Genomic DNA, 144179 nt, shown 5'->3' on the forward strand with positions numbered 1-144179 from the left:
GTAGCGTGATAGCGAGGCGGAAAAGTTTCCGACCATATACTCCCGTATTCTTGTAAAGGTATATCATGTATTATCATTTCTCATCCTTTGGACTGTAACAGAGAGTAAACCGGAATTGTTCTGATTAAAACACCAATCATATGAACTTTCTGCGAGTGCTCTTATTGGGACAAGTGCGTCGGGACCCTCGCCATTCACCTTGCGTGGCAATACCCAGAGCAAAGAATTGCCACTTCACCTATTGCATCACTTCCTTTAGGGCTTCGGCCTCCTAATTGATCATTGTAGTATATTTGAATGCCCTCTTTCATATATATGATACCTCCACCACTGGGACGTGGCGACAATTCTCCAAATCCATATGGGGAGGGGGGGGGTGATGCTTGTGGACAGTAGGGTTGTACACTAGACATAAATAGGAAGAAAAATCAGGAGAAGGAATGACCTCTCATAAATATTTATTTAATAAATTGTTTCAAATAACCCTGCATCGTTAAATCAATGCACTAGACAGCATTAAAAAATTGAGGTTCTGATGTCGAGTGGCCCAGATAGCCACCCCACGATCACGAGTGCTGTGTTGCTTTGATACATTAATTAAACCGCCGACTAATAAACCTTAAAATACCAGATTATCCTATTATTATACGAATTGCCCCCCAGTTTTCGATCAAGCTGAAGTTGTCCTTAAGCTGCAGAGAGGCTGGCTCAACTGTCGCTGCCGAGTCAGGGTTGTGAAGATGTTCTGTTGATTCCGGATGTCTCTTAAATGGTGGATCCCAGCGTCTTCAGTTCCGTCCCTGGAAAAAGGTACTAATTTAATACTTTCTGTTCAAACACACACACACACACACACACACACACACACACACACACACACACACACACACACACACACACACACACACACACACACACACACACACACACACACACGAGGAGCAGTTGAATAACATATCAAGCGAAATGAAAAAGTGTGTGAGGACAGCTATACAAGAACAATTGTGTCTAGTTTACTGAGTTTGACCAAATCGGTCTTGATTTTACACCTGTAGCTCACAGCTGCACAAGATGTGAGAAGGGACCAAGTAATCTCCATACTGCCCTCTGCAATACTTGGCAAAGAGGAGACCAATCATTGTTAATGCAAGCTTTCCTTTTCGATGTCTATGTTTACCTAAATCTTATTTTGCTTTAAAAAAAAAAAAAAATTGAAAAAAGAAAAAAAGATTTTCGATGGCGCCATTTCCACACTTTCTTTTACAGTTTGTTGTTTTGTTGTAATTCTATCGTTATAATTTATGACACCATGAAATAAGAATCTCAATGTCAACGTTTTATTTTAATATTTGTATTTGTTTTTTTGCATTTACACAGTACATTGCAATTGAACTAAAATGAAATTGAATAACAGAATGCCTTAAAGGCTGATATCTAACATGTCTGAAATTAAAACTTTAATTTCATACTGGATCTTGCTATCAGTTCAAGCTTTTTCGTTCCCTGTTTTACAACCAATTAATCCACAGAAGGGCACATGTTGGTAGGGCTGTGCGATGAGGGATTTCTTTTTCACAATATACCATATATATCTCGATACTTTTAAATCTCATCTGAAGGACCCCATCATTTATTATATAGGCCTACTGTATTATAAACCCAAATACTTGGGTTTGTATATTATATCATCACACAACGTGACGCAAAAGGAACACTGGAACAGAAACAAGGTTGAAACGCTGGCTCAAATCCTCAGTTTCTGTCCCTTCCCGTTAACTCACTGTTGGTTGGTATGCCATAAAAACGAAGTGATGATTTTGTATTGCTGTTTGAACAGCCGTAGATTACACAACAAATTATGAGTTGTGCAAAAAGTACCGCTGACAAGGGGGCCATACGCCCCCCTGCGAATGTGATGGCGTTTATAGAACCAGGCATTAAAGGTCTCGTGCGATAAAGACAGTTAAACCCAGTACTTCCAAAGTTAGAGGTCTCGTGCAATAAAGACGGTTAAATACCCTGTACTTCCAAATTTGTCTTTGTGGGTTTTGAGACAGGAGAGAAAAGAGATAGAATACAGAAGAATTTCGAAAATATATTATTACTAGAATTATTAGGTAAGGTAAGTTCATTTGAAGTAGCTATTTATTTCCAATGTTTATATTTTTAATGTTAGTAGTATAGACCATTCTGATAACGATAACATTCGCAAAATCTTAAATAAGCTATAGTACTACCATGACAACGATATCCAGGCGTTAGCTAGGCGGTGCTAATAGCTAATGAACTAGCTAGTTAAACACTAATGTTACTCAAATGATATGTGCTTATAGGCAGAGGCAAATTACACTTAATACTCAAGTCTAGCAATTGTTTAAGTCAACACCACGAAGTATAATGAAGACAGCAAGAATAGTGTAAACTTTAGCAGGCTACTTAGCCAAGTTAACAGGCCGATGGGGCTATCGGCATTGCTATAAAATGCTATTGTGAGCCAGCTGTAGCCTCTGTAACTTGATGTCACATTTATCCTGTCATTCAGGGTAAATTATGATTTAACGGGCTTCAACAGTTTTAAGATGGCATTAATTTTGCTTGCCTTTTGGATGTGCAATGACCACAACTTGCTAATATCGACGAAATCGGGCGGGAATCAACAAAGAGGCAGAGGCACCCGCCTCTGTCGCGTGCAGTCGTAACGTTGCATTTATTTGTTTTAACTATAATGCTGTTGCACGAGCTTGCAATGGTAGTGCTAGCACTACAAGGCGCGAAAAAACAGCTTTGTCTAAGCAAAGGATATCTACACACCGTAGCTTTCCGTTCCTCGCCATGTCTTCTTTTACTCCGTCAAGCAGGGTGTTCTGCCAATTTCTGCTACCTATCATATTGTGCTTCCTGGTCTGTTCTGCGCATGCGCATGATTACGCTATGGATTCCGCGTTGTGGTATTGGTGTAAAATACACATACTGTAGGCCTACCCCTGAAATCTCCAATAAAGACGTTATAATAATACAGTATCAAATTATGCTCCCCATATTCTTACAGTGTACATGGGGTTAGTGGTGTACAATAACGTGATTCTGTAGTGGGAGCATCGTTTGATAGAGGCAGTTGGTCTACAGATGAAATACGCTACCTGACACATAAGAATATGGGTAGCATAATTGTATGCTGTATTAAAATGTCTTTATTGGAGATTTCAGGGGGTATTTTAAAATTTTACGCATGTCATGTGTAACGATGGTCAAGCATCAGGGAGACGGAGGCGGAACTGTTGAATTTTCTTTCCTTTATTTTCCTTTGGAAAATAAATCAAATCATGGCCATCAGAAATCGGTGTACATATACAGCATCAGATCAAAAGCAACGGCTTTTCTGACCGATTACTAGTAATAGAAAATACATACAAAACATTCAACTTCCCATGAATGGGCATAACTGTAGTCAGTTACAGCACTTTATTTACAACCTATTTACATTATGGAGCCACATACCTTTGGAAAATAAATCAAATCATGGCCATCAGAAATCGGTGTACATATACAGCATCTGCACAAGCAAGAAAGAGAGTAATATTACATTCAATGTATGAACGTGGTGTGGTAGAAATTAGTGAGTATATTCTATGATAAACCATGATTATTAATAGGTTTTATATTTTAAATAGTGGAAAGCATTGTGTTTGCAGAATCTGGATTCAGAACAGATGGTGCACAGGAATGTATAGGGAACTGGGGGGAAGCTAAGTTGGTCCAAGCCCTTTCAGCCTTGGGTCAAGCTAAAGTTGACCTCAGCCTTTTTAGCCTTGGGTCATCTTGGCTAATGAGGTTGATCCATGCAGACCACTGAACTGGGCAGTTGATAACATGCTGTGACGAAGATTGACGGGCGGAAACCCCATTGTGACTCCATTGTAAACAAAGAAATTCCTATACGTGTATAAGTGAGGCTGCAGCCCGATGTGGGGCCAGTGACTTTGCAAACCCACTCAGGCTGTTGTCGTTGTTGTTTTGCTGCACGATAAAGTCTTTTGTCAATTCTTGCTCCGGACCCCTCGATTTCTTTTACACTCTCTCTTAAATTAGTCTAAGTGTTTTAAATCTCGATTAATCTCCGACATATTTGGCGTCGCGAACAGGAGGAAATAGGGACTCGCCAGCTGCCGGGCCAGAGGACGGGACGCGAACGGATCATACGACCAGAGCTCAAGGGTAAGTTGTCTTGCCATATATAGGATAGAGTCGTTTGATCTGTTCTTGCCCCGTCTGAACGCCGAGCAGCAGGTAAAGTGTCTCTTCGATCAAACGAACCGAAATTATAGATAAATGAGCGAGTGAGAGATACGGGGGCTCCGGGAGAGATTGACGTGCGCGCGCACATATGCCATAAGGCGTTCTGTGGTTCTAAATGACCAAACGCTTTGTGGCTCCCTATTTTGATACGAGTTGTTGTTATTTGGTTTTGGTCAAATAGACCTATCATAAAGTCCTGTGGCTGTATTCTAGAGGATCGAATTAGTGGGAAAGTTCCAATAGGACAGTACAGGTCCGCAGGTCGGTTAAAGTGGGCCTACCTGTTGGATGACTAAGTGTATCCCAGAAAGTTGGGTTGAAATTCATTGCCGTCGATGAATTCATTTTTATTTTAGAGGTTTGCTTGGGATGTCAACTGGTGAATTTCTAGTTCCGATGTTGGCATTTTCTGAGAAAGCAGACTCTCGCGCTTTTGAATAGATAAGTCTCTTGATTGGGGTACCGTTTGAGTTGGTATTTTGAGAAGTTTCTTGTCTGTTGGAATTCATTGCCGTTGATGAATTCATTTTTATTTTAGAGGTTTGCTTGGGATGTCGACTGGTGAATTTCTAGTTCCGATGTTGGCATCTTCTGAGAAAGCAGACTCTCGCGCTTTTGAATAGATACGTTTCTTTATTGGAGTACCGTTTGAGTTGGTATTTTGAGGAGTCTCTTGTTTGTTCGTGATCTGGTCGAGTGTTATGTGTTCAGCCATTGTTTTGGAAGAATAGGCTTGTTGTTTGGAGTGCCATCCGACCGTTCATATTTTAATCAAAAGGCCAGTTTCTACGCTCGGTCAACTTTTTATTTGTAATTAATTACAAACAATTCGGACATTTTTCAATATAAGATAAAGAAATTGTATGAACCGGCTTATTGTCTGTATTTAAGTCGTGTTAGGATTAAGTTACCTCGGAGGTTTTTACGACCCGGTTCATTTTTTGTTGTTGTTGATTCTGTCATAAATAAATTAGGCGGACAGAGAATAGTTAATTTGTTTAAATTAGTTGATAATCATAAATAAATTAGACGGATAGAGAATAGTTAATTTGTTGAAGTATTGAATAAATGTGTAATCTTCTTTGACATCGCCGCGCTGACTAACTGCACGTGCACGAGCAATCACACAGGGGACGAGCAGGAGCCTGCAAAGCAGGGAGGGAGACGAGCGCCGGGGAGGAGTTCACGTTTGTAGCTTAGAGATAATAAAGTATAGAAAATAACTAGCAGAATAAACTCAAATAAATTGTATTAATAAATAGTGTACTTCAGAATAGATAAATAAAGTAATAAAGTAATAATTAAAAATGGCACCAACAGCGGTAGAGATTTTGAGTAGAGACCGTCTATTGCTCAAAGGTGAGATGAAAAAGATCTCTGAGAATTGGGAAGAAAGGACAGAAGTAGCAGGTACTATATGGCCCATGGGAGGGACTTTTGATCCAACAATGTATCGGGACATGGAGGTAGTAATAAGGAGTTACATAGATAACAGAAGTGGAAAAACGGCCTTAGCGAAGAAGGACAGGGAAAGGTTAGTGCTAGCTTTGTTCGAAGAGGAGGGAGAGAGGTGGCGCTCATTACAACGAGTGGCCAGAAAAATAATCACAAAGGAAGAGTGTAACAATGCTGACATTTGTTGTAGTGAGGGTGAAAACGAGAATGAAGGAGAGGAGGAGGATGACATTGAGCATGTTGGTGAAGGGTCATCACAACCATGTGTAAAACACATTACTAAGAATGCTAAAAGGAAATTAAAGAAGCGGAACAAAAGAAAGGAGGAGTGGTCTGGGACACAAGGGGCAGAGGAGCCTGGCTGCAGTACAGCAGTACTAAGCCCCACACCACTCGAGTTAGATGAGAAACTAAGGAAATCAAAAAGGGGGAAAAGGGCACCCGAAACTTCTCCAGGGAACTATCCTATTCTAGTCGAAGGACAACAGGTCCATCATCAACCGTGGGGTTCACAGGAATTGGAGGGAGTCATTGCTAAACTCCCTAACATACATAACGGGGCGTCTAAATGGATTAGAACATTTGAGGAACTCACAGTGGGAAAGCTAATGGCAGTGGGGGACCTGAAAGCTCTGTTAGCAAGAGTATTGGGGTTATCTAAAATGGAGTCTGTACTGAGGAATGGAGGGTTGGATATAATGGACGCAATGCTCGATGGGCTTTCACTTGATCGCTACAGAGTGGCGATGTGGGCCACACTCAGAAGGGAGTTTCCGACCCATATCGATCATAAAAACATGAGGTCTCCCTATCAACGACACAGAGAATCCTGCATCCTACCTCCAGGCCCAAGTGGACAGATGGCGCTTGGAGACGAATGAGAATCCTGAGATCCATCCTGTGTTTTCGGTCATGTTCAGAAACTCTGTGATAGAGATTCTACCTAGCTCAATCAAAGCCAAGCTAGAGGATGTGGTTGGACTGTCTACATCAGGATCTCATAGAGATTTTAATGACCATTTAGTTCATGCAGTGGATGAATATCGTCAGAATAAACAAAGAATACAGGAAAAAAGCAAAGAGCTCCAGAGGAAGCTATATCAGCTTCAGCTGGAAGATCTCACAAGGAAGGAAAGAGATAAGAAGAGACAGGCAGGTGTTTTAGAACCAGCTGCTGTAATATCGCAAGCCGCCCAGCAGGGCGCACTTCAAAACCAATATCCACGATTGGCATTTTCTCTTCCAGTAGAACAGCCTCAAAGCCAACTGTCACCTACTCCACCTGTTACACATGTACACATCCATAATTATGGGAACCCCACAAATAAAAATAGACAGAATCAGGGGCCCCGAGGACAGTTTAGAAACAATCAACAACCAGGATCCCAAGGACAACGCAGAGGTCCTTTAATATGTTTTGGGTGCAACCAGGAAGGACATATTAAGAAACATTGTTTGATTAACCCTTTTCCACCACAGCAAGGACAGGGCAACGGTAATCAGGGGAGGCAAGATCAAGGGAGCTACAACCAGGGACAGCAGGGTCCCTTTATAGGTTAGGGATACTGGGGGTGCCCAGAGAATCCACAGGGGGAGGGTCAGCTTGTAGCAATCACAAAACAAGCTGATGAGGAACCAATACTGCAGGTTCTGATAAAGTATAGAGGCACGCCAATGATGGCCCACACTGGAGCCACTTACACTTACGTAGGTCCAAATTATGCCTCTCACCTCCCCCTGGCAGGAAAATTCACCAAAACTTTGGGATTCTCTGAGCACACGCAGTTAATACCTATGACAGCTCCAAGGATGACAGTCTGTGAATTCTTATTTTAAGTTGTATATGTGAGCAAATGAGTGAATGAGTGAGTGAGTGAGCGAATAAGTGAGTGAGTGAGTGAGTGAGTGAGTGAGTGAGTGAGTGAGTGAGTGAGTGAGTGAGTGAGTGAGTGAGTGAGTGAGTGAGTGAGTGAGTGAGTGAGTGAGTGAGTGAGTGAGTGAGTGAGTGAGTGAGTGAGTGAGTGAGTGAGTGAGAAAGAGTTAGCATTGAGTTAAGATAGAGGGGACAGATGAAGTGATTTGTGAAGAGTGAGACAGAGAAGAGGAAGAGTGTGTAGATTGGTAACGAGAAGTGGCGGTAATGGGGAAGGCTTTCCGGTTAGAATTTTCTATGGGGACATTCATATCTTTCGATGGCCTTTTAAGATTAATAATCTAGTTTTGGAGTGTGTCCAAAAAACGAACAAACCAGAAAGGAAAGGAAAGGATTACTGAAAATTAAAATGGTTATGGAGATTTGTGAAAGCAAAGGAAGTAGATAAAGAGAGGTAAAGAGAGTTAGAGAGAAGGAACGTAAGTAAGGAAAATCCGCCGGTGGGGGCTGGACAGAGAGACAACAGAGAGAAAGAGATTGAATTTGCATTGTGCCTAATAGATTATTTGTGCGTTTGGATGTACTCTGTAATTTGTTCCTGAATGTAACCCATGTCCACTGTTTTAGAAAAAACGTAGAACCACCACTGGGATGGGTGATTCTGTGGTTCTTGGAGACTCTCCAACGCGTCGGAACACCATATGGTATATATCATTACATCTTGGTACACGGAGCACTGGTGAGACAACGGGTTGGATCGGAGAGAGAAGGAGTTTGGAGAAGGGAGAGGAATGTAATGACAGCAAAAAGGGCGGACACGGACCGACCCGGAGGTAATAAATCAGCGGAGAGGTGGCTGGGGTCGTTTAGCTCAGGAGGTAGAGCAGTTGTCTAGTAACCGAAGGGTTGCTGGTTCGATCCCCATCTCTCCTAGCTGAGTGTTGATGTGTCCCTGAGCAAGTTAAATGGTGATTACAGGATTTAGGAATAATTATTTAGACTCAAACATGAGCAATTAGCCTTAAAAATTGTCTGCACACCACACTCCACAGGAGTCAATGGGTTCAATGGCGCCAGGGTAAAGTGACTCATCAAACGAGGAGCGGACCCAACCCATGGACTCTGCGTGGATAGGTGGATGTTATTTTGGTGCTTGGACCTGACGAGGTCTAGGTGCTAAGATAACAACACAAATAAAATATTTCCTTCAAGATTATGATAAGTAATAATTTATTAAAAGTGATCTTATAATTTAGAAAAAACAATCGGCAATACTTAAAATTTAGACCAAATAAGTATGATAAAACGTTATCCAAATTTCTAAATTTAGGTTATCCACAATGACAAATGTAATTTAAAATAAATAAGTAAAATAAAATGAGACAGGGTGTGTGTGAGCCTGTTCTCATGTGTGTGTCAGGGCTGCCGAGGTAGGGGAGAATCCTCTCCTACTCCAAGTGACGGAATACACAAGGGGATACACAAGCATACTTTAGATAAAACAATATGGTTAATTACTAAATAGAAACAATGTATCAATTCAGTGTTGAATAAACTAGTTAAGATCAACATAGAGGATTTGGGTTTGGTATAGTAGTGAATCAAAATATGGAAAACACTAAATGCAAGCAATAGGTAGAATAAAAGGTTTAATTAGGTCGTCCAATTTGAATAGATAGTGAAGGGCAATCGGGTAGGATTATGAAGAGAATTGTGATTTTGAGTAACGGTTAAAACAAAAGTGAGTCGCCCAATATTGAAGATGCAAGTTTTAATATTGTGATTTTTGTTTTCTTTCACATCTCCCTAGTTAAGAACAATAGGTGGATTGACGCTACATCTGCTGGGAAGGAGACATACATGCTATGTTGTCAAATTGGATTCGGAAGTAGTGGGTTTACCTTCAAATGCCACTAATACTGCTGCAACACTTTAATAATTTTAACTGATAAATTATATTTTGTTTTATAGTCGCCCTGATGTGCATTCATGACGCACACATATGGCTGCATAAGGCAGATGCGGCTGAAGACTCTGTCTCCATCCCTCCACTTTGCGATCTATACCACCATATAGGTGGGGATTGATCGTATCCCAGGTACGGCATCCTGCAATAAGCCAGTATGGAAGGCTGGTTAGCCAACGACGGGTAAGATCCCACCTTGAAGCCCGGGACAACCTAATTCAGGCACAGTCACGATTACTTGGCAGAGTCACTGTGAGCACTGGCTCACTTGATCATGGAGTGACGGACTGCAACCATCATAGGAAAAGCCGGCTGATGAAAGGTGGAGGGGGAACAGGAGTCAGATATGTCAGCTCTGGCAGCAGAGGTCGTCTTGAAACGGGGCATGTCGCGTTTTATTTCATTTTATTTTACCTTTGTGGCATAGAAGGCCACTAATGCATGTATGTTTTTTCGGTTTAGTGCATGACTTCGGAACAGCGTTGTTTCGGGCGGCTGATGGTAAACCCACCCATATTGGGCTTAGGATTTGGACATACTGGTTTTGATTTCCCTTCCCAAAAGATTGGTTTCAGTTTACTGATGCTTAAGGTTAGACTTTCGACGTTGGGTGCACCAACGGCGTTATTAGATTTGTTTATCATTTAATGCGTATGGTTTTGACCATTGCGCAAGGGGGGAGGTATTGAGGAGAATTAGGAAAAAATTTGAAAACAAGGTTTTTCTTCACCATACTTGCAAATAATGATTAACATCCAGCTAAATAAGTGTGAAATATTTGAAAAAACAGTGTTCAACAGATGGGTAGAAGCAGTCCCATCAGAAGACCAAAGTGCGGCTACGGTAATCAAGGTTCTGACTAGAGAAGTCATGCCAAGGTTTGGAATTCCGTCACAAATTAACTCAGGCAATAGAGCTGCGTTTATTCAGAAAACACTCAAACAAGTGATTTAACATCTGCATGTCAAACAAAGATTAGGCTGTGTATACATTCCTCAAACCACAAGGTATGATGGAGAGAGGAATCGGACGCTTAAGACAAAGATTAACAAAATTAAATTAGAGTACTAAATTAAAGGACTAATGCACTACGACTGACACTAATGAGTTATCGCATGAAAACTAACAGAACGACGCATCTAACCCCGCATGAAATGTTTACGGGTCGACCCATGCCTTCACCTGTCATTCGAGGGCCTCATAAAGGACCTCCATTAGAACAATTGGAAACTGAATTAAGACGTTATATGGGACAACTAACTGGCATACAGAGGCTTATTTTTCAACAAGAGAAGGCAGAGTTCCAGAGTTGGAGAAGGAGCCACCAAGGGGGGTGGAGCCAGGTGACCATGTGAGAGAAGGACCATACAAAGTCACCAACGCAACACCAACAGCCAACCAAGTGGAAGGAAGTGCCACGTGGTATCATCTCAACCACTGCACAAAAGCTGCTCAACCCAAAGCCAGAGACGACCGTGAGGAGGAGGAGCCAGACGCAGACACACGTGGGGCTGACCAGCTGCCCCAGGACCAGATCCAGTCGAGCCAAGAGATACAGCAGCATGATGATGCTGAAAACGGGGAGCCTGTTTCTGATCCTTTACGGGTTGTGCCAGATTTCGCTGGCACAAGCACAGACCCCGAGGAAGGATGAAACCACAGGGACAACACAAACCTGGAAGGGCCAGGAATTAGGGGGTGGTAGGCCTACTGAAGAAAGCCAGAGAGGAACACAGGATAATCCGGCCCAAAATCATTCAGGACTAATTGACAACTAAGGGAAAACAGTCTTGTCTGCTCACATACCACCGCAAGACCAAGTCAATGACTTTGTGTTTACTGTTATGTCGGATGACCAACACCTATGTGCATTAACCCTCATGCATTAAATTATGAACATGCACATAGGAAAGATCGGTGTAAATTACATATCCAATTTAATCCAATGAAATGGTGTTTAACAGTAACGTCAGGAATGCATGTGGCTATAACAGAAAGTATAAATTAAATATGAGAGAATATATACTTCTTAAAACTGTGGCTTGGCAGAACAGACAGGCTTTAGATTGGCTTTTAGCAGAAAGGGGGGGAGTTTGTGATCTTATAGGTGAAATGTGTTGTACCTTCATTCCAAATAATACTGCCCCAGATGAATCATTTACACTTGCGATGAACAATTTAAAACGTTTAAGAAAAGAATTAAAGGAAAACGCAGGCCATGATCAGGGAATGTTTGGATGGCTTGAAACAAAGTTTGGTATGTGGGGAATGATGTTCGCAAAGATAGGTGTAGTGCTCCTAATAGTACTAACAGTGATGGGTCTGATCTTCTGCTGCTGCATTCCCATAGTCAGATCTGTAATAGCATCCAGGCTTTCTAAAGAGATGGCCCTCATGGTGACTGGCATAGAGGAGTCGGGGGAGTGGGAGAGGATGCTCTATGGAGAGATAGATTGGAGTGACACTAGAAAGGAGATCGGAATGTGAAAATCGGACATCAAAAAGAGGTCCTATTTTCTTAACTGATGACCTCTCTATGGGAGTCACAACCATTTCAGACAGTGTGAACAAATGGACATTTGGACTAATGGGTTCCAGGGCATGGTGGCTGAGAACAGAAGCAACTACGGTGCCCTAAACCCCCATGTTATATAGTATACCAGCACATGATGATAAATCAGAGCTATCCAAATCCATGCAAGCTTGTTAACAATTTTAGTTTCTAATTTCTATTATTTACTTATTTTTGAAATGTCATTTTTTGAGTTTCATATTTTTATGTCATATATTCTGAAATGCTAATTTTCAATGCATGCTGAAAATACTGTGTTATGTGTGAATTCTAGTTGGACATGTTAGACATTTGATAGATCTTTTTTGCCTTAAATCAGGTTGAGACTCCTGAACATGTTTAAAGGTTTTTAACGATGATCAAATGTAGTGCAAAATATGACCCAAACGACTGTTATGTTTTTGTTGTGACTTTAGTAGTCACAAAGGGGGGATGTGTGGTAGAAATTAGTGAGTATATTCTATGATAAACCATGATTATTAATAGGTTTTATATTTTAAATAGTGGAAAGCATTGTGTTTGCAGAATCTGGATTCAGAACAGATGGTGCACAGGAATGTATAGGGAACTGGGGGGAAGCTAAGTTGGTCCAAGCCCTTTCAGCCTTGGGTCAAGCTAAAGTTGACCTCAGCCTTTTTAGCCTTGGGTCATCTTGGCTAATGAGGTTGATCCATGCAGACCACTGAACTGGGCAGTTGATAACATGCTGTGACGAAGATTGACGGGCGGAAACCCCATTGTGACTCCATTGTGACTCCATTGTAAACAAAGAAATTCCTATACGTGTATAAGTGAGGCTGCAGCCCGATGTGGGGCCAGTGACTTTGCAAACCCACTCAGGCTGTTGTCGTTGTTGTTTTGCTGCACGATTAAGTCTTTTGTCAATTCTTGCTCCGGACCCCTCGATTTCTTTTACACTCTCTCTTAAATTAGTCTAAGTGTTTTAAATCTCGATTAATCTCCGACAGTGGCTAGCGGAGTTTACGGCTAGCCATGTTAGCCTTAGCATGTAGAAACCCAAGGTCATAAGAAAAGTATTAATAAACTTTCTCTAAAACATGCAAACTACAGTACGATCGTTACAGTGAATGGAAAATAACATAACACATGGGATACATTGAAGTTATCAACTTAAACATGAATTCACTTTAAGAAAACTGATATTGGGTACAGTGCTTTATATAGCGAACCTACCAGATCAAAAGCAACGGCTTTTCTGACCGAGTAGGAACGCAGTAGATTTCCACGCAGCACAGAACGATAGTTATTTTATTATAACTCTAGTTCTATGATTGTAGGCGTAGCCGTCTAGGCTTCGCCTTATGGGCTTGTCCCGTGCGCGCGCTTGCGCGCGCTGAAGATTCAAGCTATGCACCTATCAGCGTGGGCACCGCCCACATTTCCCACGGTATCGTGTATATAGCGCGGTGAATACCGTCGCTCATCCTCCACGCTTTTCTTTCAGCATTTGGAGGGTACAGCAGGTGGGAAACTAGACGGCTACGCCTACAATCATAGAACTAGAGTTATAATAACATAACTATCGTTCTATTTCATGTAGGCTACGCCGTCTAGGCTTCGCCTTATGGGCTAAGGTGAAGCTGCGAGCGGAGCCCGATCAATGTACTCCTGCTGGACCCCAGTCAAAACGACCTAAGTCACCAGAACACATTAAGACTCAAAAAAGCGAAGGAAGTGTAAAACACAACAGCTTAATAAAAAACGAATTCCTCCTAGATCAAGCAAGGCAATGATCAAGGGAGAAAAAAGTGAGTCTGTAAAGACTCCAGCTCTAATCCGTGCTTCATGGAACCCATGAAAAGGAAAAGAAAAACCAGAGCAACACGGTTTCCATTAGGTCCGCTACTACCGGGGGCGGAGCCACAGAATCCGGCTCTCCAATAAGGGGACTCTCTCGGCCGTTTTTAGAAGAAAAAACGGCGGGAGTGCCACACTGGCAAACAAAGCCACCTGACAATTGGCGAGCCAATAGAAAAACCTCCCTAGCCTGTTTTTCATTTGAAAAAAGGTGGGAGAGTGAGACTGGTAATCAAGTCCAACTCGCCAGCCGGCGAGAGGAAATTCAACCACGCCGCTTTAAAGAACATGTCTATATTCTTAGGCCGTAAAAGGGGTCCCGGACTCTAGCACAGAGTTGCAGAGTGAGCCCCTGGACATGTCTAACATGTACAAACGGACAAAGGGGCCGGGGGAAGACCAAGACGCAGCCGCGCAGATGTCTTCCACCGAAACGCCCTTGAGTAGAGCCGTTGAAGCGGCCACGCTCCGTGTGGAGTGAGCTTTAACGCCCAACGGTGGCGCCAAGCCCTGCCGAGAGTAGGCTAAGCAAACACCCTCACATACCCAGCGAGAAAACCGCTGCTTAGAGAGAGCGCGGGCCCTGGTAGCGTCGCTATAACACACAAACAACTGTTGTGTGGAGCGGAACGCGGCCGAGCGATTCACGTACATAGCCAACGCCCGACCCGGGCATAGGAGATGCAACTCCGCCTCCGCCTCATCAGAATGAGGCGGGGGGTGAAAAGCCTTAAGCACAATATCCCTAGACCGAAAATAACTATTAATGTTCTTCGGGAGGAACGCAGGATTAGGTCTGAGCAACGCAAAGGAGCTGTCCTCGTTTAGCAACAAGCAACTCGGGCTGACAGACAGAGCGGTTAGCTCACCGGCCCGCTTGGCAGAAACCAAGGCCAACAAGAGTGCCGTCTTAAATGACAAGGCATCCAAGGGGGCCTGAGAAAGAGTCTCGAAAGGATCCCTGGACAATCCGCGCAACACGGTGGGGAGATCTCAGCGTGGTGTAAGCACGCGTGAAAACAGGCCTAACCCGTCTAGCCCCACGCAAGAATCTCTTGACCAGTGGATGGCTGAAGATCGGTCCACAATCACAGCCTGCATGGCCAGCCGAAACGGCTGCCACATAGACCTTGATCGTGGAGAAGGCCAAACCTTTTTCCAATAAGTTTTGCCGAAACGAAAGCACGCTTCCCACCTCGCATTGAGATGGGACAGCGTGGTTCCTCTCACACCAATTAGAGAAAGGCGCACCACTTCGCCGCATAGAGGGAAGAAGTAGAAGGCGCACGAGCGCTCTGAATAGTGTTGATAACCGTCTCAGGCAAACCTTTGCCCTGCAGAATCAACCTCTCAGGAGCCAAACCAACAGCCGTCCCGAGACATCGGGCGGGTGGTGCACCGTCCCGTGGGCCTGTGAGAGCGCATCCGGCCTGAACGGTACTGGCCACGGCGCTGGACCGCAAGAGCGCGGCCAGCTCTGGAAATCACAGAGCTGAACGGTTCTCCGGGGCCACTAATATCAGGGACAGACTCTCCTGTCTGACCCGTTCCAGAAGAGGAAGGATCAGCTGGAGCGGGGGAAACGCATACAAGAGAGCCCGCGGCCAAGGTGTGTGTGCCAACGCATCTCATCCCAACGGGGGAAGATCCCGAGGGCTGAGGGAGAACCAACACCTGCAGTGCGTGTTCTCCCTGGACGCGAAGAGGTCCACCTGTGCTGTCCCGAACTTCCGCCAGATCAGTCTGACAATGTCGGGATGTAACCGCCACTCGTCTCGGCGGGGACCGCCTCGAGACATGAGGTCCGCCCCAAAGTTCTGAGCGCCTGCGATATGCAGGGCTCTCAGACTGAGGAGATACTGATGAGCCCAAAGCCAGAGCTCGACCGCCTTTCGGTGGAGAGCAGGGGAGCGGCCGCGCACCAGGTGAAAGAAATGCAACAGCATTTTCCTCACAGCGTCGAGCTCCAACACATTTAAGTGTGCTGTAGTGGGTGTGCGCCACTCGTCCCCGACCGAGTGAGAGAGGCACGTTCCTCCCCAACCCGTCAATGAGGCGTCCGTGAAGACCACTACGTAGGACGCCACCCTGCCCAGGGGAACACCCCTGAGAAGGGCGGAGGGTCTTTTCCAATATTCCAGGTCTGGCGACACCGAACGGGAAACAAGGAGCACCCTGAGCTTGTGTCGCCTGGAGTCTAACCGTTGGCGAGCAAACCACCGCTGGAGTCTGCGCATAAAAAGCAGACCCAGGGGGACCACGGGGTGGGCAGCTGCCATCAGCCCTAACAGGCGCATGGTGGACAGTGCGGTCACGTTTCTGCGAACGCGAAAACGAGAGAGCGTCGACAGGATGGCGTCTCGCCGAGGAGGCGAAAGCATCGCAGTCATGGTGGCTGAGTCTAGGCAAAGCCCCAAGTAGACTGTCTGCCGGCTGGGGAGCGGGGAGCTCTTCTCCCAGTTGATGGCAAAACCCAGGAAGGCGAGATGGTTTATCACCAACATGGTGTCCCTTCTCGCGGTCTCTTCTGAGTTGCTCAGAAGAAGCAGGTCATCTAGGTAGAAGAGAATCCTCTTTTCCTGACGCCTGAGCGGTTCCAACGCCGTCTCCACACACTTCGAGAAGGTGCGCGGAGCCAGGGAATAGCCAAACGGCAGACACTGGTACTCGTATGCCATCCCCATAAAGGCAAAGCTGAGAAACTTCCTGTGCGCCTGCCGAACACGGACGTGGAAGTAATCATCCTTGAGATCCAGGGATGTGAACCAATCGCCCTCTCTCACACACCGGAACAACGCTCCGACAGTGAGCATTCTGAACTTCCTCGTGGCAACGGATCTGTTGAACACGCGAAGATCCAGAATAGGTCTCTTTTCCCCTGGCTTCTTGGAAACCAGGAAGTAGGGGAATAAAACCCTAGGTGAGACTCGTGGGGGGGAACGACAGTGATGACCCCCCTTTACCAAGAGACGTGTCACCTCTGCTGCCAGAGCCCTGCTCGCAGCCGGGTCCCGTAGCGTGGTCTCCACCAACCCCATAAAGGGTGGGGGACGACGCTTGAACTGTATGGGATGGCCCCATCTCAACGTGGTGTCCAACCACGATGGCAGAACGCACCGCTCTTGCCAACACGCATAGCGGTCGGAGAGAAGCGAGCCGACAGCTGAGGAAGACCGTCCAGGAATAACCCGTATTCCTCTGCCCCTACCGCCTCCACACTGCGTGTGAGCCAAGGGGGGCTTCCCATGAAAGGGAGGAGGCTCAGCGAGCGTAGGAGACGTACCAGATCCAGCCGCTGTAAAAACAACGAGCTGTCTAGACGTCGCGCTCGTGCCCGCTGAACAGGGAGCGAGCCGTCCGGCCGCCGCACCTGTGCGCATGCGCTGTCCGCAGGCTGTAGCCACAGCGCGCGGACCCGTCTCCTCACCTATAATGTGGGGAACTGGGAGACTGGTACAAGTGGCCGTATCCACGGGCTCGTGCAACGAGTCTCTGATCCGTCCACGAGGCTCCAAGGGACGCCGCTTCTTAGAAGCAGGTGAAACCAGAGGCCATGTGAACACGCCAGTCCGACCGCCCACCCTACAGCCACAGGGCTGAGAGGGGGGAAGAGGCAACATGGAGGAACGCACCACAAGCGTAGGACGCAGGTGGCCTGAGGAATATCGCTCTTAGGTACCATGTAGCCTACCGCTGTTCGGCCGAACGGTCTTTACTTTTTTTTTTTTTAATAGGGAAAGAAAAGTAGGAGCAAGCTTCCGGAACTTACCGGTCCGTGGCGCTGCTCTACCCGGCTGCTGCGGCACGGGGCTGGAGTCGGAGGCGCCCCCCTGGAACGCTGGGACCGGTCCTGGACCCCGCCACTCCTCCAGCCTGATGGTGGGAGGAGCACGTGAGAATCGCCCCGAACCGGGAACGATTCTCACGGACTGACTGCTGGTGCGCGGAGCACCTCGGAGAACCGGGACCAAATAGGCCATCAGGCGCTAGTGGAACCTGGACGAGGCTGGCCCGCTTCGTTCCATGCACGCAGAGTGTGGGAGAGCCATATGACCCTTTGAATCATGGTAGCCCCACGCCATATGCCGGCCGGCCGAAAACGGCTATCGGCTGGCATAGCTGGAGGATGGCGCTGGAAAAAGCGGAAAACCGGCCAGCCATTCTCGCGGCTTCCTCCGGGCCGTAGGCCTCCCTGTCAGCAAAGCAAGGAGACCATGGCAGAGGAGAGCGGGCTGATGTTGTTGACCGCCGCCGCGGATTGCGGCCTAACGTCCGTTAGGCCGACAATCTGCTTCTGGAGGCGGGTCGGGGGCAGCGGCTTTTCGTTAGGGCGCCATCCGGCGCCCGGACAGAGAAGCGCTGCCAGTGGAGGCTCCAGGCGAGGGATCCCCCTCGCTTACCGGAGCCTTCAGGGTAGAAGGGTCCCCACCTGCAGCAGTAAACAAGTGCTGCACAGGCGGGAACAAGGGGTAACCCGCCGGGAAGCAGATGGGGTGCGAAAGCACTCGCCCTGCATATCGTCAGATACGGGGGCGAGAGGCGGGGCCGGCATGGGAAACCCTTTGATGGCCGCCGCCTCACCCATGATCTCCCCGCGACGGTGGCGGATGTAACCCGAGAGCGGGAAAAACCAGACGCCGAGTCGCCGTCCATGGAGGCGTCATCGTCGGCGTCGATGATGCCATCGCGTCAGGTCCACCGCAGGGGAAAAGAAGAGATGCCTGGAGAGGATCCCCTCTTCAGTCAGCTCCCGGCAGGCGACACAGGAGACGGGGGCCGCCATAGCAGCCTCGGCGTGGTCGGTGCCGAGGCACACAGAGCACGCCAAGTGCCCGTCACCCGGTGCCAGGGAGGCGGGACAGGAGGCGCATAGGAGTCCTGAAAAGGACCTAGCTCCAGGATCGCTCTCAGGTGGCCCTGAAAAGGGGCCGTTTGTCCGCGGCCTCGCCCGAGCCGCTGCCACCGGCTCGGGAGATCCGTGTTTAAGTCTTCATCTTCTTCTTAATAGTAGTTCTCAATTTCTCGCTGATAAGCACAAGTGCTGAAAGAAAAGGGAGGATGAGCGACGGTATTCACCGCGCTATATACACGATACCGTGGGAAATGTGGGCGGTGCCCACACTGATAGGTGCATAGTTTCAATTTTCAGCGCGCGCAAGCGCGCTCACGGGACAAGCCCATAAGGCGAAGCCTAGACGGCGTAGCCTACGAGAAATATAACTAAACGCGGCAGATCTGCAGTACACCATATGGCCACGGGTGGCTCCCATTCACACTTATTAACCACGGCAGTTTTATTTTGGCGAGAATCATATATAATAATGCACTACATTTTTAACTCTGTTACACATGCGCATGCGCCGAAGTAGGTAGCGAGATCTAATAGGTAGCAGTTGGCAGAAGGTGTTGTACCAAACTGCAAGAAGTTCATAAGCATTTGGTTAGCTCTAACCCTCTGTCTGCAGACTAAATGCCACCAATGGTAATCTTAATTTACCTTATTGAGGATTTCAAGCGAAAACGACCACGTAGCAGTAGGTCTGGCTCCCCACCGTGAAGTGTTGGCGGGAATGGGAGGAAATTAGCCTGGCAATCGTAGATTGAGCGTCGGTCTGGGAGGGTGCCGTCAATTTCTTCAATCAGCACAAGAGGGTTAACCCCTAATCCTTACCATAAACTCCCGCAAACAGCTAGGACTAATCGAAACACTATTTAAAGGAGAGCCCTTCTAACCAATCAGAGGCGAGAATCCGGGACTTATCCTACGAAAAAATATACCATACCCAGTCTAGGAGGAAATATGAACGAGTACTCGATTGACGCTTGTGTGACGTCATGTTCTAAAAAATGAAATAAAAATCGACCAGAGATCTTGACATCACTTGTCAGTCAATTTTAAAGAAATCCACCAATCACTATAATAGGCTAATAATAGTAATCCTGAACTAGAGATGCAATTTGCAATTGCAATATAAAGGTCATGCAAAGCCAGAATATGGTGCCATTAAACCAACTGGCCCAATGTTTTGTAGGACCTTTCAGTTTTGATTTAAGATGAATTTACACATTCCATCTTCTTCTTTACCTGCACAAAACCTAGGCCTAGTCCTGTACTGTTTCACACTGTATATGTATCATGAACTGTACTGATTAAAAGTTTAACACAATTACATTAATTTCCTATGCATTTCTTTTTGCATCATAGATCATTCCCTCCAGTCCCCGTTGACCTCATTCTTGTCAGGTATGTGTATAAAGCCTCGTCAGCCTTAAAAAGCCAATTCAGAACAAAGATTCACAATGCAACGTAACCAAACCGTTGTAGATAGAAGTTGCAGCAGTGTGAATTGAACGTTGCAAGTCGTCATAAGACAGTTGAATTGCAGTTACAAGGTTTTAGAACACTTTTACTTCAGTGCTGATGACGTCTTGCCACTCACGTCAGTCAAGGCCAGCAGAGGCTTCACGATATTATTAGGAGAGTAGGAGAAAAGAATTATCCAATTTGCGTGAGGAACGCTACTGTTTTGGTTAACGTTACCAGCAAGCTAGTTAGTAAAAACAAGTGGCATAGTAAAGGTGTCGTTATGGAAACGGTGGTGATGTTGATAGAGGTTGCATGGGTGTGAACCCTGTTGCATGTATTTTCATCGCTAATCTTTGGTCTGAAGCCTGCTATAATAAGACAGTTTATGGCTAGAATGTATTGAAACCTCAATCACACGTTAAAATGTGAAACATTTTATTTCACAGTATGAGTGAGGAAAAACAGTTACGGGCAAGGCAGTACCTCTGGAGATCTGCTAAACAAGTGATGAATAGGATAGCTGAAAGCACTGCCAGTGTTTGTGTCACAGAACACCATGTGGCTGATGCCAGCTTGTCCAGCAGTCCATCCGGTGTTCTTGCGCCTGTTGGTGACATGTCCAACTCCTTGGACTTGGATGAGTCATTTGAGGATCGTTCTGCTTTGGAGGATGACCTCGATGACTGGATGGATGTTGATCCCTCTGATGATGAGGAGGAAGAGGTTTTAGGGGATGACCTGGAGGCGTCCGACCAGCGTCCGGCATCGCTCGCATCTGACCTCGCTAGCTGGGCTTGCCACTTTCAGGTGAAACACAACGATGTTGATGAGCTTTTGAAAGTTTTGAGAGGTCACGGACACACTGACCTGCCTTCCACCACCAGGACACTCCTGAAGACACCCAGGGAGGTCAGGATCACTTCAAAGTCTGGTATGGAGTATGTCCATTTTCCTATCAAGGACAAATTGCAACAGACTCTATTGAGATACCCAGCAGACCAGGTCCCTGACTGTGTTGACCTTTCCTTCAACGTAGATGGGCTACCTCTGTTTAAGAGCTCAGGAAGAACAATGTGGCCCATCCTTTGTGCTGTCCATTTAAACCAGTGTCCGTCTTCCCTATCACCCTGACTTGGGAGTTTCGAAGCCACAGAATCTGGAATTCCTGGAAGAACATGGTGATGGGATTGTCAACAACCTCCTGTCCAGTGGCCTGCAAACATAGGAACAAAACAATAAAATTCCACATTCTATGTTTTGTGTGCGATGCTCCTGCAAAGGCCTTTGTGAAGAATGTAAAACTTTGCACAGGCTATTATGGGTTTGACCGGTGTGTGCAGAGGGGTGAGTGGTATGAGAAGGTTACTTACCAAGACAGAGGTGGTGGCTCGTAGTGACGACTCCTTCCGCCAACAGACACAGGGCGAGCATCATCATGGTAGCACCCCGCTTTTGGATTTACCCATAAACATGATCAGTGCATTTCCCATCGATTACATGCACCAGGCATGCTTGGGTGTAATGAAGAGGCTTCTCTTCATGTGGTGCAGAGGAGTGAAGGGCCTGAAGATGTCGGCAACCAAATAGAGGAGGTCAGCAGCAGGCTCACCAACCTCCGTCCACACATCCCTTCCAGCTTCGCTCGCAAACCGAGAGATCTTAAAGAGCTTGAGAGATGGAAGGCAATGGAACATATGCAGTTTATGTTATATACAGGAAAGATTGTGCTGAAGGGGGTCCTTAAAGATGAATTTTTCAGCCACTTCATGACATTCAGTGCGGCAATGAACATACTTGTGAGTCCAGCATTGGTCGAGCAACACTGGAGATATGCTGCTGATCTCCTCCGATTCTTTGTTGAGAGAGGCCGAGAACTTTATGGTAACCAGTTTCTGGTCTACAACGTGCCACTCAATGTTGCACATTGTGGAGGATGCCGTGACCTTTGGAGGATTGGACAATTGTAGCGCTTTTAAATTTGAAAATTGTCTCAAGAAAATAAAGAGGATGGTAAGGAGTGGAAGATGCCTCCTGTCACAAGTGGTGAAAAGGCTTGAGGAATGTGCTGGACAGCCAATGGAGCATGGTAGGCAGACGTCCAATTCTTCTTTTATTTTGAATCGCCGCGAATGCTGTGAGGTCATAGAGGAGAGGGATGGAAAGCCAGCTTTGCCGTGTATACCAGCACCCAGAACCACTTTTCAGTGTCCCTTGTGACTCCACATTAATCGGAGTAATGAAGTACAAGAACAATGACAACCGTTTTGAGATGGATCCAAAAAGACAACCTGAAAAGAAAGGCCAGATCAAGATTCCTGTTGGGGAAAAAATCCTCTTCATGGCCATTCTTCATGACATTGCAGTATGTTGTCATTTCCTCAGTGTATTATCATTGCAATTTCTTATACAGACACAATAATTCTTTACTGTATTAAATTAACCTCTCTGTTCTTGATTACAGAATTTTTGGGGGAAAAGACTGTTGGCATAGTGGCCAGTAATTGGATTATGAAAGAGGGAGATGTAAGTACATGCGAAAAACCTTTATGTCAATCATGTCAAAAATTCTATGCAAGTTCTGCAAAACTATTTTGTTTTTCCATTTCAGAAGACATGCAGCTACTGGCCACTCCACAAGCCCACACAGAGGGCAAAGGACAAAGATTTGCCCGATCCTAAAACCTGGCTAAAAAGGCCAATAAAAATATTTTCCTCAACAGGTGTGTTAATGGGCGACAAATTACAAGTGGTGATATGCAACACATTTAAAAGAGTGTAATTTCTAATTGTTTTGGCCCACCTGACTGTTTAGATGATTGGGATCAGGCCGTCAGGAGGAACAAGAGGGCGGAGACAAAGTCCTGTGTGGAGACAGGAAATGAGGACAAAGGGAGGCGCATCATCGTCAAACCCCGAAAATGTATTCACACCGGTATATCTGCACATCCTTGTGTACTGTATTAACTTAGTGTTAAAAGTGTAAGCAGCAATTCTAAACAATGTGTAAACATGTAACACTGTTATTTACGTTCGGCTAATATGATTCTGTTCAGGTGAAAAGAAAACAAAGAAACAAAATGGAAAAAAGGCAGGACAAGGTCCACATTTCAGGACTTTCCTTCCTCCTCCACCCCAGATAGAATCCCCCATTCCACGGCGTAGCCCACTACAAATATCTTCATCTTCATCCCCTGTGACTGATGACGGTAAAGTTTTGATGGTTAAAAACAAATACAAATAATTGTATAGAAGTCAAGAAGACACTATGGTTCAAAACAAAAACACATAACCTAAATACTTATCTTGTTCTTTCTGTAGATTACTCCCCTCCTTCACCGGCAAGAGACGTTTTTACAGAAAATGATGGTAAAGTTATGTATGGTAATGATGACGAATGATGATGACATAACAGTAATTCTATGAGCCAAGACAACAAAGAGTTTGAAACCAAAAAAATTACATTGAATTATTGTTTTGTACTTTCTGCAGAGGATTCGATCGCATCTTCATTTGAAACGCCATTGCCCATCTCTACTGGGGACGGTAAAGTGGCGGGTGGAGAGGGTGGTTAAAACCAAACTAGTATCAATGGGACTTATCAACAGGTTATGACAGTCATCTGTCTATACTAAGTTTAACCCTACACATTATGCTTTATACACATTACTTGGGTGACCGAAGAGAGAGAGAAGCCATCCCAATCTGGGCAAAGAATATCAACGATAATACATGTATTGAACTGTATTGCACTGTATGCAAATGACACCAACTTCTACTAAATATACTCCTCTCATCTCAACATATTTTTTTTACAGCGACATTGGAGGTTCTGCTCCGAAAGCTCGAGACTGTTGAGCAGAATCAAAGAGAGGCTCTGATTCTGCTACGGGCAAATCGACGTGGGGACCCTGGGGAAGCTAGTGTCGAGTTACTGCAGGCACAAACTCAGGCCGACCTGCAGGAACTCGAGGAGCGCCTTAAAAATAGGGATTTCACCAAAAAAATGGTAAGTGTAGTAGTGTACGAATAATTGTGAAGTGGCTTTAGGCTATAATGTACACGTGCCACCAAGAGTGCCACATGGCCCTGCCATTAAGCTTTTTTCATCTTTAGTTCCCTGTTGTTAGCCAAGTAGTTAGAGATAAGCAGTCCATCTTCAAATACCTATTAATTTGGTTACTCCATGAAAAATAAAATCCAAATACTTGCCTTAACCATGGTTGTTTGATTTCCTTAGATTTCCCATCTGAGCCTAGTTGGGGGGTCCAATCCTGGGGAGTGTGTGAGGAGGGTGTTGCACTCTGTGGCCTCAAACTTTGTTTGGAGCAGCTACAGCCTTAGGGGAAAGAAGGGGAAGATGCCACTGCTTGGCACAGCAGTGGGCAGTACCATCAAACGTAAGTCTAAATATGTGCAAACAAATCTATTCAGCTGTTTCAGCTATTTTTCTACACCTTTTAGCTGATGTGATCCGTTTCTTCCAAAGACACCTCATTTAGGGATGGGCATGATTAATCGACGATCGACTAATTTTGTCGATGACGTACATTTTTCATCGATAAAACTAATGCTAAAAAATATCTTCACATGGTGTGTCTTTTTACAATTACCATTCGTATTGTTGTTCAGCAGAGAAATACAGACGGACCAATTGCGAACTACTGCAACTGCTGATGTCATCTCTCCAAGTTAAAAAGTAGCCTCACCCACCCCAAACTAATCGGAATAAGTGTATACATGTCGATTATAGCCGTCTACACCACCTATTCTATTCCACATGGAATTCTATTCCGATCAGAGAATTATATTTAGATTAGCCGCGTTTACATGGACACTTCTGATCCGATTCAATTTCTAATCGGAATATATCTATTCCTATCATGCAATCCGAATGTACTGTATATATGGCGGTTACAAAAGTGGTCAATTTAATCGAATGCCCATCCCTATCCTCACATTATCACTGACCTTGGTACCGTGACAAGCTGGCTGCTTTTTTGTCTTTGTATTGTAGGATGTGTTGTTAATGGAATGCTTTCAGTGCATCACATCTATTTATTCATATATTGAGTGTACTTTGTTTAACAGAAGCTCTTTATCTTTGGTATATTTTTTATGCATTACCTGCTGTTGTTGCTCAGGAGTTGAAGGGGACCAAAGACTTTCACCCTTGTGCTTTTGCTGAAATGCAACAGTACTGGATTTGAATTAAACCTGATAGGGAATTAAAATAGTGCAAGTCATTTTGACATCACACATCTGTACACATCATGCAGTTACAATTGACAGAGGCATGCAGCTGGTACAGATAGAGGCTAAGTGTAAAGACTGTTCAGACATATCTCCTGTTGCCTCACAACTATGTTATACAGTCCATGAGCCACAGGGGGTCTTCACTAACACTCGGACATCCCCACTCTGACATTTTAATACAATTTAAAGTTAATTAGCTGACAGTGGAGTTGTTGTACAAGTCCTCGTGGCTACGGCAGAACAACACCGGTGTTGTTCTATCCGTTACCAACCCCACTCTCACTCATGCTATATTGCATAATTGTCTGGATTCAGATGCAAGAAGTGCATAACTAATATACATGTGTATGAATTATACTGTCGTGTTTTGGTTTGCATCATTGCAGAAAAAATTGTATAAAAAAAATTATATCTTTATTGTCCTCACAGTTGATCAGTTTTCTTTCTATTATACAGACCAACATGTATTAGCTGTGTACTTCATCTGAATCCATACAATCCCATTCATTTTTAATGAATGAAATCACAAAGCAACAAGTTCCAACTTACTATCACACAAAAATATCCTCCAGAGATTAATAGATTTCAGGAAAAAACATTTTTGAGAATGTGCCCCCTGAGTGTTGGTGACATGCCTAACTTTTGATCACAAATTCAATCTAATTACAGAGGCGATCATGAATGGAAGCCGGGGCTGGAAGAGAAGGAGGTGGAGCTTCTGATGGCAGAGGTCTTGAAACATGCCCCCTCAGCCCACTCCAAAAGTTTGAAGGTGAGTTTAAACGAGAGAGGCATATGCAATCGATATCCCTCCAGATAAATTATGCGAACATGCTGACTATTAGGGAACAATTATCATATTTTTGTACACCACCACAAAATGATATGCAGATCCATGTCCTACTCTTTAAGCTTGTTTACAAGACGTGGTTACAACTCTTCAAGCGAAACAAGGCTAACCTTTGAGGCGGCTCGACACCAACTCTGGGCGAAACACCTTTCTGCAACAAACTAGAACTTGTTGCAGAGAAAACACAATAGCACCACCGTTTCCATACCAACACTGCTCGTTTTAACTAGTAGTTAGCCAGTCAACCAATGAAGCTTATATATATATATATATATATATATATATATATATATATATATATATATACATATATATCAGAAAGCTATGCATCGTTAGAGAATATTTTTTGTATACTCACATACCTCCCGCAGAAGTTGCAGACTGCAGCTTGCTGAGCAGGTTCTCCAATACACAAAAGCACGTGAATAGGGGATGGCGGCCGGACACCTTATAGAGCAGAGATAACACGTTCACTAACAAATCTCCGTTGCAATACAAGGTTCGCTCAACAACTAAATCCCGAACAGATCTACCGGCAACTAAATATTCTAGAGCTTTTTGACGAACACGTTAGTGATGTGTCGGTCGCGAACGATCCGGCTCAAAGAGCCGGCTCTTTGACGTGAACGATTGGAACCGGCTCTACGATGGGAGCCGTTTTAAGATCCTATTTGGGAGCCAGATAGTCCTTGCAACGTTAGGACTATCTGTAGCGTCATTTAGATATATATATTAGTAAATGCAATTACAACTCTGGGTTTCTGTGGCCCATTTGATAGAGACGCTTGACCTATAGGCAGGAGGTTGTCGGATCGAATCCATTTATTACCATATTTCTGCTTTTGTCAGATGGTCACGTTTTATGATCGCAATGCTTTTTCGTCGGCAAGCCAGACCTCCTGTGTTATAAGTTCCGTTGCAACCCAGTCTCACCAATATGCGTACAGATCGCACGGTTTGACACTTTCAAAATGCGTGCAGTACATACGCCAAATGACCATTTCGCGTGCATATGATACGCAAAACCCAGCATTAACTACTGTGGAGGGCGGATACGTCCATTTCGCGTGCATATGATACGCAAAACCCAGCATTAACTGAATGGGAAATGCTATATTTTAGGACCGATTCACCGTTAAACGTGTTTCTAATAACATTTCTAGCGAGAAATATACTTTTTACTTGGATAATCTTCAGTCAGTGATTGTGTTTGATCTTTAGTTTTATAGTTATTAGGAAGATTGTATCGGCTCGCTCGCATGTTTATGTCAGGTTGTTAGGGACGCTGCTTTCGCTAAACTAGCAGCTCACGTGTTTCCTGCGTTTGTGTTATTAAACCGTTACTTTCATCTTGTTAGAAACACGTATATCTGAGAGCCAACCCAGTCGCCAAAAGCATACGTTGACAGTGTACGTTTTCGTGAACACTGGATTACGTCGCATTTCAACATAAAATAGCCTGTTATACACACACACACACACACACACACACACACACACACACACACACACACACACACACACACACACACACACACACACACACACACACACAAACACACTGCATTTCGCTGCTAAATAAATACTAAGGCAGAATAAAGAATAAATTCATTCATTATCATTCAACTTCAACATGTGTTATTACAGTATAGAGGTGGAGGGATGACGTATGTTGGCCAACCCGGAAGTGAGCGTCGCCCTGGGTTCCCTTGACAAAAAGCCAACGGGTTTTTCCATTTGATTTTGGATTATTGCAGAAAAATTAGCATCTTTGAAGCACCTCCTCAAAAACTGAAAATAAATAAAAATAACTGTGCTCCAAAGAAAGAAATGTAAACCAATGCATTCCGAATGGAAGTGTTTCTCCGATTTTTCCATGCTACACAGAACGAAATGTAAACCCATGCAAATAAAGACTTCATGGTCATAATCATTTAAATATCATTAATCTCCTGAGGGTGGTATTCTATTTTTTTCAACGGGGCTGCATCCAGTCACTTGACCGTCATGGTTGCTATGGTGGTTGCTATCGACCAGCCCCTCTAATCCTTACATGGCTCTAAAAACCACGCGGCAAATGAGCTGCCGTAAATTGTGTTGTTTTTGTCGTAAACTAGGGTCCGATGGTTAAAAAATAGACAGATATTCCAAGGTATCCTTAAAAGGCAGCTTGGATGTTTTTATTTTCTGCAGTTTAGACTTCTTCTATAACCTATTTTTGAAAGCAAAACACCAAGCTCATTGATTTAACGAGGCAGGGTTATTTGAAACAATTTATCAAATAAATATTTATGAGAGGTCATTCCTTCTCCTGAGTTTTCTTCCTATTTATGTCTAGTGTACAACCCTACTGTCCACAAGCATCACCCCCCCCTCCCCATATGGATTTGGAGAATTGTTGCCCCAGTGGTGGAGGTATCATATATATGAAAGAGGGCATTCAATTATACTATAATGTCTGATCAATTAGGAGGCCGAAGCCCTAAAGGAAGTGATGCAATAGGTGACTGGGTCGACAACATTTAAGTAAGCTTTACTTTGAGGTCTCTTATATATCAAAGGGGGTCTCAAAGGACGCATACGCTTCAACCTGTGGCGCTGTCATGCCAAATTTGTACCGGCTGCCAAATTTGTACCGGGCGCGTCATCCATACGTAATCCATTCCAAACCTGCATGGCAGCAGATGATCGCGTCGTCCGTTGCCGGGCAGGTTTCAAAAAACATTCGCGCTCATGTTGCCAAAGACTAAATAACATAATACAGTTAACGGATCGCTAGATAATGTAATGTTTTGTTGGGTTCCTTAATAAACACAGGATGTATCTTGGAACAGACATCAACATGCAGCGTGCCAATCCAACTGCGCATGCTCCGTGTGACGGTCTAATAACTGATGTTGATATCATTACAGATAACACTTGTTTTTACTTTATATTTGTGTTGTATTTAATTGTTTAATCAAATTTAGCAAGTAAACTGAGTGTTTAAAGCAGGTCAAGGACGAAATAGCACAATACAGATAACGGATCGCTAGATAGAAGGTTCGCGAATGTTCACGTCATTCGACGCGATCGTCCGTTGCCAGGCAACGGACGAAGCGATCATCTGTTGCCAGGCAGATTTGGAGTGGATTACGTATGGATGACGCGCCCGGTACAAATTTGGCAGCCGGTACAAATTTGGCATGACAGCTCCAGCCCTACAGGAAATTACTCAGCAAGTGCTCCATCTCGTTGCACCTGCACCCAGCGGCTCGCTTGCAAGATTTTGGCCTGAAGTTATTCCCAGACCTACACCGTAGCCATCCAACCTGCATATCTGAGAATCAGGCCTCTCTTTAATAATGACAAAAATGTATGAGAGAAATACACATTAACTTTTGTCTCATAAGCGGCGTGGTGCCGGCTCCTTTTGACCTTTTGACCCCAGACTTCTGGGGGAATAGCTGAATCAATTCATTAGTCAATCAGAAGCATGTAAATATCTTCCCGGTGGCGTAAGAGAGCGAACAAGGTGTCCTCCAACATCTACGCTTCCAGGCGATTGCAACGGTGCCACACATGAGCATATTCGAACATTTTTAATGGTAGTAATTAGCTGTCGAAATTGGAGGCCTTAATCAATAATGAGCAGCTATTGATTTGCTTCCCGATAGAAATTTGTGACAAATGACATGTTATTTAGCATCTACACGTTGAGCTGAGTCCAATGACACCAAGCATGACACTCTAGAAAATGGTAACATGTATTTTACATGGTACACCTAGGTCTAGGACATGATCTCGGTGTAGCAAGAGGGCGAGCTTGATCTCATTGGACTCAGCTTAACGTGTAGATGCTAAATAACATGTAATTTGTCAGAAATCTCCATCGGGAAGCAAATCTATAGCTGGTCATTATTGATAAAGGCCTCCAAAATCGACAGCTAATTACTACCCCGAAACATATTCAAATATGATCATGTGTGGCACTGTTGCAATCGCCTCGAAACGTAGATGTCAAAGGACACCTTGTTTGCCCCGTTACGCAACCGGGAAGATATTTTCATACTTCTAATGGATTGATTCATATTTTAAGGTTCTCGGAGTGAGACTTTAAGCGGCTGCAGCAGAAGTGTTGAGACGAAAGATGATATCAAGACATTTATAGAATATTCCCATTCACATTATGATTCTTCGTCATAACATCCGACCAAACATCCTTTACAGTCACCGAGCAAGGATTATAAAAGTCCAGGCCCCCCCTTCCTGCACTCGGGGTCCGACCGGGCCAAGTTTCGGTGCGGGGGTCCCAGTTAGGCCTTAGAATAAGGTATTCAAATTTCAGGGCTATCTCAAAAACTGTTTTTCCACCACATTCTGAACCATTAGGTCTTGCAGGTAACACTTCTGAGGGGCTTAGTCCAAATGACAGTCCATTTGGGAAAACTTTTTTTCTCTAAGGGCTAGAACTCCAAATCTCGGATATGTCGTTCTTGGGGCCCCGGGAAATGTATGTAAACATTTTAGCATCCCTAGCTATCTCGAAAAGGCCGGAAAAGGGGCATGACCTCCAACAGTACAGTAAATGTACATAAGACAGAGGTTAGTTTCTAGTCCCCATTTTTTGTGGGATGGAGGTGTACATTTGTGGCTTAAGGTGTGTAGACACAGCTGGCCTGTGGCCACGTTTTTGAAGTCTGGGGTCAAAAGGTCAAAAGGAGCCGGCACCACGCCGCTTATGAGATAACAAAAAGTTAATGTGTATTTCTCCAATAACTTTTTGTCATTATTAAAGAGAAGCCTGATTCTCGGAACTTGTAGCAGGTTGGCAGAGATGGACCTGAGGAATCGGGAGGGGGCGTGGTGATGGAGGAGGTCGGCAAGGTAGGGGGGGGCTAGGCTGTTGAGGGCCTTGTAGGTGATGAGTAAGTTTTTGTAGTTGATTCTGTGTTTAATTGGAAGCCAATGGAGTTCACGGAGGACAGGTGTGATGTGTTATCTGGAGCGGGTACCAGTGAGGAGGCGTGCAGCTGAGTTCTAGACATATTGAAGTTTTTTGAGGACTTTGTTGGTGGTGCCGTAGAGAAGACCATTACAGTAGTCAAGCCTGGATGAAATGAAAGCGTGGATGAGTGTCGCAGCAGCGGTAGTTGACAGGTTGGGGCGGAGGCGGGCGATGTTTCGGAGGTGGAAAAAGGCAGTTTTGGTAATATGGTTAACATGGGGGAGGAAGGAGAGAGTGGGGTCCAGGATAACTCCAAGGTTACGGATTTTGGTGGAGGGAGTGATGGTGGAGCCGTCAATGTTAAGGGTGAAGTTCAGAGTGGATTGAGTGAGGGTGTCATGCTGCTGGCCTTGCCCCTCCTCATGCTGCTGGTCTTTCCAACTAGAACATAAAAAAATAAATCTCTACCTAAATCTCTACCTGAACCAGTTTTCAAAGTGAATATCAGCTTGGAAACATAACATAGTAGGCCTATACCAAAACCTCTATCAATCAGTACCCCTATCTATGGGAATGAGTCACACCAAGTTTAAAGCTTGTAGGGAGAGAGTGCAATGTGGCAGAAGTTAAAGTAATGTGCTTTAATTTAGAACTCTAGATGGTGGTCTATGGTGCTATTTCACTTCATTAATGTACCGAGTTTTAACACAAATCATATTTAATTGACATATCACTATAGTTAATAATTAAATCTTAATATAAATGCTTTCTAACTTCTTAGGGGTTAGGGGCTAACGAGTCAGTTGTAACAGCAATGTAGTAGTCGTATGGCAAAGGTAGGTTTTTCCCTATCCAAGCAGTGGCACGCCAACCAGCAAACATTTCCTCGACCTGCGTCGAGGTGTATAAGTCAAGTAGATGTCGAGTCACAACCTGACTTTATTTCGAGCATTTGACGACATGAAAACATAATTTTGGAATTGGAGTGTTGAAACTGAATAGACACTGCCAGCAAGCATTTCTGCATTTAACAAGTCTAATATACGCCGGGTCACAACGTTACTTATTACAACCATTTGTCGGCATGAAAACATATAGGCCTAGGGAAATGGTGATTTAGAGGACAGCTTGTTTGACACTTTTGTAACTGTGGCTCCCTCTCACTCCTTTCCACTGTGTATTTATATCGATTGAACGAGAGGATGTAACGATAACTCCACGAAAATAAAGGCTCGATGGCTATAATAATTTAAATATAATTAACTTATAAAGCGTGTTACAAGACACCAAGATGATCTGGCTGGCTGACTAAAAAGGCACTGTCTTTGGAACTTATAACACAGGAGGTCTGGCTTGCCGACGGAAAAGCATTGCGATCATAAAAGCGTGACCATCTGACAAAAGCAGAATGGTAATAAATGGATTCGATCCAACAACCTCCTGCCTACAGGTCAAGCGTCTCTATCAAATGGGCCACAGGAACCCAGAGTTGCAATTGCATTTACTAATATATATATCTAAATGACGCTACAACTAACGCCAAATGAGAGGAGAAATTCTCAAAGCAGATCTGTGCTGAACTGATTTGGTCTGCTTGTCTTGGTCAGCGATTGGGCGCAAACACTTCAAATGCATTGGCTGAGAGAAAAGAAGGGCGGAGATTATTAGCATACTAGAGGAACGCCGTATTTTACGCGCGTTTTGATGTTCAAAACGCGCGTATTTTACGCGCGCTCTTGAAAGGCTTAATTGCGGCGTAAAAAGCGGCGCTTTTTTGCGCATGACGGCGTAAAATACGCTGTTTTTCTACATTTTACGGCGTATTTTACGGCGTAATGAAGGTGATACGCGTCTAAATGATGCCGCTTTCTGGCGGGGATGGCTTGCCATATACTGTCGTAAAACCCGGAAGTGTTCTTGATGCGTGCTCGATCTCGCCGTTTCACCGAGCATGCATCGGAGGTGGCTCGTGTGTGCTTGCAACCGCTATAAATCCCAGGATGCATTTCGCACTCGCAGCAGTACGATGGCGGACAATATGGAGAAGACGCACAACTGTAGCTTAAGTTACTCTTAACTTATACATATATTTATATAATATATAATGTAATAATAATATAAGATAATATATAAATATATATATATATAAAGTCGTGTGTGTATAGCTTATACACATGAAAGGACACGCATATCTTTTCAATTTTTATTCATTCAGAATATTTACATACTATTTGAAAATGAAAGAGGCTGGGATTTTGTTTTATATCATTTGTTTATATTGTTCAGTAGTATATGCCTAAATGAGGCCGTAGCGCAGTTAACGGACGAGCAGAGGTGGTGACGTCATCGAGTCCGCTGCTGTTCCAATCGCAGGTGCGTACTCGCAAGTCTGTGCTTGAAGTACAGACTTGCCAAGTACGTGCTTCCAAGTCATCGAGTCCGTAGTACGCGTGCTAGGAATTGAGAAACGGCCTATGGCTCTGGTTATATCCATCACTCTGGGCGGGGCTACCCAGTCTATGCTTCCAAAATAAGCTGGGAGATTTCGCCACTTGCAATTCGGAAGGCTGTGTCCGAGGCATCTGTATGGAAGTAAATCTGTGCCATCGGGTTTTGAAAATAAAAACACATTGAATTATAAGCATTGAATATTTATGCATTGAAATAACCTATCTGAATTTTTTGCCTCTGAATTTAACTCTTTACATTTTCAATATATCATGATTCATGTTCACCTTTATTTTTCAATGTTAAAAAATTCAACGTTAAAAAATTCAACGTTAAAATATTCAACTCAAATATTTTCAGCGTCCAAAAATTCAGTCCGCCAAAGTCACCATCAAAATTCAGTGTACGAAATTCAGTGTTAACATCCGGGGACCCAAGAAAGAGCAATCGATCCTAGATGCTAGATCGCTGTCAAACGAGTGTGCGCGTCGTTGGATACCTGACTCTCACGCGGGAAGGCAAAACAGATTTAGCCATGTCCAATGGCAACAGCAGCAGTAATAGTGCTTCGGTGAGTACATTTTATATATATGCCATTCGTATGGGTTGTTTCTGTAAGATTCAGCAATGGACCATACTAACGGACACTTGTACATAAGAAGGACATCGAATTGAAAAATAGGGGTAGTTCGGAATTTTGGACATAGGGCCTGATTCCCAAGTTAGCCTTGGTGTTCTTTATCATTGGAGACTAGGCTAACTAGGCTAGCCACAAGTCAACGGGCATATTTTGATGCTGGTTTATAACGTCTTTATTGAAGATTTCAGGGGTAACAGTTCTAACAGTCAGGTTTATAATATGTAGCGCCACTAGGTGGCGCCTCCCTCTTCTTCACGTACAGTGAAGAAGTGCGTGCTCTTTCGCTCGGCTAGAATAAACAGCTGTATACGATCGAAGTCTCCCTTTTTAATATGAGTTATTTAGTTAATGATTTGTTGTAGGCAGGAATCCCGGACTTTCCACTTGTGTGTTAAATATAGTGCCGTGGAGACCTGGCGTGGTATGGTCAAAAGCTTATAGTATACTAAAAGTACCGTGAGGAGAATCTCGCATGTTGTCTCCTTCATGCTAACCCTGACCTACTGTACCATCGCACGTTACACAGTATGTGGATAGACCAATTGGCTCTATCAAATAATGCTCCCACTGCAGAATCACGTTATTTTACACCACTACTCACCCCATGTACATTGTTTTATAACGTATATATTGAAGATTTCAGGGGTGCAGTATGTGCAATGTATGTAATGTAAAAAAAATAGCACTTCAAGAAAAAACATAAATAATCAATTAAACTAAATAAATAACATCAACTACAAAAGTGTAGCAAGTATTGTTAAAACTTGTACATATTTGTGAATGGGATTTTGCATGGGTTTATATATGCAATAGCTAATAATTATTCAAAATATCCAATAATACAAACATTTTATTTTGAGTTACGTTATTTCAATGCATAGATATTCAGTGCTTAGAATTCAATGGGTTTTTATTTTCAAAATCCGATGGCACAGATTTACTTCCATAAGTAATGCACAACACTGCTTAGAGGGCTCAAAATTAACACTCGCCAAACTGGGTAAAGTAGTCTTAAGTTATTGAGTCCACCCGCCACTTTGGCTGGACACATCTTGTCCTTCAGCTGCAGAGAGCTGAGAGCAGTCAACAGTAGCCTATATAGACACATTTTGAAATAAGCCATGGAAGAACTACTCCAAAAACATTCACAACAATCTATTTAATTTATCCTAGATTGTAGAAATATGTATACTAATTAATTGAATAGGCTGTGTTCAATGTATAAAGTTTGGTTTTAATTAAAAGGAAATGTTCTAAAAATGTTTATCATTATTATGATAGTTATGTGTATAGATAAACAATATACAGATATAGATATTAATATTATTGTTCTATGGGCCAATGGACCAAGATGACATGCTCAAAGGTAATTAGAGTGAAATGCAAGGGTTATGGTTATGCAATATCACACTGTGCTACAACATTTATTTTTATGCTACTGAATTTTTGTGCTTGCTGGCACCAGTGCTACCACTTAAAAAAAATAAGCGAACAGCCCTGGATATGCATTTATAGTTCTTCCTTAATGTATTTACTGTTTTTATATTCTTGCTTTTAACAGGATGAGTTGGATGACACTGCACAGGCCTGGAACACACACACCATCAGGCCATCGAAAAACCTTAACGTCCCCAGCGGTCGGCCGAACGTGATGTTTGCATTACCTGAACTCTATGGGACAAGAGACTTCCTTTCCCCAATTGAAGATTATGATTTTCAACTGTGCAAAAATGAATGTATCTTTCGCCAGACCAAACCGTGTGATCCAGATCTATATGAACTATGCAACATCTTTATGGCTGAGTCCAATCTCACTCTAGCAACAGATTCATATCAGGCAGTGAATTTGTACATGCACCTCAGAGAGGCCATCAGGGCATGTGTGTAGGTCAGGCGTATTTAGTTGTGTCTTGTGTTGAGCTTCGAAGTGGCAGGATTTTTTGGTCACATAAGTAATTCACCTTGCTGTCCTTTTCCTTTATAAGTTTCCTTTAAAGTCATAGCTCAACATCTCTAGCTTTTGGCAAATGTTATATTCCTTTAAACGATAGTTTAGAAACACAGAAATTAGGGGGGGCTTTATAGACAAAGCCTGTAAAAAGTAAATCAAATGTGTATCAATTTCAGAACTTTACTTTAACAAATGTATCACTTTTTTCAGTTAGAATTGTATTTAACAAAAAAGGTAACTGGCTTCAGTAACTAAATGTGAATACTTTCTTTCATGATAGAATATCATTGGATTTCAAATGATGGGACCAAAAAAATGTATGTATCTATCGAACTCTGAACTTCTGATGGCCAATCAGTACAAATATTGACATGTTACCGACAGAAAAGCATTTTGAAATTATCTGCATTTACAACCTGTCGTTTCAAATACTGAGAGAGGGGTTAAAAAACGACAACACACGCTATCGTGACACTCCTCTGAGATCGAGCTCTTTCAACAACAACCGCACATCCTCTTTCCTCACACGCAGTCGATGCTCCCTGCATTTAGCGTACATCCATCGGTACCCGTGAAGCTGTCCAGAGTACTGCAGTTGGTCGCTAATAAAATCCACCAGGACCCACAGGTCAGAGTACGCCTTGCGGCGAGGCGACTTTCCGTCTCGTAAACGGTCGTTGCCATTTGAAACGGTCGATGCCATTTCCGAACATTTCCGATTGCGTCCGCTCTCCGATCTTGAATTGATTAGCCGCGTTGCCCAATCAGCGTTGAGCTTGACCCGACGTCACTGGCAGAGAGTAGTGAGCTTGGACAGAAGCATACGGCCGACATCTTTCTTTATTCTGTGTGGAAATAGTAACATAGTTACGCCATTAAATGCTTTTATGGAAACATTTTTAACGAGAAATGTGCATTTTACTTTCATAATGTTCGCTCGGTGAATGTGAAGGATGTGTGGTTTGATAGTTATGACGAAGAGGGAACGCTCCGTTCACTTGCATGGACAGAGTCTCTGGTTACTAAGCAATCTCAACGTCTTGGCGGACTATATATCTGCTGATCAACACTACGAATGCTGGAAACACACCAGACACACCATGTGAAGTTATTTAACCCGATTATTGTTATTTATATCCGAGCATATCAGTCTTTATCATGGGTGTCTTTACGGGGACAGTTGCTGTTGGCATCTTACATTCAAAGGCCAACTGTGAATAATGTACTTAAGGTAATCATCCTTAAATTTTATTGATGAATAGCTGACAGATGTAAGTTTATTTTATTCAAATATCATCCCTTAAATTCAAATGGTTGCTAAGCAAAAGAGCCATTATAGCAAAAAGTGTTGCAACTGTCCCAGGTCTCCTCTATTCAATCAATCATTATGTATGACTGGCATAGATAGTTTCATAATTACTCACGGCAACTGAGCGGAAAAAAACATTCCACCCTGTGCTGTTTTTAACTGACTCCAAGAGCGGACGCAATCGGACAAGTGCCCCTGACTGCAGCCCGCAGATCGAGGAGGAGCTAAATGTGGGCGGGGTTAAACGTTTAACCCCGCCCACATTTAAGGACAATTCCGCGCAGTATCATACGTTCTCCCGCTTTTGAGCGGAGGAGCTAAATGTGGGCGGGTCTAAACGTTTAACCCATGGTTTTTTCCTCTCGGGCGCCATCTGGTGGCGGAGATCCGGCAGCACATTCTCAAACATCAATGCAGCACAGCACAGAACAATGACTTACCGGTAATATGGAAAAGGGTTCATGCATTTGATAGACTTAGACATTCCTACTTTTAACTTGTCATTTCAAATGTCTTTTTTAGTATAGACACATATTATTTCGTACACTCGTACACAATTATATTAGCTAAGTCAAATAAACCAAAGACAGAAGCGGGAGAACGTATTTCCGTCTGGTCCATGATACTGCGCGGAATTTTCCTTAAATGTGGGCTGGCTTAAACGTTTAAGCCCGCCCACATTTAGCTCCTCCGCTCGAAAGCGGGAGAACGTATGATACTGCGCGGAATTGTCCTTAAATGTGGGCGGGGTTAAACGTTTAACCCCGCCCACATTTAGCTCCTCCTCGATCTGCGGGCTGCAGTCAGGGGTTACTCCAATCGGACATGGTCGGAAATGGCATCGACCGTTTCACGAAGCATTCGGAATTCAAGATCGGAGAGCGGACGCAATCGGAAATGTTCGGAAATGGCATCGACCGTTTCAAATGGCAACGACCGTTTACGAGACGGAAAGTCGCTGCGGCGAGAGTGTCCCCTATCTCGCAGTATCCTCTTCAGATGTCTCTCACTTATGTGGAAGGCGTGCCTACTGGCAAGTATTGATTTGATGTCCGAATATTTGAGGCCAAGCTCAAAATAAACATTGATAAATCCCCCAAACTCCATCGTTGTGGTGGTTAGTTTTTTCCTCTGACCCGAATGACGCGACCACTCGTTTGACCGCGATCTAGCATCTAGGATCGATTGCTCTTTCTTGGGTCCCCGGATGTTAACACTGAATTTCGTACATTGAATTTTGATAGTGACTTTGGCGGACTGAATTTTTGGACGCTGAAAATATTTGAGTTTAATATTTTAACGTTGAATTTTTTAACATTGAAAAATGAAGGTGAATATGATATATTGAAAATGTAAAGAGTTAAATTCAGAGGCAAAAAATTCAGGTAGGTTATTTCAATGCATAAATATTCAGTGCTTATAATTCAATGTGTTTTTATTTTCAAAACTCGATGGCACAGATTTACTTCCATACATCTGGAACACAACTTGACTCGCTCATCTGGAAACTGTAGGCAGGGTACTTTTAGAAACGCATATCTCACTCAAAAAAGCATGTATGCATGTATTTCAAAGTTTGTATGCGTCTGGCAGCACCAGAGACATGTAGTAGATGGTATGGAGGGCTTAGGAGGGATGGAAGTACAAGTAGGCCCTTCTGATAAAGAGATGCACACCGTGGTGAAGGGCAAGATGTATACTGTGACACCAAACATGATTATCATAGACATGATGACGCAATAAAGGGTGACGCAAGACAGACAATATAGCCATCCAATAGTTATCATCTATCAACATGAGAAACCTGCTGGTGAAGGAATGTACATTTCTGATGACATCAGGGTTTTAATAATTATTGACAATACAATTGTAACAAATTGTAAAAACAATAAATATTTCGGCCAGTATAGGCTACATGCCACATCGATAGGCATACATTGGCAAACACAAATATAGCTTTAGGTTGATGCTTCATGTGCCATGATCTCTGCCTCTGGTTGTTGTGCACACCGCAGACTCAGAGTTCAACCTGTTTAGTCTGAAGCAAGGCTTTCACGGCCAATGGTTACAGTCATCTGGTTGGAATGAAGTGAGTGCCTTTTATTGGTACAGCAAGTACTGTAAGAAAGTCTTGGATGACATTATGATGTTAACCAGGTTCAATGATTGCCCATTCCGAAATTTTTAGGATATTTGCCCTCCTAAGATATATTGTCGCGCACAAACACACACGTCACACACACACACACACACACACACACACACACACACACACACACACACACACACACATACACATACAGGCGTGCACACGAAACACACTTGCAAACACACAATCCCCCCTTCCCCCCCCCTACTCCTCCTCTTCCTCCCCTCCTCCCTTCCACCTCTTCCTCCTCCTCCTCCCCTCCTGTCCTCCTTCCCCTCCCCCCCTCGCCTCCCCCTCCTCCTCCCTCTCCTCCTCTCCTCTGTCCTCCTCCATTTGAACCGCTTCTCCTTCTTCCTTCTCCTCCCCTCCTCCTCCACCTCCTCCCTCTCCTCCTCCCTCTCCTCCTCCCTCTCCTCCTCCCTCTCCCCCTCCTCCTTCTCAACCTCCCACTCCTCTCCTCCTCCTCCTCCTCCTCCTCCTCCTCCTCCCCTCCTATCCACCTCCTCCCGAGGGTGGAGTGATACCGAGTGATGCTTTGTCTCTGGGCCCAAACACTGTTCGGACCCAGAGACGAAGCATCACAACTGACATCCACCGGACTTCAACACATCATCATCATTGGAACACACATCGTCTCCTATCCTCCTCCGCGCTTTAAGGGATTTTCCTCATTTCATAATAAATAGTAATCGATAGATTTTAATTCCTGAAACATGTCCGGGTGAATTTGTAGAACACATGTTGAACTCTGTGGTGTGTGGAGCCAGTGACGTGAAGCCGAGGAGGAGCGGGGACGCGCAGCGGGGGCGCGCAGGTACTACATGCACAATGCGCAGCAGCTCTCCAGACGTGCTCGGGCTGCACGATGCTCCTCTTCTAGGTGACTAGAGGTGATCTCCTCACTGCTTCATATCTGGAGACATTCAGCAGAACGACACTACAACCCACCGCGATGAGCCTGATTCGTACTGCAGGGCACTGCTGCTGAACGGCTGGAGGACGCTGGAGGGGATGGCCTCCTTAGCAGACTGAAACGGGTCTGGATCCACTGAAAGAACCTATGCGCCTTTTCTCCTGCGCTATAACGTCTGCTCCACTCCAGGTGACACCGGTGCACCCGTTTTCTTTTTTGCAATCCGATTCATCTCGAGTAGGACATTTGGCTTTCATGTCGATGACAGCGCGCATGCGTTGGTTCTGCAGTAATTGGACAACCCGGGACTAAGTTGTATCGTTCATATCTTTATGTTATATATAGTCGTCTCCAGGATCAGAGTGATGTGGACGACTCAGGACCGCGGACGGTGGGGGGTCGGCTGTCTGTCCCTCCTGGTGGCCATGGTCTGCGGTGCGCAGAGGTAACCAAAAAAACACTCCAACCCCGCATTACTGCATGATGTCCTTCAGAGAGCGCATTTTGGTACCTTTCAACTGTTATTTCATAGTTCTCATCCATTCTGCCACCCCCCCCCCCCCTCCCCCAACCCAGCGCAAACGAGCCCAGCAACATGTCCTATGTGAAAGCTACTGTGGACAAACTACTGAAGGGTTATGACATTCGTCTAAGGCCTGACTTTGGAGGTAACGCGTTTCGGCAAAATGGACAACACGGAAAATGATCATGATCATCATGATGATGATCATGATGATCATCTTAGTGCAGCAACTGAATCCACTCTCGTCCTATTCCCAAGGTGCTCCGGTGGACGTCGGTATGAGTATAGACATCGCCAGCATTGACATGGTGTCAGAAGTCAACATGGTGAGTGACCGCAATGATCTGAGTGGAACATGTGTGATCAGCGTCCTTGGAGGACATTAGAAACACACACGTCTTATCACCGCTCACAACACTCACAGACCTGCCTGGAGATATATGCTTGGTGCATTGTGTCCTCTGAAACACATATTCACCCACCTTCTAACACCATAGACCAAAACGCAATGTGTCAAAGCAGTACTTATGCATCCAGTAGGCTTACACAAGCCTGAGAGAGACGCAGAACGAGGGAGAGACAGGGAAAGAGATCTTTCGTCAAAAATGACTTCTCAGCTATTCTGTCCACACACACACACACACACACACACACACACACACACACACACACACACACACACACACACACACACACACACACACACACACACACACACACACACACACACACACACACACAATTGCATGGCAAGCTATGTCAAAGGGTGATAGGATCCATGTTGAGACTGAAATAGCTAGCTACTTCACTATCACCCTAGTTTCTTTGACCACTGAAAGAGCATTCAAACTCAGTCTCACACGCACACATACACACACAAACACGCGCGCACACGCACGCACGCACGCACGCACGCACGCACGCACGCACGCACGCACGCACGCACGCACGCACGCACGCACGCACACACACACACACACACGCACACACACACACACACACACACGTGATATTTGAAGTAAACCTAGGGTGCTCAATTATCTGAACATGCTAACTGGCCTGGCAAAGCTGTACAGGTTATCTTCGGTAAACACAGACCCATCTAAAATATTTCCCCTTTCTATGACAAAGCAAGTGTGCTACCTAGGTGTATGAGGTAGTGTGTACAATTCTTATTGGTATATGCATTGGACTGTCACTGGGTAGACTTGTATGAGCAGGAAGCATTATATATGTCGACAAAGTGGGTTCATTATTCCTTATCGAATTTCATATGTGTGCTTTATAACCAAGTAGTTCATTACAGAAGGCAGCCGCTTAGGTGTGTTATTGTGTTCTGCTGGACTTGGATAAGATTGTTTATTTGTGCATTTTATGTTACACTTGAATATTGTTGGATAGAGAGTTTAAGATAATATGTCTCCTACTTGTTACGGAAATGTTATGACTAGATACAATCGCTCACGTTGTTTATAAGTATGATTTGTCGCGATGTTTGCTGCAGTTATAAGTAAAAAACATTCATTATTTTAGGCAAATAGTGAAAGGTTCACACATGTCTAGTCATTTTGCACATCTTTTTGCCAGCATCCTTTTTTCATTGTGGTTTCAATGGAAGGTAATGACCTTCTACCTGCTCAGATGAAAACGGAGACAGTATCCAGTCTCTTCATTGCATATTGATACAGAGTTGTGGGGTGATCATGCATGTATGCTTGTGATTGTGGTCTTGTCAGTTGGGGAGAAGTTTACAGGGAGATTTCAGATCATTGTAAGACATGTACAGTCTTAGACACTAGACAAGATCTGCTGTCAGAAGGAAAGTTGGGAGAAGGTGAGACGATTGATGCAATGTGAGGCATGAAGGAGGGCAGCGGCCAAGGCCGTTGTTCTCCAGCTCCCCCCGGATTATTATGAACTGTGGTAACAGTTCTCAGTGGATATAGATGTTGTATATGCACTACAGCATTGATCTGACCAGCACTGGCAGCTGTTTTCTAATAGACAATTGTACTAACAGTAATTGTACCAAACTGCAAAGATGTCTTAAAGATCAACACAAGTTTGACTGAAATGTTCTGTTTATGTGTCTATTGTTATGCACCAGCAATGCACAAAGAGATGAGATTTGACAAGTAGTGCAGATAGTTTGAATAAAAAAACGTCCTCAAATGCACAGCAATGTTGCCCAATCCGCCCACGATTGCAAAATATAACATGTCTGTTCTACATATACTGTAAATGTATATCTAAATCTATATGTATGGATATATATGTATATTTGTATAAATATATATATATATATATATATATATATGTATATATATATATATATAGAGAGAGAGAGAGAGAGTGTGAATGTGACATCTTCCTGCCTTACTTTGCCTAAAATAAGCTGTGCTGCAGCAATAACGTTTCTAGAAATGTACAAAAGGGAAGTGATGAAAGATGAGTGAGGGAAGTCTAGCTACTGTATATGAACACTGCAAGATTAATTTGAACCGAGTTTCTTAATTTGCTCCACCATTTGCTGCACATCTGGCCAAAGCTTTTTGCTGAATGTTAAAAAAAATTAAACATGCAGCTTTTTTTGATTAATTCAATTGGTCTACGTTTTGTTATCTAAGAGCCATTTCGAATTTTCTGGATAAAGATATGGCAGCAAGTATTTTGTTGCTCATCTGAGTCCAGCCATGGCTTAATTTAGGGGGCTTTTAACAACTTGGATTTCCGGACGTTAGCAGGTCCACTCCAGAGCCATTATGCATGAGGTTAATGGACTTCCATCCAATTATGTGGATAATCATTGCATTCCATCGAATGGAGACGGAATGCCTGGGCCGACCTGTCTCTGCCGGGCAGTGTCAGAGGGTGGAACATGAGGGCTTGGTTCGATGGTTGCTCGGGGCTTAACGTTTAATGTGATCAGCTTCTTTCAACTGGTCTGGTCTTTGCAGCGGTCTGACTTGTCGAAAACTATGAAAGAAAAGAGACTCTACCTTTTGTCTTTCATCACATCTATCACATCTCCTTATCCCAGTCTTGCTTACTCCTCATCTGTAAGACAGAGCATGCAGAGGGGTGTCAACGTGGGGATATAGTGAGAAGGCTCATTGCGCGTGGTGGTTGTTTTGCTGATGGGTCTGTAGTTTGAGTTTTGTACACTGAGGGTGTTTTTTTTTTTTACAAAACTTAAAAAAAGTCAAGACGTCATTTATTTTCATTATCTCCATAGTATTTATAAGTAAATATGTCATTTCGTTTTCATAATCTCATTGTATTTATAAGTAAATATGTCATTTATTTCCATTATCTCATAGTATTTATAAGTAAATATATCATTTATTTTCATTATCTCATAGTATTCATAAGTCAATATGTCATTTATTTTCATTATCTCATAGTATTCATACCATGTTTGACTGGTGGGGGAGGCGCCAGAGATGCCAGTGGGCCATTTAGGACTAAACACAGGGTGTCAAATTATATTTATATGTGCCTTAAATCAAATTATAACTTAAGAAAACTGTATATAAGAGTATATATATATATATAAGGGGAAGAAATCAATCCACCACGGCTAAATGTAAAAGCGCTTTAGCATTTTGCTTTGCATCAAAAGTAATATTAGCGTTTGCTGCCAGTCTTTTTTAAAACCGCCTTCTCCTATGCATATTCCAAGCATGCCGCAACTCTCTGGGTCATGTCACAATCATCGGTCAGCATTTCAAAAAAGGATTTTGTGCGTTTCCCCCAGACACTACAGTATGTTTTGTTTTTATAAGTGTAATGTCTATGGATACCGTCATAACCAAATTGCTTACCTTGAAATGCAGCTACCTACGAGTGTACCTAAACAGAACAGACCACAAAGAGCCACTGATGGTGTTCACAGTGTTTTGGTGAACATGGCCTGCAGGGAGTCAGGGTGACTCAGTGAGCTGCTTGTTCTCTCATTCAAACATCGAAGTAGCCTAACGACGCCTAGAGATTTATATGGAAAAAGGTGCTGATTGTATTTAGTGTGTGGCAAAAAGATTACAATTATAAATGAATTAGTATTAACATATTTGGAAACAACTGCCCATGAGTTTTATAAACAACAACATTTCAATGTAGGATAATGGCTCCATCTTACTCTGGGATAATTGTTTGATGTCCAATATCTGGTGCTTACCTGTAGTAAGAGACAAATGTGGTAACCCGATAGCCATGCAGTACAGAGTAAAAGCAGAGCTCGACAGGATGAGAGAGATAGAATCATTCTTGACTCCAAGCTATTGGAGTGGATGTCATCCATGGTAGCAATCAACATGGAGCAACCTAAAGACATATGCATTGACCCCGGGGACGCTCACACAACCCTATGCTACTGGCGGAGAGGTCGCATCATAAATATCAAACGCCACAGTCTTCTAAGTTCTGGACACATGAGCTCCTTTTGGCATGTCTCCCTAAACCATAAATGATAACTCATCTCTGTCACACTGTTCCGACAGTACAGATTTCTCAGGTTGCCCTTTGGAATTAATTTCTCCATGGAGGTATTCCAGAGTTCAGTCGAGCAGATATTTGCCATATTCCCCTGTGCTGATATGAACTTAAAGGTAGTGCTAAATTGTCCCTGTCTGGAAAGTCTGAGACACATCCCCCTCAAGCGGAGGTTCCTGAGACACATCCCCCTCAAGCTGAAGATCCGGCTGAATCAGTTCAACTTTGTTGCTCATCAACCCACCAGCGAAGGCCTCAAAGCAGATTAATCCAAGATCAAGGGAATCAGCGAGATGCCTTTCCTAGAGGAGAAAGAAGTCCCAGAAGTTGACAATCTCTTCATATGGTCAATTATCATAGGAAGTTTATCTCAAACTTACGCTCACATGCAAGGACATAGTGTATTGTAAGTAGTACCACCAAAACACAGCAGCATATCTCCATGTATTAACAACCCTAACCAAACCCAAACCCGTTCTGCACAAATTGAGAAAGAATGGTTGGGGGCTGTTTTATTTGCATGCTCAAAGTATTATGTTATGGTAAGCCGGTCTCCATAGTAACCAACTCCTCGTCACATTTCCCCATATCTATCAGAAATATCTATCAGAAATAATTTTTGATTGGTTTATCCAATCAAAAAGATTACAATTTAATCAAACAATTGTTTCTCATTATTGTATACATCATCATCATTTTTTCCCGCTCAGCTCTCGCCGCTTCATGGCCTTGAGGCGCTTCTGTCTGGATTCAACATCACATCGCGACATCAGCCAGGGTTAGGTGCTTTGCCAAAGACACCTCGATACACTGCTTGGTGAAGCCGGGGATTGAACCAACAACCTTCAGATTACCAGCCAACCCGCTCTACCACCTGAGCTACTGCCGCCAGTGAGTCAATGTCACTCTGGTCAAGGCTAGTGCTTTCACCTCAAAAAGTCGCCAAAAGTCACCAATAGCAGCTGAAAAATAAGCTAGATTTGTCGCTTGTCGCTGTTTTGAAAAAAAGTCGTCAAAGGGGTCTGAAAAGTAGCTAAATATAGCGACAAAATCGCCAAGTTGGCAACACTGCGGTTTGGTCCAGTAGTCGTAAGCGTTGTCGTGGCAATTTCTGTATCAGATATTGCGTCTAAGCAGATGAGATATTTAGATGCAAAAAGCACACAATACTGTTGACAATTAGTGGTTATATATATTTGTATTAAAAGTACGAACAAAGATACATCACAACATGCATCAACAAACAACATAACAGGCATACATTACAATAATCTGGGGCCCCAGATGGGAGCTTCTCTTTGCGTGTTACTTCATTCTCTGAAGGTACGCTCAGACAAGTCCACTGTGTCTTCCAATCAATGAGTTCTTATTCGTTTGGGTTTATTAGGGGGTGGTCCCCCAATACCAAAAGCCTTTGTGTACCAGATGGTTATCTTTACAACTGCAGCTGTGGGGAATGCCATTGGAGGGGGTAGCGGCCGTGTCATCTAAACCCCTGGCTTGGTTGGCGCTAGCCAGGGGGTCGAGAAAACAGGCCCACACATCGAAGGATTGCATGGAGGGTGATTTACATGACAAGAAACATAGGAAAGGGCAGGCAATAAAATGCTTCACACGACTCTCGAACATTCACACTTTAAATGACCCAAAAGGAGCCCAGAAGGCAGACACTATATAAAATTACACAGAATAGCAACAAAACTTAAATTCATATAGACCAAAACAATACAACATGTAGATTTTCCATCACAATCCCCCCTTTGATTATTTTATAATCACAAATTCAAAAATCTATCATGTCCGACCATCAGCACTTCTCCGCTTTTATAGGAGGTTGTTCAGACTATTTATACCACCGTTCGCTTTTACAGAAGGTAGCATAAAATCACCTAACATCACAATCAAGTCATCTGTTTCCATATATTCAAAAGTCATAAAAATAAAAACAGAAAAGAAAACCAAAACAAAGAAACAAGGCTACCTTTTAAAAACATTTCTAAACAAAAAATATTCTTATTTGATGTGTCCTTAATGCTGCTTCCGTGATACAAACACATGAGTAGTTGGCAAGCACTTAATGTTTACTACTCTAAACATTAATTGTCAATCCAGTCAGTATTAATATTACACAGTATAACCCAACATTTAAACGGTATTCCTCTTCTCTTTCCCATTGTCCTTCATGATGTCTCTGGGGGACCTACATGGGGTTTGTTTAATAATTATTTTTTTTTAGTAATTATTTCCTTGGGTTTGCTTTAGTATACCCAAGGTTGTTGTTCAAGGTTGTTGTTGTGGGCTCCCCATCCCCCCTCTTGACGCATGGACTTTCCCATGCGTCAATTTACCATAATAAGGGAAAGCCCAGGCCTGTAAGCATGGCTTTCTGTTGCGAGCGCACCAAAAACCTTCTACTTTAATTCTGAAAAAAACATTTCTTTAACTTTCAACTTTTCTACTTGTCTTTGATCCTTCAAACTACTTTTCCTAATAACTTTCAAACCTTTCAGATATACTTCTTAGAAACTATCACACACTCATATAGACAGTAATGCTGTGTCTAGTGTGATACTTTCCGTACACTGCTCTTCTCTCCCTCCGCCTGGACACGCCTCCACCTCTCTCTCTGCTTCCTGCCTCTCATCCGCATCCCGGGCTGTCCTTTGAAGTGCCTGTCCCCACGTCTCTCCCGTCTCTGAGACCCTCCTTTGTCTCTTTGTTCAGGCCACTTCAATGTGGCTACACAGGCACCATGGAGGCCACCACTCTGGTGCTGTTGGTCCTGCTGGACTGTCTCCTTGTGTCGTCCAGCAGACCGTTCCGTAGCTCTTCAGGTGGGCCTCCCATGGTCTGTAACTTCATAAAGTCTGATGAAGAGGAGTCGTGACGTGGGGTATTTGCACTGTATTGGGCCACTGGTCGGGCTGAAAGCAGGAGGGGGAGGAGCGTTGTCCAGGTCCGGATCTATTTGAACAAAACTCGATGCAGATGGGTTATCTCTCTCCCCACCCCTTTCCTTATCTTGTCTTGCCTTACGTTCTTATCTATCTCTTCTCCTTCCATAACACATACTTCTTCCAATCTCTCTCATACGTTCATTAATTCACCTTGTTGCCATTTGGCCATAAAACATTAACAAAATATCATAATATAAAAATCTGCATTTTCTATATTAGGCAATACACTTCTGTTGTCAGTGGGGGTCAGTCGGGGTTAGTCTGGGTCAGTTGGGGTCATGTCATGGCTGTGTGATATGGTTGACCATTAAATTGGTTGTGATAGATTGTAAAAATCGAGTATCCACTGTCTACAATAGCCCTTTGTTTAAAATAACCATATCTAATATTAAATTTAGCTGATTAGCTCGCTTAAGGCTGGTGAACCATACAACAATAATTTGGATGTGGTGCTTGTGTGCGTTGTGTTATGGTGCTCATACCTCCTCCTTGGACCTGGTCTGCTCCTGCGTCCCGTCAATGCGAATGCCCCCTTCCACCTCCGCCTCTTGGATGATTCACAGTCACTTCACAGGAAGGTGCGAACTGCCGGCCGGCCCTTCCATTGTCTTTGTCGATTCTTTTTTCTTGGGACAGTCTTTGATCCAATGATCCTCGGCTCCACAATTATGACAGTTCCATCGTCCGGCGTTCTCCTTTCTCTTTTCTTTCGGACAGTCTTTGACCCAATGATCCTTGGCTCCACAACAATGACAGTTCCATCGTCCGGCGTTCTCCTTTCTCTTTTCTTTCGGCCGGTCGCCTCTTTGGTTTCTGTTGCGAGTGCGACGGGTGGGCTTAGGATTCTCCAGGGCCTCCAGTCGGGTGAGCTGGAGCTTCTTGGCTTCGTCCCTCCCGGGCATGTCGCCTTGGCTGTACGTACAGAGTTGGCGAACTTTGCTGATGGAGGCCTTGTGTTGTTGGACCAACTCTTGAAGGGCTGTGGCGAAGGCAGCCCCTCCCACTGCAGATGGGTCTGGGAGCCATTCCGCTATGTCCTTAATGTCACTGGGTCTCCATGCACGGAAAACCTATGCTGGACTGCCATCCTGGGGGTTCAGTACTTCGATCATGGGGAATTGTCCATCCATCACGTCCCCATGTTGAGGAGTTGGGGAGAACGCCATTCCCTGGTTCCTCAAGTGGAGCTGTGGAGCTTTCCTCTGGCTACAAGTTGCAGGCCTATCTTCTCTCGTGCTGCGAGCGGGGGCTTTCTCCTCTTCTTCGGGGTCAGGGTAGAGATTGTCCGATGAGGCGGCTTCATGGGCGTTGTCATACGGGGGAGGAGAAGGGGGATTCGCACGCGGTCCGCCGGTGCAGTCCAGGTTCGGGTCTATATCTCGGGTGACATTGAGATTAAAAATCCCTACACTCTCTACGCTCTCTGTCCCTGGCTGATTTTTTTTTCTATCTTGGCCCTCTCTTTCCCACAAATAAAATGCACACCAACATAGTTTGGAACTTTTCTTTTTCATTTCTGACTCCAACAATCGTTTCTCTAACTCCTGTAATCGTTTTAAGCTAAAACTCCCCATTTCAGGAAAACCCACTTTGCACCAATATTTTAAACCCTCCAGAGCCGATTCACCATGCTTCTCCAACATCACCTTCGCAGGTCCCGTTATCTCAGTTTTCCCAGATTTGTTCCCCATATTTTAGATCCTTTTACACTAGTTATTATTTATCCTTTTACACTAGTTATTATTTAACAAATTATCTAATATCGCCGACACCTCCTTGTTACTACACACATATACATATATTTATTAATGAATACCTATTATTATTATTTATATATATATATAACACCAACCGCGCTTCAACGGGTTTCCCTTTACCGTCACTGACAGACCCTAGCTGCCCTTTCTGTTACCTATATAGCTATATATATATTGACGGAAGCGAAACGGAGCTACCGCATGTTCCTATAACAGAGTTTCTTTGAACGAGGCCTAAGTTCAGATATAAGTTTACGTTTACCGAAACATTTATATACCGTTTCTGTAACGGATTTTATTTTGAAGCTTTAACAGTATTGTGATCTCACCTGCTCGAATTCTTTTTTCCTTTGGATATCGTACTGAAGAACCACTAGTTTATCCCCACAGGCACCCTTTCCTCGACCTCTGGTTGGTTACCACTTGGAGGCGAAGCAGAGCTTTGGGACTGAGAACGAATCCTCAGACCTGTATTGGAAGCTGATATTTCATAGAATCTTCAGGTTAGATATCCCGGACGAGCCCCCAAACTGTCGTGGCAATTTCTGTATCAGATATTGCGTCTAAGCAGATGAGATATTTAGATGCAAAAAGCACACAATACTGTTGACAATTAGTGGTTATATATATTTGTATTAAAAGTACGAACAAAGATACATCACAACATGCATCAACAAACAACATAACAGGCATACATTACAATAATCTGGGGCCCCAGATGGGAGCTTCTCTTTGCGTGTTACTTCATTCTCTGAAGGTACGCTCAGACAAGTCCACTGTGTCTTCCAATCAATGAGTTCTTATTCGTTTGGATTTATTAGGGGGTGGTCCCCCAATACCAAAAGCCTTTGTGTACCAGATGGTTATCTTTACAACTGCAGCTGTGGGGAATGCCATTGGAGGGGGTAGCGGCCGTGTCATCTAAACCCCTGGCTTGGTTGGCGCTAGCCAGGGGGTCGAGAAAACAGGCCCACACATCGAAGGATTGCATGGAGGGTGATTTACATGACAAGAAACATAGGAAAGGGCAGGCAATAAAATGCTTCACACGACTCTCGAACATTCACACTTTAAATGACCCAAAAGGAGCCCAGAAGGCAGACACTATATAAAATTACACAGAATAGCAACAAAACTTAAATTCATATAGACCAAAACAATACAACATGTAGATTTTCCATCACAGCGTCTTTGTATTTAATGCGCATGCGCAGGCTTGTACGTAACCTTGACATTTTACATTTGTCAAAATAGATATTTCTTAATTGAACTCCTAACTAAAAATATCTATATTTCACAGTATTTTGAAATAAAAAAAAGTTATTTTAAAAATAAAACAAAAAATGTTTATTTGAATTGAATTACAAAATAATAATCAGATGAAGTGCGGCATAAAACCCTTTTTCCAGTGTAGGTTCTTTTTCAGCTGCTATTGATGACTTTTGACGACTTTTTGAGGTGAAAGCACTAGCCTTGACCAGAGTGACGATGACTCACTGGTTCTGTGAGCAAGCAGAGTATCGAGGTGTCTTTGACAAAGCACCTAACCCTGACTGTTGTCGCGATGTGATGTCGAATCCAGACAGAAGCCCCCCAAGGCCATGAAGCGGCGAGAGCCGAGCGGGAAAAAATGATGATGATGATGATGTATACAAAAATATGTTATGTTTAAAAATGTTCATGTTTAAATGAGAAACAATTGTTTGATTAAATTGTAATCTTTTTGATTGGATAAAACAAATTATTTCTGATAGATATTTCTTAAATGAGAAACAATTGTTGGAGTGAATCAATATTTTTTTGTTTAGGATTTAACATACGATTTAAATGTATTAACTTCATTCAAAGAATGGAATTATACTTGGTGCCAAGTTGTATTATTTTGTTTTTATGAACATAGGAAATATTGTTTGAGGCAAGCTATATATTTGTCATTGGCTCAAGTTATGTAATATAGATGTGAACCATTACCCTTGTTTTTTTTAATTGGTTCAACAGAAGGCTTTTTCCAGTGTAGCACAAAACCGCTAGCCGAGAGCATCCCACTAGCAACTGGATCAGCCTAAAGCCATGCAGTGACTGCGTAGTGAAAAGCAGCTGATGGATGAGTTGAAAAGCCACTAGAACCGCCTAAACATGAGATGTCTTCCTCTCATGTCAGGGCGGACACCACTCTACTGGTCAGTAAGCATCTACTGGCTCCCACTCCTCCCTACACCCAGTAAGTCAAAGCCTGATTACTGAATAAAACCCGTCAGAGCGGTTGTGTCTGCGGTTTCCCGAGTGCAGGAGGAATCGTGGACACGTTCCACCTGCAGTCAAGACACTTCCAGAAGAGGATACACTCGAAAAAGCCTTCTGTTGAACCAATTAAAGGCACCCAGTGCAACTTTATGTAAACATTCAATGAAAAATAAACATTCAATTTATAGTCTTTTTTACACGTAGTAAGTTTCAATAACTCCATACCATTACATATCGACATTCAAGGAGCAAAGATGAGATGTCGCTGTGTGGTGAGAACTGATAGAAAATCGTAAACAACAACAATCGCCGGTGGGGAGAAGCCATTTTTCCATTGACTGGAAGCCTGCTTTATTTATTGTAGGTTACAAAAAATAAAGAAAATGGCGGCATTGTTGTTGTTATCGATTTTCTATCAGTTCTCACCACACAACGACGTCTCATCTTTGCTGCTTGAATGTCGGTATGTAATGGTATGGAGTTATTGAAACTTACTACGTGTAAAAAAGACTAGAAATTGAATGTGCATTTTTAAGCCTCGAAAGTTGCACTGGGTGCCTTTAAAAAAAACAAGGGTAATGGTTCACATCTATATTACATAACTTGAGCCAATGACAAATATATAGCTTGCCTCAAACAATATTTCCTATGTTCATAAAAACAAAATAATACAACTTGGCACCAAGTATAATTCTATTCTTTGAATGAAGTTAATACATTTAAATCGTATGTTAAATCCTAAACAAAAAAATATTGATTCACTCCAACAATTGTTTCTCATTTAAGAAATATCTATCAGAAATAATTTGTTTTATCCAATCAAAAAGATTACAATTAAATCAAACAATTGTTTCTCATTTAAACATGAACATTTTTAAACATAACATATTTTTGTATACATCATCATCATCATAATTTTTTCCCACTCGGCTCTCGCCGCTTCATGGCCTTGGGGCGGTTCTGTCTGGATTCGACATCACATCGCGACATCAGTCAGGGTTAGGTGCTTTGTCAAAGACACCTCGATACTCTGCTTGGTGAAGCCGGGGATCGAACCAACAACCTTCAGGTTACCAGCCAACAATATACAATATATATTAACAATCTAAATGGCAGAGTTAGACCTACTCCAGACCTCCCTCCAGACACAGACAGACTGTCCTAGCTCACAGAACCAGTGAGTCATCGTCACTCTGGTCAAGGCTAGTGCTTTCACCTCAAAAAGTCGCCAAAAGTCACCAATAGCAGCTGAAAAAGAAGCTAGATTTGTCGCTTGTCGCTGTTTTGAAAAAAAGTCGCCAAAGGGGTCTGAAAAGTAGCTAAATATAGCGACAAAATCGCTAAGTTGGCAACACTGCGGTTTGGTCCAGTAGTCGTAAGCGTCTTTGTATTTAATGCGCATGCGCAGGCTTGTATGTAACCTTGAAATTGTACATTTGTCTGAACAAATATTTCTAAATTGAGCTCCTAATCAAATATAACAGTGTTTTAGGAAGAAAACAAAAAAAAAATATTTGGATTGAATGACAAAATTATTAATCAGTTGAATACACAACCTTAAAATTTTACATTTGTCAAAATGGATATTTCTTAATTGAGCTCCTAATTAAAAATATCTATATTTCACAGTATTTTGAAATAAAAAAAAGTTATTTTAAAAATAAAACAAAAAATGTTTATTTGAATTGAATTACAAAATAATAATCAGATGAAGTACGGCTTAAAACCCTTTTTCCAGTGTAGTGAGCACAAGCAGCAGCTGCACCCCTCTTAAAACTGAGAGAAGGCGACTCCTTGTCACCATAAAATAGCTCGGAGCCCCTCGCCCACAAGCCTTAATACACACTCTGGTGATCTAAACCCTAAACACAAAGAATAAGTGCAATGCGCTTTGAACATTTTAAACATAAAACATCTATCAGTAATTTTATTGGTGGGAAAACTAAATAAAATGAAATACAGTAAAGTACATTGCGTTTTTTTGGAAATAAAATGTTGTTTACTGTGTTTCTAAAAGTTAAAAGAAGATTGCTGCTATTTTTCAAATTGCAGTGTGCTATATTTTGTTCTCAGGAATACTAGCTTTAAGGTGCAGTGTGTAGAATTTAGTGGCATCTAGTGGAACGGACTTCACCGGCCGAATTTGAATATAATAGTGTATAGTATTATATAGTGTATAGTGTATAGTATTACCAATATGTAGCACCCACCCAAGTGGGTGCTACATATTGGTGGTGGTTAGTGAGGTCCCCCCCTTTCTTTTGAGTGTTATTCTGTCTTGCTATATGCTCTGTAAGGTGACCTTGGGTGTCTTGAAAGGCGCCCCTAAATAAAATGTATTATTATTATTATTATTATAGTGTATAATTCCATTAAAATAAGAATTGTTGTCCATGGTGACTTGGCCAAGCATACCCTATTGTGATTGGTTAAACTGATTTATTCAAAGGCTAAAGCCGTAAAAAACAACTTTTGTGTGATTAAAATGTGTATCAGTTTCGCAAATTGCAGCATGTATGCACAGTCCAATTCAGCTCCATGATTTGTATTTATTTGTTTGACGTGGGGAAAATCACAACAAACAATCGCTAACAAATCGTATATACACTGGAAAAAGGGTTTTAAGCCGTACTTCATCTGATTATTATTTTGTAATTCAATTCAAATAAACATTTTTTGTTTTATTTTTAAAATAACTTTTTTTTATTTCAAAATACTGTGAAATATAGATATTTTTAATTAGGAGCTCAATTAAGAAATATCCATTTTGACAAATGTAAAATTTTAAGGTTATGTATAAAAATTGTTTTCTTCCTAAAACACTGTTATATTTGATTAGGAGCTCAATTTAGAAATATTTGTTCAGGCAAATGTACAATTTCAAGATTACGTACAAGCCTGCGCATGCGCATTAAATACAAAGACGCTTACGACTACTGGACCAAACCGCAGTGTTGCCAACTTAGCGATTTTGTCGCTATATTTAGCTACTTTTCAGACCCCTTTGGCGACTTTTTTTCAAAACAGCGACAAGCGACAAATCTAGCTTATTTTTCAGCTGCTATTGGTGACTTTTGGCGACTTTTTGAGGTGAAAGCACTAGCCTTGACCAGAGTGACGATGACTCACTGGTTCTGTGAGCTAGGACAGTCTGTCTGTGTCTGGAGGGAGGTCTGGAGTAGGTCAGGTGGTAGAGCGGGTTGGCTGGTAACCTGAAGCATGTTGGTTCGATCCCCGGCTTCACCAAGCAGAGTATCGAGGTGTCTTTGACAAAGCACCTAACCCTGACTGATGTCGCGATGTGATGTCGAATCCAGACAGAAGCGCCCCAAGGCCATGAAGCGGCGAGAGCCGAGCAGGAGATGATGATGATGTATACAAAAATATGTTATGTTTAAAAATGTTCATGTTTAAATGAGAAACAATTGTTTGATTAAATTGTAATCTTTTTGATTGGATAAAACAAATTATTTCTGATAGATATTTCTTAAATGAGAAACAATTGTTGGAGTGAATCAATAGTTTTTTGTTTAGGATTTAACATACGATTTAAATGTATTAACTTCATTCAAAGAATAGAATTATACTTGGTGCCAAGTTGTATTATTTTGTTTTTTGTGAACATAGGAAATATTGTTTGAGGCAAGCTATATATTTGTCATTGGCTCAAGTTATGTAATATAGATGTGAACCATTACCCATGTTTTTTTTAATTGGTTCAACAGAAGGCTTTTTCCAGTGTAGGGCCCTATCTTGCACCCAGCGCAATAGACTTTCTACATCGACGCATATAGCGTTGCAAGCTTTTTTTATGCCACAAAACAGTACAGGTTCAATGTACAGGTTCGATACATTCTGCTGAAACGTTAGTTGTTTTTTACTCTGGCGAGCAGGGACAACAGACATGGCTACTCATCCACAATGTCTGGTTACGTAGTTTACGCCAAGTGTACGCCACATACACTGAAATACCATTCCTATCACTGCTATTTATGCAACATACATTTTTCATGACAAAAATATCACTGTGTTGGGATACTATTGTACTGTTGGGTACTTCAGCATCTAATATTTGATTACAGTAAACCAGTCTCACACTTGTTGCATTTCCTGAAATGTACGCATTTTAGTTTACATAGCTACGACTTTGACCCTGTAAAAAATAACAAAATAATTATACTTTTGTTGTACAGGCCCTAAGAATGCATTATAGGTGTTAAACCATTAACAATTATACGTTTTTCCTAATTTAATTTAATTAATTTTTGTTATAGCTGCTTTTTTTGGTAATATTTACCTAATCTCAGATGGAATGTGTGGCTTCTTTGACAAAGGCGAAAAAGGGTCACAGCCTCTAAAAACCACGACTGAGGCTAGTGAACCCTCAAGAGGTGAAAAACAATTGACTTCAAGTCTCAGAAGTAGGTCAGACCCCCCATAATATAAAGACTTGTATAAGGACTGCTTAATTGATCATTTACAACTATTTTTAAATTCAATTACCATCTCCATTGCTCTTCAATCATATTCATTAACTGATCGTTTATTAAGACCTTGTACATAGTTAGCGTTATCAAATTGACCAAACTAAATGCCGCGGATCAAACGTGGGTCGCAGAAGAGTTTCCCTCTGATGTCTTCAAGTACTGCACATCCGTAATGATGCCTACGAATGGTTGGGGGGGAATTAGGTCAAGCAGCGCCCCACTGCAGTACGGCTCGTATCGCTCTGACGCTCACAGTGCCCACGTTTGTCACGCCGGCTCCCTTTGCTGCAGTGAAATATGGAGAGAGTCGGAAAGGGAGAAATTGAGATGGAGCGAAAAATACGGTCATGAGTAAGAGAAACAGAGAGAATAGAGAGCGTACAACAATGGGGACATTTGAGGGAACAGAGATAAATGCCAAGGGCATTGCCATCCTTTGGTTTTCTCCTCATGTCCGCATATTGAATGCAGTGCATTTTGGTGCAGTACTGCTGTCTCTCTCCCTCTCTCTCTTCCTCGCTCTCTCTCTGCCTCTCCCTCCTCATGCATTAGCGCAGCTCATAAGCAGAACAGTATTCTTCTCACGTTCAGCACATCATTTTTTGCTGTGGAAATCCTGAGGTGGCAGAGTGATGATGGCAAAGTGGGCGTAGAGAGGAACAGCTGCTTCTAATAATAGGCTCCAAAGAAAGCATTCATCCCCTCGGAGGCTGAACACACACACACTCACACACACACACACACACACACACACACACACACACACACACACACACACACACACACACACACACACACACACACACACGCACATCCACACACACTCACACACACACACACACACACGCACACGCACACACAAGCACACACACACACACACACACACACACACACACACACACACACACACACACACACACACACACACACACACACACACACACAAATACACACACATACACACACACCCAGACACACTGATAGGTGCACACAAAGACACACTTCTTTCTTTGTCCCCTTAACGTCTGTTATAAGAAACTGCTGTCTTATGAGACAGCAGTTTCTTATTCCAACTCATGTCATCTCCAGTGAATGTAACCCCCGTCAGTGGAACCAGAGTCTGATACAAAAGAAAAATGCTGGAATCAATTCTAGAAGGATTACTGTCAATACCCGGATCGGTGGTTTGAAGTTGTATTATTTTTTATACCGGCTGCCTTTTAATAATAATCATGACTAGTTTCAAAAGGTGATTAACAAAAAAATGCCCTTATTGTGAATGCATTCACAATTCTGATTGTCCTTGAATCTCTTCTTCTTTGAACACAGACTCGTAAACATGGAGTCAATCATGTACAATGTACAAGAATGAATGTTTCGATATTGTTGTGCTTGGCGTTTATTTGATCATTGTATATTACCTCACAGAAAGCAAAATCTTTTTTTAAGGGAAAGTTTATATCCCCCCCAGCATGTTTTTAAAGTGCCTGCATAGGCATCTTTGCAAAGTGCAACTAATGCTGAAAAACCAAGAGTGCTGTGAGTGGAATGTTAAACTGCAGCTCTGCAACACAGTTTAGACCGATAGAGCAGGAAACGAACCAGGGCCACAAAGCCGCCCCATGTCTCCTAGAGGCCAATGTCTCTATGAGACATGGTCTCGGGAAGGATTTACTCGTGGATAGACACGTTTTATCTTTTGGAGGTACTAAATAGAATCAGAAGAAAAGTTACATATTCCCGGTTCCATAGCCTTCCTGACCACCATCACAAACCAACTGCTTACATCTAGCCTACTGCTGTTAAATAACTAATTGTAGAACTAATTTCAAGACTTAACGTACACCATTACAATGAATGCTACCTAGACGCGACCAAGGTGAGATAGTTCCTTGTCTATTTTATTTTATTTAACCTTTATTTAACCAGGGAGAAATCTAATTGAGATATATATCTCTTTTACAAGTGAGCCCTGGCAAAGTTAGCAGCACACAATTATTAAGCACGTAGTGACTCTTGCAGATATGCTATCACTCAACCACCCCTACCACAACCACACATACAATCTGAAGCGATAACTTACTTTAGTGATGTGAATGTAATTGTAGCAATGATGGACTATTAGTCATGTAACTTAAGATATAGGGATCATAATTATTACGATAGGAAGACCTGACCAAAAAGAAGAAAAGGCCAGAGGTTTCCCCGACCCAAGTACCATCCCCCTAAACCTCCAAAACATAAGTAAATTTCAACGTAAAAAAAACGTTAATCTAAACGTCCCAAATCAAATAAATCGGAATGACCAAAACAAAAGTAAAACTGAATGAACAAATCTAAAATGAATCAAAATGAAAAAAATAAGATAATATCTAAAATGACCAAAACAAAAGCCATTAAACTGACCTAAACATAGATATGATGATTAAAACCCTATGAAACACTCAAGTTTAACCATCATGACGTAGGGCAGATTGAGCCGGGTATCCCGTCTGCAGTTGCTTTCGTTGGGGTGTGGAGGTCATAGCAAATGGTTTTGTAAGGATGTGGACTGTAGGTCAGAGAAGGTTGGAGACATCAGCTCTGGTGGTCATGTGAACAGGCTGGTCCCCAAAGCATCAGATACTGTTCATTTCATGTCGGGCATTTTACCTAAAGATAGAATTTCCTGTATGTTTTAAAGGGCATTTGTGGGACAACTTTAAGTAGACTTTAAATTAACACCATTCAAATGCTGGTAATGGAAGATTAAGAGGTTAAACATCTTTGGGTTACACATTTTAGACTGATTTCAGGCTACTTAGTACTCAGTTGGTGGCTGACATTTACTACGCAACCGCTTTTCTTACACCTGCTCTACCTCCCTTCAGGACTACACCATCACCATGTACTTCCAGCAGTCGTGGAGGGACAAACGTCTCTCTTACACTGGGATCCCACTCAACCTGACCCTGGACAACAGGGTGGCAGATCAACTGTGGGTGCCAGACACCTACTTCATCAATGACAAAAAGTCCTTCGTCCACGGGGTGACAGTCAAGAACCGCATGATACGACTGCATCCAGATGGAACTGTGCTGTACGGCCTTAGGTAAGAGTCTTACTGTCATAGCTTATCTCTCAGATGGCTCCTATGATGTTGTAATCTAGCATGGCTATGGTATTGGATGGCTCTAGTGTTAGATAACCTATTTAAGGATAGATAAACCTGTTAACACACATATATATCTTCTAAGGAGAGCAGAATCCCTGTTACACCCCGGCGAGATGCTTGTATGGGTGTACACTCACTGACATGTTTCACCCCGGTGTGATGCTTGCATGGGTGTAAATCCCTGAAACATTTCTTTGGTCGGTTTGCAGACTGTATTCCTTAGCCGATTAAAGATTATCCACTTTGAAGAAGTGAAAGACCATGACAGCATATTCATCTATAAATTATGTTATTATTTATGCATTACTTGTGAACTTGCTTTATTAACATTTGCAGTCATATTGCAAAAAGGCCAAGATGTGATTAGAGCAGATTCAAATCGAATAGAATGTCACTGTCCAACCAAAGCTGCAAACGTGTCTAGGCCTTATGGGCCATTCACATAATAATGAATTAGAGGAGGCTTTTTGTAGAGAACAAAAGATTGATTTTAGCAAAAGAAAGAGAAAGGAATTATGCATATATAATATATAGGTGTGCAGGCCTTGCTATTTAGAAATGTCTAAAGGGAGTAAGATTTCATGTTGTAAAAACAGTTCCAACCATACACTATCTACCTCAATCTAAACATTGTTGGAACTTTTCCAACAATGTTGTATCAACCTAATAATTTGTAAATCTCTGGGTGCTAAATGAGCAACATATGACATTTTGTTTTCGTGTGGCCAGGCGGGACTTCCTGCTGTTTGATCAAGGTCAGTTATGATAAGGCCTAATGTTGAACTTTTGATTAAAGGGAAACATTGGTGCTGTGCTCTATATTGGTGCAGTTGTGATTTGGTCCAGCAAAGGGCTGCTCAATATTTTAAGCAACTGGATCAATGACCAGAAAGAGCATTATTGCTTTATTTTGCACATACAAGGAATTTCCGGGTATTTTGGTGAGTATAGAAAGCAAAAGAATAAATAGAAAATTTATATTAAGAATTGAAGAAATAAAAGGAACAAAATATGATCAAATGGTAAAGTGGAACAATGGTATGGTACCAAATGGTACTCCTGTATTACATACTCTTGCCCGCTGCAATGTGAATGGCCCATCATTTCCAAATCATTAAAGAAAGCTGACATTGGTAATATATTGCCCAAATTGTACGACATAAGAATGTTATTGTGACATAATGAATCGGTCATTACAATATCTCCTCTCGTCCAGAGAGTGACAGATACTCTTCAAGCAGCTGTCACCTCTGATGTTTAGGTTTGCTGCATCAGCAACATTTTCCAAAAAAATACATCTGCCAGTGAACCAATGTATTTTATTTTATATCTCTGGAGCAGAATATGACAGTGAATCATTTATGGAGCTTTGCTCACCCTGCAGTCCAGAGCCCACAGCTTCCCCCAGCTCTAGTGATCCAGTCCAGAGCCCACACCTTCAGCTCTAGTGATCCAGTCCAGAGCCCACACCTTCAGCTCTAGTGATCCAGTCCAGAGCCCACAGCTTCAGCTCTAGCGATCCAGTCCAGAGCCCACACCTTCAGCTCTAGTGATCCAGTCCAGAGCCCACAGCTTCAGCTCTAGTGATCCAGTCCAGAGCCCACACCTTCAGCTCTCGTGATCCAGTCCAGAGCCCACACCTTCAGCTCTAGTGATCCAGTCCAGAGTCCACAGCTTCAGCTCTAGCGATCCAGTCCAGAGCCCACACCTTAAGCTCTAGTGATCCAGTCCAGAGCCCACACCTTCAGCTCTAGTGATCCAGTCCAGAGCCCACACCTTCAGCTCTAGTGATCCAGTCCAGAGCCCACACCTTCAGCTCTAGCGATCCAGTCCAGAGCCCACACCTTAAGCTCTAGTGATCCAGTCCAGAGCCCACACCTTCAGCTCTAGTGATCCAGTCCAGAGCCCACACCTTCAGCTCTAGTGATCCAGTCCAGAGCCCACACCTTCAGCTCTCGTGATCCAGTCCAGAGCCCACAGCTTCAGCTCTAGTGATCCAGTCCAGAGCCCACACCTTCAGCTCTAGTGATCCAGTCCAGAGCCCACAGCTTCAGCTCTAGTGATCCAGTCCAGAGCCCAACGCTTCCCCCAGCTCTAGTGAGCTAGGTTGTGGCCTTGGCTGCAGCGGTGTCAGCCTCTAAGGGCGAGGGAGGGACAGTGGATGTCAATAACTCTTGCTTTAAAGAGATTATGTGCTTTGATGGGAGGAGGATGACGATGACTTGACAGTTTTAAAAATAGAGACAGCCGTTGTGTTTTTTTACTCTGCATATGCAAATCTGCCTCAATAGTTTTGAGGCAGAGTTTGATTTGCAATTGCGAGGGGGCTCTCACATGATAATGCATCGTTGTCCTCCATCTGCAATTAGTTGTTATCATAATAATAATGAGTTAATGATATAAAAAAAAAGCTATTTGTACATAAATCGTTGGGTTTGAGGGTATTGACTGTACACACACACACAGCTGACCAGGCACGTAATGCCGGCCAGCAACCCCAGCGTGCCCCCCGCCCGGCGGTACGCCAGCAACAGGTACCCCCCTCCCAGAAGAACCTATGCAACGGTTGACACAGAGGATGAGACACATGCAGCAGAGGACGAAAGATATCCCGTGGTAGAGGCTCCAGAATACTGCACACACCAGCAGGAAAGGTCACACACACATTTGCCAACAACAGCAAATGGAACAGAGAAAGGGGTACTTTTTTGGCATAGGACCGATCAATGCATGGCCACAGCAGCAAAGAATCTCCCCGGAAAGAATGTCCAGCACAAAGCTGAAGGCCCGGAGCAGAAGCACAAGATGGATCTGCTTCACAAGGGCTAGCATGTTAACTTGTTCACTTCGTAGTTGTTGAAGGACACGGATCATTCTACCATCCCAGTAAAATATATAAAAGCTGCATTATGTCTGTTTTCCCATTAGCTATTATTTTCAGTGGCGTGAGTTGTAGTTAGAGTTATAGCGATATCGTTGTCGATGAAAGTACTGTCATCTGACAATGAAGTAGCTGCAGGAGAAGGTAACATAGTGCAGGTTTAATGTATTTTCACTTAATCCACTGTATTCAATTCAATAATCAAGCTCCCTCAGGGTCTGTGAGTAGGTCACACTGGGGCATAAGCTCCACTAAACCATTCAAACTTGTTAGAAATACTGGCATCTAATTTAACATTGTATTAACCCCACAGGAGATTAATTAATACTTGAACCTGCACTACACAATTTCCCAGCCTCTAGGATACTTCAGAATTTCTGATGTTTACCTTCATAGACCACCCATTTTCAACATAATTTGTCTGCCCAAATAAGGGTTACTGGAACCATTGGTCTCAGCAGACTATGGAAAACTACAAAGAGGCAGAAAAAGTTTAGCCGGAAAGAGCCCCAATGGCTGAACGGTAGAGGAGGCTTGACACTCAGTCCTTATGGCAAGGGTTTGATTGCAGCCTGATGCCATGTGCCTCATGTCCTCTCTCCCCCTGCCATACCTTCCTGTCTAACTTTCATTGTATCTTTCATGAGTAAAGCATAAAATAGACAAAAAAATATATTAAAAAAACAAGGAAGAAAATAACTGTCCGACATCAACCTGGCTTACAAATTCTCATTAAAAACATAAATGTATGGCGGGAAAAGAATGCTATGAGCTTGGTAACAATAGTGTAACGTATAATGACCATGTGAACCATGTGCCATATTGATTGTCTTGGCTATACACACTTAAAGGGCGAGGTGATTAACAAATTCTTTATTAATATTCCCAAGGGATGACAACACTTGGGTCTATTGTTAACTGATAACACCTCTCCAACAGTGATTATGAGATTGGGCATGAGCCAGTCCTCGCTTCAGTAACCTCTTACTTCTAAATATGACGAACATTTTAATTTATATGAAGGCATTCCTGCAAGTGGATATTCCTGCAATATAAAGAAATATAAATTTTCTTATAGAATATCGATATTGGTACATTTACAGCAGTAGCCTACCATTTCTTTATTAAGTATTATTGGAAGAATGTTTTACATATTCTTTCTCACTTCCATCAATACATACATTTTCAAAGGGTTACGGAATAAGTCTGGCATTGGTGTATTTTTTTGTGTTGCTGACAAACCTAAAGACACAATGAGGGGTGAGAAAGTAGTTTTCCTGCTCTCATGTATTGGATATCTATTGAATGGTAAATATATGTTTGCCTTCGCTGTGTTAGACTTCAAATATCGAAATTCCTTGCATTGAGCAACAGCTCCATATTCATTCTTTGCACTTTGACATTAGATTAAATCAAAAAATATTGTTTGACATAATACAATACAATGCAAGGGAAGTCGTTTGATAATACATTACCAACCTAGATTACAAACCCGCTAATTTTGATGTCGAAATAGAACTACAAAAAGGCAGTTAGGCAAACATCACATTGCCCAATAGCAATATTGGTTATTGAGTGAGTCAAATTACTGCATAGCAGCAGGCATTATGATTGATTATGATTATTATTTGATGATATCATGATGCCGACCACTGTGCGACCCTCTTAGATAGAATGGGTAGATTCAAGGAAGAGGTAGAATTAGAATCACAATGACAATTTTAAAAGGGGTTAGTGTGTATTCTCAGGAGGAGGACAACTGTGGCGTCCAACCCTCAACCTAATTCAAATTATCTTTAAAATAATACAGTAAAATTACCTTTAACTCAATATGATAGAACAATTTAAAGTATTTATATTGTCGTATATTAATAATATTGTGTCCAATTTACGAAAACTTCAGGAATAAAAAGGCAAGGCCGTCTGGTATTTGCTAAGCTCCTCAACAAAATAAGGGACAGCACATTCCACTGAAGCAGCTCTACTGGTCAGAGGAGCCCGATGTCTCGTGGTAGGCTACAGGAAGAAACCTTGTTGAGGACCTAAAAAGATATATCCAGGCTTTGTTTTGTAAACATGCTCAACAAATCAAGAACTGTTGATCGATCACCCATCATCCAATGGTGTGGTTGGATTCAGCATGCAAGTCAATTCTGCAATTTAGGGTTGCCCAGTTACCAGAATGCAGTGACCATGTTAACACAGCGATGAATATCCCTCAACTGGATAATGAACGTAACCTGGTCATCTGGGTTTCGCGGTGCAAGTAAATTTACGGATTGTTTCTAGTCCCAAATTACCAACCTCTTATCCAACGGAATATCAGTGAGGACAGTAAGGTTACAAACCTCTCATCCAACGGAGCATCAGTGAGGACAGTTAGGCTGTGGTACGAGGACGTTATCCTCATCAGTGAGGACAGTAAGGCTGTGGTACGAGGACGTTATCCTCACTAGTTCTAATGTACAAAGAAAAAAAAAAAACACCCAGAATTTATATTTCGTTTCACTTCATTCAAGCTGAACTTTCTTCCTTCTTCAACTTTCCTCTCTCTGGAGAGATCAAAAAGTTGAATCCAACTTTCAGTACGTGATAAGCAGTGTTGTTTTCTATTGCTCATTATGGTATCACGGATTCCATCTGTATATATTTACAAGACCCGATTGGCTCAGTAAAGATTATTGCCATGCATTGTACCACTCAAGCAACCAACAACAGAACTTATTTTAAAAGAGGGTGGCGATTCAGGGGCTGGAACCAGTCCTGGTCTCTCAAATAGACAAGTCATATATACCTCTTCTATTATGGACTACATCAACAACTGTGGAGACAGTTTCGCCAGTCACAAACAAATGAGAACTTTCCCAAACCAGAATGGTCCCCTACCTTATATCACTGTACCATCTAGAGCTGGCATGGCCCCTACCTTATATCACTGTACCATCTAGAGCTGGCATGGCCCCTACCTTATATCACTGTACCATCTAGAGCTGGCATGGCCCCTACCTTATATCACTGTACCATCTAGAGCTGGCATGGCCCCTACATTATATCACTGAACCATCTAGAGCTGGCCAACCATAGCTGGTCAATCACTGAGGAAATGCAGGTTGATCATGATTTATTAATGGATAAATAATATGGTAAGTAGAGAGAGCTGTGTTTGCGTCCTCGGCAGCCAGTCAGTTTCGTTCTCAGTGGGTGTTGGTCTCCGCCAGGGCTGCGCCTTGTCACCAATCCTGTTTGTGATATAAATGGACAGGATATCGAGGCGTAGTCGTGGGGAGGGGTTGCAGTTCGGTGGTCTGAGGATCTCGTCACTGCTTTTTGCAGATGATGTGGTCCTCATTGGATCATCGGCCTGCGACCTTCAGCACTCACTGGATCGGCTGGCGGCCGAGTGTGAAGCGGCTGGGATGAGGATCAGCACCGCTAAATCTGAGGCCATGACTCTTAGCAGGAAACCGGTGGATTGCTTACTCCGGGTAGGAAATGAGTCCTTAGGCCAAGTGAAGGAGTTCAAGTACCTCGGGGTCTTGTTCGCAAGTGAGGGTACGATGGAGCGTGAGATTGGCTGGAGAATCGGAGCAGTGGGGGCGGTATTGCGTTTGCTTTACCGCACCGTTGTTACGAAAAGAGAGCTGAGCCGCAAGGCAAAGCTCTCGATCTACCGGTCGATCTTCGTTCCTATCCTCACCTATGGTCATGAGGGTTGGGTGATGACCGAAAGGACGAGATCGTGGGTACAAGCGGCCAAGATGAGTTTTCTCAGAAGGGTGGCTGGCGTCTCCCTTAGGGATAGGGTGAGAAGCTCAGCCATCCGTAAGGAACTCGGATTAGAGCCGCTGCTCCTTTACTTAGAAAGGAGTCAGCTGAGGTGGTTCGGGCATCTGGTAAGGATGCCCACTGGGCACCTCCCTTGGGAGGTGTTTCAGGCACGTCCAGTGGGGAGGAGACCTCGGGGAAGACCCAGGACTAGGTGGAGAGATTATATCTCAACACTGGCCTGGGAACGCCTCGGGATCCCCCCGTCAGAGCTGGTCAATGTGGCCCGGGAAAGGGAAGTCTGGGGCCCCCTGCTTGAGCTGCTTCCCCCGTGACCCGACCCCGGATAAATGGATGAAGATGAGATGCGATGAGATGAAATAATATGGCCATCATCACTGAACATCCTTGTCTCTAAACCAACCCCATAGTATTCAGGGTCAGCACAATCATCTGTGAAGGAAGAATGCTCAACAGCCGCCCTTTTAAGGATGCCACGTCATAGAAAGCTGACAAGTACTGTTCGAATGTTGAGAACACTCTGAAATTCATGCCCTAATACCCACAATCTTTTGCGTTCACACACTGCGCAGGGTACTTAAAAATTGCAGATGGAAAGCAATACACAATGCTTTACACAAGTGAAGTTATTTGAAAGTTTTCAGCAATATCTTTTGCCGTATTGCTTTTTATAGATTCATCGTGTAAATGCAGAAAATTAAAGACCTGTGCGATTTTTTTCAAATGTTTTTGCAACGTAATGATAGCCTATATTTTCCATTGGATTGATTCGTTTTAGTATGCACGTAGCTGCTGTTAAAGCAAACTACTGTCGCCAATAACAATTTCAACAATTAAAATATTAAAATATTTACCACTGGAGCAGTATTAAAAAGCGGAGGCGGAAGCACTTCAAAACTAGCGGCTTACAAATGGCTATGCCATTCCAAACAAATATCACTGAAATAATAGCTATTAGATCATACCTACAGTACCTTTAAATTGAAACTAGCACAGAAGTCAATGTTTAAGAAGCCCCAAAACATCAAAAAGCAGCTCGCATTTACTACCAATTGGTTATTGAATGTCTTCTATCACACTCATCAATGAGCTTCACCAGGCCTGTGCACAACCTTTCAATATCATCTGATTCCCCGCTGGTTGACAACTCTAGTCCTCTCTTCAAATGATGGTCCAGAATATAGACCTCTTTTCTGATATCATGACCCCAGAGTTAATATCAACTTTTCGCCCATGACAGTATCATTTACTGGTATGCTGTCCACTTATTTAAGATTTTTCATTTCTATAGATGAATTCAGAAAAGGCATAGATTTAACTGTGAACACATAGGGGTTCGTAGGGGTAGTCGTAGTAAATGGATAAAAAAAAAAAATTGCGGACTTTCCTTTAACAGGCTACTGGCCTGAAACTCTATTTTTACCCCAACACCCTCCCTTTCTAACTGTCTGTCCATGTCCACTCTCTCCGCACCTGTTTTATAATTTATCTAGAGCACTTCTTAATGCATGCAGCCTCTCAGAGGGTCGACAACCATATAATATTCTGCAATGTGGGAGAATATGAATATTCATTGCTGGATGGTTTTTTCATGTCTTGACGATGTGGTGGCTGAATATAGACAGGCTGTCAGAAGATTGAGGACAGCTGGTAATGGCTACATGGAACACATTTTTATAATTTTATGCATTTTGGTAGTACATTATGTAGAAGTACTTTGCTGGAACCGAACATGTGCAGCTACAACATGTACAACATGCTTATCATTGGGTTTATAATTGATAATAGATTTGTATCATGAAGGCTTTGATACTGAGATACCCGTTACAACAGGCCTGTTGGTGTAGTGTTCCATAGCAAAAAAGAGATGGAATATACACAGAGCAACTTAGCTCAAGGGATTCAACATACAGTTGTAGAGGAGTAATGTAGATTGTACGTGCTAATTACTTAAGTCACTTTTCTACTGCAGCTATTTACTCCAATATCTGAACTGGATAGTTTCTGAAAAATAGAACAAACCCATCTATTAGTCAATACATCCATGGAATATTTCAGTATAAAATGTTGTGGTCCACTCTCAGGGTATTTTCAAACTACAGTACTTAAATCATTTATTTTCAATCAAAAAATCAAAGTCAGCAATCTCCTGTGGTCGGCTGCATATGCAGGGGACCAAAAGGTTGGACAATACTTAGGGCTAGGACAGGGATCATGTTTCACCCTGCTCTTCTGCAAAAACATTAAAGAAACTTTGGAAACAGGAGAGGTGTAATATTGTCCAAATGACAAAAATTGTCCAACTGAAGAAAGCCCAAAATGTGAGGACTGGGCATCGGTAGCAGCAACAGTTACTTGTAGACTTGTACACTTGTGAGTAACTTGTTAGTTGTGAGCCGTAAACAAACGTTGTTGAGGTCATTGTACACAGGTAAACAACAAAAAAAGTGATGCGGTCCCTAAAGTTGGTAACTCTAATGGCATTTGGTGAATGTGCATATATAATTTGGACCCTTATTTTTTTCTCTCCATAAGGATCACAACTACAGCAGCCTGCATGATGGACTTGCGCAGATACCCATTGGACGAACAGAACTGCACCTTGGAGATAGAGAGCTGTAAGTGAGTCTGTGTGTGTTCATAAAGGGCTGTGGGGGTCGCAGGCAATGGAGGCCGTGCAGCACTTTAAACCAACTAATGCCAACTGCCATTTCTTGTTTAACTAAATGTCTCCAGATTGCTGCAGCTAAATAATAGATAGTACCTGCCTGCAAAGTCAAGGCTGTTCTTCAAGGTCTTAACAAAGAATCTCTGCCCAGTGTACTCCAAATTGGAGCTTAACAACAAAGCATTGATGTTCCCCCTGGAATATCATCACACTGTGTTAAATTCTATGTGAAGATAGACTGAAAATCTCAATTGTACTTGTACTTTATTTGAGAAACGGCAAAGCATCTGAGAGATTCATAGCATGCTGCGGCGATTAAACACCGATTAAGAACTTTCCCAAACCAGAACGGTCCCCTACCTTATATCACTGTACCATCTAGAGCTGGAATGGCCCCTACCTTATATCACTGTACCATCTAGAGTACATTTTTTGGGCAATGTTTGTTGAAATGTAGACTTTAGATTAGTCAATAGTCAGTTGTTAAGATATGCTAATCAGCAAAGCTTTGCTTTAACTTCCAAGGATTTCATTTACTATGAAATTATGTTCAAATGATGTTACTGTACTTTTTATACTGGTTAGTTGATGCTTTTTAATCAAATATTTCCCTTGCTCAGTAACATTTCGCAGACAATAGATATAACTATACAGTGCTCTCACAAAACAGACTTCACTGAATCCAAAGTCTGAAGGGAAGGGCACTGGGTGTTAACGGCATGTGAACCTTCCTTTCACTTGATTTGAATGTAATGTTAAATGTATTTGAACAATCTTATCAAAGAAGGCATTTGACATTAAACTTAGTATCTGTATACTAGTAGTGAAAAATGTCAAATATAAAATTGTTTAAATATTAATCTATAAGATCCATGTTGCCGTTACGAAATAGCACGGATGTAAAAGGAAATATGCATGCAGCCTTTCAGCACTGAAAGGCTCCCCTATTGGAATTATCCACAACACCCGGAAATAATATTATTATAAAGATGCTAATACCTTCTATTTAACTAACCTTGTTTTATTATTCACAATTTGTATGCATAATATCAACAATTTAGACCAACATTTATCAGAGTGTAAATATAAAAATGTCAGTGTATTCTCAAATCTCTTTATTAGCGTTTGAAGGTAGCCCATATAGGCTGAATTATTCCTGTGACATGTGCTCGTACAGATGGATACACCACTGATGACATTGAGTTCTACTGGCAAGGAGGGAGTTCGGGGTCGGTCACGGGGGTGGAGAACATCGAACTTCCCCAGTTTTCCATTATGGACTATCAAACGCTCTCCAAGAAAGCAGTGTTTGCTACAGGTAACTGAAATGTATATAGTGATTTCAAAATGATCATAAAGGATAAAACACATTTTCTTTATGTTCCTTGGAAAGATGTCAACTGTCATGGCGGAAAATTTAATTAATTTGTCAGAGTGACTCATGTGTTTTTACTGTTCCAAATCATGAGCCTGCAACTGCTACTTGCTTAGTCTGAGGAATGCTCCTTGGTGTCTTTGTTGAGCTTCACACAGGTTTCCTGTGGAGCTAAAGGAGTACAGGGAAGCAGGGAGGAATCATTGGGAACAAAATAAAGAAAGACTTGTAGGCATGGGGTACCCTACAGCCAAGCACATGATGTACGTGGAATCAATGAACTCTCTATGACTCACTCCTCGTTGTCAGAGTTTGGATTTAATGACAACGATGAAGAAGTCCTGCAGCAATCACACGCAATAACAATGTAAGCTACAAACGTAATAACAACAGTATTTCCTACATGCACATAAATGCATACACACATAAGCATCTCAAGTATCTAACAATAACAATTGTATTGATCAGGAAAGACTCACATAAATCATGCCAGCAGCTCAACATGCTATGCAACGGGAACGTCTGCAATGCTAGTGAACACAACAAGGTAGACCGCCAACTCAGCCGGTCAGCGGTCTGCAATACAACACTATCCCCTAGTGGCCGGAGGTAACCTCTGCATCCCCCCCAGTCCGGAAAGCTATGAACGGGAATAGGTTAACGGACTCAGTCCTGTATCCAACGGCCCGTCTCGGGCTCGTAGCGTCTGGGTGGCCTCCTCGCGCGGAACGGCTGTCCAAGATGGGGCGACTGGGTCGACGCCCGTAGGAACGGGGACATCCCGGGCCCCGAGACCAGAGGATGCCTCACCAGGGGGCTCCGGCGGGGAGGTGTCCAAAGCCGCGTCACGGGGTCCGTCTGCTGCCTGAGGAACGACACCCCGGGGCAGCTGGCTGCTGCCGGGCGTAGGGGGTGGCTGAGTGTAGCTGTGAAGGAATCGCCGGTTGCGAAAAGTCAGGCGCCCCGACCCGTCAACCCTAACCCGATACTGATCGTGACCCAGTGACTCCACCACGAACCCTGACCGATCCCACTTGTGTGGACTCGGGCCCTGCTGATTCTGGAGGAATACTGTCTCACCAAGTACCAATGGGCGGAGCGGTCTCGAGTGAGCCCTCAAAGACTCAGTGGTGCGGGACATCCGGGTCCGAAGGGCGTCCCCCTTCACGGCCCATGCCTGGCGCCAGAGCGGTCGGATATGAGGGTTTCGAGAACTTTTCTAGCCTGTTGACGAAAGAAAAAGAGTCTCGAAGGGGACAACCAAATATAATCTGCGCCGGTGAGAGGTTGCAGTCGGGGTCAGGTGTGTTGCGGAACTGCAACATGGCACGCAAAAAACAATCATGATCAAGACCGCCAGTTGGGCCAGTGTTGGACACCAGAAGACGCTTAGCAGTCTTCACCGCATTTCCGCCCTCCCATTCGACTGGGGAAAACCAACCGAGGACACGCGATGTTTGACGTGCCATAATCGGAGGAAGTCCTCTGCTAGCTTTGAACTCTGGACCACCATCGCTCGAAAGTTCCTCCGGCACGCCAAAGGTGGCAAAGAACGTGCGCAGGTGGCGAACCAAGCCAGCCGAGCCTCCCAGATCAGTGCCTGCTGTGGAGCAGAGGACCTCCACCCAGCCCGAGAGTCGATCACCGACAACCAGGTAGTGGCGGCCTCCATAATCAAAGAAGTCAGCAAACACCGCCTCAAACGGGGTAGATGGCGGTGAGGATGGTAGGGGCGGCGTGCATGCCTGTGACGGAGCATTGCGGTTACAGTCTGAACATCCATACCTGGTGGCTCGGATGTCCCTCGACATCCCGGACCAGAAGACTATGGCACGGGCGTGCTGCCTCATCGCAGAAGCTCCTTGGTGGGCGGCATGGAGGTGCCGAAAGACTCCTTCACGGAGGGACGGTGAAACCATGACACGGCCGTGATATAGGAGGACGCCATCCTGCGCGTAGATTGACCCACAGACTGGTGACAGACTCGCTAGGGCAGGGTCATTAACATCAACCCTACCCTCATGCTCGATCAGGGACAGAAGGTGGCCGAGGCACGCATCAGCTGCCGTCTCTCGTGCGAGAAGGGACCATGAGATGGCTCCTAGTTCATGGGCATTGTCGCGGATGGAAGCCATAAGTGTGGATTCTACAGTGTCAGGTACGCTAGGCGATCCCAATGAGAGGCCGTTCGCAGAGCCCGAGAGGGAAGGATGCCTCGAAGTCGCATCAGCAGCATGGTTGCTCTTGCCAGGTAGGTACACAATGTCAAAGCGCCATCGGAGGGTACGCTGCTTGAGTCTGAACAGGCGTGAGTTTGTTATCTCATCTAGTGTGCGGTCGCCGAAGATCTTCACAAGGGGCTTGTGGTCGGTGACCACGACGAGGTTGTCACATCCTTGCGTGAAGTATCGCGTCTGCTCCAGGCCCCAGGCCACGGCCAGGGCCTCTCCTTCGATGGCCGCATAGCGTTGCTCCGCCGAGGATAGGAACCGCGAACCGGCGAGGGTGATCCTCCATCCTCCTGGGCAACAGTCAGGTATGCCCGAAGTGCAGCTACAATGTTGTTGGAGCAGGAAGTAGCCAATGCCACGCCTGGACCAGTCAGGGCGGAGGCAGGTGCGCCTCCGCATGTCGTAGATCTCCACGCCCTCACGGATGGCCCCAATTATTGCCTGTTTGGATGTTTGGAAGGCTTCCTCCAATTCAGGGGACCATGAGAATTTACAGCGTGGGCTGAGGAACAGCTTAAATAGTGCCATAGTGTCGCGCAACTGGGCGTAGTTCGCCACCTGGTTGACCAGGCCAAACCAGCTTCTGATATCCATCGTGGAGTCCGGGGTGGGGAAGTCCCGGATGGCGTCCAAGTACTTCGGAAGCGGCTCTATGGTGGCTTCTGACATCCTGAACCCAGCAAAGTCTACGCACCTCTCCGCAAATTGAAACTTATCTGGGTTCAACACAATGCCCGACCGGCCGACACGTTTCAGGAAATCGATGGTCCTCCACCAGTGATGCTCCAGGTCAGCGTCATAGTGGATAGTGTCATCCACACAACGTTTCTTGCGCTCGAAGTCCGAGAGGATGGCGTCAAAACGACGGTTGTAGCCGTCCCCAGATGACAGGAAACCTTGCGGCGCCCTGATGTAGCGCCAGCGGCCGAAGGGCGTGACAAAGGTGGTCAGACGACGGTCCGACACACGCAGGGGCACACTATGGTAGCCGTTCCAGGCATCCGTGATGGTTTTCCAGGTGTCCCCCGGGATGCGACGTGCAAGGTGGAATGGGGATTCAGTGGCGAAGGTTTCACGTTGGCAGAACTTGTTAAGAGGTGAGAGGTCCACGGTCCTGCGGGGGGAGCCATCGTGCTTCCTTGTGACTAACATACAATGGCACCATGTCACTGGCTCACCGTATGGCACACGTTCAATGACTCCCAGGGCTTCGTCCCGAAGGAGGTCGTTGTAGACTTTCTGCTGCCAGTGCAAAGGCGCATTAGCCGCGGTGTGGCATGCTTTCGGTGTGGCTGCTGGGTCCACGTGCATTTCGATAGGGGGCCCCTCCATGCAAGGCAAAGCCTGATGAGGGCAAGTGTGGAATGTGAATGAGGCGTATCTCTCTAGTAGCCAATCTTTCATCCAACCATTGTTCTCCGGTGAGCAGGGGAACGGTAACGCCTGAGGCCGTGGGGGAGGGGCTGTACGCTTGGGGCATGAGCGCTGAGCGTCCTGGGGATTACCCTGGTCTGTGCAGCCACTGTCGGCAGACCTCGTAGCATTCACAAACAAGGGCTTGATTGGTATGTCACGTGCGCCAGGGCCATGCTCGTCTCTGGGTCCTCCACTGTTACCTGATGGGAAGTCCGCAGGGAAGAGGCCGAGGTTAAGCAGTGACTCGTAGGAGAGGTACATCGCTCGAACTGAGCTGCTCACGTACACCATCGAGCGGCAGGACGTAACACCACTGTCGCTGGGGGCTGTTGAGAGCCTAGCGAAGAATGCTCCCTCAATGGCTATGGGGGAGCGGTTGGCAGCTGACAGGCTAAGATTGACAGGACGCAGGTCATCACGCGAGAATCCGCAGGTGAGGAACTCCTCAAGAGACCACAGATCAGATTGTGCGCCAGTGTCTGCGATCGCGGATATGCTCACCTCATTGTCTGAGCCTCGGTGGTTGATGCTGCCCCGCGGCCCGACTGACCTGTCGACCGAGATGGTGATTAAGACTGGGGGGTGGTCACTTAGCTTGGCCCGCCTCCATTCCCCCCTGGAGAAAATGTGGTGCCCGAGCCTGATGGGATGTGGTGCCCGAGCCCGAGCCACCGATAGTGCTGTGTGTCATCCGAGTGCGGCGACGGCCCCCGCAGCGTCGGCCAGGGCGTGCTTTGAGTTGAACCGATGAAATCTGGGAGATCGGCACCGATTCCATGGCAGCCTGCTGACCGTCGTTTGATGGCTGTTGTGTCGGCGGGCCCTGTAGCAACCGACACAAATCTGGTGAGGCTTGGTATTCCAACCGCGTGATCCCTCCGTGAAGACCTTAAAGGTGCTTTTACAGCCCAGGCACGAGGCTTGCCTAGCCCTGTCTGTTGGGGCTGGGGTCGGGACGGGGCCCGTCTGTTGATCTCTCCGTAGGCGCTGGAATGACGACATGGCTGATATAGTGGACGACGGGAGAGCATTGCGGGCCATTTCCTTGTTTTCAACGACTGCAATTACATCGTTCACTGGTTTTGCAGAATGTCAGATATCCCCAGTGTCTCGCGGCGTATGTCTGAGTCGTAAATCCCGTTGATCAGAACATCACGGATGATATGGTCGGTATAGTCCACATCCTTGCCACACTCGCATACCGCAACCTAGACGCATGTCTCCGCCTTCCCTCGCACCCTGGCGGTGAAGGCACGGAATGCTTCATCACGTTCCTGGTGCAGCTAAAGCTTCTCGGTGCGCAGGACACATGTGGCAACCGGAATGACAGCTAGTGAACGCATGGCAGCGATCAGATCCACCAGGGGTCCGGAGGTGATGTTGGGATTGGCCTTCAACATGCTATCTCCAAGTTCAGGCCCAGCGCACTGAAATAACTGGAAAGGGGCGTGGGCAGCCCCGACGCCTGAGCCGGTGCGAAAGACGTCCCAGCGACGGATGAAAACGTTCCATTCCTCTATCATCACGCCAACATCGACCTTAGGCCGATCAAGTTTCGGACCATGCAGAGTCGGGATCTGGGCCGGCGGGTTCCGATGGACAAGTCCGTGATTCGTCAACAGCGCAATGGCGAGTGCTTCAGACACATCTCCGGTCTCGAAAGCGCAGCCAGGAGCAGTACATCCAACGACAACCATGACTTCTTCATGAAGAAATACACTCCTCGATGTCAGAGTTTGGATTTAATGACAACGATGAAGAAGTCCTGCAGCAATCACACACAATAACAATGTAAGCTACAAACGTAATAACAACAGTAATTCCTACATGCACATAAATGCATACACACATAAATATCTCAAGTATCTAACAATAACAATTGTATTGATCAGGAAAGACTCACATGAATCATGCCAGCAGCTCAACATGCTATGCAACGGGAACGTCTGCAATGCTAGCGAACACAACAAGGTAGACCGCCAACTCAGCCGGTCAGCGGTCTGCAATACAACACTATCCCCTAGTGGCCGGAGGTAAACTCTGCACTCACGTCACCCCTGAGTCACTGATGGTGTTAAAGCATGAAAAGGCAAGCTTTCTGCACCTTACAGATAGTCATTTCTAAGGCTGTGGATATAAGAAAGAACAACTGTAGCGTGTCTGTGACACATGAAAACAACAAGGACCTGAAGCTGTGTCTGAACCAGAAAATGCATTCCTCTAAGGTGTTAGAGAGGGATGGGTACGTGGACTGTAGACTGGGGGAGTTGAAGGCAGAATAAACTTCTGGTAGTGCAAAGACTGGACAGCGGGATGGACAGAGCACAGCAGAAAGCAGAGCAGCTCAGTGTGTTTTATAGCCTCTGACACCACCCTCTTAAGGTGGGATCCATGTAGTCCCGGATCCTTACAGGGTCCTACTCTAGTTTGTTTATATAGCAAAGTGTAAGCACACACTATGTTATTAAGATAATAATTGTATAATAATGATAATCTTCTGAACCAGTCTTCTGCAGTGAGCCCCTTTGCTGGATGTCACTGTAGTGTGTCTCCAGATTGGGTCTTGACTGTATGCTGGATTTTACTGTAGTGTGTCTCCAGATTGGGTCTTGACCAGGGCTCCGAACCGGTTCAAGGAACGAAAACGAAAACCGAAAACGAACGGAATTTAACTGTTCCGGAACAGAAACGTTATTCTGAAATCCCCAAAACCGTTTTTTTTCGTTCTCTATATAGCCTATAAAATTTCACAAAAGCATAGCCTATTTCGTGAAAAAATATAAATATTTCCGGTCACTTCCGCGTTCACTTCGCCGCCCGCTAAGCTCAGTTGTCACAAATTCCCACCACCACCCTGGCGAGAGGCGATTTGGAAGCAACAGTTGCACATAGCTCTATCTTCGACAAAGGTAACGTGAGCTAAATTAACCAAGTCCACTATATCGCCTTTGCATTGTTTCTTGTTGGTGGGCGTGCCCTTAACCTGCGTCCGCGTCCAAGTTTCATTGACATGATCAGACAGCCCGCCCGCTCCCTGATGACAGCCCTCACTGCTGTCTACACACAGCTATTTGATAAATGCCAGATTATAAAACACTTATTTAAAAAAGTGAGTCTGACTGTCAATAACGGGACAACGTCTCAATTTGCGGGACGTGTACAAAGTAATGGTAATGCGGGACTGTCCCGCACAAAGCGACACATCTGGTCACCCTTTTATCGACCACAAAAATAGACTAGGCCCAATAACACTGCCGGAACGTTAAGAACGAACGTTATTTTACTTTCCGAAACGGTTCAGGAACGATATGTTGGTGGTGGAACGCAAGAACGAAAATGTTAAATATACAGGTTACGTTCGGAGCGGAACGATTGAAAAATAATTTTGTTTTCAAGCCCTGGTCTTGACTGTATGCTGGATGCCACTGTAGTGTGTCTTCATATTGGGTCTTGACTGTATGCTGGATGTCACTGTAGTGTGTCTTCATATTGGGTCTTGACTGTATGCTGGATGTTACTGTAGTGTGTCTCCAGATTGGATCTTGACTGTATGCTGGATGTCACTGTAGTGTGTCTCCAGATTGGGTCTTGACTGTATGCTGGATGTCACTGTAGTGTGTCTCCAGATTGCGTCTTGACTGTATGCTGGATGTCACTGTAGTGTGTCTCCAGATTGGATCTTGACTGTATGCTGGATGTCACTGTAGTGTGTCTCCAGATTGGGTCTTGACTGTATGCTGGATGTCACTGTAGTGTGTCTCCAGATTGCGTCTTGACTGTATGCTGGATGTCACTGTAGTGTGTCTTCAGATTGGGTCTTGACTGTATCCTGGATGTTACTGTAGTGTGTCTCCAGATTGGGTCTTGACTGTATGCTGGATGTCACTGTAGTGTGTCTTCAGATTGGGTCTTGACTGTATCCTGGATGTTACTGTAGTGTGTCTCCAGATTGGGTCTTGACTGTATGCTGGATGTTACCTTCACAGGTTCCTACCCGCGGTTGTCACTGAGCTTCAAGCTGAAGAGAAACATTGGATACTTCATCTTGCAGACGTACATGCCCTCCACCCTGATCACCATCCTGTCCTGGGTCTCCTTCTGGATCAACTACGACGCCTCGGCTGCCAGAGTGGCCTTGGGTTCGTAATTGCTATGATCTTTGTGCTTTTTCAAAAGGATGAAGGCGTTAGGACTGTAGTGACTCGTTAAAACAATATAAGGGGTGCATTCCTAGTAACTAACTAACTCCTACTTACTAACACGTCAAGCACCGAGCACCTCTACTGCAACATGTAAATATGGCATATTGGGATTGGGAAGAAGTTGGGATGTCAATGTGGTTTGGTTTTTAAGTCTTTTAAGGGGGACATATTATGCCACCAGGTGTGAGTGTGATTAGCCTTACAGGCCATTTCGAAAATCGGCCCCATATGACATCACTAGTGGGCGTGTCCACCTAGATCTGTGCTTGATAGATCAGTCTACCAGCCTACCCAGTGGACTGACATAAAAGTTGCTCATCTATCCAGCACAGATCTAGATGGACAAGCCCCCTAGTGATGTCATATGGGAAAGATTTTCAAAACGGCTTGTAAGGCTAATCACAATCACACCTGTTGCAATAATATGTCCCCTTTAATTATTTTCACTTTAGGACCGATGGGGAAATTGATCAAGAAAAGGGTATGTGACGGAAGAGCAGAGAGCAGGAGATAGTTCAATTCTCAGTTGCAATACGTAATTGTTTAAATAGCCTATATTCTCTACTTCATTAAAAAAAATTGGGTTTTGTTGATCAAATAGGAAAACATTCAACTGGAAACTAACGTTTACTTTGAATCATTTATTAACCAGGGAATTCTTTACTTTAAGTTGAGTAGGTTTCTCAAATGGTAATTTTCACCCATACTTGAGGGGAGTTGATTGGTACTTGTACTGTACTAAAGATTTTCAATACTCTCTCAACCCCTGCTCACTTAGCTGCCCTTGCCCAAATAAAAGGCTGGAAAATAAAAGGAAAATAAAAGGCTGGTTTTGTGACACTCATTGACATTCCTGAGTAACTTATAAGGAAGGAAAATAATCGCATGATTTCATATGTTTTGGTAGGTATATTTCGACAAATTCCACACAAGTGCAGTTCAAGTTGTGGCTTGGCCTAAGTGACAGAAAACTTTTTGGCTATCCTCGTGCAAAGTGGTGCATTCATATTTGACACACAGAAACGTTTGAATTGAACGGTGCTATCAGTCATAACATTCATTAAGGAAGTGGGTCAGTCAGTAATACACCAGTCACTCATTTGGCTAATGTGCCAATCTAATGCAATCATTGTATCTAAACAACTTCAATTTCTAAGGCATTTTAATTTGTGTCAGCTCGAAGGCGATAAGGACATTAGGGAGTTATGCTGATGGAAAAATCTGTATGGGGAACATGGAGGGTCTTGCATGGTCTAACTTTACTCAAAATGGCAATGAAAACTTGGGTTCATTCCTACTTAACCCTGACCTGTTATAAGTTTAGTTGACTAACCATGCCCTCCACTATATTTTTCCCTCTGTGAATAACATGATATACAATATGTTCTAAATATTTTCCTGAATTCAATTGAACAAATTATAATATAAATGTCACAATCATATGTGCAATATTTGGCTACCAAGCACTGCAAAGAATTTCACAAAAAAGTTTGAAACAGCAGATGTAATAATAATAAAGAGAATAATATGAATTGCATCATAATAACAATATAACAACAACCGAACAATTGCTACAGAGAGAAATTATGAAAATAGCTTTACATCCCTCTAATACAGATTTTACTTTTTGGCCTAGACTCAGAATCACCATTCTTCTGAAAATGTGAGTTTCAGGTTAAGAATTATCCTTTCATTAGTTAGAGTGCAAATATATACAATGGACGCTTCTGGGAATGAGCATGTGCAACACACACACACACACACACACACACACACACACACACACACACACACACACACACACACACACACACACACACACACACACACACACACACACACACACACACACACACACACACACACACATTCATACACACACACAAACACACACAAGCACACAAAACGACACACACACACACAAGCACACACACACATACTCTGAGTGGTTTGGAATTTTGTGTTCAAGTATATGACCTCAGCCTCAAGGGTCTTTTTGACCAATTGACAAAGCCTTCCCTCTGAATCACTGTGTGCATCCTAAATGCTAATTAGATGTGAGAGCCTTTTACATGGTCAGCCTTTACTCATTGCAACCATCTTAGCTGAATCACACAGTCTTTCTATAAAGAGCTCTGCATTCACATTTTCAAGGTCAACTGTTATGGTTGTTTGTTGTTTTCATTGGAGTCGCAGCACAAGTCTGCTGGTCTCTAGTGTGTGCTTCACGTCATGAAGCGTCTTGCGTTGAATGCTTGATGTTTACAGGGACAGGGATGATGTGTCCCCACTCTTTCCACCATTGGCACGTGCAGACCCCATGCTTGATCTGTCACTTGATGATATACCTGCAAGTCACAGTAACAGCAGTAATGTTTGAACACAACATGAATGCAATTGGGCCTTAAACTGCTTTCAAGTTCAGTTACTTGCAAATTAAACCTATTGATATTATCCCACTGATCTATACCAAACATTTCAGGGAGTCAACGTTACCATGGTAAATAAAAGTAAATAGGGGTTCAGGCTTGTCAAAATTGGGTCAGGCATTCAACTTACCTATTTAGTTTTATAATAATTTTCAAAATATTCTTACATTTGACGTTATATCCACTTAACCATCAAATACATTTGGTAAGGTACTTCATGTTCTCTTACCCCATTTCTTCTGATTAATGTTTGGACTATTTTACCTTGAGGAGGAAGTGCAAGGCAATCAGCCTGAGTAATCACGCCAACAATCTAACCTACCTGTATTTTCATTAGTAGCCAATACAAGACTGAAGGATAGGCTCAGTTTAGGGTTTAACGTTCAGGTGGTAGCAATCGCTATGGTGGCAGCTAAGGAATTATCAACTGGATGGATTATTGGGGCACCAGAGTATTAGCACTGGAGTTCAACCCAATGAGAAGGGATAGTCTGTCTTGAGATGTTAAAGGTGTCATTGCATCTTTTTTTCATTAATTTTGCGGTGGTCACTAGTAGCAATGAATGCCCTGTGAGTCGGTTTTGGTGAAAAAAATGCTCTGGTGCTCCTGTTTCACGCTGTTCTAGTGTGGTGGAGGGGGTGGGCGGGGAGGAACGACATGATTTTGTCTCCTACTCGTGAATATTCATGACATGCAAATGTCTCGCCTCTGATTCGCCAACAGCACTGTCACAGTAATAAAACCAATTCAACTTCCAGAGAGGCAGATGTAGAGAGAGGGAGATGTAGAGGGAGAGAGTGAGAGAGGGCGAGAGAGAGACAGGGACAGAGAGAGTGAAAGAGAGAGAGAGAGAGAGAGAGAGAGAGAGAGAGAGAGAGAGAGAGAGAGAGAGAGAGAGAGAGAGAGAGAGAGAGAGAAGAGAGAGAAAGAGAGAGAGAGAGAGAGAGAGAGAGAGAGAGAGAGAGAGAGAAAGAGCCAGGGCACTCACGGGGCACGTGCATCACGGTGCCCAGGAACTGTGACCGCGGCCCGGACACCGTGACCGCATTGCACGGTCACGTTGCCCGGGCACTCCCACCCGGGCACTCCCAGCAGCCACGACTCCCACCGTGCCCCGGCCGCGGACACGTGAAACCAGGAGCCGCAGTCACGGTGAATGAATGTCCAAAACCAAGAGATGCAACGTTGATTTGTTATCGCCACAAATAGCACAGGCACAAGCTTGTTCCGCAACGTAAGCACCATGCTGTTACCTCCTACACGCCGAGATGGGCTCTGTGTCACCTGGCCGCCAAATCAATACAGTCTTCCCATGGGCCGTCGCAAGCCAAGGTGTGCGAGGCCATGAATACTAATTGACCAACTGACGCCAGTTGGTGAGGCTTTTCTAATTCGCTCATTCGCTTGACCATGCGTCTATTTTTTTTCATTTGCTAATGAAGGCAATCGCAGTAGAAGAACATTTTCATGTTCAGCATACATATGCAACCCTGGGTGACCTATCGTATTTCAAAAGGAACAAGATTAAACGGTTTCTCGTGGAATGACACCTTTATTGGTAAAAGGTGCTTGAGAGGTTTTGCGATACTTGAACGCCTTGGTCTGCTTCTAGTTTATGGTTAGGGTTATCAAGGTTTGTCTAATCCCCATCCGATATAGTAGTACAAATAGTGTTATTTATTTCCTACAAATGATGAATCAATTATTTTCTTTCAAAAAAAAAAAAAAAAACATTGTCAAATGGTCAGTTATGATCATAAACGTGGCTTTGATTGGTTTTTAATATACAAATAATATATTCTCTATATTACGTTATGAAATGAAATAGAAGCAGAAAGTAGTACTAGGGCTGCTCGATTATGGAAAAAATCATAATCATTGCTTTGGTCAATATTGAAATCACGATTATCCAAACTATTATTTTCAGTTCGAAAATATGATGCATTTATTCAGCATTTCTCTCCAAAAAAAACCTTTGCAACTGAAAACCTCGAAATTCCCCCTGAAAAAAAGACAAAAAAATTTCAAATCGAAAATGTTCAAATCAAAAATAATGTTAATATGTCAAGCCTCTCTGCAATCTCTATAAAACATTTAATGAATAAAATATACTTACATTTATTTTAGAATATTGTTTACGTTATATTAGAGCTACGACACTACTTTGTATTTGATGCGTTTTCTTTTTACCTTGCTGACTAGGTTAATAATAATGATTCTTCTCTTTGGTTTTCTTTTTGGAACCTGCAATATGTGAAGCATATTTTTGTTTGCCCGGGAGGATCTACACTCTCAGAGCTTCGCTCTGAGAGTGTAGCTAGTTCAGCTTACGCTGTGCTCACTGCTCAGTCAGCCTCACAAATAAGAACAATAGTTATGTTAGTCTAACTCTAGTTCTTTTGTTGTAGGCGTAGCCGTCGAGCCTTCGCCGTATGGCCTTGTCCCGTGCATGAACATTACAGCACTGCACCAATCAAAAATTTCCCACGGCACCGTGTATACAGTATAACGCGGCGCACAGCAGAATTCGTCCGCCATGCTATACTTTCACTAATTGGAAGGAACAGCAGGTGGGAAACTAGACGCTACGCTTACGATCATAGAGCTAGGGTTAGTCTCAGGGACCCCCAACTCAAGGACCCCCGACTCAGGGACCAATGTCTCAGGGACCAATGTCTCAGGGACCAATGTCTCAGGGATCCCCGACTCAGGGACCAATGTCTCAGGGACCCACGACTCAGGGACCCCAGTCTCAGGGACCCCAGTCTCAGGGACCCCAGTCTCAGGGACCAATGTCTCAGGGAGCAATGTCTCAGGGACCCCAGTCTCAGGGACCAATGTCTCAGGGACCAATGTCTCAGGGACCAATGTCTCAGGGCACATCAGACTCAATAGGAGGTTGTGCAAAACACAACAGCTAAATAAAAAACACAAAATTCTCAGAAAAACACGCAAAGCAATGATCAGCAGAATAGAGTGAGTCTGTAACCTCTGACTCAACCCGTATTTCATAGGATCCAGGAAAAACTGGCATGGAGAGCAACAATGCGTCTTCTACGTCCGCCACCACTGGAGGCGAAGCTAGGAAGACCCAAGCTGCCAACTGTGGCGAGCAACGAGGCCCCCGCATACGTCCGCTCCCAGCGAGAGGCGGTAGGAGGAACCGCTGGCAGGCGTCACAATGAACAGAGCAGCGAGGCTTCGAAAAGCAACGAAGAATCTAAAGTTTGCCGGTGAACACACAAATGTGCAAATCTGTCGACTTATGATAGCGACTATTGGAAAAGGTCCACACAAGCAAACAAATTCACTTCTCAATAAATGCCTTGTAGTATTTTTTTCATATAAAAGACAAGGGTTACATCCATTATAAATGGTTAGAGGACAGGATATTAAAGACGCCAGGGATGACCATGACGCAGCCGCTCAAATGTCCTCCACCGAAAAAGCCCTAGAGTAGAGCCTTCGAAACGGCCACACCCTGTGTAGAGCGGAGTGTAGCGGCCCATGGCAGCATCGCTTTAACACACAAACAACTGTTTTGTGTAATGGAACGTGGTCAAGCATTTTCACATTTTCACATTTTGCACATCCATCCCATGCGCCGTGGCCGGTGCCAGTCAGACCAATGCGAGCTCTGAAAAACCCTAGAGCGGACGGCTCTCTGGGACCACCAGAATGAGGCACAGATCCTCCTGTCTGAACAGGTCCCAAAAAGAAGATGGATCAGTTGAAGCAGCGGGAACGCAGACAAGAGAGCCCACGGCAAAGGTGTGTGCGCCGTCGCGTCTACCCCCAGCAGGGAGGATACTGTTGGGGGTAGAGCAACACAGCCTGCAGTGGGTGTTCTCTCTGGACGCGAAAAGGTCCACCGGGATGTAACCGCCTCCCGTCTCGGTGGGGACTGGTGTGTGACATGAGGTCAACCCTGAGGTGCTGGGCAACCGCGTTATGCAAGGGCTCTTAGGCTGGGCAGATTCAGATCAGCCCAAAGCCAGAGCTCGACCACTTCTCGATGGAGGTGCCGAGGAGCGACAGGTTGGTTTATGTAAGCCGCCACCGACCACTGTCCGTCTTGATCAGAACATAGTGGCTGCGCATCAGGGGAGCTCTAGCAAATTTATGTGTGCAGTGGGGCCTCCCCTACCCGCCAACAAGGCGCCCGTGAAGACAACCACGTAACATGGCACTATGCTGAGGGGAACATAGGCATAGTGCCCCCCTGAGAAGTGTAGGTTGGCCTGTGTCGCCTGGAAACCAACCTCTGACGAGCAAGCCAACGCTGTAGTCTGTGTAAAAAGATCAGGCACAGGGGAACCACGGGGTGGGCAGCTGCCATCAGCCCCAACAGGATCATGATTGACAGTGCGGTCAAACTCTGGGGGTGATTTTCTGCATAACAACTGATGAGTTGAAAACGCAAGATCCAGAATGTGCTCTTCTCCCAAGAGACGAGCCACCTCCGCTGCAAAACCATGCTCGCAACGGGTTCCTGCAACATAGTCTCCACCAACCACAAAAAGAGTAGGGGACGGTGAAGCTAATGGGAGCTGAATGGGAGGTCCCCATCTCAGCGATCAAACCATGTTGGTAAACGCCTCACTCTCTCCACGCATAGTGCTCAGAGAGAGGGCGAGCAGATCGCTGAGAACAAACTGTCCGGCCCATCTTCACATCATGTGTGATGGTATTGCTCGTCTGCAATCAGAAAATACCACTGCAGGGCAGGCCTAAGCGACCAGGCGATAGAGGGCTGTGCCACGACCGTAAAGGGCTGCTCCTGCTTCTCCTTATAGCCAACAGTAGGGAGGGAGCATGGAAAAGTCAGGGTCTAGGGGACTGGTACACAAGGCCATACATGATGCGGCCTCATGTGACGAGTCCCAAGCCCACTCATGAAGCACACGGCGACGCTGCAAGGAGGCAGACTAACCCGGGGTATACTACGCCGTCTATGCGCCGCCCTACAATCTGTAGGATGAAGGGAGGCAGAGGGAGCGTTGCAATGATGAAATTAAAATGAAGGGGCTGTTCATTTATGCCACTTGCACTTGTTGATTGACTGATGTTAGCATTGGCAAACCAAGATTGATTACACGGAAAAGTAAAGATAGACTGCCATTTGATGTTGTGTGCTGTGTAACCTGTGTGTGTTCATGGAGGAAGACTCCCTCTTGCTCACCCATCTCGTCGTTTGTTTACAGGCATAACGACGGTTCTGACAATGACCACTATCAACACCCATCTGAGGGAGACTCTGCCCAAGATTCCTTACGTCAAGGCCATCGACATTTACCTCATGGGCTGCTTCGTCTTCGTCTTCCTGGCTCTGCTGGAGTACGCGTTTGTCAACTACATCTTCTTCGGACGGGGCCCGCACCTGCAGAAGAAAGTGGCGGAGAAGGCTGCCAAGACCAATAATGAGAACAAGAGCCGGCTGGAGAGCAACAAAGTGCAAGTGGGTGAATGTATATAGCTTAATCCATAAGCCATAATGGGTAATCGTATGATAAATAATTCATGTCCAAATAATATGTCATATGGAATCACGAATCATAAGGAAGAAAATGTGACTGTTACAATCACAATCAAAGCTCAAGTTACAATATATTCATTAATCGTTTGCGGTAGGTCGGGTTTTGGGGCAAAACATTCCTGAAATGAAATTGCACCTTGGCATTTTATTTTTCAGGTGGATGCCCACGGCAACATCCTGCTGACCAACCTCACCAACGAGATGAGCGGCGCCGAAATGATGGGGGCGCTCAACGACCCGCGAGTCACCATGTTCTCCTACGACAGCGCCAGCATTCAGTATCGCAAGCCCATGACCAGCCGGGACATGTACGGCCGGCCCGCCCTGGACCGCCCTGTGGCCCACAAGAAGAGCCGCTTGAGGAGGAGGGCCTCGCAGCTCAAGGTGAAGATCCCGGACCTGACGGATGTCAATGCCATAGACAAGTGGTCGCGCGTCATCTTCCCCATCATCTTCACGTTCTTCAACCTGGTGTACTGGCTCTACTACGTCCACTAAAGGTCAAAGCTTGAGGCGGCCACAAAAAAACACCCGACTGGCGCTTTGCTTACGTCGGTTGGGTCCTTGTACAGTGTTGCGCAAATAAAAGTGTGTCTGTTGGGGGGTCGGGGTGGGCAGGGGGTCAACTTATCCAACTAGTTTGTATAAATTCTATTGCTGAATACACACAAGTCCCCTGGATGTCTTTTCAATGTAAATACGATTTAATATATAATATATAAATATACATATATATAAGAGAAATATAATTTAATAAATGATCTCACCTTTTGATCTATTCATCAGTACAACAAATGAAATAGATGAAATTAAACTAAGGGATTTTAAACGCACACATTTTTCTGTTTGGATTTTGTGCCAAAAAGTTAGAGACAATGCTATTTCCTTTATTAGGTTTCCTACTCTCAGCTTACTTTATCGCACTCTGCATGCATATAAAACACAGCTTTCATTTGCTATTGATTTTTTTTCAAATACAATTGAAAAGAGCCCAGAGCAGAAAAGAGAGGGTAAGAAAAATGTTTTATCATATATTAAAACTAATATTATTATCAAGCAAAATTATGTGTAAAATCTTTCTGTACGATTGACAAGATATTGCAAAGTATTTGGCGAGATGACATACTATAAATTGGTGACACTGGATTGTTTGCGCGCGATGGTTAGACTGAAGTGACTCATTGTCATCGTAAGGGCCATTTGTATTGTATCCGATGAGGAGCAAGTGACATATCTTTACAGAGGACTTTGTTTTAGCCGTTTATCTTATGCTGAGTGCATGTCTGCTCTTTTACACAGTGCAATTTGCTTTATTTATTTTATTGCAGGGCAATATTTAGCCACTTATACTGTATGCTTTTAAACAACCATTGCATTTAAGGTTAGTCCTGGTCAAAATGTTAAATGTAACTTGACCAATAATTACATGAAGACAAATTTGTGAACATTTCTAACAAAAATATTCTCACAGTGTCTGTGAGCATGTATAATGTAATTTTCTTTAAAAGAAATCAGGTAAAGAATGACCTATGATGTCACCATACATTTGAAAGTAACATTTTAAAAACTTGAGGCCCCAAACACTCTGTTAAGGTTTTTTGAACGATGACCTGATCCCAAATATCAATTTTAAAATGGTTGCCACGTCGGCAACCAGGGATGAGCTGCAGGTAGTCAACATTGTCAGATTATGGTCCTATGTAATTATTCTGCATATTTAAATAATTGAAAAGTTATATTAAAATAAATTAAATATATATTATGTAAAACACATTTCCTTTTTTCTATCCCGGTATGCAGCTTTAAGTAAGCATCAACATAACTTTGAACACTTTTGATTTTAAGGCGGTATATCACGTACACTGCATTCCTTTTAGAAACAGAAGTTGGTTTCCCATCATTTGAAGAGATGTTATTTTTCTTTATTTTATGATTGTTGCTAGTTCAAATTAAGGCCCCGTCCACACGAAGCCGAAACGATCTATCCGGTTTCGGAGTATCTCCGTAAAGACGGAGTCAAGCGAAACCGGGTAGATCTGTAGAAACGCTGTAGTACACATGCCAGGCCCATAAGGGGCGCTGCTTCTGCTACAGAAATCCAGAAGTAAATTAAATAAGAAGAAGAGGCGAGCATGCGCATAAAGGCTGCCCCCCCGAACCACTAACAACACAAACAAACAGTCAGTCAACAGTCTCAATAAATAATGGCTTAGCAACCCAACAAGGGACATGATCTGCTGCAGAACGATTACAAGCCTATAGTCCGCCATCATCTTTGTTGTTGTGAGTTCTGAGACTCCGCGGGCTTAACAGGCATTGGCTAGAGGGTCGAGGGGTGTGGCGATGACGTCATGGTTTACGGTTTCAGTCGGTTTCAGGCGTCCACACGAATCCAAAACGAAACCGGGTAGATTTGAAACCACCTCCGAGGGTGGTTTCAGAAGTTTACGGTTTCGGTCAGCGGATTCGCCGGCTTCGTGTGGACGGAAGGCTGAACCGTACAAGACCTTAGCGGTTTCGCCATGAAATCGGCTTCGTGTGGACGGGGCCTAAGCTATACTTTTAACAAGCTCCAGTCATCACTGAATTGTTGAACAGCTGTGTCAAATGGGGCTGAATTTTTAAATCAGGACAAATAAATAGCCGTCCTTAAATTATAGCCGTCCCGCTATAATTTTTTTAATCATATGAAAGAGGGTGATGCACTCTGACAAAGACAACCACTTCTCTCCAAGCCGTTCTTTAGCAGTATCGTGTGCAAACATTAAATATGACAAACTCAACTTGCCAACTAATTAGACAAGTCATCTTCTCGATGCGGAAGTAGGACCTACAGCCTATAGATTTTAACTTTTATGTGGGCAATAGTTTGAGCGAGCATAATGCAGGGTCACTTTGACAGCCACCTCAGATCTATCCCAGTTTGGTCCATCAATATGTCTACCAAAAATGAAACTGAACCAAAGTTTAGTACCAAAATGCTAATGTTGCTTCTGTATTGCTGTCATCGTGTCATACAAATTTCCACCAGCATAAGTGGCACATTCAAATATGCAGTATGACTCCCCCAAAAACGTCCCAAAGGGTGGATTATTGTTTCATTGTAATGTTATGCCAAGTAAAATAATCTTACTGGAACTGCTTGTGTTGTCAGGGCTCAAAAAGAAAAACATGTACATGAAAAAAAAATACAAAAAGGCAAAACAAGAATATACTGGCCACAGTAGTGTGCTCTCTCCTCATGGCTAAATATTGTGCCTTTAATAACAATCTCAATATTTTTCACAGGGTTTAACATAACTTATATATATATATATATATTGCGTAGGACTAAATAAAACAACTTGTAACTTTTTTAGGACTAAGTAATAAAGAAAGAAACTCAGCAGCGGACTCCAAGGACACATTCTCACAATGAAAAAATAAAACAACTCAAACTAAATACAGAGTGTCAAGCGAGTAGATTAGGACATTCCAGCATTTTGATGACAATCTGAATTCAATGCTGAAAAAAAGAAAATATATATATATCCTGCGGTTGTTCTTTTTCATGCTCTTGCAGTTTCTAAGCATTGCAGAATAGATGGACTGCATTAGCTTTTCCACAACAAAAGGGGGACCTGAAGCACTACAGGGCCCTTGTTCAGCAGGAGAGGCAAATGGGACCCTAAATAGAAGATTTGCCCACAAGGTTCTTGAGACATGTAAGGCTGTGCCGATCTCTATTGTGTAAATTACTGTACATTTGTATCTCTTTTGCCCTATATGTGCTCTGGTGTGTACTGGCTGTGTGAATGGTGAGAGTGTGTGAGATGATGCGTGTAGGGGGGGTGGTGGTGATGGTGGTGGTGTTGGTGGTGGTGTCCGGGGCGATAATGGTACAAGAGTGCACATTTTCACATATTTGGATGTAAAGATATGTTCATGTGTGTAAATGGAAGACAACACGAAACACAACACACACTTTGTTTTAAATTGTACGATTTTAAATAATAGACTTGAAATAAAATGACCAACATCTCTGCCAACGCAGTTCAAGAATGTGCATTTCATTTGGAGTAAGAAAATATGGACCAACAAAGGCCTCCAAAATACTGAGTAAACTGTAGTTCGATTCCAGTGATTACTTGTATGTTGTTTTTCACAGCTTTGAGCAGCATGCCTTCCCGTTGCAAATGAACAAAAAACCTTAATTTATCATAGGGAAGTTTTTCTTTGGAAATGTGGTTGGCTTGTCTTTCCATAGGCGCATGAAAGTGTGAAGGTTACTCTTCATTTATTTGATATGTTATTTTTTGTAAGGTTCCTTCCTGAGCTCGAAGTTCTGAGAGATCAGTGATGCTGAAGGGAGAATTATTGCCTTATTTAGCGTCGTCATCTGTCTGGCTTCTTGCCAACATTTAATGTTGAAATATACTAGGCTGAGACCTCTTAAAAGGTGAAATATATAAAGCTGAAAGCTTTGTATATTCAAACCGTAGATGTTTGACCCGTAGATGTTTGACCCCAAACTCTACAGAATGTGGAAGAAGTAATATCTGCATATAGCAACCGGCTGAATTCAGTCAGGCAATAGAAAATGGTTTGCATGCAACCTTTTTTTGTGTGGCAGAAGGATATGCGCACACAAAATAATGTGTGTTTAGCATCATAAACGCTCTGCTTATAGCATGGTAAGTAGGATATATAGTTGTGTGTCTGGCAGCTGCTAGGGCACAGTTAGGGCATTAAATGTAAAGCAGTTGAGTGAAGAGCAAGGCAATCATGGTTCGCCATTACCCCATTATCCTGACCACAGCATTCGCTAATTGACCAGAAGTCCTTGCCCAGGACAAAGCAGCCCTGAACCGTGTCGCGTACCGAGGGAGCACGCCATGTCTTGCGGCCTTCCTTCCTTCCTTCTGAAGCACACAGAGAGTGCTTCAGAAGTACAGATACACAAAGACAGCAAGAGGGCAAGCTCCCGCTTGAAAGTAAATTTACATTGTCATCATCATCATCGTCGTCATACTTTGGAATAATTATAATTCCGGGCTTTGAACCTTGTGTTATGGACATGATTGGCATTTAATATTTTTCAGGTCTCTGGAATCTGCTTTCAAAACAAGGCTTCAGCCCAAATATATCGAGTTAAATGTACTGTAGGCCTACATACGATTCCATATTTCTTTCGAAACATTTTATTTTGGTTCAACCAATGCTTTTTCTGATGTTAACTTTTACGACCAGCACTTTTTCCAATGTTTTGTCCCCGAGCGGCCCAAAACTATGGTTTTACTCGTTTTCGTACATGATTTCCCACTGTTCTGACTGTCCGACAGAGACCCTCTGCATTTCCCAATACAGCCTAATGTATGGGGGGATTATTTGTTTATCAAAACGGCGGATGCGCACGCAGAATGATGGCGAAAAGAACATTTGTTTGACCGGTTGCCATGGTTATCTACGTGTGGTTAATTTGCAGTTGCGGTGTTAATTAGCGATTTTTTCAGTTTACTGTTACATTAAACTTTAATCCGAAAACGCGGTTATATGCTATAGACCCTATAGTATCTCTGGTATAAAGGCTGGGACGAATTTCAAATTTAAATATGTATTCTTTGGGCCCTATTTTAACGGTCTGAAACGCAAGTTAGAAGCGCCAAGCGCAAGTAGCTTTGTGGGCGGTTCTACGGCGATGTCGCTAGTTTACCGGCGCGAAAAATGACTCTTGCGCCCGGCGCATATCTAAAAAGGCTTGGTCTGAAGTAGCATAATTACCCGTAGGTATGGTTTGGGCGTAATGTGCAATAAACCAATGAGAGTGCCAGCTCCCATCCCCTTTAAGAGCCATGAGCGCATTTGAATCTGACGAGTTGATATTTTGATAGCGCGTTTGCAGTCTCCGATGAGACAGATGCACATGAATTTCAAACTTCAAATGGCTCAGTTAATGGCCAAATAATATGGCCTAATTCACACATGGAATAAGGTTTTCTTCCACAACTTCAGAAATACTGAGTCCTCAAATAAATTTCGGCAACGAAAACGTATATGATATAACGTATGATATGCGGTAACTGTGGTTCCATTTAATGATGTACGCAATACATTATAAACATTGTTTCTTCTCACGATCAAATACTCATAAATCCTAAAAGTTATGGGCATGTACACGATGTCTGTGTCAAGAAAATATGTGTTTTTTCTGTACGTGTTTGCAGATGCATTGATTTAAATATACAACTTATTACCGCTGTATCAGCTGTTCTTTCCCAAATAATTTACCAAGAATGTGTGGCTAGGTAGATGAGAGAAGCAAAGTGTATGCGCTAGGTGCACAAGCAACATTATGCATGCGCCCTTAAAATAGCATCTGAACAACGCGCCACGGACTTTAAACCAGGTATTTCCTGGTTTGTGGCGCAAGTGGTTTCTGAAACAGCAAAATAGCACCAGGGAAGTTTTGCGCCAGAACACGGCTCCTCCTTTCGCCGAACCGCCCCTTGGGGCGCAAGATCATTCCCTAATTTACCGACGCGTGGCGCCGGAGGGAAAAGAACGCTCTGCGCCAGTTGCAAACTAGCAACGACACATGATGCGCCAGTGATTAAGTCAATTGCGCCGGATGCAAGATAGGGCCCTTTATGTTGAAAGAATAGACGCGTCGCGATTCCCATTGAAACCAATGACGCAGTGATTATTCTTCAAAACGAGAGCTGGTAAATTGATGAAAAATGAATTAAACTGTAATCAGACAACGCGGTTATATGCTATAGACCCAAGAGTATCTGTGGTATAAAGACTGGGACGAATTTCGAATTATGAATATGCACAATCCATAACGTTAGCTCTCTGGCTAGCCTGGACAAGAATACCTCCCGTTGCCAAGTCGTAGCTACGGTCCGTCCTATTTATATTTGGATTGTAAAACGCATGAAAATATAAATGAATGATCTTAATTTCTTTTCTTTGACAAGTGACTATGGTATAAGCGAGATAATGCCCTTTGAGGTGTCAAAAACATGTTTGATCGATCGTAATTAAAGGGGACAAATTTTTTGAGGGAGATGAACTCAAACAGAGTATACATTTAATAAGAATGCAATACCAATAAGAAAAAGAATAATTTTTAAAGTATTTAATTGTTTTATTATGTTGGCAAGCAAGAAGTAGAATAAATGGGATAATCAGTCTTATTAAAAGTGTTTGTGCAACCAACCGCACAACAAAACATGATGTGCTCTCGTCTCTTTCTGCAAACGGATGCGTGTAGAGCAGGGAGTGACGTAGAGTGACGTAGACTGATAATCCCCCTATAATAAGACGATATACGGTATCTTTTAGTAGTAGCAACGATCATCATTGGTGTGGAGGTTATTGAGACGCATACAACAAGGTACCTTATGAATGTAGCTAGTTAGATGATGCTGCTTAATATAATTGTTTTGTTCTGCTTAACCTTAAACAATTGCAACAGGAGTGCTTAGTAGAGGGGCTGATCGTTTATTTACTGCTACACCTCATAGTGTTCATTTATTAGGTAGCCAACCTCAAAGTACGAAGGTAACCTATTGTATTTGTTGCTTTTATTATTATTCCGCCACGTTTGACTTACACTGCCTAAACGACTCGCACGCTTTTTATGAAACTTTCTACAGCTGTAGAGGCTGAGAAAATATTAACAAATAATAAAATAAAATAACTGATTGGCCCAAAAGTGGTGCTATAGCAATTGTGCAAAAATGCAAACTTTGAACAAGCATATCTCGCTCCTCTTGTGTCCGAGTTCGTTATCTCTCATTTAATAGTTACGACATATTTGAAGCCATTTGATGTACCCATGGGCGAATGCTGCTGGAATACAAGCTGGGGCCTGATCCACCCGGGTTGCCCGGGTGAGGGGGCCTGATGATGAAGGACCTGAAGCTCCTGAAGAGCCCAGGATGGAGTATTGGCAGGCAGAGATGGCAGAGAGATGAATGCTCTCCAAACTGATGCTATCAGACTCTGGCTGGAAGCTAGCGACTTGAGCCAGCTGGGAGGGTGCCAAGGCTGTTCCACCACAACATACCTGACTCACACCAATGTTTTACAACCCCTACGCATGTTGCATACTAGGGACCACCAGCACTTATGTAGACCGTAAATTTAGAATGCACATTTAATTCTGTGTTTTGATGTGCTTCTGCTACTTTAGATGAAACCTCTCCCAATGATCAAAAAAGGGTGATGGTTGTGTGCTCTGCTATTGTAGGATGGCACAACAGTTGTCCAGCCAATGCCTTCATCTATTGAAAATCGTATACTTAAAACAAATGGAGCTGTATACCTTTTTTTTTATAATCACCAATCATCAGTGTTATTACATTTAAAAAATCCAACGCATCCATCCCAGTTCCATTTTTTAATTGCAATGATTTATCGAAACAAAGTTAGTCAAACTGCGGTAGTTTTCCGTTACCTTTAAACATTACAATTAGATTCAGTTGACAATGTGGGTGAAACATTTAGACTTTTTACTGTGCTCACTGCTCAGTCGAAGTCGAAGAATGTAAAAAAAAAAAACGAATTTTCTTCAGACTAATCATGTCCTGTAAACCACATAAGACTCGATATGACATTTGCCCATCATCTGAATCAAGAAGAGACCACACACATTCTCTCATTGAGGAGACTCATCTCATGGCTCTCTTTCGAGTCCCGTGGAAGAGACTGATTCAGAAGGAGTTGGGGAGTCATGTGGAGGAGTCAGGGAGTCATGAGGAGGAGTCAGGGAGTCATGAGGAGGAGTCAGGGAGCCATGTGGAGGAGTTAGGGAGTCATTTGGAGGAGTTAGGGAGTCATGAGAAGGAGTCAGGGAGTCATGAGGAGGAGTAAGGGAGTCATGTGGAGGAGTTAGGGAGTCATGTGGAGGAGTTAGGGAGTTATGTGGAAGAGTCAGGGAGTCATGTGGAGGAGTTAGGGAGTCATGTGGAGGAGTTAGGGAGTTATGTGGAAGAGTTAGGGAGTCATGTGGAGGAGTCAGGGAGTTATGTGGAGGAGTCAGGGTATGAAGGTATTCTAGTAGCAAAAGTCTTTAGCACCTGTAACTGCAGAATTTGAATGCGTACACTAAAGTCACAGTAAATTTGAAGTCGTATATATTTATTTTGCATGTGTACTCTAAAGTCAAATGTGTAACAGTACATTTGTACTGTCATTAAGTCATTTGGCCCTATCTTGCATCCGGCGCAAGTGACTTAGTCACTGGCGCATGTGTCGTTGCTAGTTTACAACTGGCGCAGAGCGTTCTTTTCCCACCACCGCCACTCGCCGGTAAATTAGGGATTGATCATGCGCCCCAAGGGGCGGTTCGGCGGAAGGAGGAGGCGTGTTCTGGCGCAAACGGTATTTTGCCGTTTCTGAATACCATTGCGCTACTGACCAGGAAATACCTGGTTTAAAGTCAGTGGCGCGTTGTTCAGATGCTATTTTAAGGGCGCATGCATACATGCGCATGCGATGCATACGGATTGCTTGTGCACCTCGCGCATACACTTTGCTTCGCCCATCTACCTACATTCTTGGTAAATTATTTGGGAAAGAACAGCTGATGCAGCGGTAATAAGTTGTACTTTTAAATCAATGCATCTGCAAACACCGTACAGCAAACACATATTTTCTTGACAGAGACATCGTGTAGGCCTACATGCCCATAACTTTTAGGATTGATGAGTATTTGATTGTGAAAAACATTGTTTTACCGCGAGTGACTGTTAAAAAGAATGAATGAATGCGGGCGCGCGTGTGTGCTCTGTTTAAACACACAAACTAAACACGTAACGCATAATACAATCAATGGCAATGTCTATTACCGCGGGGACACATGCATATTAGGATAGCATACAATACTGATAAGAAACAATGTTTATAATGTATTGCGTATATCATTAAATAGAACCACAGTTACCGCATATCATATGTTATATCATATACGTTTTCTTTGCCGAAATTTATTTGAGGACTCAGTATTTCTGAAGTTGTGGAAGAAAACCCCTTATTCCATGTGTGAATTAGGCCATATTATTTGGCAATAAACTGAGCCATTTGCAGTTTGAAATTCATGTGCATCTGTCTCATCTGAGACTGCAGACGCGCTGTCAAAATATCAACTCGTCCGATTCAAATGCGCTCATGGCTCTTAAAGGGGATGGGATTTGCAGAGTTTCAAATCTGGCACTGTTCTAACAGTGTATTTCATTGTTTCCCGGTTTTGAAACCTTGTAAATGGGATTCTGCAAACAGGTGTTCATACATTGAGAATTAAGTTTTGAAAGGTTTAATATTTATTTTTAAGAACCTGTAAAGGTGTACATTAATTGATTTTTTTTATTTTATTTTATTATTTGACTTTTCAGCACTGACTTTTCAGAGATTTGACCACACAGGCGCAAGCTTTGAGTCACGCGATTATTGGCAGTGTTCTGTCGCGCATTCATTTTGAAACTCCTGACAGTCAAAGGTCTGAAGAAAAAAAAACGTTCCTGGGGGCGGGACCATTTGGCTCTAAACCTATTGGTTGCTCTCTGCTGACGTACCACATGTCTATGGTGCCGTCAGAGAATGTCTAATATTCGTAGACGGGCTCTGGTGCTGTCACGTTAAAATTGTACCGGGGGCGAAAATTGTACCGCCTACGTCATCGTTTGTTTACATCCTGACAACCTGCCCGGCAACAGACGACGCGATGCAGAAAACATGTTTCCAAACGACGAAATAACATAATACAGATAGCGGATCGCTATCTGTATTATGATAGATAGCGATAACACTTGTTTTTACTTTATATTTGTATTGTATTTAATTGTTTAATCAAAACAATAAAAATATTTGCCCGCGAAACGGGCGATCGCGTCAAATGACAAATATTTTGCCCGCGAAACGGGCGATCGCGTCAAATGACGTAGGAGGGTTCTTGAAACATAATACAGATAACGGATCGCTAGATAACACTTGTTTTTACTTTATATTTGTATTGTATTGAATTGTTTAATCGAATTTAGCTAGTAAACTGAGTGTTTTAAGCAGGTTTCATAGTCTAGAATGTTCAAGAACCTTCCTACGTGATTTGACGCGTGATTTGACGCGATCGCCCGTTTTGCGGGCAATTTTTTTATTGTTTCGATTAAACAATTAAATACAATACAAATATAAAGTAAAAACAAGTGTTATCGCTATCTATCATAATACAGATAGCGATCCGCTATCTGTATTATGTTATTTCGTCGTTTGGAAACATGTTTTCTGCATCGCGTCGTCTGTTGCCGAGCAGTTGTCAGGTTGTCAGGATGTAAACAAACGATGACGTAGGCCGGTACAATTTTCGCCCCCGGTACAATTTTAACGTGACAGTGCCGTTCACCGGGCTGTGCGTGATTGACAGTGCTCTGCCGATGACAAGAATAACAAGCGACCTGCGCGGTTGATTTTTTTTCCATTTCCTTGAACCATCTGGGTAAGGAACCTAGTTATCGCCTTGGTGAGCACGAGAAAGTATCTCATGAGCACGGGGAAATATCGTTTGCATATCTCTGGCTGTGCGCGTGTGTGTGTGTGTGTGTGTGTGTGTGTGTGTGTGTGTGTGTGTGTGTGGTCAGCGAGTGGGTGGACGAGCGAGGAGCCATGAGGAGGAGTCAGGGAGTCATGTGGAGGAGTCAGGGAGTCATGTGGAGGAGTCAGGGTGTCATGTGGAGGAGTCAGGGAGTCATGTGGAGGAGTTAGGGAGTCAGGTGGAGGAGTTAGGGAGTCAGGTGGAGGATTTAGGGATTTTTGTGGAGGATTTAGGGAGTCTTGAGGAGGAGTTAAGGAGTCATTTTGAGGATTTAGGGAGTCGTGAGGGGGAGTTAGGGAGTTAAGGAGTCATTTGGAGGAGTTAGGGAGTTGTGAGGAGGAGTTAGGGAGTCAGGAGGAGTTAAGGAGTCAGGAGGAGTCAGGAGGAGTCAGGGAGTCATGTAGAGGAGTTAGGAATTCATGATGAGGAGTTAGGGAGTGTCAGTGTGAGGGTCACATGACGTGGAGAGGAGGTTGAAAAGTCTGAGGAGTTTATTTAACATTTTATGCTCTTTGACTGAGCCGTCAAATGTCAAATGTTTTAACCATGTTGTCAACTGAGTCTAATTCAGAGCTCCTCACACTTGGAATCAAGTCAGACCTTTATAATATACAGTATACATTAGAATTGGTGGTCCCTAGTATGCAACATGCGTAGGGGTTGTAAAAAACTGGTGTTGGTCAGGTATGTTGTAGTGCAGGGGTCTCAAACTCAACATACCTGGAGGCCGCTGGAGGTAGTCTGGGTCAGGCTGGGCCACATCAAGTATTCCACAAAAGAAAGTAGCACAACTGAACTGACTCAATCTAAGTTAATGATCGGGCTATAATTAGATAACATTGGCTATGTAATCGCTGACAACAGGGGACATTTCCTAGTGGTTGGTGGAAACCGGGACATTTTTGGCTTTTGTCGGGATTCAGGACACGCAACTCAAAATCGGGACTGTCCCGGCAAAGCTGGGACATCTGGTCACCCTATCACAAGTGCTAAAAAAGCGTGGCAAGCGTCTCAGCAAAAATGTGCGTTTGACAACAACGCGCGGGCCGCACCAACACTAAACCTTTATGTCAAGTAGGGGGCCACAAAATATCATCCCGCGGGCCTCAATTGGCCCCCGGGCAGTGAGTTTGAGACCCCTGTTGTAGTGGAACAGCCTTGGCAACCTCCTAGCTGGCTCAGGACGCTGGGTTCCAGACAGTCAGGGCATTTAGTGAAGAGTCGGACAGCGGCTGGTAAGAGGAAGGTGATCACCTTGGTATCAGTATTATGTAGCATCAGTTTTGAGAGCAGCACCCTCTTCCAGGCGACTATATCGCCTAGATGAAAATATGGAATCATACTGTTACGACCCGGCTCGTTTTAAGAGCTGCAACATGTGATTGGGATGATAAATGAAATGGATAGGTGACAATGGACAGATTCGGGTCAAAATCGGGGGTTTAATCAACTGAAAAGAGTGCACATGCACACAGAATTATAACAAAAGAAAGCTACACAAGGTTAACAAAAACACTGGCTGAAACCACTCAATCGCAGCCAGGCAATACAACGATATCAAAACTCGAATTCCCTAAGCAACCACAAAAGGTAGGCACCAATAAAGAGGCGGACTGCTCACTGGTTCACAGCCGCCCCGAACTGTGGACACACACGCTATTTATGTGCAGCTGGCTTGATTGGAGACTCCCGTTGGTAGCTTCGATGGGGTCCAGGAAGTAGGGAGGGGACCAATCATCGAGACGGCAGTCGTAACAATACTTAAAGTAAATATTTCATTAAAGAAACTAAGTTCAAGTTTTTTTTTCAGTTTATCAGTTTAGATTTTTTTGTTTTACATGCGAAACTTATGACATAGGTTTTAATAATTGAGTCCCATATTTCACTCCATACTAATTGCCCATAAATACTTAAATTCATTGTTGTCACAAAAGTGCACACCAACCATACCAGACTTTAAATATTCTTAAAATATATTCACCCCAACATTGGTTATGGTCTGCCATCTTCCACAAAAGCTTCAGTCACCAACATCCTTAAAGGTTGGGTACGGAATTCGCTTTTTTGGCCATTTTTGCAAAATTACTTGAAATCCTTATCATAACCCGCTTACAGCCACTGAGTTAGAAGTACTGACATGAAAATTAAACAAGTCAATCATCTGTGGAACGGGCAGGGCTCGAAAAACTCCAGCCAATCATTTGGATTGCCACCTCGTTGCATTGGACAGTAAGTACGTCAATCAACGGTCGTACTGCACTCCCCCTCCCCCCGCGCCCCGCGCGCGACCCCTTCGTGCAGTACTCGTGACCCAGAGCTCGTGACCCAGAGCAAGCTCCTGTTTGTTGTTATCCTGCGGTAGCTACTGGAACTAGTTAATCCACATTTGGACCTAGCAGTAGAAGACAATTTCCATGGCAGACAAGACGCCACCATCCCCACCACCACCACCACCACCAGCAAAGAGAAGGAAAACTATTTTTCAGAGAGTAATTGATAATAAAAACGCTGAAAGAGAAAAACTGAAATCAAGAATAATCCTAGGCGCTGCTTTCGAACGTTGGCAGCCACTGGAGGACGAGAAGGGTCTAAAAACCGATGCTTGTGTGGCGGTTGACCTAGTTTCAAAGTTGATACCGTTTATACTCGGTAATACCGGTGTTGAGACGAGTGTATTACTCGTTGTGAAAATGTCCACACCGCAGCAACCCTAGTGAAAACCAGGACTTCCAATACAATTATATGAAACAAACATACATTTTCTAAAAATAGTAATGATTTATGTGACCGTTTAATGTTTATAACATCTGGTGCAACCACGAGAACGTATTCTCAGGAAAAAAAAAACTCAGCCTGCACTAGACTCGCAACTCGTTACATTGATAAAAAAGATATATAGCAGCGCAGCTCAATTACACCAGTGCATGCGCGCACAGTTGAAAATCGATCGTTGTGTTCACTTCCTTCACACCATGGTTCACATCCAGCTGCTCACAGAACAAGTTTAGCGCACCACCGCTACCCTCACACTTTTTCATATAACCTTTTTTCAGCACTTTGGTGTACACATCAGTACGGCCTATTTTCACTACTGTTTAGTGGCAATGCAGTGTTTTATTCTATGCCTTTTTATTTTCGTATATTATTTCAATGAATACAATTTATTTATTCATAAAAACAAGATCTGGTCTTCAAATCTTTTTTCCAAATATAGGTCGTCTTACAATGGGGTTTGTGTTTATATTCGGACCAATACGGTACAGCGGGCGCTCACATGACGTTAAGCATTTCCTGGTGCATAATGTGACGCTTCAGAACCTAAAATTCCGTTTCTCCCCGTTGACACGACAACACATAACCGGCGTTTTCAGAAATCTCCACTTTGGCCGGAGTTTTTAGAAATGATCGTTTTCTGTGATAAGACAGGGCCTCGGACAGGGGGTGTTGCAGCACCCCCAAACCCCTACTTCCCGTGGTACTGGGTGCAACTTACAGCTGAATGTAGTGCCATGTTGTTAAACGAAAACCTACTCTAGCCTGGCTCGCTCTCGCGCATCTCTGTTCGCGCTCGTGCATGATTGCGCGTCCAGGTACTTGGAATGGGTGGAGTCAGAGTCAGCGTTGAAGGAGAGGGGGTAGGACCATTTGAGTTGTGTATTTTCAAAATCTGCTGGCGTTTCGCAAATCGCGTACCCAACCTTTAATAACATGTTGAATAACATGAAATGTTAATAAATGTAAGTGTGAATATTATTTATCCAAGATATGGCAATAGTTATTAATAAAATAATTAAAATGCAAGGATTCTTTCTACACATTTATTGCACAAAGTATATTGCAGGGGAATGCTTAGAAGTTAAAGAGAGCCTTATGCAGAAACGGTTCTCAGACTACTAATTTGTGAGCATAAACATTTATCTAATATTCTCAATATAATCTGACAATGTACTTTGACAGAAATCAGTGTAGCTAATTTCACAATGATGACGTCCCAGCCTGTTCCTTTGGCCAGAGAACCGGAGTGTGATGTATATTATTTCAGCTGCAGCACTACCTGCAAAGGCGAAGAGTGTAACATCAGCAGTGTCTATGGACGTTTAAAGCAGAAATCTCAAAACCCCCCTCTGCCATCTAGTGGATAAAGGCGTTACAGAACTACACAGCAGATGTTTTTATGGCATAATATGGCTCAAACTTGTACAACATATCTCTGAGAAAATGTCAAAATGTGTTGCTGTGTGGAACTGCACGCATGCCAGTGACGAGCACAGACATTGCTGAATCTTGATTTTCTACATTATATAGCAGAAGAGCTATGGTGTTCATCCTGTTTAGACATATTTCACAGTATTGAATTTGGTGCTGTCCAACCAGTTAACAATTTTCTATCTCCCAATGGCGACAATCAAAAGCAGAACAGAGGTAACATTTAAGATAATATTGAAGTGAATATTCAAGGTCATTCTAAAGAAGGATCTTTGCTTGAATTTTGTATTTTGAGTTAGGGAGTCATGTGGAGGAGTGAGGGAATCATATATTTGAAGGAATCAAAAGCATGATACGTGACAATCAGGCACACACACACACACACACACACACACACACACACACACACACACACACACACACACACACACACACACACACACACACACACACACACACACACACACACACACACACACACACACACACACACACACACAACCTTGTTGGCAGCTTCTAGGGAGCTGATTAGTGTGTTCAACTCCTCCCTGCCCATCTCTATGGCAACGGACCGGAGTGCTCCCTCCTCTCGCACATACAGGCTGAGATTGAGAAGCGGCGTCTGGAGTGATGAAATCTTATCACTGGACAAGGCTAACTGCAGAGGATAACACAAAGACAACACAACACAAAGCTGGGAGTCAGAGATGGAGAATTCTTCAATTAATTTCCTGCCCTTTCTCTCACTTACTTCTCAGAAACATTTCTGAATGAAATAAATACTAAAACAATTATAATGTATATAAACTAAACAAAAGCCTTCACAAGGTTGTTGAATGTAACACACCAGTGCATGAGCAGTAGACATTGACAGCGGTACTCGAACAATGCTTATGTTAGAAGAGTGGACGGTGAAATGATAGGCAGGAGGAGAGCTACGGTCAGATCCAGTTTGCGTGTGCTCTGTGTGTAGGTGAATATCAGATCTCTAGAAGCTGTGCCCCAACATTACTGTTTGTAGGGGTAATATCAGATCTCTAGAATCTAGAGGTTTCTGATGGAGCAGAACGTCCACCGATTAATGGATCGGTGATTAATTCGTTAATCAACCAGTGACGAGTGCGTTTCTAAACCAGTCAGCCGTCTCTTTTCCATGGACAGCCTGTATCACCGTTCTCCATATGCCTGCTGCTCATCAAAACTTTGCTCTACGCTCCATATGAGTAGTTAACGTTATGGAAATGATTTGTATTGTGATGTTAAGGATAGGATAATAATGTTGAACGGAACATGCTGCTGTGATATTGTCAGACAGACATGCTTTAAAAAAAGATTGAGCTATTTGATCAGAGACATTACTATTCAATGTTTTACATTTCCTTTTTCAAATCAAATGTACACTGATTTTAAAAATGTTTATCCATGTAACTTTAACTGTATTGCTTTAAATTGACGTTATTCTCCCCATCTGCTCCTCCAGCCGCCCCCTGGCGATCGGATATTAGCAATCTAGAATAACCACGATTGGACATTATGATAATGGACACAACTGGGAGCCTTGTCTCCCAGAAAGGGCTTGGACAAGCTGACTGGAATATAAGACACAAACAACAGAGACAGATAGTGGGGCTTGTTTCTGAGTGTGAACACATTAGACTGTAAAAAATATATGAAAATATAATTCAGCATTAAAAGTAGGGTATTTATGTAAGGGACAATCCTTAATTTCAAGGAGTTGAAATGTCTTTTGTTGGATCTTTATTAAGTACAAATTAGGATCGAATGCAAATAAATTGTGGCTGTAGCCAATTGATAAGATATTTTCATTAACAAAAATATCTAGGTTACATAAAAATAGATTATTAATTATTATAATTAAGACATACACACTCATGCCCAATAATATGTAGCGAAATGCTTACGTTGCCTTTTCCTTTGAGTAAGTAAATAAAATATAGAAAGATAATAAAAAATATATGTAAATGTGTAAGTGGCTATGTATGAATGATACACTATGTCATCTATAATCTTTATTTGTTTAGCACTTAACAATGTGCTTAACAAGAGCAGCACAAACAAGTCATAAAATCATCGGATTTAAAAAAAAGAAAACCAAGCCATGTTTTGTGAAGTAATGGCGGTAGGGAACATATCCCATAAAAAACACCACTCTGGGAGATCAAACCATTCAGAACCAATAACATTTGGTCCCTTGTTCTGCCTCTCCTGCCTTGAAAATAATGTGGCCACATAAAACTCTGGTCTTTGAGAGGGCATTTTGGAAAGTACTTGTATGTTCATTCCCAGGCGATGCCATGCTGAATTAGCCTGGTCCTACCAGACTCGTACTTCATTTAATTTGCACAGAGAGTCTGGACCTACTCAATTGACAAACTAACTCACTTGAAGGTGTCTGTTGAAGTTTAAAACTATTGGATCTGCCCAGTGCCACTCCGTATCTACCATAACCAATCGCTAACGTTATGCTGGGAATCACGTTGCAAGCTGGCTAAAACAAACCAAACACCGGCGTGAAGATGTCCGTCAACGAGAGCTGACTTTAACGTCATTGTTCTCAGCCACTCCTTCTGTTTGCCGATGGGACGCAGAAAATTCGGACGGAGAAAATCCATTAACATACCGCAGACCCCCAAATTAAAATTGAGGGGAAGTACTTAGGCGGGCGGAGCCAGGCTAATGCTGATTGCGTTGGCAGAAAACATTTTGAGAATCTATTTTGATAAAAGGTTCGGTTTGACATGGTATGTTGTAACGTCCTGGCACTTAAAGTAGTAGTACTTAGCATTGTGTAGCATCTTGTCCTAGCTATCTTTGTTGTATGCAGGAATGCGATTGTTAGTGCTTGGCACTTGGTTCTATGAACATCCTTACTGTACGACAGAGATATATTGTTGCTTCTCCTTCTTCTGACAAAAGTATTTATTGTAAGTCGCCCGGGGAAAAGCGCTTGCTCAATGCCCTAAATGTCAAGTAAATAGTAGCAATTCCAACGGTTTGATCCCCCTGACTGAATAGCACACTGCACGCTTTCTCACGTCCGTCCTGTGTTTGAGGGCCGTACAAGAGGAGCAGAAATAGAGCGTTTCAGAAACAATGGTCACCCTGCACCCTTTGGTAATGTCACGGGCGGCCTTTTGATCTTAGATTGGTAGCAGACATGAATCAAAACGATCGATTGACCCTTGTTCTGAGAGGACCCCGCGGTCGAGTGGACAGAAGGATGGACAGAAGGGCCTGAAGATGGAAACAGCTTCACTGAGCGCAGCAGGGAGAATGAGGCCTTCCTAAAGCAGCAGGGAAAGATGGTTGGGTGGTGAGGTACCTTTAACTGCCAGTCAAGTCCTGCAGATTGGCGCTGGACATCAGGTGGGTCCTCTGGAGCAGAGCCTTTCGGAGCTCCTCTCGCCGGGCCTCCAGCACACTCAGGACAGCCTTACCGTAGCCAGGGCCCACGTCGCTCAGCCCCCGCCAACCACCTACACCATGAAGGTGAAAGGGGTCGGGTTACTGCTGGTTTATGGCTCTCCATGAAGCCTCACAGCGGGATGGTAAGAAACACTCCTCTATAGCCTGATTCATTATCCCACCATACTGAACATCTGATAGAACAGGACACACTGGCAAGAACAAATATCTCAGATTGGATGGATTGAAACTGATTTTCATGAAGGTAACAACATTTCATCACAGGAGGTTAAATGCAATCCCTCAGAATGTGTCAAACTAGAAGTACACAACTGGAACCTTCCAAACGTCCAAATATCACCCCATTTCACAGGCTACTGCACTTAAATAACTGCATGGTTACTTCACCTGTTCATCAGAGGACCCGTCCCCCACCATCTTCAGGAGGAGAGACGTCAGGCAGTCCTTCAGGTCCAGCCACTCCACCAGGCTCCAGGTATCACTGTAGTCCACCAGGCTCGGAGGTTCACCCCTGCAGATCTCGTCCACCACTCTGTGACAGAGCTGGATCAGGGAGAGCCCTTCATTGTATGTCATTGTTTCATATTTAACACGGCACACTCCATCGTTCAACAAAAGCGATTTAGATCGGATGTCAAACGGTCCATTGACATCACAGTGGAGCAGTGCTCACACATTTACAATAATCAGTTTCAGTGGGAGAATTTGTTATTGCTTTATTTTGTTATTTCGTTACGAATACCTTGCAAGAAGCTATAAAGCAACAGACAACAAAGAACCAAAATAGTGTGCTGCTTGATTAACCGGTATGTTGTAAGTGAATAAACAACCCGGTGCTCATTTTGACCAAACACCTCATACAACCCTACATTTACTTTAACGCTGCTTTCTATCTTATTTTCTGACGCGTTCAACTGAAGAACATTCATACCATCAGTTACAATTATATGGCAAAACGATATAAATCTGCCTCCATGCTTGAATCTTATGCATTGGCTCCTGGAGCTAGAGGCAGGCACAGCCATGTGCTTTTGACTCCATGTTTTATTTTTAAAGGGGACCTATTATGCTTTTTCGACTTTTATGACCTATAAACGTTGTTATAATGATTGATAGTCATGTTTAACCATACACAAAAAACGATGTAGATTTCGGGGAAACTCTTACTTTCATCTGGGCGCTTTCAGCATTCTCTGTCAACGCTCGGTTTCGTCCTCTCTGCCCCCTCGCCCCTAGCCTGGTTCTACCAGACTCTCGTACTTCACTTCATTTCATTTCATTTGTACAGAGAGGTCTGGACCTAATCAATTGACAAACGTTAACTCACTTGAAGGCGGGCGTCTGTTGAAGTTTAAAATGATTGGATCTGCCCAGTGCCACTCTGGATCTGCCATAACCAATCGCGTAACGTTTGGTTGTGACGTATGTCATGCGCCGGGAATCACGCGCAGGTTGTACACAAACCAAACACCTTGCGTGTCTGCACGAAAATGTCCGTCAACGACAGCTTGCAGGTTTTGTTCGTCAAATTTAATTTATCAGGGAAAGATTGCACATTGTAAATCACTACCGACCTACACACAACAACTCAAACTGGCGTACGACTTATCGTCATTGTTCTCAGACACGCCCTCTGTTCGCTGATGGCGGCACCAGAAAACCAAATTACATACAGCAGGTCCAGACCCAGGCTGTGTTCCAATACCCGTACTTCCATGAGTACACTTAAAGGAAGTACCACTATCTGCACTATCCGTACTCACTGGAGTACGCTAATTTTTCAGATGTGAGTGCTGTTCCAAATCAAGGTACTCTGTGGTGCACTTACTGGAAATGACGCCACGACTGCCGCCGCGGCTCCTCCCCCCGCAATAAACATCCCGCTTTGAACGGTGAAACTCTTTACGCCTTGCAGCTATAAAAACCTATAAAAACTACAAAATGACTCTATTAATGCAGGCTATGTGAAAAATGCGCCGACCTTTGGCTCAGCCTGGCTACGCCACTTCCGCTACGTAGCTAAGATGGCTGCCGTTGAGTACGGAGAGTGTCCTTCGATCCACACTTCACTTAGCCCATTTGAGTACGGGCATCCGGGTCCTTGAAGTATACTTCTTTTTCGCCGGATCTGAATTGGAACGTACTGCGTACTCAAATTTTGAGTACGCAGTACGGACAGTACGGGTATTGGAACACGGCTCCTAGTACTATGGAGGTAGATTTGTGTCTTTATTATGCAATCAAAAATAATAGGTTTGAGAGCAAAACTTTCCACACTGCAATCAAAAAATTTATTTGAGAGCAAAACTATCGACACTGGCAATCAAAAAATGTTTTATTGCAGATAAATTAATGTGATAAAAAAATATTAATGGGAATCCAAAAGTTTTTGTTTGCAAACCCAAAAGTTTTGTTTGCAAATCTAAAAGTTTGTTTGCGAATCCAAAAGTTTTGTTTGCGAATCAAAAAGCTTTGTTTGCGAATCCTAAAGTTTTGCTTTGCGAATCCAAAAGCTTTGCTTGCTGTTTGAGCTGAATCTCGTGGGCGGGACCTACGCCGAAAGATGTAAGACACGTCTCTATTGGCCAGTCTTGATCGGAGTGACAGCTTGGCAACATCCGAAAAGTCGCTGCCCCCCACGACCGCCTCCAGAAGCAGATTGTCGGCCTGACGGACAGGGCTTTGTGCCTCTCAATCCGCGGCGGCGGTCAACAACATCGCCCTGCTCTCCTCTGCCATGGTCTCCTTGTCGGCTGACCAGGGAGGCCTACGGGATTTTTCAGGGCGCGCAAGCGCGCGCACGGGACAAGCCCATAAGGCGAAGCCTAGACGGCGTAGCCTACATGAAATAGAACTCCCTCTCTCGTTACTAACTGTGGATGTTGCCAAGCTGCACTACCGATCGAGACTGGCCAATAGAGACGTGTCTTACATCTTTCGGCGTATAGGTCCCGCCCACGAGATTCAGCTCAACAGCAAGCAAAGCTTTTGGATTCGCAAGCAAAACTTTAGGATTCGCAAACAAAACTATTGGATTTGCAAACAAAACTTTTGGGTTTGCAAACAAAACTTTTGGATTCCCATTAATATTTTTTTTATCACATTAATTTATCTTGCAATAAAACATTTTTTGATTGCAGTGTCGATAGTTTTGCTCTCAAATCTATTTTTTGATTGCAGTGTGGAAAGTTTTGCTCTCAAACCTATTATTTTTGATTGCATAATAAAGACACAAATCTACCTCCATATATTACTGAAGGGAAATTCAAATTGAGCGGAAGTACTTAGGCGGGCGGAGCCAGGCTACCTCGCCCCCCTATTGAGAATCATGCCAAAACCCCGCACACACGCAAAACGTGTTTTGCTCACGCATAACGATTCACACGCACACAAAACGTGTTTTACTCACGCACAATGATTCACACACACGCTCAGTGTGGTTTGCAATACAACACATCATTCACAAACTAATGAATTTTGCTTCAGAAACAAATACAGTATGTTTTACACAAAGTACAAAATGAAATCCTAAGTACACAAAACAATTCTACAAGTACGGAACACTGAAAGCTGCGCGTGGATCGGAAGGCATTTGCGCACGGATCAGCAAGGCGGAAAATTAGTGCCAAAGTCACGTGACAAACAAATGCCCTGTGATTCACACTACACAACAGCAGGTGGCGCTGTGAGTCAGTTTAAGGCCGCCAGGACGATCTTTTTTTCTCCCCAAAATCTTTATTTGATGCCGGCCAACCGTGCGTGGATTCTATGGAAAGCCAAGAAGGCCACTAACTAGCCCTAGAATGGCGCGGTAAAAGTGCTAAACCGCACGGAAACCGTACGGAATCCGTGCCGTTTGGCAAGAACAACGCCACCTGTTGTTGTGTAGTGTGAATCACAGGACATGTGTTTTGTCACGTGACTTTTGGCACTAAATTTCCGCCTTGCTGATCCGTGCGCAAATGCCTTCCGATCCACGCGCAGCTTTCAGTGTTCCGACTTGTAGAATTGTTTTGTGTACTTGAAGGATTTTTTTTTTTTACTTTGCGTAAAACATACTGTATTTGTTTCTGAAGCAAAATGCATTAGTTTGTGAATGATGTTTTGTATTTGCAAACCACACTGAGCGTGTGTGTGAATCATTGTGCGTGAGTAAAACACGTTTTGTGTGCGTGTGGGGTTTTGGCATGATTCTAACTCCATACCCCCCTCCTGCCAACCCAACTCCGTTGTGATTGGTTACCTTCCTTGAAGCGCGCATACCCATTTGACCAGGCATATGGGTCTTGGCAGGAGTGCCTCTACGTAGATGATTTCCCGGTAATGTGAACAAGTGCATCGCAAACTCTGCACAGCCACCTCAGACTCTCAGCAGGGAGTACGTCGAAATGCATGTAGGTCATTATTTGACACTTTAGTATGGTTAAACATGACTATCAATCATTATAACAACGTTTATAGGTCATAAAAGTAAAAAATGCATAATAGGTCCCCTTTAACAGTCGTGCTATGCCATTAATTCGATTCCATTAACTTTAATAAATGGAATACCCCCCCCCTCAGAGCCTCCCTGTTGTAGCCTACCAGATAACGTCATCTTACTTTTTTCACCATATTAATATTTATTATTTATAGATTTATTTAGGACATGATAACAGGATTTTAGAGTATAATTCCTTCAGCATAATGCCCTATATAGATGAAGACATATCGATATGTCTCAAGCGTTGACAGTTGATCAAACACATCGATCATTGATCCCTTCAGAACCAAAAGGCACGTCGACACAAAGAGAACGACCCGGCTGTCCGTAAAGGTTCAACATCGGTGAGTTTATCGTCATTGAAAACAGTCAGATTCAATTTATATTTTGATACTAAGTCCAAGTCCAAATTAAAACTACTTAATTGTAATACTTATATAATGCACTGCATGGAGGGAATGGCGTCTGTTGGTTGTGTCATAATTGTCTCTAAAACTATCATAATCAGGGATACATAACAACTTATAATATAATAATAATACTCACACGGTGACATTCTGCGGTCGGAACCTTCTTCAGGGACAGCATGGTTTCCTTTAGGTCCGCCTTCGGTCATGTGACTGCGAGCACACGTGACTGTGATCAGGGTGACTGTGACCATGTGACAGCACGGGTTCCTGGTGACCGTACGATGGATTATGGTACAAAGATAAGGTTTCAGAAACAAGATGAATTAATCCATTTAGGGCGGAGGCTGACTGAGATAGTATTATATTTCTTTATATTATATTTAGTGCTAGTTGGAACACTAAGTGTTCATTTGGGACACTTATAAATGTGATGGTATGATGAGCGCAGACAGGTGATTGGGATGAAAGAGTGAAAGTGAGAGCACTCCGCTTTGTTTGCAATGGGTGTTGGTCCCTGTGTACAGTAGAAACACTAGAGCTGTACACTAGATCCTAGTTCTCTAAGTAGCCTACCGTATGGACATTTAACGTGTTAAAAACAACTAAGAAACTCTCACAGATGAATCCACGTCCTCGCACACCGAGCACGGTGAGTTCTGTTTCAGTGTTTTGCTTTTTGTCCGACGCATGAGGATGACAAAGTGCTGTCCTATTTTTTTTTGCATAGACTTGGCCTTTAACACTGGTGAATGAATGACCGTAGCCTACAACTTATGACTTTACTTAATACTAATATTACTTGAATGCACATGAAAGACGGCATAGTTGATTATGAAGTATGAAGCTTAACTATAAATGAATAACGTCGAGAACTACAATAAGTATCCATCATATAAACTATAGTATTCTAAACCCTCAATGTTATAGACGTATTCCCTAATATGGATTTAGGCGAAAATGGGTGTGGCCATCAAAAGGCGGTAGGCCTACCTATTATCAGGTAACCGGTCGTTTTCTGCCATGGTCGGAATTGTGGCATTCATTCATAATCTACTCCCAGGCATACCTTCATATCTACTGCAGGCATACCTTCATATCTACTGCAGGCATACCTCCTATATACTTCAGGCATACCTTCGTATGAACTATGTGAGTCATCATTATATTATACCATCCACATGGACACTACCAGAGGGATAAGGTTTTCCTCCCAGAGCAGAGACATTGTTAGATGTTGTCATGGACGTCGATGTTGGATATCTCCCTCGTATGTGCAAAAAATTGGCCAACTAATTTGCATAGCCAGAAAGGCACATATATATAGGGATGTTTATATAGGGATGCAACCATCTTAATATTTAGTATTGTTGATGAATTAGTTTTTTAAATAGTATTTTGTGGATTTAATATGGCGCCATCTAAGAGAAATGTCATAAAATAAACACGTACACCAAATATACACATTTCTGAAGACATGACAAATTCAAATACAGTCAGGTTAGAGTAAAAGGACCGGACTGTTTCAGGGGGGTCGACTATGTGAGGGGACAATGTTTAGAACGCCGGTCATTATCGGGGAAAAAAGCCGCAACAGGGCGAACCGGACACCGACCCGAATTGGAGGTGTCTTGCTTCGCCCTGAAGGTGCTTATTTTCGATAATGACCGGCGACGTTCTAATAATAATAATAATATCTTTATTTTATATTGCGCTTTTCAGATACCCAAAGTCGCAGATTACAAAGTCATAGAGGGGGGGGGGTATTACAGACAGGGGGACAACACAAGCATACACAGCACAGGCAGAAAAAAAACAGAGTTATTGAGATGTAACAGGGGTAGAAGTGTAGGCAGTTGGGTAAGGTGGCTAGGGATAGAGAAGATCATAGGCTGGGTGAAGAGGTATGTTTTGAGGCGGGACTTGAATGTTGTGAGTGAGGGAGAGTGGCGAACCGATTGGGGGAGGGAATTCCAGAGTCGGGGTGCTGTGCGTTGAGAATGCTCTGTCGCCAAAAGTTTTAATCGGGATGTTGTTGTAGTCAGGGGTGAGAGTGGAGGAGGAACGGGTGGCTCGGGAGGGGCGGTGGGGGGAGGAGGAGGTCAGACAGGTAGGTAGGGGGGGGGCTAGGTGGTGAAGAGCTTTGAAGGTGAGGAGGAGTATTTTGAAGTTGATGCGCTGCTTGATGCTTCTATAGGCCGCCTACCTCATCCCGCATATTACACTGCTAATTGCCAAAACGAAAAATAACTTCATACGGTGTGTCTTTTTACGATTTAATTGCATTCGTAGTGTTGATCAGCAGAGAAATAGTCCGCCAAAGACGTTGTCGTCGCTTAGCAACCGAGTATGCTGGGGTTGATAAGTTACCGGACTATTTGCGGAGTGCTACGAAAGACGGCAAAGAAATCCCTTTCGTCGACAGCGGTCATTATATGCTAGCAACGGTGAATTATCAAAAAATAATTCACCGCTGGAAGTTGTGAAGGCCCATGCAAGTGAAGGAGCGTTCCACAGCATTGAGAAGAGCCGTGTAATACACAAAGTAATACGACTCCTCAAAGGCTTGCTTATAAAGCTGAAGTAGCTAATAGCTTTTATCTTCATACCATGAGGTTATAGGTTTTGTGACCTTATGTTTGTAAGTAACTTGCTTGAAATATTGTTTCTAGGGTGTACTTCTTTTTCTATCTGGCTAGGCTAATACTTTGTCACATGACTCGTATAGAATACATTTTCTTATAAGATATTTTATTATCATTTTTTATCTTGAAAGTATTTCATTATTTTGGATATGTGCATCATGTACACAATCAATCAGCAGCGAATTACCCCACTGTTGTCTGTGTGTCCTGTTTTCATAGGATGACAGCCATGTGAAATCTCCTTAGCCATCCATCACTGAGAGGGGGGGGGGGGGGGGGGGGGGGGGGGGGGGGGGGGGGGGGGGGGGGGGGGGGGGGGGGGGGGGGGGGGGGGGGGGGGGGGGTGGGGGGGGGGGGGGGGGGGGGGGGGGGGGGGGGGGGGGGGGGGGGGGGGGGGGGGGGGGTGGGGGGGGGGGGGGGGGGGGGGGGGGGGGGGGGGGGGGGGGGGGGGGGGGGGTGGGGGGGGGGGGGGGGGGGGGGGGGGGGGGGGGGGGGGGGGGGGGGGGGGGGGGGGGGGGGGGGGGGGGGGGGGGGGGGAGGTGGAGCAGCGGCCACGCCCACGGTAACGCCTGGTGGGGATATCCCCACTGAAGTGAAGAGGCTCATCATGGAGCGCCTCCATTGGCTCGGGCAGCGCTGTCAGCAGATGGTGGATCAGGGCGGAGCTCGCGGCTGGTACTCAGCCCCTGATGGGCCGCTTGGGGCGGGCGCTGCCCCGTGACGTGCAGGCTGAGTGGGAAGCGGAGGACGGTGATCGCCCGCGCGGGCCCTACCAGGCCGAGTACCGGGCCATATCCAGGGAGTACCAGGGCAACGCCATCCGCACCACCAAGTACAGCCTGCTGACCTTCATCCCAATCAACCTCTTCCAGCAATTTCGCAGGTTATCCATTTATAAAATTTTAGTTGAAGCCTGAAAAGTCTACTCTACATTGTATAAAGAAATTGCTTTTTGAGACACTAAAGTAAATAAAACACCGGCAATACAATATAGGAGTGAAATACTGGACCATAAAATCTATATGAAATCTATGAAAAGTCAAACGCTAAGGGTGCACTCACACTAGGCCATCTGGCTGTGGCCGTGGCCGTTTTCATACCTAACCGTGCTCAATCTGCCAGTGTGAGTGTGGCCAGTCTGGCCAGGCCAGGCCAATTTGGCCACTTGGGAGAGGTGTGCTGCTACGGTACGGCCGCTACGTTTCAGATGCTAATGAGCCGACACGCGCACAAGCACGGCTACGCAACCTGAGCTGGATGACGTATAGTCCATGCGACGACCACGGACATAATAAAGGCGAGGGACTCTCTAAATCGACGCCACTTCGACCTGGGCGGGACTTTGCGTCCTACGTCACTCGCTATGGGTGTGCATGTGTGCGCGTAGCCGTCACTCGCGATGGGTGTGCATTTAAGAATGGTTTTGGCTTTTAGTGTCTATGGGTTGGTAATAACGGTTCTGATGATTTTTCTGATGGAAAAGTGGTCTTTTATTTCCATAATCTTTGTTCATGAACGCATAAACCCGTTTGTTAGTTAGCAGTTAAACAAATGCAATCTCTTTGTTTACAGTTAGTTACCAATGACCAACTGATGATTGGAGGTTCGATTCCCTAGTGATGCAAGGTTTCTTTCATTTTGGACTGCACACACATCGCGAGTGACGGATACTCGCACAATGTACACCACATCACTGTCTTTACAATTTCTAGGCAACCGAAGTTTAAAGATTGTCAAGTGGTTAACTCTTGAATCGCATGTACTAAGACCTGATTGGTTAGTGGTCAGAGAACAACTCATTAACGCGGGGATAAGGGGTTAGATTCCTTAATGAAGCTAGCTTTTTTCTTTCATATTGGACTGGATGTTTGTATGCCATTTTGCGTAACTTGTAGTTTATGATGAAGAAATGTTACTGGGGTTAAGGTTAGGGTAACGCTAAGGGTAAGACAAAGTGTTTTTGCAACACAATATTTCTACAATAACAAAGTCCAAAATTTGATGACTCCAGTAGGAAACTTAAGATACCTAGAGAAATGCGTGAGTGCTCACAAAACATCAACAAGTCAGCAGTGTGGTACAGGGTGATCATTTCTTATATACAGTACAAAAGCTGAAACTATTAGCCAGGAGTGGGAAAGATGCAGACGCCGACGTTGGAAGCAATAAGACACACCAACACACAGTTGCCTGTTGCAAAATGGTTCAGAGTTTAATAGAAATAGTTAGGGTTAGCTGGTATGGCGTTATCTGGTATGGCAATAGTCTAATGTTAGCTTAGTTCGTGTTGTTTCGTCATGTTAATCGCTAGTTATAGTAAGTCATTTGTAGAAATATAGCCTATCATCACAGACTGTAGGAATGTCACCCACCCTCCATCGCGTACGACACTGACGCTCGTAATCCTGTAGTGCAAGGGAGTTCGTGCACAGATCACTGAGACAAACGGCTACGCGCACACATGCACACCCATAGCGAGTGACGTAGGACGTAAAGTCCCTCCCAGGTCGAAGTGGCGTCGATTTAGAAGACGTTTCTCAATTCGCGTACTTGTGCGTGCTCGTGTGCTCGTGGACTCGTGAAACTTCATCAGTCATTGCCGAGCAATGTTCCAATTCGAAGCACGCATCAAGCGAGTACTGTCGTAAAACCCGGAAGTGTTCTTGATGCGTGCTCGATCTCGCCGTTTCACCGAGCATGCATCGAAGGTGGCTCGTGTGTACTTGCAACCCCTATAAATCCCAGGATGCATTTCGCACTCGCAGCAGTACGATGGCGGACAATATGGAGAAGACGCACAACTGTAGCTTAAGTTACTCTTAATTTATATATATATTTATATAAATATATAATAATAATAATATATATAAGATGATATTGTGGTGGTTATCATAATTCACCCACGGAACTATGGGTGGGGGGGGTGTTTATTCCCGGACCCGTTTAGCGGACGGAACGACCGTCCAGTTTAGTCCGGTTTTGACTTTACGAATTAACGTCTTTTTGTATTGTGTTCATTAAAACTTTGTGCTGGATACTCCGCCTCCGACTCCCGTCTCTCGGCACTACACTGGTGACCCCGTCGAAGGTCTCGCTGAAGCTTCAGAGACCAAAACGAACATGGCGAATAATGCTTTTATGTTGCCGGAGTTCTGGGAGTTTTCACCGACGGCGTGGTTCGCGCAGACAGAGGCGCAGTTCGCGATCCGTGACGTCACGGACGACACCACACGCTACTACCACGTCGTGTCGGCGCTGGGGAGATCCACTGCGACCCGGGCGGCGAATTTCATAGCGAATCCCCCGGACCACGGCAAGTACAGGGACCTCAAAGCCTTCCTATTGAAGACTTTTGGGCTGTCACAGTCAGAGCGGGCCCAACGCTTGTTGGCTATTCGGGGCCTCGGGGACAGCAAACCCTCTGAACATATGGAGATGATGCTCAACCTGCTGGGTGCTGAAGAACCTAACTTCCTCTTCATGGAGCTGTTCCTCCAACACATGCCACCCCAGGTCCGGACGGCGCTCGCGGCACGAGGATTACTGAGCCACGCGCGTTGGCGGAGGAAGCCGACAGTTTTTTCCTGGCTGCTCAGAGTTTCGCACCCAAAGTGCTAGCCCCAACACGCAGTGCCTACCCACCGGACAGGGACAGGCTGACCAACAGATGGCAGTGCCAGCAATGGTATGTGCTATTTCCACGCACGTTTCGGCGCTAAGTCAAAGAGTGCCGGTCCCCGTGCAACTTCAAGCCGACGGGAAACGCCAAGGCTTGCCACTCTTTAGTGGCCGTGAGTGCAGGCACGTCAACCCGGCTATTGTTCATCAGGGACGCCCTCTCCGGCCGCGAGTTTCTTTGCGACACCGGGGCTCAGAGGAGCGTCCTGCCGGCTACGGTGGAGGACACGGCCCCTGGCGTCCACGGTCCACAGTTGAGGTCCGCTAACGACACACCCATCCGCACGTATGGTACAAAGACCGCGGACCTGTGCTTTGGAGGCCAGCGATTCAGGTGGGATTTTTCACGGCCGACATCTCCTTTCCCCTCCTCGGCGCGGATTTCCTTTGTGCGCACAATCTGCTTGTGGACGTGAAAAACACCGCCTGGTGGACGCACGGACGTTCTCATCGTTTGAATGTGCCCGCGGTCGGGCGGCTTACGGCGGGCTCTCCAGCTCCCTCTCAGAGGGGGACGAATATCAACGCCTGCTCAGGGAGTTCCCCGGTATAACCCGACCTACCTTTTCCGCGGTCACGGCGAAACATGGTGTAGAGCATCATATAGACACCAAGGGTCCACCCGTCTACGCTAGGGCCCGACGACTCAACCCCACAGGCTGAAAGTCGCTAAGTCGGAGTTCGCCAACATGGAGCGCCTGGGCATCATCCGCCGCTCGGACAGCCCCTGGGCCTCACCACTCCACATCGTTCCCAAGCCAGACGGCGGGTGGCGACCTTGTGGGGATTACCGCCGCCTGAAACGCTACCACGCCCGACCGCTACCCAATCCCGCACATCCAGGACTTCTCAGCACACCTGGCGGGCAAGCGGGTCTTCTCGAAGGTGGACCTGGTCGCGGTTACCACCAGGTGCCGGTGCATCCCTCGGACATCCCCAAGACAGCGGTGGTGACGCCGTTCGGGTTGTTCGAGTTCTTGCGTATGCCGTTCGGGCTCAGGAACGCGGCTCAGACCTTTCAGCGGTTAATGGACTCGGCGCTCAGGGAGATGCCCTTCGTTTTCGTGTATTTGGACGACATCCTGGTCGCCAGCTCCTCCGAAAAGGAGCACCAGGGTCACCTACGCGACCTCTTCATGAGGCTCGACCAGCACGGGCTGATCGTCAACCCGGCAAAGTGCCTGTTCGGGTTGTCCTCCATCCACTTCCTGGGGCATCTCATCAACAAAGAGGGGGCCGCCCTCTTCCGTCGAAGGTGGAGGCAATTTCTGCTTTCCCCCGCCCACACACGGCTCGGGCGCTCCGGGAGTTCCTGGGGATGGTGACGTTTTACCACCGGTTCATCCGCCAGGCGGCTCACGTCATGCGCCCACTGTACGGGGCTCTCAAGGACAAGTCCCCTAACCAGGCTGTCGACTGGACGGCGGAGAGGGAGAAGGCGTTCGAGCCCACGAAGGCCGCCTTGGGCGAAGCCGCCATGTTGGCCCATCCATCGCATGATGCCCCCATCACCATCACCGACGCGTCTGACTACGCCGTCGGCGCGGTGCACGAGCAATGGGTTGATGGTGCATGGCAGCCGCTCGCCTTTTTCAGTCGCCAGTTGACCCCAGGGAGCGCAAATACAGCGCGTTCGACAGGGAACTCCTTGGACTCTGGCTGGCGATCCGCCATTTCCGATTCCTCCTGGAAGGGCGGGAGTTTGCGGCTTTCGTGGATCACAAGCCTCTGACGTTCTGCATGTCCAAGGTGGCGGAGCCGTGGTCGGCCCGCCAGCAGCGTCAGCTGGCGTACATCTCCGAGTACACCACGGACATCCGACACATTGCTGGCAAATCTAACGTGGTCGCAGACTGCCTCTCGAGACGGTCATCGGGGCTGTCCAACTGGCCTGGATTATGTCCGCATGAGTGTGGACCAGGCCTCCGACCATGGGGTCCAGGCCCTGAGGGATTCGGACACGGGATTGCGCCTGGAGGAGGTCGCGGTTGACGGCTCGGACGTGAGGCTATGGTGCGACGTCTGCACAGGCCAGCCTCGACCGCTGGTCCCGTTGTCCTGGCGCCGGCCCGTTTTTGAGGCGTTGCATGGCCTTTCCCACCCCGGCAGGAAGCCGTCTGTGAAATTGGTTTCCCAGAGGTTTGTATGGCAGGGACTGAGAAAGGACGTTAGTGCTTGGGTCAGCTCTTGCGTTGACGGTCAACGATCCAAAGTGCACCGCCATATTAAGGCCCCCCTTGGAGAGTTTACTGTTCCCGAAAGGAGGTTCGACCACGTCAACGTCGACCTGGTGGGACCGCTTCCCTCCTCTCACGGGTTCACCTACCTCTTCACCATGGTCGACAGGACAACCCGCTGGCCTGAAGCTGTTCCCCTCTCCTCGACGTCGGCTTCTGACGTGGCACGCGCGTTCATCGGCACTTGGGTCGCGCGCTTTGGGACTCCTTCAGACCTCTCCTCGGACCGGGGCTCGCAGTTCACCTCGGAACTCTGAAACGCGGTGGCTGAGGGGTTGGGGGTCAAGCTGCACCGCACTACCGCCTATCATCCCCAGGCGAACGGCTTGTGCGAACATTTCCACCGTTCCATGAAGGCAGCCCTACGGGCCAGCTTGAAGGACGGCGACTGGGTGGATAGGCTGCCATGGGTGATGCTCGGCCTCAGGTGCGCCCCTAAGGAGGACCTGCGGTCCTCTTCGGCGGAGCTGGTCTACGGGCAGGCCCTACGAGTGCCAGGCGATTTTATTCCCGACGCCTCTGTCCCCTGGTCGGCGGCCAAACAACGTTCCTCCCTGCTGGAAACCGCTAAGGTTTTCGCGCCTGTTCCCACGTCGCAACACGGCACTCCCACTTTCCGCATGCCCCCCGATCTGCGCACGGTGGACTATGTTTTCATTCGCCACGACGCCCACCGTGGTCCCCTACGCCCTCCCTACGATGGCCCGTTCAGGGTTTTGAGCCATGGAGACAAGTGCCTGGTGGTGGACGTCGGGGGTAGGCCTGAGACCGTTTCCTGGGATAGGGTTAAGCCGGCTAACGTGGACATTTCCAGACCGGTGGAGGTGGCGCAACCCCCACGCCGGGGACGTCCGCCTGCGCCGCGCCCCGCGCTGGCCGTTGAGACTCCAGCGACCTAGTTGACCCCCGGGACCTCCGGGTGGCGGACGGCGCCGACGTGCCTGCTGCTTCCTCTTCCTCGGCCCCTGTCATCCGCTCGAGACGAGGTCGGGTCGTCGCCCCTTTCCGTCACGTGGACTTTGACTATGGGTGAATTCTGGGGGGGCTTGTGTGGTGGTTATCATAATTCACCCACGGAACTATGGGTGGGGGGGTTGTTTATTCCCGGACCCGTTTAGCGGACGGAACGACCGTCCAGTTTAGTCCGGTTTTGACTTTACGAATGAACGTCTTTTTGTATTGTGTTCATTAAAACTTTGTGCTGGATACTCCGCCTCCGACTCCCGTCTCTCGGCACTACAATATATAAATATATATATATAAAGTTGTGCGTGTATAGCTCATACACATGACAGGACACGCATATCTTTTCAATTTTTATTCATTCAGAATATTTACATACTATTTGAAAATGAAAGAGGCTGGGATTTTGTTTTATATCATTTGTTTATATTGTTCAGTAGTATATGCCTAAATGAGGCCGTAACACAGTTAACGGACGAGCAGAGGTGGTGACGTCATCGAGTCCGCTGCTGCTCCAAATTGCAGGTACGTACTCGCGTGCTCGCAAGTCTGTGCTTGAAGTACAGACTTGCCAAGTACGTGCTTGCAAGTCATCGAGTCCGTAGTACGCGTGCTAGGAATTGAGAAACGGCTAGAGAGTCCCATAAAGGCGACGAGCCTTCTTTCCCATTAAACGGTAAACACAAGCGGTTCAACTGTTGGTGTGTTCTCTGTGTTGTTGTCCATTGTTGTTAAAACTCTGACTGGCGGCAGACTTTGGCCGTTTCTCAATTCGCGTTCCTTTCTGTACTTGTGTGCTTGCGTTCTTGAGAAACGTCATCAGTCGTAGCCCAAGTACTGTTCCAATTCAAAGTACGCATCAGGCTAAGTACTGTCATAAAACCCGGAAGTGTTCTTGATGAGTTCTTAAATTGACCGAAATATTGAGCCTGCATCGATGGTGACTTGTGTGGACTTGGGACCGTTGAATATCCCAGGATGCATTTCGCATTTCGCATTCCTGTTTTAAAATATCAGTGTGTAAGCTATAAAATAGGCTATATAGGAACATTTTAAAAGTATAACAAAGATGGAGGCCTATTCAACATATTTACATACTATTTTAAAATGAAAGAGGGGTTTTGTTTTACATAATTAGTTTATATTGTATAAGTCGCTGATGGAGGAAACCCATCGCAACGGAATTCCCGGTCGGATCCATCTGATCGTGTGTGTGTGTGTGTGTGTGTGTGTGTGTTATATTCTCGCTCGTTCGTAATTCTTATATCAATAGCCTACTCTCCAATAATATAATAATAGGCCGTGTATGAAAATTGAGAAACGGCAATCTCATACAATCTTTTTCAAGCCACTGATTGTTTATATGTAGGGTACAGCTGGCTTGCCGTGTGAATACGCAAGGCCGCCTTAATGCACGGGCTTGCCTGGGCTGAAGCCCCAGGGCCTACGCCGATCGGGGGCCTATCATGAGCTGCAGAAAAAAGTTACACATCTTCATTGTAAGATCCCCTCTCATGGGGCCTACGAAACCTCTCAGGCCCAGGGCCCAATGGCAGGTTAAGGCAGGCCTGTGAATACGCATAACTTTTCATTTATATTCATTCAAATATTAATATAGCCTACTATTTTAAAACTAAAGAAGCTGGTGTTTTGTTTAATATAATTTGTTTATATTGTTCAGTAGTTATGCCTACATGAGGCCGTAGCACAGTTAACAGACGAGCTGAGCTGGTGACGTCATCGAGTCCGCTGCTGTTCCAATTGCAGGTGCGTACTCCCGTCCTCGTAGTGTGTACTTGGGCCCCGTCCACACGAAGCCGGCGAATCCGCTGACCGAAACCGCAAACTTCTGAAACCACCCACGGAGGTGGTTTCAAATCTACCCGGTTTAGTTTTGGATTCGTGTGGACGCCTGAAACCGACTGAAACCGTAAACCATGACGTCATCGCCCCACCCCTCGACCCTCTAGCCAATGACTGTTAAGCCCGCGGAGTCTCAGAACTCACAACAACAAGGATTTCTGTAGCAGAAGCAGCGCCCATTATGGGCAGAGGCGCTGCATCCCATTAGGCATACCAGGCAATTGCCTGGGGCCCCGCAATTGCTTGGGGCCCCGGGCCACTACTAGGGGGCCCCCTAGAGCCAAAAATCGTTCCATCATACCCCCCCCCGTCAACAATCGCTCCATACCCCCCCCCCCGTCAACAATCGCTCCATACCCCCCCCCGTCAACAATTGCTCCATACCCCCCCCCCCCCCCCCCCCCCGTCAACAATCCTCTGCCTAGGGCCCCCACACTCCCTAGAATCGCCCCTGATTATGGGCCTGGAATGTGTACTACAGGGTTTCTACAGATCTACCCGGTTTCGCTTGACTCCGTCTTTACGGAGATACTGCAAAACCGGATAGATCGAAACCTTAACGGTTTCGCCTGTTTCGGCTTCGTGTGGACGGGGCCTTGAAGTCCGGACTTGCCAAGTACGAACTTCCAAGTCCGCGAGTACGTAGTACGCGTACTAGGAATTGAGAAACAGCTTTTATTATGGTCCATGCAGCGGACGCTTGGTGATGACGTGTTACGACGTGATGACGTATTTACAAGAGCCTACCGTGGCCAGGCCACAGTTGCGACGGCCAACGGCCACGGCCAGATGGCGTGTGTGCAGGCCAGAGAACAATTGGGCCATTTGAGCACAGTTAGGTGTGAAAACGGCAGACGGCCAGGGCCAGATGGCCTAGTGTGAGTGCACCCTTAGTGTTTGACTTTTTATAGATTTTCATATCACGGCTACGCAACCTGAGCTGGATGACGTATAGTCCATGCGACGACCATGGACATAATAAAGGCGACGAGCTATCTTTCCCATTAAACGGTAAACATGGCGTCAAGCGATGTTTACGCTTGTCAGCAGTGAGAGTGGTCTCTATCTGAGAACGGCTCCAAATAAGCAACAGACTCAGCAAAGTGTGAACTGTGTTTTCTGTGTTGTTGTCCATTGTTGTTAAAAGTCTGACTGGCGGCAGACTTTATTATGGTCCATGCAGCGGACGCTTGGTGATGACGTGTTACTTACGATGGGATGACGTATGTACAAGAGCCTACCATGGCCAGGCCACAGTTGCGACGGCCAACGGCCACGGCCAGATGGTCTAGTGTGAGTGCACTCGCACTCACACTAGGCAGAGTTCCCCTGTACCTTACTCAAGCATGATTCCCGAAGTAAATTGCCAGCTTGAGCTAGAACCCCAATTTACCCTCCCGGACCCTGCACACATTGGCGGTTTATTGGGTTTCATTCTGTTGTAAATGCGACGGCTCCGCTGAATCTCTTTATTCTACTAAAGAGGTCAGGCATGCAGGGTTTGCAATTACCAGCTAGCTTTAGTTTAAAGTGAGCGTCTATGTGACAGAATGTCTTACCTTAACCCTGTACATTACACCTTCGATTCTTTGCTTTTGTACATTGAAACTCAAGAAGGATATGTTACCTTCAATGAATCAATTGTTCTTCTCCTATGCAGGGTGGCAAACCTGTACTTCCTGTTTCTGGTGCTGCTGAACTGGGTGCCGGCAGTGGAGGCCTTCCAAAAGGAGATCACCATGGTGCCTCTGCTGGTGGTCCTCATTGCCATCGCCTTCAAAGACGCTCTGGAGGACTACCGGCGCTACCTGTTTGACAAGACTGTCAACCACAGCCTGGTGCGCGTCTACTGCAGGTGATGGAGGACGACTGATAGACTGGTTGATGTTTTATTTTCATTTATAAAAGGAAAAAAAATCTACATGACTCAATTTATAGAACTAGATAAAGAATATGTTAGCGTCCTTTGAAAAAAAATCTACATGACTCAATTTATAGAACTAGATAAGGAATATGTTAGCGTCCTTTGGACTGGACAGCCCCCAAAGGGGCTGTCCAGTCCAAAGGCAAGAATCAGAACCACACTGAAACATATATAAGTCCATCCCGCATTTTCGGTTAAGAATACGTTTTTTATAAATCCTGACAAATAAAGGAATTCATTAAACGTGTTTTTTTTTTTCATTATTTTTCATTTATAAATATGCTGCACTAATTATGTTTTTTTTTTTATTGCTGAGCACTACACAAAGATTGCGTTTAGAGGTTGTGATCCTCAATGTTTGACCGGTCTAACCTAAAAGAGGCCAATCCCTCTCTTAACCCTCACAAATGCCACGTTGGATGTCCTCATGTGTTCAGGTAAATACAATGACGTGATGTGCTTTACCTCCACATATCGTTGGACTGATGCGGCTCTTCTCTGTATTCTTGGCATAGTAAGCAGAAAGCCTACATTGACCAACACTGGCAGGATGTCCGGGTGGGAGACTTTATTCGCCTGTCCTGCAACGAGATCATTCCAGCCGATGTGTTGCTGCTGTACTCGTCGGACCCGCGAGGCATCTGTTACATCGAGACGGCCAACCTCGACGGGGAGACCAACCTCAAACAGAGACGGGTAGTCTCAGACCTGCCCCTGCAGGTAGGGTGCATCTGGAGCAGCGTGTTACCATACCATACCAGTGTTAGTTCCACTGGTATCACTCCACAGTTCATCATAAAGCGTTTGATAATCTTTGTCTACATACTCTTCACTGGGACTCCCTCTGCGAACATATCCCTCATCTCCCAATATTCTCCGATATAATTGTCTGTCATCATGCTCAGATATGCTTTGAATACCATCTGCAGACAATGTATTGATGGTCAATATGTCCTCTATCAATGGTTACCCGCTTGATTACTTAGCCAGTAGAGTCAATATATTCCTGCAGTTTAAATCATGTTGAAGGAATAAAAGGAAATCAATAAACTGAAATGACTTGTCCAATGTTATGCAGGGCTCCAGACTAACTTTTTCCTTGGGTGCACTGGTGCACCTACATTTTTAATTTGGGTGCACCAGCACGTATTTATGGTGCACCCAAGTTGTGAGTTGTTGAGAGGGGGGGGGCGTTGGACCGTGCCTGCCTTGCGCTGAGTTGTTGACGGGGGGGGTGACAGCGTCTGGGCCCCCGGGCAGCTGCACCGGTTGCACCGTCGATATTTACGCCACTGATAATAATATTTTGACCATTAAATAAATGCCTTCAGTAAGACCTGGGGGGCATACCACGAACCTCGCTGAACATACCCAGGCTTTCTTGGGAAAATCTGGCTCGACAGAGCCGCAACTCGCAATCAGGGGGACGCGGTTGCCCATAATATGGCTAGGGTGGCGTGCTGGCAAAAAATAGCCGACCGGGTTAATTCGTAAGCGATAAGATTCTGCATATTGTCTAAAAAATATTATGTATCATCATCCCTTTTACCCCCATATATGTGGGGCCCCATGTTTGCTCCTACGAACATGGGGCCAAGTCAAAAATAAATATAAAAATATTATTCAATGTGGTAAGTTGTAAGCATCCATTTGAATAATTTCAGGTGAATCTAGCCTATGATTTCTTTTTCCGACTATGGAGGTGATTTTTCTTAACAATTCTCACAGCTGTAATATGAATTTGTATATGCCTAGGCCTTATTGTGTCACTGACATAGCGGTTATATAAGGGATAATGGACAACACGGCACTTGACTATAGGTTAATGTACGTTGAACGTGCGGGGCCACCTTCGAACTTGAAACACAGACACACTGCGCAACACTAGCCGCGTTTACATGGCACATCTGATCCGCATAGATTTCTATGCGGAATAGATCTGTTCCTAAAATGTGATCCCCTACTGTATACATGGCAGTAACAAAAGTGTCCGTTATGTCTCTCGCGCACACCTGACACATCTCTGGACCGGCGGCGACATAATGGACGTCTACGAACTTTGAATATGATTTTTGGCCAAAAGTCAAAGCCCTAGTATAGGCGCAGCCTTTTAAGGCTATCGCTATTGGGTTATCCCTAGGCGTGAGCCGTAGCACTGAAAAATTTGTAATCCCCGACCACCAACAGCGTGGGCCTCAATTACGTCCGCGTGCGGCCTGCCTCAACGACGTACGCATTTCGCAGATATAGTCGGGCGCCGGCGGACGTTCTGCTCCCAATAAACAGCTTTTCTTCAGCTATGTAAAGGACAATGAGGCCGACACTTAAAAGGCTGCGCCTATACTCATAGAATCTGGAGTTACAATACGTAACTATCGTTTCAGCCATTTACTGTACAATTCAGAATTGAATGAGAGGAGGGCTGAGGAGGGCTGTCAATCAAATATCGCGCTTCAGAAACGGCCAATCCTAGGAAAGCCCGCCCTGCCTTGGTTCCCTCCCCCATAGTGCCAAAATGTAATTCGAGCGAGAGCGTAAAAACATCTTTCGCGAGAGGTTTTGCGCACGCTGAGGTAATTTGCGCGCGCGAGAGGCTGTTTTGCGCGTGCTGAGGTAATTTGCGCGCGCAAGAGGCTGTTTTGCGCGCGCAGAGATCATTTGCGCGCTCGCAGTCAATATCTACGCGTGTGGAATAATCTAATACGCCCGAATGCATCTTTTATCACATTAGTGAATTATGGCACTAATGTGTCGCCATATCTTCCTCCCCAAGATTGCAGACGAACGTCACCACCTCCTTGTTCGTCCAAGCAAGCGTTTTACGCGACATGTTAATTGTAAAGAATAATACCTCGAGGCTACTGTTTGTTTGTTTTTATCCCTGCGTCACCCGGAAGTGATGATTCTGTCGACCAATCAACGGAGGGGGTGTGTAGCTAGAATTTCCCGGGACCCTTTCAGGCGTCTCGTCTCGTTTTCAGTACCCAACGGAGGAGTCCTGAAAACGAGGCCAAAACTGGCCAAAACGGGTACGGCTAAGTCCGGGTCACGCCCACTTTTGGCGGTGGAAACGCGACCCGATCCGCACCTTTGCGATCCGATCCGTTCCGCACCCTGCAGTGGAAACGCGCCATAGTACAGGCCCCTGGATTGGGCTTCGCGGGTTTGTTTACCTGCGTTGCTATGGTTACCGGTCTTGCGTGTTCCAACGCTTTATTAGGTATCTAATAAATCGCTGTCTAATCAATACTTCATTCACTGCCTCTTCCGTGGTCAATGCAATATTATGAATAGACTGCTCTGTAAAAAAAATTAAAATTATACCAGATACATTTTCAGTAGCACTACCCCGAATTCTAGGCGCATGTGCGCCCAAATTAGGCTCACTCTGGAGCCCGGTTATGGATTTCATTGAACATTGCTCTCTGATGCCTTATGCATACCTTGTTAACCCTTAATAACATAATTTGAAATAAATCAGATATTTCTGTTCTGTGTTTCTGTATTTCTGATAATTAATCATTTAAATATTTATTAACTATTAAAACAATTAACCATTTGAAATGGTTTTATTACTATTCAAGATGTGTTAATTTACTTGGCAACAAAATTCTTAATTTCCTCTTTCCTTTATTTGGGGAGTTTATAATTGGTATTTCCGTATCAATGATTTGTGGCCATACGTTTCTGATGCAAATGCTCAAGTTACGTGGCTTTGGCTCTGTTTGTGACCTGCATCCTTGTTTACTGTGTGTGTGTGTGTGTGTGTGTGTGTGTGTGTGTGTGTGTGTGTGTGTGTGTGTGTGTGTGGTGTGTGTGTGTGTGTGTGTGTGTGTGTGTGTGTGTGTGTGTGTGTGTGTGTGTGTGTGTGTCGCAGGGATCGGAGCTGACTCCAGAGAGCTTCTATTGTCGTATTGAATGTGAAAATCCTAATAATGACCTGGGCCGGTTTCGAGGTTACATGTATGTATTAACTCAAGTCCTAACGTGTATAGGTGTATTGATCATTTATAACCTTTTTGCTACGGTATTGAAACACTTTTTTTTAAGTATTTAAATTTCAATGTGTGTGTGTGATGTAGAATTTCTTCAGGGAAAACTAATAATCAATATAGGTAGTATCCGAACATATGCCCAACGTACAAACACTACCTAAACTTCCAAATGGTACATTAGTTCTTCAAGGTTTTATTGTGTTATGTAAATTTTCTCCTGTCCTGACCCTCCTCCTCCATGGGCAGGGCACTCCAGTAAGGTCCGCGTTGGTCTCCACAACGACAACCTTCTGCTGCGGAGCTGTACCGTCCGCAACACGCAGACCGTTGTCGGCCTCGTCGTCTACGCTGGTGAGCCTGATCAGTGCCCTATTCAATGCTATCCCATGAGGCATAATGGGTTTTATTTACTACTTCTACTTGTTCTCTAAGTAGTGTACTATGTAGTGTTCACACTATAGGGATAAAGGAAGAAGTCTAATAGGCTTGAACTCATTGGGCCTTATTCACCTAGCTTGTTTCAGTTTGTTTGAGTGCGATATACATCGTGAATGCAATGGGGGTTTTGCTCATTGGTTGGTTGAGGGTTGTAGATTTAGATCTGGACGCATACTTGAAGCTGTTTTGCAGAAAAGAAAGCTTTTACTTGTCTGATTAGTTTCTCAACTGAAACCCAAGCAGGTGCGTACTGGTTGCTCTGAAACTAGTTCGGAAAAAAAATCAAGCTGGATATCTGTCGTGGTAATTCCTTTATGAGATATTGAGTCTAGGACATATTCCACTGCGAAATCAAAAAAAAAAGCACACAATAGTTGTATGCATAAATTAAATTGGTTAATTAACACAGTCTTTTACACAGTTTAAACGTGGCTATAAATACAAGTTCAAAATATAGTTGCAAGCAACCATGACAAGGTCCTACTGTATGGCAAGTATGGTGACAAAGGCCTAGTGAATACTTCATAGTAAACATTGTTTGATTTCATGCCATGTCTGGTAATCAGTTTGGTCAAGGCAGAATGGAACCAGCGCTCTCACGGCCATGTGGCTGACGCTGTACGACTACACTACACAGACGTTTGAATTGCCAAGGGCACATGACCAAGGCCGCCTTAATGCACGGGCTTGCCTGGGCTGAAGCCCCAGGGCCTACGCCGATCGGGGGCCTATCATGAGCTGCAGTAAAAAAAAAATAATATATTTTTTTTATTATATTTTATACTGGCCCATGATAGGCCCCCAGATCGGCGAAGGCCCAAGACAATGTGATTTTTTTGTTTGGGGCTTACAAAGACCCCCCCCCCCGTCAACAAACCTTCCTTCCCCCCCCCCCCCCCCCCCCCGTCAACAAACCTCAGCCCCAGGGCCCAATGGCAGGTTAGGGCAGGCCTGCACATGACACATATGTTTTGAGAAGGATCAGTCTTCCCTATGTGGCATATATAAAGTATACAGTCAAACAGTCCATGGCAAAATTGACTTTTTGAGAAATTATGTGTGTACCCCAAGCCCCGCCTTGCGTTGGATAGAGGCCTCGGTTTGGATAGGCAGACTTCAAACTAGAGCCCGACCGATATATCGGCAGGCCGATATTATCAGCCGATATTAGGCATTTTTCAAACTATTCGGTATCGGCATTTATAATGGCCGATAATTAATATAAAAAAAAGAAAAAAAGTTTGTCCACCAGAGGGTGCTCTAACGTCCAAACCCGCTGATTCAGCCAGAGTTAGGCAGAGTGAATGACGGAGATCGACGGAGATCATCGGTGTTGTTCATGTGTGCAAGTGTGTTCATGGTAAGTTGGCAACTGTCACGAGACATACATTGCTTGAATAACAATTAAAAGAACATCCCCATCAATTCTCTAAAGTCGATAAGCATGACTTAATTCATGACTACCGTGTCCAGTTTTGCTGTCAGATCGGATTTTTAAATCACAAAATATTCGTATCGGTATCGGCCTTAAAAATTCTATATCGGTAAGGCTCTACTTCAAACCAATGCATCCAATAATCTTTTTTATAAATATATTTTTTTTCTTTATTTTATTTTTGACATTTGCCATGGATATACTGCAGAATCTGCTCTTGGTAGCCATGTTATAGATATATATATTGAAAGCAAAGCCTATGTGGTTTTGAATCAAGGTTATATCTGTTTAAACATCCGATATCCATTTATTTCACTTTAAATTGTTGGTCGAGTTGTGGTCATTTGCGTTGTATGAGAGTTGTGTCATGGAGTTTGTTCCAGTGCTAGCCCTTGTACAGATGACAAAAGTTATCAGTAAATAATGTTTTAAGAAATAGTTGACCTCCTGCGTGAGATGTGCGTAGCTGAATATGGCATGCCTACGCTACTGTATTTTGTAATATTTCATAACATCGTCATAATGGTAGTATGTATAAATATTTTATGAGGTGGTACCAGGGATGGAAATTAACACCTGCCACACGCCATTTGCGGGTGGATTTGTATGGTGGCGGGTGAATTGTGTCACTTCACCCACCACTGTGTCGGGTAATACTTTCCAGTCAGGTCCGATCAAATTTGCATATTTAATACATTCGTCATACGGCGCTGCACAGTCAGAGAATGTCTAATATGAGAGAATGGGCACTCGCTGGTTAGTTCCGGTTTTCTGGACTGGTTGCAGTAATAATCTCTGTCCACGCGGGGCGCTCGCAGGCCAGTCCAGAATGAATGGGAGCCTATGGGGTTTTATCTTCAGAATCCACTTTTCTCACAATGTAATTTTTGTTTAGTAATTTGAAAGTTGCGTTCAAAAGGAGGGGCTAAGATAATTAACTCAGCAGAATAGTGCATTTTTTAAGGTCAGGTATCTGTTCTAAAAGGCACGCAGATAAGATAAGATAAGAGGCAGCAGAAGAGAGGTCATGTTTCCTGAAGCTCCGCTAGGCATTGGAAAAAACTACTTAATTCATAGTTCAGATCTACTTTATTTTATTCTATTTCATGATCCTCCATTGCTCGATTCAACAATACATTTTGGCTTTTTATGACTCCCGGATCAGACCGCAGCAAAAGCCTTGGACTTTCCTATCGCCCACATGCCTCTGTACTCGGATATCTCGGGCACGGAGACTGGGAAATGCACAGACTGCACCAAACTGCGACAGACAGTGGCTTTATTTGAAACGAGACTAGCAGCATTAGAAAAATGCAAAGGACTTCTCCAGGATACAGTGCCGATGGGTGAATTTGCTGAGCTAACTCAGACAAATACACAACAAGGCTACACTGTATCCTTCCCGAAGCTGGACAAGAGAGAGACAGTTCCAGCTGCATCTCACTGGCACAGAGTCGGCGCTAAGCCAAAACAACATACCAAAGTGAATCAACAAGTGAATCAACAAGTTCACTCAACGGCAAATGCTAAGCTACCCAAAACTAAAGTTGCATGTATCAGCCGGATTAGCCCGTCACTGAAGTTAACCCTGCCGCTGAAGAACCGGTTCCTGCCACTTCAAAAGCCAACGAACGCGCCTGCCACCCATGCACCCTTGAGCCCCGAGATGCGTCCGGACAAACAGTAGGGACAGAGACCGACTATGAACCCGTCGCCAGAGAGGCGAGCTGTGCATGCGTCGGCCACCTGTGCACCCCTGAGCCCCGAAATGTGTCCGGACGGACGGTGCGGTCAGAGATGGAACAAGAACCAGTCGCCACGGAGGCGAGCTGCGCATGCGTCTACCACCGCCACCTCAAGCCAACAAGGGCCCATCTCACAGAAAGCAGATGAACCAGACACTCTGATTATAGGAGACTCAACCATCAAGGATATAACCGGTAAGAAGATCAAAACATGCTACTTCCCAGATGTGATGGTTAGTGATATCAACCAGAAACTAGCCACAATCATATTGGAAAACCCCAAAATCTCACAGATTATTGTGCATGCAGGAATTAATGATATTCAAAGAGAACAGTCAGAACTTCTGAAGAGGGATTACGCTGATCTGTTGGATACACTGGACAAAATACACATTAAGTCATTCAGTGGACCCATACCAGCAGTTGACAGGGGAATAAACAGATTCAGTCGTCTACTTGCACTGAATACATGGCTTTCCAGAGTCTGCAATGAAAGAGGAAGGGGCTTTATTGACAATTTCAACTTGTTCTGGGGGCGCAAATATCTTTTCAGAGCAGATGGCCTACACCCAAACAGGTTAGGCTCAAAACTGTTAAGGGACAATCTTCTCTTCTCGCTTTCCCACAAATCTCCATGGTCTGACGCACAGGCCACAATCAGAGCACAGGTTGAGAAGAAGCGAGACTACAGCAGGGTGTCCGCGGAGGTCTTAAAAGTCTTAAAAAGTCTTAAATTCATTTTTCTAAATTTAAGGCCTTAAAAAGTCTTAAATTCGTCAAAAATGTCATATGCTGGTCTTAAATTTATAACTCGGAGGTCTTAAATTTGTCGGGGCAGGGCTATTTAATTTTTTATTTTTCTCGCGGGACTTTTCGGGAAGGAGATGTAGAGAGGCTACTTTCTTGCTAGCTGCATATATAAACGGATGTCTGCGCGCTTGCTAGCTAGTCTGCAACAATGGGTAAATGCAAGTTCAACGTCAGTTGGCTGGAAGACGTCCGTTTCCGAGGTTGGCTAGCGTCCGTTGCAACCCAGAACAGGCCAGATGCATTCCATGCAAAAGTAGCCTACATTCAAGCTCGGCACCATGGGGATTAAGGCTGTCGTCAGCCATATGTAGAGCCAAAAACATAAAACCTCTGCCAGGAGCCACACACAGACCCCAGCCATTTCTACGTTTTGCATCTCTGCCCCGGCACCACCGCCGCAGACGGTCCGCGCTGCTAGCACTGACCTGAGGGTAGCATTTGGTTCGACACCAACACTGAAAGCGGAGGTGTTGTGGATTCTAAACACAGTGGTCAAGCACCAGTCCTACAACTCGAATGAGGGGATAGGAGATCTCTTCGGTTTGATGTTCCCTGACTCTCAAATCGCGAGCACCTTTACTGCTGGAAGGGACAAAACGGCGTATATAACTCGCTTCGGACTAGCGCCTTTCATCCGAAACGAGCTAATCTGCAGCGTCAACAAGGCTGATTTTGTTTTGACGTTTGAGACGTTGAACCACGCCACTAAAAGCAAGCAACTTTGCGTGCACGTCCGATATTGGGTCAGAGATCAAGTGCATTCCCGGTACTTGGGCTCGCAATTCATGGGGCCCCACATATATGGGGGTAAAAGGGATGATGATGCATAATATTTTTTAGACAATATGCAGAATCTTTTCACGGACGAATTAACACGGTCGGCTATTTTTGCCAGCACGCCACCCTAGCCATATTATGGGAAATCGTGTTCCCCTTGGCTGTGATTTGAACTTTGAATTCCTCGTAGGAGTTCATAATAATACATTGCTCGCCTTGGATGAAATACACCGCTCTTGCGCGATTTATTTTGCATAAGGGTGAGTCAAATGACGCGAGAAACGCCCCTTCTATGTGAACGCACATTGAACCTAAAGCGGAAAACCTGGTTCAACTAATTTAATCTAAAGTGAGCGTCGTGGTACCATTTAACTGTGATTGCGAGTTGCGGCTCTGTCGAGCCAGGTTTTCCCAAGAAAGCCTGGGCATGTTCAACGAGGTTCGTGGTATACCCCCCAGGTCTTACTGAAGGCATTTATTTAATGGTGAAAATATTATCAGTGGCGTAAATATCGACTGCCCGGGGGCCCAGACGCTGTCCCCCCCCCCCCCCCCCCCCCTCTCAACAACTCACAACTTGGGTGCACCATAAATACCCAAATTAAAAATGTAGGCGCACCAGTGCACCCAAGGAAAAAGTTAGTCTGGAGCCCTGGAGTATCACTTTATGTTCAATAAACAGACAGAAAGTAAACTTGAATGAGTCTCATTGAGTGACACACATGCTATGCTTGGGTTGTAATACAGCGGGATCCCTCCCAGCATCCCGGGTTTAAGGTCTTAAATTTCATTCAAGGTGGTATTAAAAAGGTCTTAAAAAGTCTTAAATTTGACTTGCTGAAACCTGCAGATACCCTGTACAGCCTCCCCGACACATCTACTCTGCCACTATCTGCCACACAGATAGCAGATAGACCAAAGACCTTGAAGAGAGACAACAGCCTGCTCGACACCATGGACACAGTGCCTTCCCCCATCGCTGATGCTGGCTTGGCGAGGAACGGCCACCCCCCTCCTCTGCACTCCTCCATCGACGATGACCTCCAGCCTCATCTCTCCCATAGCCACAACTCCAGCTCCACTGTCTCCTCCCTTTTCGGTTTTCCAGCTGAATTTAAGAAACTGGAATATGTTGGCATCAAACTTGCATCTGTGTCAATGATAGCATCGCCACGTCATGGACACAGGCTGATGACACCCAAGCGGAGGGAGCCCCAGCCCCCCCCCCCCTGTACTAATAGTAGTCCTGAGTATTACTGAGACAAAAAATGGTTCAGCCGTAGACAAATTATAAAGGACGTTTTGCATAATCTGCTGAACCCAAGGTTGCCTATGTCAAAACATGGCAACTTTTGCATTCTTGCTGTAACACTAAGAGAGTAAACAAAGGGAAACTTCGACACACTGCTAACCTCACAAATCTCATACATATTGCCTCCAAACCAAAAACAACCTTGAAGCCTATCAACAACACCATCAGGATGGGTCTACTTATGGCGCGTTTCCACTGCAGGGTGCGGAACGGATCGGATCGCAAAGGTGCGGGTCGGGTCGCGTTTCCACCGCCAAAAGTGGGCGTGACCCGGACTTTGCCGTACCCGTTCCGGCCCCGTTCTCGGGACTCCTCCGTTGGGGTACCGAAAACGACACGAGACGCCTGAAAGGGTCCCGGGAAATTCTAGCTACACCCCCCCCTCCGTTGATTGGTCGACAGAATCGTCACTTCCGGGCGACGCGGGATAAAACGAACAAACAGTAGCCTCGAGGTATTATTCTTTACAATTAACATGTTGCTTAAAACGCTTGCTTGGGCGAAGAAGGAGATGGAGACGTTCGTCTGCATTCTTGGGGAGGAAGACGTTGTTTACGATGTTTTACATAGCTGCCGCGGAGATCGACATCCGGCCTACCACAAAGGGTACTGTCGGCAGTGGAAACGCAACCTCGGAACTGAGCTGGGCTATACCACCCCCTCCCTACCGCACCTTTGCGATCCGATCCGTTCCGCACCCTGCAGTGGAAACGCGGCATTAATGTTAGGTCTCTTAATAACAAATCATTTTTAGTTAATGATTTTATTACCACCTCTAAACTGGATTTTATGTTTTTAACTGAAACATGGCTGGAACAAAATAACAGTGCAACCGTTCTGATAGAGACAGCTCTTCCCAACTATAACTTTTTGATGCATGTAGATCTGGAAAAAGAGGTGGAGGGGTTGCTGTTATATTTAAAAATGTTTTTCAGGGGAAACAGATGTTAGTTGGTGATTTTCCATCATTCTAATACCTTTTTTGTATTGAAATGCTCCCCCAGAGTTCTCCTATTAATTATTTACAGGCCACCCACATACTCTGCAAATTTTTTCGATGACTTCACAGAATTATTGTCTAGCATCTCCACAGACTTTGACTGTCTAATTAAACTGGTGACTTCAATTTTCATACTGATGATTTGAATGACAAGTGTGCAAAAAAACTTTTACCATTTTGGACACATTTGAACTGTCTCAACATGTGAAAGAGACTACTCATTGTAAGGGGCACACTCTAGACCTGGTTATCACAAAGGGCCTCAATGTTTCTGATCTCTCTGTGACTGATCCTTCCTTGTCTGACCACTTTTGTGTTTTCTTTAATATATCTTTTATCCCCGACATACAGACAAAATCTAATACTGTAAAAAAACGGTATATCAATGAAGAATCTTACGTACTTTTTAGAAAGGCCATCTCCTTACTACCACCTCTCAACCCATGTTCTGCTGATGATCTTGTAGAAAACTTTAATTTGAAAATTTTGAAAGTCATGGATGTCATTGCACCTTATAAGGTTAGAACGATTTCTGGAAAGCAAAAGGCACCCTGGAGAAAAGCTGCTTCTGTAACAGCACAGAAAAAAGAATGCAGGAAGGTTGAACGCATCTGGCGTAGAACAAAACTTCATATTCACCATGATATCTACAAAGAGAGCCTCCGTGCCTACAATTTAGACTTAAAAAGTGCTAGAGAAACATTTTTATCGAATATCATTAAAACCAATAATGCAAAAACCCTATTTGCAACTGTTGACAGACTGACCAACCCCCCAACATAAATTCCACCTGATCTCCATTCCACGCAGAAATGCAATGAGTTTGCAGCTTTTTATACTGATAAAATTGAAGGCATCAGACACGCCATCAATATCTCCACTTCAAACAAAAATGTTGGACTACCACCCTGTTCAGGCAAAAGTAACGTGGCAGGGATGGCATGCTTTAATGTTATAGACTCTAAAACTGTAACACAACTAAAGCCATCCACCTGTTGCCTTGATTCTTTACCTACCAACGTCTTTAAGAATGTTTTTGACTGCCTAGCAATAGACATATTGCAGATAGTTAACAACTCTCTCCAGTCAGGCAACTTCCCAAAAGCCCTGAAAACTGCAGTTATTAAACCCCTTTTAAAAAAGCAGAGCCTAGATACCTCTATTATTAACAACTACAGACCAATATCAAATCTACCCTTCATAAGTAAAATCCTTGAGAAAGTTGTCCTCCAGCAACTTAAACACTTCCTGGCATCAACTGGTTGTTTATGTCACATTACAATCACGATTTCGACCCCTGCACAGCACTGAGACCGCCCTCATTAAAGTTGTAAACGACATCCGTCTTAACACACTCTGGCAAAACCTCAATACTAATGCTACTAGACCTCAGTGCTGCATTCGATACTGTAGACCATACAATACTTTTTGACAGGTTAGAAAACTGGGTGGGGCTTTCAGGCACAGTCTTAAATTGGTTCAGATCCTACCTACAAAATAGGAACTACTTTGTTTCCATTGGCGACTTTGTATCAGAATCAACCAACGTGATGTGTGGAGTCCCACAAGGTTCGATCTTAGGACCCTCTTTATTCAACATCTACATGCTCCCACTAGGGCAAATCATGCAAAATAACAATATTGACCATCATTGCTATGCTGATGACACGCAAATCTATGTATCCCTATCACCAAATGACTATCGGCCCATAGATCTGCTGTGCCAGTGCATTGAGCAAGTGAGAGACTGGATGTGCCGAAATTTCCTTCAGCTAAATGAGGATAAAACAGAGATAATTGTATTTGGTGCTAAAACAGAAAGGCTTAAAGTAACCCAACACCTTCACTCTCTGTCCCTGAAAACCTCAATCAAAGCCAGAAATCTAGGGGTTATCATGGATTCTGATTTGCATTTCAAAAGTCACATAAAATCAGTAACAAAATCTGGATATTATCACCTTAAAAATGTAGCAAGACTTAAAGGGCTCATGTCCACCGAAGACTTACAAAACTTGTACATGCCTTTATCACTAGTAAGCTTGATTACTGCAATTGTCTCCTTACAGGTCTCCCAAAACAAACTCTAAGGAAGCTTCAGCTTGTTCAGAATGCTGCTGCCAGAGTTTTAACAAAGACCAAAAAATGTGAACATATTACACCAATTCTTAAATCGTTACATTGGCTTCCTGTAGGTCAGAGAATTGATTTTAAAATCATGTTGCTAACCTATAAATTCCTACATGGTTTAGGCCCAAAATATTTAACTGATATGCTTCCACTACATAGGCCTTCTAGAACACTAAGATCTTCTGAGACCAATCTGTTAATTATCCCCAGAGTAAACACGAAACATGGGAAAGCAGGATTTAGTTACTATGCAACAAATAGCTGGAATAAACTCCTGAGGATTTAAGACTTGCCCCAACTCTGAGCACCTTTAAAACAAGATTGAAGACTTTTATGTTTGCTTTAGCTTTCTGCTAAATCTTAAATACTTGGCCTTTATTTTACTAAAATGCCTTTTTAACTTTCCCTTTATTTTCTATTTTTACCAGAAAAATACATGATCTGATACCAGAGAGAAAGGATAAGGGTTTGAGACCAATAATCACTGAATATGAGAAGAGGTGTATAAGGGTTAGAGTCCTGAGTTTGTTTGTATAAGGGTTAGAGTCCTGAATTTGTATTTGTATAAGGGTAAGAGTCCTGAGTTTGTATTTGTGTAAGGGTTAGAGTCCTGAGTTTGTTTGTATAAGGGTTAGAGTCCTGAGTTTGTATTTGTATAAGGGTTAGAGTCCTGAGTTTGTGTGTGGGTGGAATTCTGAGACCGAGCTCCGTGGGAGACGTTTCCAAGTTCTGTCTGGGTTAGAGTCCTAGAATCTGGATTGTAGTTCCAGAGAAAGGACCAAGTTCCTTTAGGTCGGGTTGTAGTCCCGACTTGGGTTCCAGAGAGACTGTACATTGCACTTTCAATTTTACTTACTAAAAAGCCTTTTTAACTTTCAATTTAATTTTCTCTTAAATACATTGCACTTTCTATTTTACTCATTTCTTTGCATATGTTTTCTTTTACTTATCTATTATTTTATTTTATTGTATGACAATGTTTATATGTGAAGCACTTTGAGTCTGCCTTGTGTATGAAAAGTGCTATATAAATAAAGTTGCCTTGCCTTGCCTAAAAAGGCGTTAAAAAATGCAACAACGTCACACATTGTCATACTGTCAGAGGTACTGCTTTACAGCAGTTTCTGAAGCACTTCGGCACTTCCGCATTTCCCTTTTCCCGCAACGATAACACCAGCTGTTGGAGGTAAGGCTTTTTCATTGTCATACAATTTTATTGTATGACAATGTTTATATGTGAAGCACTTTGAGTCTGCCTTGTGTATGAAAAGTGCTATATAAATAAAGTTGCCTTGCCTAAAAAGGCGTTAAAAAAATGCGACAACGTCACACATTGTCATACTGTCAGAGGTACTGCTTTACGGCAGTTTCTGAAGCACTTCGGCACTTCCGCATTTCCCTTTTCCCGCAACGATAACACCAGCTGTTGGAGGTAAGGCTTTTTCTTGCTTAATACACTAGTTAGAGTTTTAGTGAGCTAATGAAAAAAAAGAAATGCGCGAATGTTTTACATATGTATGTTACTTACAGAGAGAGTTTTTTTTTAATCCTCACTAGTGCCGATGATAAAGCTTTTTTTTTAGTAACGATTATGAGCCATTTCTTTTTCCTGAAATAGAAACCTGGATTAGAATCATAATTTTAAGACTGCATCAATTTAGTTTGCATCAGTAAACAATCTCCTAGAGAGCAGTGTTCTGTTGTACTCCTCCTCATGCCTCTTCCTTTCTTGATCTCTACAGTTGGACCTTGATGCTGTGACAACGGACAAATCTTCTTCCTCTGTCCTTTTCCCTGCCTCTGTTCAGTATGTTCAGTGTTGTTAAATCATTTCTTTTTTTTTATTATTTACTATTAGTTTCTGTTTTTATTGTGTTCTTGTTAGTGTGATGTTTGAATAAACTTGCCTGTTGCAATGTTGGTATGTTTGTATAATTACTGTTATACAACTGCTACTGTTTTAATGTGACCCAGACCATATTTCTAATTTAAAAACATGTGTAGCTTATAATGTGTTATAGGGCAGAGCAATTATATTCAATGGCTTAAAACGAACCCATCTGTAAAGATCAGTGAATGCATAGTAACCAATGGCTAGTGGTTTAGATGGTTTTCCCTCTGTGCAAGGTCATTAGCCCAAGTCCTACAAAAAAACGACTAATAGCAGATGTTGAAGTTGTTAAATCGTTAACAAACAATTTGTATGGAACAATCGGTTAAGGTATGTTAAGTGCTTGAGTCTCGACACTTTAGAGAATGTCTAGCGCGCAACTTGAATAAGCCATGTGCGATTTTACCCGGGCTCCAGCGCAACTTTCCCTACCAGGTGCAGCCTCGGGTAGCCTAGGACCATTCATACAGGAGCAAGCAAGAACGTTACCTTTTTCTGTCCTTGGGAAACGAAAAGACGGACAATCCGTTTCCACTGTTAGTGCAGTTTATCATTGCACATTTACGAGGCATTTCTTTTTTAAACTATCTTTATTTTCGAAAAATAGACAATGACAGATGAAATGATATTGAGCGGGACATTGAATGTATTATTTAAGGTGGTCATATCGTACCTACCATGTATATAACACATTGAACATTGAACACAAGAAATGGAAGAAATTCCATTTATGCCCATGTACTTTCACCATACATACTATCTAAAAAATAAAAGGGCCTGCAGGAAAATATAAATACAGTACGCAAAAATTAACTTCGACGGAAAGTCGAAGTTAACACCATGTTTCTGATTGTGCTTCAGCTTCAGATGCCGTCAAGAGGGTTCTCTGGTCGTAATCAGTCGCAAGTCCGTCCCTGACCAATCAGCATTCATTAGCAGAATGCTAGCGTGTACGGCCAACAACGGCCCAAACTGTAAGAAATCGAAAGGACATAAGTACTCATTCATTTGACTTTTGAACTATAATCTATATTGAACTTGAGGAATCTATAATGGTTCCCCATCTCAGGCGAAAATCGGATCCATGGAATCCAGGCTGCCTCGCAGCGCGAAATGAAATCGCGCACAAGGCAGCAAAGCTATTTCGGAGGCGGGACACGTTCAGAATTCCATTCATAAATTAACAGACGTGACTGTGACGTCAATTGTCTGGCTGGCTGGCTGGTTCTGTAAGTGTCCATGGTAAGATTTGTGCAACCAACGAGAGAGGTATGATCAGTTAAGCATGACGAGAACGGAGAAGTGTATGGAAGTAAATCTGCCATCGGATTTTGAAAATAAAAGCCATTGAATTCTAAGCACTGAATATTTATGCATTGAAATAATGTATCTGGATTTTAATTTCAACGTAATAAACGTCCCCACGTTGAAGTTTTTGACGTTGAATCTTTGATTTAGAATTTTTAACATTGAAAAATAAAGCTGAATAGGAGTTCAATTCAAATCGAAATTATTAGTTAGTTATTTCAATGCATAAATATTCAGTGCTTAGAGTTCAATGGCTTTTTATTTTCAAAATCTGATGGCACAGATTTACTTCCATAGAAGGGACTCAAACATTTTGTGGGTGAGAGGGCGTATCGGTTTCCACCATAGGTTGTTTCTACAGGAAATAATCTGTGTGGGGGTGGGGGAATCTAGAGCGGTTCTCCACATGACGAAATATTCAGTTTCTATTTTCATACCAAAAGGATATGTTCAACAAAAAAACAAGGAATTGAAAGCTACTTAATAGACCTAGGCTACAGTAATTTCCCCTGATGGCAGCAATGTTCCACTTTCAGCTGGAATTCACCGGTACATCAAAACGACGTGTCTTCTTTAGATTTCAGTTCCCTTTATTTATTCACACAGTTCAGCAGCGGCATTCATTCAGAATCCGAGCCCACATTAAAGCTGCATTTAGGGCAACTATCACTACCTAGCCGAAAAATAGATGCACCATAAATGATGTGATTGGTTTTGTATATAGCAGTCAGGAACATGGGCATAGTTGTGGAAGTGCTGGTGTTAGAAAAAAAGTTGACGGGAATTAAAGTGCTGCACATCGACTGTACAAATGTAGATTATTCATCACAAGAATTTTAATTCAGAAATCGAATAGGCTAATAAAGTCTGAATTGTGAGATAAAATTCAGCATTCTGATAATAAAGTCAGAATACTTGGATAAAATCCGAATTCTGATAATTAAATCCAGCATTAAAGGTTCATTTAAGAAGGCTCTCACCAGTCATTTGTCGCCTGGACGCGGTGTCGAGTTTTTTTTTTTTAAAGTAGTTCACTAGTCGTAGCGCGCAATAATTTGAAGTGTCGGAATTCTGAGAATTTAGAATTTATCTCAATGCTGAATTTAGTCAGCATTCAGATTTCTCAGAATTCTCTGACACTGCAAGTGCAACTACTAGCGAACTACTTTCAGCGTGACTGGAGAGAACTTCCTTAAATTAACCTTTAATGCTAGATTTGCATGTACGCTATTTTGTGAATTAGTTTGGTTCTCTTTCATGGAAGCCGGAAGTGGGAGATTCCTTATTTTTTATCATTATTGTTTTATAGGGACAAACATTAACACATATCTCCTACAGGGGATTGATAAAGTTCTATCTAGACTATTGAACAGAAAGAAACACTTGGTCATACTTTACACACTTTACCACAGCATTGGCCTACTGAATGCCACAGATATATCTTCAGCATTGGACTGAATGCCACATAATATATAATTATGTTTTTGCACGTTTGCAACGTTTAAAAGTTCAGGGTATGAAGTTCAAGTATATGCCTCTACTTGTATTGCTTAAGCCAATAGCCTTTTGAGGCAGTGTTTTTTCTGAATATTAGTGTTAAGGGCAAATAATGCTTACTATCATATTTTAGTTTCCATGTCTGTGGACACATTTGTATGCAGTCACATATAAATATAAAAAAACAAATTAACTTATGATGGTGTAGCCATGCATGTTGTTTTATTGTTAATGTGTCAATTTGTTTTTTATAGAAAATACTTTGTATAGATGAATTATCCCCAAACTTGTCATCTTAACACCTTTGAAATAAACATCACTTAACATGGCAGATACCTGTGTATTGTTTATCATATGCGGTAAGAGTGTAACGTTTTCAACTCTGTTCCTTGGTAGAACCCACTTACAGTAAAAATCACTCCTGATCGAAAAAAACACTCCTGATCGAAAAAAAATGCGTATGAAAGACACTTTTCTTATCTATTGTTACTATTATATTGTTTAAAATGTACGCATACTAAAAATATATAGCGTATAAAAAGTGGCTGGCAAAAAAAGAGTAGATTTTTTAATCTACCTGCCACAGTGGCTGGTGGGCAAAAAAGTTATTTCCATCCCTGGTTGGTACGCAGTAAAAAAGTTTGTATTATTGTCTTTTTTGTTAATTATTCGGTGTTGGACCGACCAGGCCATGAGACCAAAGCCATGAAGAACAACAGTGGGCCGCGGTACAAACAGAGCCGTCTGGAGAAGCGCCTCAACAGGGACGTGTTGTGGTGTGTCATCCTGCTGTTCTCCATGTGTCTGACAGCAGCCATAGGTAAGTGTTTCCATTGTGACATTTAATGTGATAATATGGCTTACGTGCTGATTCATTCCATGAAGAACTATCTTTTTGTAAACAAAGCAGCAGTCACTGTTCAACCTGGTTTCTTCTCGTTTTTTCTTAAAGACGTTCAGATGAAAACAACATTTCAAATGTGGCTGTTTGTGTGGAAACTCTTGAACCATGCATTCTAAATGCGGTTTCCACTGAGGCATTTTTCAACCTCTTTGTTCTGCCCTTGCAGGGCATGGTCTCTGGCTCCAGCGATGGACTGATCCCATTTATTCCATCGCTGAGCAGGTGTCTCCTACACTGGCGGGATTCTATGTCTTTTGGACGATGATCATCGTGCTGCAGGTAGATATGATATATTAAATTGGTCATGGGCGACAGGATGTCAAAATTTTAAATATGTAACCTATCACATAAAATTCTATCCACACTCCTAGCGAATATCTCAAGAAATATATGTTCATATTCATGTGAAAGTCAGCTCAAACTCTAAACCTCCAGACTGTAGAGTCCATATCCCCTCTCTGTTGTACTTTCTCAAAGTCGTATGTCGCCTTTATGTCAGTGTACGGTAATCGGTTGCCCACTTGGAGAATCAACTCCAGCCATTCACTTTGCGTGAAGGAATAGAAGAATATTGATAGACTGCTATGAAGTCAGATTGAAATGGATCTGATGATTATGTAATGATAATTTTCTGATCCTGATTGCAAAAC

At 44.0% G+C, this 144179-nt stretch overlaps 2 protein-coding genes, 1 long non-coding RNA gene and 1 pseudogene across 3 annotated transcripts in view; 2 read left to right on the forward strand and 2 right to left on the reverse strand.

Moving 5' to 3' along the window:
* Positions 1–24500: 24500 nt before the first annotated feature.
* On the reverse strand, positions 24501–26797 carry LOC130382636 (uncharacterized). The gene is made up of 3 exons (XR_008895604.1): positions 26753–26797; positions 25412–25501; positions 24501–24650 (listed from the first exon to the last, which is right to left on the reverse strand). It is a non-coding gene; the product is annotated as an uncharacterized LOC130382636 (long non-coding RNA).
* Positions 26798–40676: 13879 nt separating this feature from the next.
* gabrb1 (gamma-aminobutyric acid type A receptor subunit beta1) lies at positions 40677–87363 on the forward strand. The gene is made up of 10 exons (XM_056590496.1): positions 40677–40916; positions 41073–41172; positions 41304–41395; positions 41509–41576; positions 60057–60277; positions 69543–69625; positions 70853–70993; positions 78684–78836; positions 86534–86787; positions 87022–87363. Exons 2-10 carry the CDS (start codon positions 41093–41095, stop codon positions 87361–87363), a joined length of 1434 nt encoding a protein of 477 aa, XP_056446471.1. The 5' UTR covers positions 40677–40916; positions 41073–41092.
* Positions 87364–102241: 14878 nt separating this feature from the next.
* Positions 102242–111229, reverse strand: LOC130382691 (COMM domain-containing protein 8-like; annotated as a pseudogene).
* Positions 111230–114314: 3085 nt separating this feature from the next.
* LOC130382693 (phospholipid-transporting ATPase VD-like) overlaps positions 114315–144179 on the forward strand; it is a 35974-nt gene continuing 6109 nt past the window's right edge. The window contains 7 exon segments of the mRNA XM_056590570.1: positions 114315–114508; positions 124027–124221; positions 124806–125010; positions 128168–128269; positions 128546–128636; positions 143314–143445; positions 143696–143808. Of these exon segments, the coding sequence (XP_056446545.1) occupies positions 114315–114508; positions 124027–124221; positions 124806–125010; positions 128168–128269; positions 128546–128636; positions 143314–143445; positions 143696–143808 (1032 nt within the window).

Source organism: Gadus chalcogrammus, chromosome 5 (assembly GCF_026213295.1).
Source record: "Gadus chalcogrammus isolate NIFS_2021 chromosome 5, NIFS_Gcha_1.0, whole genome shotgun sequence".
NCBI lineage: Eukaryota > Metazoa > Chordata > Actinopteri > Gadiformes > Gadidae > Gadus > Gadus chalcogrammus.

Coding starts and splice junctions, on each gene's coding strand:
- gabrb1 (XM_056590496.1), top strand. CDS start 41,093: ATGTGGACGACTCAGGACCGCGGACGGTGGGGGGTCGGCTGTCTGTCC. Junction 41,577..60,056: donor TGGTGTCAGAAGTCAACATG/GTGAGTGACCGC, acceptor ACCTCCCTTCAG/GACTACACCATCACCATGTA. Junction 60,278..69,542: donor ACTGTGCTGTACGGCCTTAG/GTAAGAGTCTTA, acceptor TCTCTCCATAAG/GATCACAACTACAGCAGCCT.